Source organism: Budorcas taxicolor, chromosome 11 (assembly GCF_023091745.1).
Source record: "Budorcas taxicolor isolate Tak-1 chromosome 11, Takin1.1, whole genome shotgun sequence".
Taxonomy (NCBI): Eukaryota; Metazoa; Chordata; class Mammalia; order Artiodactyla; family Bovidae; genus Budorcas; species Budorcas taxicolor.
In genome coordinates this window covers 123,528,264-123,672,442 of record NC_068920.1, presented here as the reverse complement: position 1 = coordinate 123,672,442, position 144,179 = coordinate 123,528,264, and positions in this window count along the sequence as shown.

Sequence of the window (144,179 nt, the reverse complement as noted above, 5' to 3'; positions counted from 1 at the left end):
ACAATTATCGTAAGGCAAAGTTGACTTTTACTGTACAGCTCAATGAATTTTAAGACATAAAAATATGTAACCACTACCACAACTGAATATTCCCATCGCTCCAAAAAGAAGCTCCTCTGCTATGCCTCTATACTTACACCGTCTCCCTAAACCTAACCCCTGGCAACCACTGATCTCACATTTTTCTCTTTTCAAGAATGTCACATACATGGAATCACACAATAGTTAACCTTTGAGACTGGCTGCAGCATACTGTCTTTAAGATGCTGCATAGCATCCACCTGTTGGACACTTGGGTTAGTTTCCATTTGGGGCCATTAAAGCTAGAGCTTATATAAACATTTGTATATAGGTTTTTGTGTGAGCACAAGTTTCATTTCTCTAGGAAAAATATACAGGAGCATGATTGCCAGGTCTTTAGTAAGTATATGTCTAACTTCACAAGAAATTGTCAAACTTTTTTTGAATACCTGCCAGAATGGATGTGTGTTCCCAGTTGCCCCACATCTTAATCAGCAATTTGGTGTTGTCTGGTTTTGGTGTGTACTGGTATAGGATTGTGATTTTTTAAAACTGAGGCATAGGTGACTTACAATATTATATTAATTTTAAATATAGTGGATAGCTATATTAGGTGTTGTTTTCACTCTTTGGGATTTCCCTAATAGCTCAGTTGGAAAAGAATCCACCTGCAATGCAGGAGACCCCAGTTCAATTTCTGGGTCAGGAAGATCTGCTGGAGAAGGGATAGGCTACCCATTCCAGTATTCTTGGGATTCGCTTGTGGCTCAGCTGGTAAAGAATCTGCCTGCAAATGTGGGAGACCTGGGTTTAACCCCTGGGTTGGAAAGATACCCTGGAGAAGGAAAAGGCTACCCACTCCAGTGTTCTGGCCTGGAGAATTCCATGGACTGTATAGACCATGGGGTCGCAAAGAGTTAGACATGACAGCGACTTTCACTTTACTTTGCTCTTTAGTCGCTAAGTTTTGTCTCTTTTGTGACCCCGTGGACTGTAGCCAAGCAGGTTCTTCTATCCATGGAATTTCCCAGGCAAGAATACTCAAGTTAGTTTCCTTGCAGCTTATTTATTTTATACATATCACCTTGTACTTCTTAATCCCCTACCCCTATCTGAGACCCAATTCCCTTCCCTCTGCCCATGGGCAACCACTGGTTTGTTTCATGTTATGAGTTTGCTGCTTTCTCTTTTGTTGTATTCACTTGTTATTTTTTTACATTCCATATATAAGTGATGGAAAGAAAGTGTTAGTCACTCAGTCATGTCCAACTCTTTGTGACACCAGGGACTGTAGCCCACGAGGTTCCTCTGTCCATGGGATTTTCCAGGCAAGAATACTGGAATAGGTTGCCATTTCCTTCTTCAGGAGATCTTCCTGACCCAGGGACCGAACCTGGGTCTCCCACATTGCATGCAGATTCTTTACTCTGTGAGCCACCAGGGAAGCCCAATGTAAGTGATAACAAACAGTATTTGTCTTTCTCTGACTTAGTTAACTTAGCATAATACTCTCCAAGTCCATCTATGATGCTGCAAATGGTAAAATTCCATTCCTTTTATGACTAATTAATATTCCATTATGTTTTGTGTGTATATACAACAAAGAATGCTCAAACTACCGCACAACTGCACTCATCTCACATGCTAGTAAAGTAATGCTCAAAATTCTCCAAGCCAGGCTTCAGCAATACATGAACCGTTTAATTCTAGCTGGTTTTAGAAAAGGCAGAGGAACTAGAGATCAAATTGCCAACATCCGCTGGATCATTGAAAAAGCTAGAGTTCCAGAAAAACATCTATTTCTGCTTTATTGACTATGTCAAAGCCTTTGACTGTGTGGATCACAATAAACTGTGGAAAATTCTGACAGAGATGGGAATACCAGACCACCTGACCTGCCTCTTGAGAAATCTGTATGCAGGTCAGAAAGCAACAGTTAGAACTGGACATGGAACAGACTGGTTCCAAATAGGAAAAGGAGTACGTCAAGGCTGTATATTGTCACGCTGCTTATTTAACTTCTATGCAGAGTACATCATGAGGAACGCTGGGCTGGAAGAAGCACAAGCTGGAATCAAGACTGCCGGGAGAAATATCAATAACCTCAGATATGCAGATGATACCACCCTTATGGCACAAAGTGAAGAGGAACTAAAAAGCCTCTTGATGAAAGTGAAAGAGGAGAATGAAAAAGTTGGCTTAAAGCTCAACGTTCAGAAAACGAAGATCATGGCATCTGGTCCCATCACTTCATGGGAAATAGATGGGGAAACAGTGGAAACAGTGTCAGACTTTATTTTGGGGGCTCCAAAATCACTTCAGATGGTGACTGCAGCCATGAAATGAAAAGATGGTTACTCCTTGGAAGGAAAGTTATGATCAACTTAGATAGCATATTCAAAAGCAGAGACATTACTTTGCCAACAAAGGTCCGTCTAGTCAAGGCTATGGTTTTTCCAGTAGTCATGTATGGATGTGAGAGTTGGACTGTGAAGAAAGCTGAGTGCCGAAGAATGGATGCTTTTGAACTGTGGTGTTGGAGAAGTCTCTTGAGAGTCCCTTGGACTGCAAAGAGATCCAACCAGTCCATTCTGAAGGAGGTCAGCCCTGGGATTTCTTTGGAGGGAATGATGCTAAAGCTGAAACTCCAGTACTTCGGCCACCTCATGCGAAGAGTTGACTCATTGGAAAAGACATTGATGCTGGGAGGGATTGTGGGCAAGAGGAGAAGAGGACGACAGAGGATGAGATGGCTGGATGGCATCACTGACTCGATGGACGTTGAGTTTGAGTGAACTCTGGGAGTTGGTGATAGACAGGGAGGCCTGGCGTGCTGCGATTCAAGGGGTCGCAAAGAGTCGGACACAACTAAGCGACTGAACTGAACTGAACATATACACATCCACATACTATATAATATATATATGTATATATACACATCTTCTTTATCCATTCAGCAACTGAAGGAAACAGATTGCTTCCACATCCTGGCTATTCCATAATGCTGCTATGAACAGTAGGGTGCATGTATCTTTTCAAATTAGTATTTTTCATTTTCTTCAGATATATAACCAGAAGTGGAATTTCCAGACCATATGCTAGTTCTTCATTTTCTGAGCAAACTCCATACTGTTTCTCATAGTGGTTACACCAACAATGTACAAGGCTCCCTTTTCTCCACATCCTCATAAACATTTGTTATTTGTAGTCTTTTTTTATGATAGCCCTTCTGACAGATGTATGGTGGGTATCTCATGTTTTGACTTACATTTCCCTGATGATTAGTGATGAACATCTTTTCATGTGCCTATTAACTATCTGTATGACTTCTTTGGAAAAATGTCTATTCATTTCTTCTACTCACTTTTAATCAGGCTGTTTGGGGGTTCTTTCTGGTATTGAGATGTATGAGCTGTTTATATATTTTGAATATTAACTCCTTGTTGGTCATATCATTTACAAATATTTTCTCCCAGTCAGTAGGTTTTCTCTTCAGTTTGTTGATGGTTTCCTTTGTAATGCAAAAGCTTTTAAGCTTAACTAGGTCTCAATTTATCTTTGCTTTTATTGTCTTTGCCTTTTCTTGTTGTTGAGTCGCTAAGTCATCTTTGACTCTTTTGGGACCCCATGGGTGGTACCCTGCCAGGATCCTCTGTCCATGGTATTTCCCAGGCAGGAATATTGGAGTGGGTTGCCATTTTCTTCTCCAGAGGATCTTCCTGACCCAGGGATCGAACCTGCATCTTCTGCATTGCAAGTGGATTCTTTTTACCACTGAGCCACCAGGGAAGCCCTATCTTTCTTTCCCTTAGGAGACAGATCTAAGAAGATATTGCTAAGACTTGTATCAAAGAATGTTCTGCCTATGTTTCTTTCTAGGAGTTTTTATGATTTCTGGTCTTACATTTAGGTCTTTAAGCCATTTTTAGTTTATTTTTACATATGGTGTGAGAAAAGTGTCTAATTTCATTCATAGTCGTCCAGTTTTTCCAGCACTACTTATTGAAGAGACTCTCTTTCTCCACTGTATATTCTTGCCACCTTTGTCATAGATTAACTATCCATAAGTGCATAGATTTATTTCTGGGCTCTTTATTCTGTTTCATTGATCTGTGTATCTGTTTTTACGCCAGCACCATACTATTTTGACTGCTGTAGCTTTGCAGTATACTCTGAAGTCAGACAGTATGATACCTCCAGCTCTATTCTTCTTCCTCAAGGCTGTTTTGGCTAGTCAGGGTCTTTTGTTCTTCTATACAAACTTTAAAATTATTTGTTCTAGTTCTGTGAAAAATGCCACTGGCATTTTGACAGAGATTGTATTGCTAGGCTGCCCTGGGTGGTATAGTCATTTAACAATACTATTTCTTGCAATTCATTCATGCAGTGTATCTTTCCATCTGTTTGTGTTGCCTTCAATTGCTTTCATCAATGCCTTCTAGTGTTCTGCGTTTTTGTTTTCTGTTTTTGTTTTCTTTAACCTCTTTCCATCTATCCATCACATGCTCAGTTGGTCTGACTCTTTGTGACCCTAAGGACTGTAGCCTGCCAGGTTCCTCTGTTTGTGGGACTCTCCTGGCAAGAACACTGGATTGGTTGCCATTTCCCCTCTCCAGGGGATCTTGTCAACCCAGAGACTGAACCTGTGTCGCTTGCCTTGCAGGTGGATTCTTTACAGTTTGAGCCATCTGGGACGCCTTTTTACCTCTTTAAATAGGGTTACTCCTAGGGATTTTATTCCTTTTGATGCAATTTCAAATAAGATTATTGCTCTAACGTCTCCTTCTGATAGTTCGTTGATAGTGTATAGAAAAGCAACAGATTTCTTTATATTAATTTTGTATCCTACAACTTTATACTGAATGCACTGGTGAGCTCTAGCAGTTTTTGGTGGCATCTCTAGGTTATTCTTTGAACAGTATATTGCCATCTTCAGCGACAGTTTTAATCTTTCTTTCCAATTTGGATTCCTTTTATTTCTTTTCCTTGTCTGCAATGTGGCTTCCAATAAATATGCTGAATAGAAACAGTGAGAGTGGGCATACTTGTCTTGTTCCTGATCTTAGAGGACACGTTTTTAGCTTTCCACCATTGAATATGATGTTAGCTGTGGGTTTAATACATATGAACTTTATTATGTTGAGGTATATTCCTCTATACACACTTTCTGCACAGCTTTTTTCATAAATAAATGTTTAAATTTGTCGAAAGCTTTTTCTGCATCTATTGAGATCATCATATGGTTTTTATTCTTCAATATGTTAATGTGGTATATCATGTTGACTGACTTGCAAATACTGAACCATCTTCCATCCCTGGGATAAACACAACTTGATCGTGGTGTATGATCCCTTTAACATATTGTTGAGTATGGTTTGCTAATATTGGTGGAGGATTTTTGCATCTGTGTTCATCAGTGATATTGACCTGTATTTTTCTTTTTTGTGTGTAATAACTTTGTCTTGGTATCAGAGTGATGGTGGCCTTCTAGAATGAGTTCAGAAGCATTTCTTACTGTGTCATTTAAAGTCAGTATTTCCTTACTGATTTTCTGTCTGGACAGCCTGCCCACTGATGTAAGTGTTGTGTTACAGTTCCTGACTACTGTTTTGTTACTGTCAATTTCTCCCTTTACGTCTGTTAGTATTTGCTTTATGTATTTAGATGCTCCAATGTTGGGTGAATATATATTTATAATCATTATATCTTCTTCTTAGATTGGTTCCTTTATCATTATGTAATGTCCTTCTTTGTCTCTTATTACAGTCTTTGTTTTAAGTCTGTTTTGTTCAATATAACTACTGCTACCTGGCTTTGATTTTCATTTACATGGAATACCTTTTTCTATACCCTCACTTTCAGTCTCTGTGTATCTTTAGATCTGAAGTAAGTCTTGTATGCAGCATATATGTGGGTCTCATATCCATTCAGCCACTCTGTATCTTTGACTGGAATATTAACTCCATTTACATTTAAAGTAATTACTGTCATTTTGTTCATTGTTTTGGGGTTGCTTTGTGGTTATTTCCTTTCTTTTGTTCTTTTCCCTTGTTATTTCATGACCATCTTTAATGTTACATTTGAATTCCTTTCTCCTTTTTGTGTATTTATGACCAAGCCAGACAGCATATTCAAAAGCGGGGACTACTTTGCCAACAAAGGTTCATCTAGTCAAGGCTATGGTTTTTCCAGTAGTCATGTATGGATGTGAGAGTTGGACTATAAAGAAAGCTGAGCGCCGAAGAATTGATGCTTTTGAAGTGTAGTGTTGGAGAAGACTCTCGAGAGTCCCTTGGACTGCAAGGAGATCCAGCCAGTCCGTCCTAAAGGAGATCAATCCTGGGTGTTCATTGGAAGGACTGATTCTGAAGCTGAAACTCCAGTACTTTGGCCATCTGATGTGAAGAGCTGACTCGTTGGAAAAGACCCTGATGCTGGGAAAGATTGAGGGCAGGACGAGAAGAGGACGACAGAGGATGAGATGGCTGGATGGCATCGTCAACTTGATGGACATGGGTTTGGGTGGACTCCGGGAGTTGGTGATGGGAGAGGGAGGCCTGGCGCGCTGTAGTTCATGGGGTCGCAAAGAGTCGGACATGACTGAGTGACTGAACTGAACTGATTAGAGATTTTTGGTTTGTGGTTACCATGAGATTTATATATTACAGTCAACATATATACACGACTGTTTTAAGTTGCTGATCTCTTAATGTCAAGCACATTTTAACAACCCTGCGTTTGTACTCTCTTCCCCTCACCATTACTGTTTTTGACATTACATTATACATCTAATTGTTTTATGTATGTATCCCTTAACTGCTTATTGTGGTTATGAACGATTTTTACTACTTTTGTCTTTTAACCTTCCTACTAGCTTTACATATGAATCATTTATACCTCTGCAGCATATTTGCCTTTACCAATAAACTTTTTCCTTTCATAATTTTATTTCCAGCTGTTGCTTTTTCTTTTTCACTTAGAGAAGGCCCTTTATTTTTTATAGCACTGGTTTGGTGATACTGAACACTTTTAGTTTTTACATATGTGTAAATCTTTTTCTCTCTCCATCAGATCTGAATGAGAAAGAATCTTGTCAGGTAGAGGATTCTTTGTTGCTGTTTAGTCTCTAAGCCGTGTCCAATTCTTCAACACCCCATGGACTAGAGCATGCCAGGCTCCTCTGTTCTCCACTGTCTCCTGGAGTTTGATCAAATCAGTGATGCTATCCAACCATCTCATCCTCTGCCATGCCCTTTTCCTCTTGCCTTCAATCTTTCCCAGCATCAGGGTCTTTTCCAATGAGTCAGCTCTTCACATCAAATGGCCAAAGTATCGGAGCTTCAGCATCAGTCCTTCCAATGAATATTCAGGATTGCTTTCCTTTAGGATTGACTCGTTTGATCTTTTTGCAGTCCAAGGAACTCTCAAGAGTCTTCTTCAGTACCACAAATTGAAAGCATCAATTCTCAGCCTTCTTTATGGTTCAACTCTCATATTTGTACATGACTACTGGAAAAGCCATAGCTTTAAATAGATGAATCTTTGTCGGCAAAGTAATGTCTCTGCTTTTTAATATGTCTTACAGGTTTATCATAGTTTTTCTTCCAAGGAGCAAGCACCTTTTAATTTCACTTATGTAGTCACTGTTCACACTGATTTTGGAGCCCCCAAAATAAAATCTGTCACTACTTCTACTTTTTCCCCATCTGCCATGAAACAATGGGACCAGATGCCATGATCTCAGTTTTTTGAATGTTGAGTTTCAAGCCAGCTTTTTCACCATCCTTTTTCACCCTCATCAAGAGGTTCTTTAGTTCCTCTTCACTTTCTGCCACTAGAGTGGTATCATCTGCATTTCTGAGGTTGTTGACATTTTCCCCCAGCAATCTTGTTTCCAGTTTGTGATTCAGCCAGCCCCGCATTTTGCATAATGTACACCAGGGAACCCCAAAGTATTCTTGGTTGTAGGCTTTTCCTTTGCATCACTTTAAACATACTCCCTTCTGTCCTGCAGAGCTTCTGCTGAAAAGTTAGCTGATAGTCTTATGGGAATTCCCTTGCATATGACTTGTTGCTTTTTCCTTGCTACTTTTATTTTCTAGTTAATTTACCTGGCTGCACTGGGCTATAGTTGTGGCATGCAGGATCTTTAGTTGCGGCATGCAGGCTATTAGTCACGGCATTCAGGATCTAGTTCCCATACCAGTGATCAAACCCAGACCCCCTGCATTAGGAGCACAGTGTCTTAACCACTGGACCACCAGGGAAGTCCACTCAGGCTGCTTTCAATATTCTCTATCTTTAATTTCTGACATTTTAATGTGAATGTGTCTTGGTGTGGTCCTCTTTGGCGTTATCCTATTTGGGACCCTGTAATTCCTGAACTTGGATGTCTGTTTCCTCTCTCAGGTTAGGGAGATATTCAAATATTATGTCATCAAATATGTTATTTGCTTCTTTCTCACTTCTCCTTCTGGGACCCATATAATGCAAATGTCAGTGCACTTAACATTGCCCCGTATGTCTCTCAAACTGCCCCCACTTCTTTTTATTCTTTTTTCTGTTCAGTGTCCATGATTTCCACTATTCTATCTTCCAGCTTGCTGATCTGTTCCTTTATGTCAGCCTATTGTTTGCTTCTCGTGTGTTTTTCACTTCAGTTATTGTATTCTTCACCTCTGGTTGTTCTCTATATTTTCTAAGTTTTTGTTAAACTTCTTAACTTCTTACTCTGTTCATCCATTCTTTTCCTGAGCTCTTTGTTCATCTTACAAACATTAACTTGAACACTTTCTCAGGTAGCTTGCCTAAATCCACTTCACTTGTTCTTCTTCTGGTGTTTTATCTTCGTCCTTCACTTGGAACTTATTCCTCTGTCATCTCATTTTGTCTAACTTCCTGTTTTTTGTTTCTATGTATAGGGTAGTGTGTGTTAGTTGCTCAGCCATGTCTGACTCTTCGCGAGCCCATGGACTGTAGCCCACCAGGCTCCTCTGTCCATGGAATTCTCCAGCAAAAATAATGGAGTGGGCTGTCATTTCCTTTTCCACTGTATAGGATAGGTTGGTTACATCTCTCAACCTTGGAGAGAGATGTGGCCTTTCATAGGAGATGTCCTGGTATTCCAGCAGCACACTGCCCTTATCACCAGAGCTACATGCTCTAAGCATGATCCCTGTGTGGGCTACTTGGGTCCTTCTGTTGTGGTGGGCTGACTATTGTGGGTTGTCTGGGATGTGTTACTGATCCCTGGTCTGGTTGATTGCCAGGCTGCCTTCTGCAAAGGCTGCCAGCCACTGGGTGCACACGATGACTGGCTGCAGAATCCGGCAGTAGGAGGAGGATAATGCTAACATACTGGTTGGTATAGTCAAGGTCCAGATAATCCCAGGGCTTGTTTCCTCTTACCAGTGGGTTAAGTCAGTTCCTAGGGCTAGAATAGGTCCACTAGCAGGCAAAGCTGGGTCCTAGAGTCTGGCTGCAGAGCCCAGGGGTCCCAGAGCTGGTGTGGAATTGCTGGTTAAGTGGGGTCAGTTTCTGATGTATCTGGCTATGGGCCTGGGATGTCTCTAAACTTCTGTTGGCCTGCTAGTGGGCAGGGCCAGGGCCCTGTCAATCCCAGGGCTAATGCTAGCCTGGGTAAGTGGTTGGGTCTGCAGGTAAATGCGTTGGGCCTACAGGCTATGGTCTGGTTGTCTTGGGGCTGATGTCCACCTACTGTTGGGTCAGGCTAGTCCCAAGGCTAGAGCACGGTCACTGGTGGGCAGGGCTGTGGGTTCTCAGGCTGATGCCTGTGGGTTCTGAGTATAAAAACAAAAATTGAGAAGCTTGATCCACCCAAATTTCCAGTTATTAATGAACAACAGTGATCCTTCAACCAAACTTAGAATCAAATTATGTATTTGGAACAATCAGTTCATGTAGTCCACTAAGATACACCATCAAAAAGCCAAAATAATTTTCTACCTGCAGAGCATTAAGTTGGACTTGTCCTTTTGTCTGGCCTTCTAGATGTGTACCAGCTAGACAGAAAGATGGATAGAGAGAAAGAAAGAGATGCAGCCTTATAAAAATTAGTTGTAATTGCCCCTTTAATGCAAGGCATTTGAAAACTAAATTGTCACTGAATCACAACTGAATATCCTGTCTTTTGGGGCTTCAGTAACTACATGACAATTTGCCAGGACCTAAGGCAAGAAAGATGCAGCTCTTACTATGCTCCTCTCTTGTTTTGCTTTTTATTAAGATTCCCACTTTTATTACATGTAATGGAGGTTGGTTTCATTACTGACAATCTGTAAGCTGCTACAGTCACTCTGGGAGACATTAGCCTGTCACCGCTGAACTAGCTGAGTCACAGAATTCTGCAATACGTCTCACTTTTTAACTTTAAGAACACACAAAAAATTAACCACAGAGAGAAAACAGCATTACCTGACTTTCAACATCACCTCAGGACAACAGCAGTGAAAAATTGACATGATCCAGTGCCTGCAGAGGTCCAATACCATGACCAGAGGCCATATCCACTTGGAAGATCCAAAGAAACTTTCCAAAGAAACTACCACCACTGAACTTGAAGCTGGTCAGAAGTGCCCTCTAAGAAGACATATGCTGAACAAGACTATTATGACATGAAAAGTCATTATTCCACCGTGGAAAAATTATGCCACTGTTGCTTAATATGAGTATAATTAGAAAGAAAGAAAGAAAAACACCAAAATATTGATGATTATTTGCTCAGGGATACTATATTACAGTTACTTTTTAATTATTTATTTTTCACTTGTCTGTGTTTTCTAAATTTTCTGTAATGAAAAGATTAAAACATTACTTTTATAAGGTTAAAAATTTTAATAATGATAATAGCCACTGGAACTCATTTTGGCAACAAGCTAACCAAGTCACATATGAGCCTTGAATAAATTAAAGAGGCAAGACTGTGTCTGAGCTTGTGTAAGCATGGCTAAAAACTTCATTTTTTTTTGAGCTATATGTATCAGGCATGTACTAAATGGCAGAAGGGTTTCCCAGGTGGCTCACTGGTAAAGAATTCTCCTGCTGAGCAGGAGATGTGGGTTCAATCCCTGGGTTGGAAAGATCCCCTGGAAAAGAAAATGCAACCCACTCTAGTATTCTTGCCTGAGAAATTCCAAGGGCAGAGAAGCCTGACAGGCTACAGTCCATGGGGTCACAAACAGCTGCACATGACGCAGTGACTCAACAACAAGTGCTACTGCTCCTAGTGGTGAGAATACAGTATTAAACAAGGTAAGCAAGGTCCCTTGTGGGAGCAGAGGAAAGACAATAAAATACACCATCTAGATGTCAGGTAGTTCTAAGTGCAATGGTAAAGACAAGGCAGGTGCTGGGATAGAGAGTGACTAGAGGCCTCTTTATGGTGGATGGCTGGAGAAGGTAACTCTGAAGAGGAAATATCTGAGCTGAGACCTGAATGAGAAAAAAGGAGTTGACCCTAAGAAAAAGCAGGAAGAGCATTTCAGGCATAGGGAGCAGTTAGAGGAAAAGCCCCTCTGCGGAGACAAGCCAGATGAGTCCATGGACAGGAAGAAGGGTCAGTGTGACCAGAGCTTTCTGAACAAGGAAGTAGATGGAACAACATGAGATTAGAGAGGCAAGCAGCAGCGAGGTCACAGAGGGCCCTGTAACTATTTCAAATATGGTGGGGGGAGAAGGTTGCATCAAAAGCTGTTGAGAGGACCAGCAAGCTGAAAATAAAATGTTGACCATAGAATTTAAAAACATAAAGGTCATCAGTGACCCTGATAGAGCAGTATCAGTAAAAAGGCAGAATTGGGAGTAGATCAGAGGAGAATGTGAAGGAAGTAGAGAGAGAAACTATAAATGACAATTATCAAGATGTTCTGCTGTGGTTAGGGGCAGAAAAATGAATGTAGTACAAGTAGCTAACGTGTGTGTTTAAAGATAGAAAATACTGGAACATGTGTAGATGTTCACGGGAGGAACCGTCCTAGAGGAATGGCGAGACAGAAAACAGAGGAGAAGACTGCAGCACAGACTTCTTGAGAAAGGATGGGACCGGATCTAGAGCACAAGCAGACGGGCTGCATGTAAATAAGGACAGAACGCTGTAACAAGAGGGAAGGTGGCAAGTGCGGGGACAGGTACATATTCGGGTGGTGGGAAGCACGGAGAGTTCGTAGCTAATCGATTTTCTTGTCTTAATAATGCACAAACAAAGCTGCTCAACTGGGAGTGAATCGAGAGAGTGTGTGAGACATTTTAGAAAGAAGGGGTTAAGGAACATGGTGAGAAAGTACTTGCTTACTAGGCAAATGCAGTAGCAATGCCATGTAGATAAGACTTCATTTGAGATTTGCAGTCCAGATTTTAATACGAGATTCAGTTCAGTCGCTCAGTCATGTCCGACTCTTTGCGACCCCATGAATCGCAGCACGCCAGGCCTCCCTGTCCATCACCAATGCCCAGAGTTCACTCAAACTCATGTCCATCGAGTCAGTGATGTCATCCAGCCATCTCATCCTCTGTCGTCCCCTTCTCCTCCTGCCCTCAATCCCTCCCAGCTTCAGAGTCTTTTCCAATGAGTCAACTCTTCGCATGATGTGGCCAAAGTACTGGAGTTTCAGCTTCAGCATCAGTCCTTCCAATGAACACCCAGGACTGATCTCCTTTAGGATGGACTGGTTGGATCTTCTTGCAGGCCAAGGGACTCTCAAGAGTCTTCTCCAACATCACACTTCAAAAGCATCAATTCTTCAGCACTCAGCTTTCTTCATAGTCCAACTCTCACATCCATACATGACCACTGTAAAAACCATAGCCTTGACTAGAAGGACCTTTGTCGGCAAATATCTCTGCTTTTAAAGACACTATCTAGGTTGGTCATAACTTTCCTTTCAAGGAGTAAGCATCTTTTAATATCATGGCCGCAGTCACCATCTGCAGTGATTTTGGAGCCCAAAAAAGTAAAGTCTGACACTGTTTCCACTGTTTCCCTATCTACTTCCCATGAAGTGATGGGACCAGATGCCATGATCTTCGTTTTCTGAATGTTGAGCTTTAAGCCAACTTTTTCACTCTCCTCTTTCACTTTCATCAAGAGACTTTTTAGTTCCTCTTCACTTTCTGCCATAAGGGTGGTAGATTAGCTGGCCCAATTATATGTTTTCTCCAACAAGTTTCAGCTACTCAAGTACAGACATGGAAGAGACAGTTCTATGGTGTTTAACCAGAACTGGGTCTTTCAGGAGACCCAGAGTGGGACACAGGAGGCAGGAATGATCCTAACCAGCAAGGGAAGTCTAACTGGTAAGGGTGAAAAGTGTGGAGCTGAGGACAAGAAAGGATAGGAAATGGGGGAAGTACCCTAGCCAGAAATCTCAGTATAGTGATACGGTCATGAGTGTATCAGAGGGAGTGGGAAGAGGAGTTGGGAGGAGAAGATTCTGGAGGTGAAGGTAAAGGGATAGAACAACTGAGAAGCTATAATACTCATGAATCAAATACCTGAATACGAGAGTCCCCGTCACCAACAACGGAGAAAGGACTAGCAAGAGAAGAACAGCAGGGAGCTGAACACTAAATGCATCAAACAGTTTGGCACATAGACTAGATAGTTGCCAATTGCACCCTATTATCTCCACCCTGCACTGTATGGACATATGAACAGGCTCCCTGGCCCTCTGGCTTCCAAATGGAAAAGCGGAGAAAAAGAGAAGAGTGACCTGGAAATTTGACCTCCTTTGCTTCACTGTTTTCAGGATTGCTGTAGACCAGCCTTATCTGGTTAACAGAAAGCCTCCACTCCAGTTAACAGTATCCTCAAACAGCCTTCTTCACACTCACACCCCCACCCCCAACCCCTCCTTCTGTCTGTAACAAAGGAACTCTACTGTTACTAGCCCCAGGCACACCCTGCTTGGGATTTCCCTCACCCTAACCACACTTTTGTAAATAGTCCCTTTATTAAACTCCTCTAAAATTATCCTAATTTGAGTGAGCCATCTGTTTCCTTCTGGGAGCCTATGATACAGTGGATGACAGCAAAGTGAATACCTACCTTGTAGGGTTCTTCTAAAGATGAGAGAAAATATATGCAAGGCATCCAGCACACTGTCTGGCACATCAAACACTTAATGAATAGTGTGTGGGGGGGGGAGGTGGTTTTGAGGGTGGGGCAGATAGTTGTTTAGTTATTGTTAATATAAAAGTATATACTCAGGTCCAAGCAGGTCCTGTAATTTGTAACTAGTCGTTACTTCAATGCACAGTGAAGCACCTGGCTTCACCTACTACCAAGGTACTCTCAGGTCTAGCAGTAGCCAGCCAAGTCATTCAAAGCAATGGTGTGAACAAGTATATTCAAAGAAAAAGGAAGATTTGAAGAAAGATTTCAACAAAGCAGTTGACCTCCGGATCACTACAGACAGGCTGCCTGGCAAGATGGTAAATACAAATCTATTCTGGGCAAGTGAGGGAAGTTGCTGGAGAATCAGAGCAGGGGACACACCCACATCTTACACCTTGAACACACTTCCCTTCTACTACACACTCAACTGAAATCTCCTTTAAGGGCCCAAAAGAAGAATCAACATCTTAATACCATTTAGCTATAGATTTCATTTTTTAATCATAATACATTGTAAATGAAATTATTTATTTACAAACTAACAAAGTTTACCTAAATGTTGTTAGCATGGGGGACCCAGGCCCCAGACCAGAGCTGGACGTTTCACCAAGGTTCACAGCCAGGGTTAGCTGGAGCCACAGAGGTTGTCCAAAGGCTGACTTTACAGGGGAACAGCTTCCCACTTCAAAGCCAGACCCCTTCTCTGGAATGGAAAATACAGAAACCACAGATGAAAACCCCAAATTTAGAGCCTCCTTATATTGGTGACAAATTTGGACGAGTTTGAGGGGAAAAAAATATCAAGGAGGCAAGAATAAACTCAGAAAGGATTCAACTCATCTGTCCATTTTGCAATACAAAAAGGAAACACATGTGTGCACCCAACAATGCTCAGTGGAAACCAAATCAGATAAGACTGCTCTCTTTTGTGGCCCATTGCCATATCCCCCTGCTTAAAACTCTCAATGCTTTCCACTGGCCTCTCAGTAGAAACCAAAATCCCTCACACTGTCTCAATCTGAATGACTACTTACAACCCACCATTGACTCCATCTGGCTCTTGCGTTGCTCACTGTACTATGCTCTGCTAACATCAGAGCCCAGCAGTGAGCGTGCGTTCTCCCCTCTTACTGCCCTCCTCTCCTACCATACTACTCATTACTAAGTAACTCTTATTTATACTTTAGGCCTCAATATATATTATGTCCTCCAGAAAGCATTCCACGCTGTCCCAGCAGAGTTATATCAGCCTGTATTAGCCTTGTCTAGCTCTCGGTACTTAAAAAATTCAGCAGTTTTTAGATTTTGATGTCTGCCTTCCTCACCAGACAATGTACTCCATGAGGGCAAAAAATGCGTCTGTCCTGCCCGAAAAGACTGCTCAAGTATCTAGTACACAGCAGTTTTTCAATAAACATTTATTGAATAAATAGATGGCATGCATAATACATGTAGAAAAATAGTACGCAGAACTGCTAAAAACACACAAATCATATAGTTATGTTTATTACAAAAACGGTATACTGCAGTTCAGTTCAGTTCAATTCAGTCCCTCACTCATGTCTGATTCTTTGGACTGGAGCACGTCAGGCCTTCAGGTCCATCACCGACTCCCAGGGTTTACTCAAACTCATGTCCATTGAGCCGCTGATGCCATCCAACCATCTCATCCTCTGTCAACCCCTTCTCCTCCCACCTTCAATCTTGCCCAGCATCAGGGTCTTTTCAAATGAGTCAGTTCTTCACATCAGGTGGCCAAAGTATTGGAGTTTCAGCTTCAGCATCAGTCCTTCCAATGAATATTCAGGACTGATTTCCTTTAGGATGGACTGGTTGGATCTCCTTGCAGTCCAAGGGACCCTCAAGAGTCTTCTCTAACACCACAGTTCAAAAGCATCATGTCTTTGGGACTCAGCTTTTTCTATGGTCAAACTCTCATATCCATACATGACTACTGAAAAAACCACAGCCTTGACTAGATGGACCTTTGTTGGCAAAGTAATGTCTCTGCTTTTGAATATGCTGTCTAGGTTGGTCATAACTTTTCTTCCAAGGAGTAAGTGTCTTTTAATTTCATGGCTCTAGTCACCACCTGAAGTGATTTTGGAGCTCCAAAAAATAAAGTCTGCCACTGTTTCCACTGTTTCCCCATCTATTTGCCATGAAGTGATGGGACTGGATGCCATGATCTTAGTTTTCTGAATGTTGAGTTTTAAGCCAACTTTTTCACTCTCTTCTTTCACTTTCATCAAGAGACTCTTTAGTTCTTCCTCGCTTTCTGTCATAAGGGTGCGGTTATCTGCATATCTGAGGTTATTGATATTTCTCCTGGTAATCTTGATTCCAGCTTGTGCTTCATCCAGCCCAGCGTTTCTCATGATGTACTCTGCATATAAGTTCAATAAGCAGGGTGACAATATACAGCCTTGACTTACTCCTTTGGAACCAGTCTGTTGTTCCATGTCCAGGTCTAACTGTTGCTTCCTGACCTGCATACAGGTTTCTCAGGAGGCACGTCAGGTGCTCTGGTATTCCCATCTCTTTCAGAATTTTCCACAGTTTATGTGATCCACACAGTCAAAGGCTTTGGCACAGAAATAGATGTTTTTTCTGGAACTCTCTTGCTTTTTCAATGATTCAACGGATGTTGGTAATTTGATTTCTGGTTCCTCTGCCTTTTTAAAATCCAGCTTGAACATCTGGAAGTTCATGTTCACATACTGCTGAAGCCTGGCTTAGAGAATTTTGAGCATTACTTTACCAGCATGTGAGATGAGTGCAATTGTGCCATATTTTGAGCATTCTTTGGCATTGTCTCTCTTTGGGATTGGAATGAAAACTGCCCTTTTCCAGTCCTGTGGCCACTGCTGAGTTTTACAGATTTGCTGGCATATTAAGTGCAGCACTTTCACAGCATCATCTTTCAGGATTTGAAATAGCTCAACTGGAATTCCATCACCTCTACTAGCTTTGTTTGTAGTGACGCTTGCTAAGGCCCACTTGACTTCGCATTCCAGGATGTCTGGTTCTGGGTGAGTGATCACACCATCGTGATTATCTGGGTCCTGAAGATCTTTTTTATACAGTTCTTCTGTGTATTCTTGCCACTTCTTCTTAATATCTTCTGCTTCTGTTAGGTCTATACCATTTCTGTCCTTTATCGAGCCCATCTTTGCATGAAATGTTCCTTTGGTATCTCTAATTTTTTTGAACAGATCTCTAGTCTTTCCCATTCTGTTGTTTTCCTCTATTTCTTTGCATTGATCACTGAGCAAGACGTTCTTTTCTCTCCTTGCTATTCTTTGGAACTCTGCATTCAAATGGGTATAGCTTTCCTTTTCTCCTTTGCTTTTCACTTCTCTTCTTTTCTCAGTTATTTGTAAGGCCTTCTCAGACAGTCATTTTGCTTTTTTGCATTTCTTTTTCTTGGGGATGGTCTTGATCCCTGTCTTCTGTACAATGTCACAAACCTCCATCCATAGTTCTTCAGGCACTCTATCTATCAGATCTAGGCCCTTAAATCTATTTCTCACTTCCACTGTATAATCGTAAGGGATTTGATTTAGGTCATACCTGAATGGTCTAGTGGTTTTCCCTACTTTCTTCAATTTAAGTCTGAATTTAGCAATAAGTAGTTCATGATCTGAGCCACAGCCAGCTCCTGGTCTTGTTTTTGCTGACTGTATAGAGCTTCTCCATCTTTGGCTACAAAGAATATAATCAATCTGATTTCAGTATTGACCATCTGGTGATATACATGTGTAGAGTCTTCTCTTGCATTGTTGGAAGAGGGTGTTTACTGCAATCTATATATAAAATAGAATATAAAAAACTAGAAATTGCTGGTTTCCAACTTAAAGAAAGTGTGAAAGTGAAAGTCGCTCAATCATATCCGATTCTTGGCAACCCCATGGACTATACAGTCCATAGAATTCTGTAGGCCAGAATACTGGAGTGGGTAGCCTTTCCCTTCTCCAGGGATCTTCCCAACCCAGAGATCGATCCCAGGTCTCCAGCACTGCAGGCGGACTCTTTACCAGCTAAGCCACAGGGAAGCCCAAACTTAAAATTTGTCTGTAATAATTTCATTTATAATGTGTTGCAAATAAAAAAATAAAATCATTTACCAAACAACTGTAAAAGAGTCCTTAAGAAAGAAAGTGATAAATGCTGGGGGTCTAAAGGATTCGCAACAAAGAATCATTACACATCAATCCTTTATTTTTTAATGGGGTTAATGAATGGTATGTCAGAAAAATGTTTCGGAATTCAGAAGGCAGTTTATTCATTCCACACGCTTACTGAGCCTTCACTGTGCATTAGAAGCTAGAAGTATGATACAGCACTGGGCAAGATTCCTGCCTTTATATAGCCCACAAGTGCTCTCCTACACGGGGAAATGAAGGCGGAGAGACATTACATTGAGTTGAGTCAATAGTGGTTGATTTGGGAACCAGTAAGTCGTCTTGGCTCTGCCATCACAAATGAAGCTGAAGATCTGGATGATCTGTCACATTTCGGGTAGAAGTGGCCCTGCGTTTTAAAGGGAACTACATTTCAACATAAAAAGGCTGCTTATTGTTGACCTAGTAATTTGACCCCTACAACTTATCCTAGGGATTTACCTTGTGAAAATAATTCAAAAGAGAAAATAATAATAAATATGCAAAAATATCATTGTTGCAGTATTTTTATAATGAAAGCCTGATCGTCAAACAATAGAATAATGTATAGTAGATTATGGCATAACCACAAGACAAAATACTATGCAACTGCTCCACATTTTCATTTTGAGGACTGTAGCAATCTGAAAAATACTTAAAAGTGTTATTTTAAAACCAGTCTACAAAATTTTGTTTCATGGACGGCAACTATGCTCACACTACACCAACATTGTACTTGTCTATTGTATGACACAAAGTCATATAGTTTTTTCCTGCATATGAAATAAGAAAAAATAAGGAGAACATTATGATAGTATGTTAGGAAAATTATGTGGGTTTTTTTTTTAACTTTTGACATTTTTATTTCCAATTTTGTTAAAATAAAAGTATTTTAATTATGTTGTTAGTTGTTCAGTCATTCCGTCTTATCCAACCTCTGCAACCCCATGGACTGCAGCACACCAGGCTTCCTTATCTTTCACTGTCTCCCAGAATTTCCTCAAACTCATGTCCATTGAGCCAATGATGCCATCCAACCATCTCATCCTCTGTCACTCTCTTCTCATCCTGCCCTCCATCTTTCCCAGTATCAGGGTCTTTTCCAATGAGTCAGCTCTTCACATAGGTGGCCAAAGTTTTGGAGCTTTAGCTTCAGCATCAGTCTTTCCAATGAATATTCATGTTGATTTTCTTCAGGATTGATTGATTTGATCTCCTTGCTGTCCAAGGGACTCTCAAGAGTCTTCTCTAGGACCCCACTTTGAAAGCTAAAATTCTTCAGTACTCCTCTTTCTTTATGGTCCAATTTTCATATCCATACATAACAACTGGAAAAATCATAGATTGCTAACAAATGTCCATAGAGTCAAAGCTAAGTGATATCTCTGCTTTATAATGCAGTGTCTAGATTTCTCATAGCTTTTCGTCCAGGGAGCAAACGTCTTTTAATTCCATGCCTACCGTCAACATCTGGAGTGATTTTGGAGTCCAAGAAAATAAAGTCTGTCACTGCCTCCATTTTTCCCCATCTACTTGCCATGAAGTGGTGGGACCAGATGTCATGATTTTAGTTTTCTAAATGTTGAGTTTTAAGCCAGCTTTTTCACTCTCCTCTTTCACTCTCATCAAGTGATTCTTTAGTTCCTCTTTGCTTTCTGCCATAAGGGTGGTATCATCTGCATATCTGAGATTATTGATATTTCTCCTGGCAATCTTGAATCCAGTTTGGGATTAAACCAGCCTGGCATTTTGCATGATGTACTCTGTTTCCCTGGTGGCTCAGAGGAAAAGAATCTGCCTGCAATGTGGAGACCTGGGTTCCATCTCTGGGGTGGGAAGATCCCCTGGAGAGAGGAGCCTGGCAGGCTACAGTCCATAAGGTCGCAAAGAGTCAGACATGACTAAAGCGACTGAGCATGCACATACAAGCTCTGCATATAAAGTTAAATGAATAGGGTGACAATATATAGCCTTGAGGTACCAATTTTGAACCAGTCCTTTGTTCCGTATTTGGTTCTAACTGTTGCTTTTTTGAACTTCATACAAGTTTCTCGGGAGGCAGGTAAGGTGGTCTGGTATTCCCATTTCTTTAAGAATTTTCTAAAGTTTGTTGTGATCCACACAGTTCAGAAGCATATGTTTTTCTGGAATTCTCTTGCTTTTTCTGTGAACCAACGGATGTTGGCATATTGATCTCTGGTTTCTCTGCCTTTCTAAATCCAGCTTGTACATCTGGAAGTTCTCAGTTCACGTACTGCTGAAGCCTAGCTTGGAGGATTTTGAGCATTACATCGCTAGCATGTGAAATGAGAGCAATTGTGTGGTAGTCTGGCATTCTTTGGCATTGCCCTTCTTTGGGACTGGAACAAAAACTGACCTTTTCCAGTCCTGTAACCACTGCTGAGTTTTCCAAATTTGCTGGCATATTGAGTGTAGCACTTTAACAGCATCATCTTTAGGATTTGAAATACCTCAGCTGAAATTCTATCACCTCCACTAGTTTGTTCAGAGTAATGCTTCGTTCATAGGAATGCTTTGTTCATAGGAATGCTTTGTTCATAGTAATTTTAATTATAAAACCCTTAAAAATGCCATATGACTTATCATATTTTCATTGGATACATCAGGATTCAGAAAGAAAAATTCATTTGTTAAGGCTTTTTGAGGATTAAGCTCTTATTGAAGCTCAAAGCAACAGTTTTATTAAAAAATAAAAAATAAAAAACCAGACAGGTGACTTCCTGTCACTGACATGAAAAAGACCTGGAAGCTTTCATTCCTGAAGATTTTAGGTCAGCAAACAGTGTAATATGGTTGTTAACAGAAGAAATTCAGAGTGTGCTAATAAAGCAACTTGGGAAGAATCTGTTCCTTACATTCCCTGACAATCAATCAGACTACACTTTGGGAATGTTCCATCTCTCTCTGTCAGCCTTGACTAGATATCTGATAAACCAGATTAAACTCCATAGAGAACTGACCAAGACAATGAGAGGTCTGAAACACCTCCATTTCAATACAAGGGACTGTTGAAGGAACAAGGGACACTAACCCAGGGAAGATGTCAAATTTGTAGGATTCTCATCTTGTGGATGAAAGTTTTATTGAATGGTACTTTTTGTCATGTGAAATGCCGGGATGGCTAAAGCATAAGCTGGAATCAAGATTGCCAGGAGAAATATCAGTAACCTCAGATATGCAGATGATATTACCCTTATGGCAGAAAGCAAAGAAGAACTAAAGAGCCTCTTGATGAAAGTGAAACAGGAGAGTGAAAAAGCTGGCTTAAAACTCAACATTCAGAAAACTAATATCATGGAATCTTGTCCCATCACTTCACGGTAAATAGATGTGGAAACAACAGAAACAGTGAGAGACTTTATTTTCTTGGGCTCCAAAATCACTGCAGATGGTGACTGCAGCCATGAAATTAAAAGACACTCGCTCCTTAGAAGAAAAGCTATGACCAACCTAGACAGCATATTAAAAAGTAGAGACATTACCTTGCCAACAAAGGTCCACCTAGTCAAAGCTATGGTTTTTCGAATAGTTATGTATGGATGTGAGAGTTGGACTACAAAGAAAGCTGAGCACCAAAGAATTGATGCTTTTGACCTACGGTGTTAGAGAAGACTCTTGAGAGTCCCTTGGACTGTAAGGAGATCCAACCAGTCCATCCTAAAGGAAATCAGTCCTGAATATTCATTGGAAGGACTGACATCGAAGCTGAAACTCCAATACTTTGGCCATCTGATGTGAAGAACTAACTCACTGGAAAAGACCCTGATGCTGGACAAGACTGAAGGCAGGAGGAGAAGGGGTCGACAGAGGATGAGATGGTTGGATGGCATCACCAACTCGATGGAACATGAGTTTGAGCAGACTCTGGGAGTTGGTGATGGACAGGGATGCCTGGGTGCTGCATTCCACGGGGTCGCAAAGAGTCAGACACGACTGAACGACTTAACAGAACTTTTATTTTCATCTAGTAACCAATGTAACTGTGGCACATTTCCACCTCTATCACAATTCAAACTGCCTAATGCTGGACTCTGCCCTCCCTTGCCACAGGCCTCATGCACTCTCTACACTCCACACCTCATCAAGGTGCACCCACAACCTTGTCTATCCAAACCACTCACAGATCCTCAAATGCACATATTTCCAGGCCTGCTTGCTCTTCCCATTCTCCAGAACTGTCCCACTGCCGTGGTGATTTCGCATTCGTGACTCACTCCCGCTGACCACCCGAGAGAGCTTACCCCTTCCTTCGCTGGGCTCTTATGGCATCTGGCGTGGGCCTCCATTGGGAAATACATTTCACTTTACAATGGAGTGACTTATCCCCATTCACCACTCGATATGAGGTTCCTGCAGGCAGGACCTGTGGCTGCACTGTTTCACTCCAAGTGCTTGGTACACTGTCTGACACTGAATAGATGCCCTGTTACTACTAGTCAATAAATGAACCTCTTCTTTCTTTGCAAAATACACTTCAGTCATTTTCCCAGTGAGCAGATGTCTCTAATTGCAGAATATCTTGGGCAAATTGTTGGAAAAGCACTGCCTTTGTTAAACAGGTACAAGATGGTTTCTTTCCACTTCCTTCTACTCCCTGAACAAGAGACCCTCCAATGGCGCAGCCCTTGAAACCACTACAAATGTGTGTAAATTCCATCAGCTTAAAACACAAAATATAGGCAAGCACTTTAACTCACTCTATGAACTCTGCCATTGTTGGGTTGTTGGTTTAAAAAAAATTCCATCTGCCATAAATCTACATTTCCCCCCCAAATGAAATATAATACCCCCGCTTTCCTCTAGCAGTCAGATAATCATCTCCTTGTTTCACAGAAAATGATTTAGAAGAGAAAAGAATTGGTCTGACAGTCTCATAAGTTTCAGAAAGTGCTTACCCTGACAGTCCCTTTCTTGCTTGTCCTATTTTTTCTCATCCACACACACACATGCATGTACACACTCTCACACACACGCAGGCACACACTTGCACATGCTCATGTTGAAATCTGCGTTTCTGTTATATGACGTCAAGACTGGTATCACGTCATTAGTAGCCTTCGTTAGACTTAGGCATATTCTTCTATCTCTAAATCACCTCATGCATATCCTTGGTCTGCTATTTTTCCAGCTCTCCATCACTGACTCAAGTTCAAGAAAATAAAGAGGACCCTCAATATTATGTAGCCCATCAACTCTGACAGGAGAAAACACTCACTTGGTACTTTCAGAATGTCTGAGGAAGAGGGGAACCCACCATCTTACTGTTTGAACCCTGCCTTCAATGTTCCCGCTGAGGCCACAGATTCAGTCATCCAACTGCCTTCCAGCCAGCACAGCACATCTCCAACAAGAGGCAGTCACTTCCTTAAACACTTCCCCCTGCACCCTCTTTCAGCTGATGCTTAGCAATGTTCACCTTGAGCAAGCAGAAGATGATACCATGTAGGTGAAGGGAACATGACAGAGGCCACCGCTACTCATCACTTCCCAAGATGGAAATGCCCTTGGGGTACTCAAGAGAATGAGCAACTTTTTTTCTTTACCACTGATGTTTATTGATTTGTCCAGTTCATAGGGAACATCCCTTAATGTTCTGCTTTCATGTTTCTGCTTTGTTGCATGGGTGCAGAAAAGAATATTGCAAATTGATCTGTCTCCCTGGCCTTTGCTGGGATTGGCCTCCAATTACTTTAGTTTCTCAGGTCTGTCACCACATGTTCACATTCCAGGACCTATATAATCAGCCTAGCTAAACACAGAGAGTCGAGCTGATTAATTTCTAACATTCTGAGTCCACTGATGGCATGCCTGTTTGATGATCTCGGCAATATGTGGCCACTTCTGATTGTTTGACCTCTGCCCTTCACCTCAGAGCTGTCTCTTCTAGCACAGCTAGAAGTTGACAGCACATACTTTGTGTCTACATCGTGCGTGAAGAAAACCATAATGCCCTGGTGTTATGCAAGTCCAGAAGAAGGGCTTTTAAGAGAAACCCTTTTCCATTACCAGTTGAACGGCATTTGAGAACCAATCATAGATCCATTAAACAAAAGGAAAAGACATTATCCATAACCTCCATTATTACGCCTATACTTTAGAACCTACCCATTCATTCTGATTTAGCTTAGCTTATGTGCTAATTATGATCAATGGATTTCCATAAGAACATAAAACCGTATCACAGCTTTTAATTTCTCATTCCACCCTTTCCCAGAATTCTGTTATTTTAATTACATTATATTCTAACTCACTTCTAATAGCTCAGAACAAAAGGGTCATCATCACCATCACCAATATATCTCTCTCTTTATATACATATATATATATATATACATATATATATATATATATATATAATTTTAGGCATGTCATCCCATTTCTAATGTAACCCTAATATGAGGTTAGATGAGTTTTATTTTTAGTTTCATTATAGAAGGGGAGCCTCTTTAACAATTTCAGAGATGTATTTCACTTATCCTAAAATACCTTTGGTTGTAAGATAGGTTGAGGTCTATTTATAGAACTAAGTTCTCAAAAATGCACATAATTTACATCCTCACTCACCAAGAACCTAGTTAGAGAGCTAATGCAGGTGCACTTGGCAGCCATTTTTTTTAGGTCACACCAATGCTCATCCACCCCACAGGAAAATGGAGAATTATGAGAACACCAAGGTCACCAAAGGGCAAAACACATGTGCCTTTAGTTTAATGAATCATACACATCCTGTATCAAGCACACACTGAACAGCAGACTGAAGTGAGGAACAGCTTGAGCAGAAAGGTAAACACACTGAATACTCAACACAGTCCTAGAGATCAGCCTGTAGAGGTGGGCATATAATTGTACCAAACTATGTCTCCTTTTGGAGAAGGCAATGGCACCCCACTCCAGTATTCTTCCCTGGAAAATCCCATGGATGGAGGAGCCTGATAGGCTGCAGTCCATGGGGTCGTGAAGAGTCGGACACGACCGAGTGACTTCCCTTTCACTTTTCACTTTCATGCATTGGAGAAGGAAACGGCAACCCACTCCAGTGTTCTTGCCTGGAGAGTCCCAGGGACAGGGGAGCCTGGTGGGCTGCCGTCTATGGGGTCGCACAGAGTCGGACACAACTGAAGTGACTTAGCAGCAGCAGCATGTCTCCTTTTGAAAACGGCACAGAAAAAGAGCACGTGCTGTGTTAGTGAAGTCACAGAAATTAACAGCTTTGAGGGAATCCTCCATTGGTGGGACACAGGGGGAAGAGCGAGATGGGACTGGACTCAGCACTTCCTGACACCAGCACAGTGTTCCTGTCACTGCGCAGTGCCATTACCCTTTCACTCCTAGGCTCCCGAGCCCCTCTCTCTTACCCCCGCTCGCTTCATAATTCTTTTCCCATATATCAACTTGCAAATACTAAACACTGCACGTGAGTTTATAATACTTTGTTCAAGTTACCTCCTTGAGAGACAACAAAAGGACACATGGCTGGCTTAGTTTCATTGAAACATATATATTTTCTTTCAGTTTGTGATCAACATGGGTAGTAAGATTCACTAATTATACTTAAAAAATTAATGACTCAAAGTAAGGAAAAATGCTTGAACAGTCAGTTGTTAACTTCATTCTGGGTCATGTAAAGTCACATATGAGCTGAACATACTGTTAGTGTAGAGAACTAAACTCTAACATACCTGTTTGTGTCATTTAGACATTAGTTCAGTTCAGTTCAGTAGCTCAGTCGTGTCCGACTCTTTGCGACCCCATGAATCACAGCACGCCAGGCCTCCCTGTCCATCACCATCTCCCGGAGTTCACTCAGACTCACATCCATCGAGTCCGTGATGCCATCCAGCCATCTCATCCTTGGTCGTCCCCTTCTCCTCCTGCCCCCAATCCCTCCCAGCATCACAGTCTTTTCCAATGAGTCAATTCTTCGCATCAGGTGGCCAAAGTACTGGAGCTTTAGCTTGAGCATCATTCTTCCAAAGAAATCCCAGGGTTGAAAGTATGCTATAAATTTTAAAATAGAGGATCTTCGAAAATAAATGGGCATCTATATATACATATTTGTGTGAATCTCAATTTTTTTCTTTTTTTACTTTATGAAATATTTTAAACACATAGGAAAACTCAGAGAACAATAGCATAGCTCTCATCCCTCAACTTCGGAGAAGGCGATGGCACCCCACTCCAGTACTCTTGCCTGGAAAATCCCATGGATGGAGGAGCCTGGCAGGCTGCAGTCCATAGGGTCGCTAAGAGTCAGACACGACTGAGCGACTTCATTTTCTCTTTTCACTTTCCTGCATTGGAGAAGGAAATGGCAACCCACTCCAGTGTTCTTGCCTGGAGAATCCCAGGGACGGGAGGGCCTGGTGCGCTTCCATCTATGGGGTCACACAGAGTCGGACACGACTGAAGCAACGTAGCAGCAGCAGCAACAGCATCCCTCAACTTGAATAAATGCTTACACTTTGCCATATTTGTTTCAGATTTTTTCATATAAATTCAAAAAAATAAAAAATTACAGATACACTTCAAATTGCCTGTGTTCAGTTCACTCATATCCCAATCCAGTCCTTCTTGCTCATCTCAGAGAAAGCCAATTTCTTGAACTTGGTGTTTATCATTCTCATAAGATTGTTTTACTCTTACTACTTATAAATGTATCCATAAATAACGTATAATATTGTTTTGCATGTTTAAAAATTTTACACAAATAGTATCTAAAATGTATGTTATCTTTGTTTTTTTTAAAGAAAGAAGAAAAAAAGTTAGTCACTCAGTCATGTCTGACTCGTTGCAACCCCATGGATTGTAGCCCACCAGGCCCCTCTGTTCATGGAATTCTCAAGAGAAGAACACTGGAGTGGGTTGCAATTACCGTCTCCAGAGGATCTTCCCAACCCAAGGATCAAACCCAGGTCCCCTGCATTGAAAGCAAATTCTTTACCATCTGAGCCATTAAACCCATCTTTAAATACTGAGACTTATCATGAGATAAATGTAGCAATACTTAAGTGAAGAATTCTGTATTTCATTTTTTCTATGAATACACAACAATGTATTTATCTATTCCCATCTTAGTGGATACTTAAGTTGCTTCCAATTCTTCACTGTTACCAGCAAGACTTCAGTAAGTGTTCTTATCCACATGTCCTTGTACACATTTTCAAGGGCTTTCCTATAATGCATTCGATGCAATGGAAGCTCTGGGTATTTTCAGAATAACTAAATATCACCAAATTGTTCTCTCAAAGGGTGACAGCATTTTTGAACATTACACTCACACCAACAGTGTATGAGAGTTCACATGGTTTCACACACCTGCAATGTCAGACTTCTGGATTTTTGTCAATCTGATGGGTATAAACTTATACATCTTTTTATATACTTTTTATATAGCTATATAAAAAGCCCTATTTACATATAATATGTATTTGCCGTACAGAATTCTTCTACTGTTATTTCATATTCATTGCTGGCTTTTCTATTAGACTGTTAGTCTCACTGACTTAGAGTAATTTTATATATCCTGAATATTAGTAATAATAAGTAACATTTGGGGAGTGCTCACTAAATGTAAGACATTAGTCTTAGGGTTTTACACATATTAACTGATTAAATCTTCACAATAACCCCACAACTTGTCAGGTAGGTAAGATTATTATATTTAAGAATAAAAAAAATTGAAGTCAAAAGAGGTTAAGTAATTTGCATAAGGTCATATACAGTTAGTAAGTGTTGGAGCCAAGATTCAGGCCCAGGAATCTGTTGCAGGCTGTCATAGTCTTCTGCCTCTATTTCTTTCAAAGGATGCAAATTCTTCATCAGCTTTCTGCATTGCAAATACCTTCCTCCAGTCTGAAGCTTATCTTTTCAATTCATTCACTGTTGTTCAGAAGTATACACACATGCACACATAGGTATATACATGTATGTGTGTGTGTATGTCCACATATAATACATATGTTATATACGTGTTAAATCGTGCTTTTTGTGTCCACCTTAGGAGACACCTCTAAACCTCAAAGCCACAAAGATATTGTCAAAGACTTTCTTTCAAAATTTTTGAGATTTTCACTTTTTTGTGTACAGAATAAAAGATTTAATTTTACTTTTTACAATGCAGAAAACCACTCGCCCCAGGCATCATTATCTGAATATTTCCTCAGTGACTTGAAATATGACTTCTGTCAAATGCCAAGTAGCTATCTATGTGTCAATCTGTTCTGAGTTCTCTATTCTATTCTATTGATTGATTTGTCCCAATACCAATATCATACTGACTTATTGCTGTAGCTTATAATAATGCATGATATTTGGTAGGCCAAGTGTCTCTACTTGAGGGCTTCCCTGGTGGCTCAGAGATAAAGCATCCGCCTGCAGTGCAAGAGTACAATGCAGGAGATGCAGATTCGATCCCTGGGTTGGGAAGACTCCCCAGAGAAGGAAATGGCAACCCACTCCAGTATTCTTGCCTGGGAAATCCCACGGACAGAGGAGCATGGAGGGCTACAGTCCCTGGGATCACAAGAGTCAGACACAACTTAGTGAATGAACCGTTACCATCAACATTTCACATTCTTCTCTTTTTTAAAATCATCTTTAACAGACGTAGGAGCACATTATCAAGTTCTATCAAAAATCCTGACAGAATTTTTATTATAATAGCTTTCAATTTATACATTCAGAATAAGTTAAGATCTTTAAATACCTTCCCACCTTGGAACATAGTATAATTCTATATTTATTCAAGTCTTTTAATAATGTCTGGTAAAGTCCTTCTTAAAAGCCATTTTTGTTTATTCGTATATACTTACATTTATTCTTAATTCACTGATGTTGTTGCTTTTGTGGCTAGGAGCTTTTTGTTATTATACTCTGTAATTGGTACTATTTGACAACTTCTACAATAAAAGACTTCTGACAGTTTGACTTTTGCCCTTTACTCCAGGACTGACTCAAAGACTTCTTTAGGTTTACAGCACTTGCATTGCTTCTACAATATATTAAAAGAATCTTTTAAATATATTTGTTTAAAATATGTATCTTTGCTTGATGAAAGCTCAAGAAAGGATGGAATTTGGGAACACTTTTGATTTTGTGTATTGATCTGTGATTCAACAACACCTCTGACACTATCTGGGCCTTGTACCAGTTAAGAAGAGATATTTGTGATAATGGTCTATGTGGTTTATTTTTTTCATTTACATTTTTCTAAGAAATTACTCATTTTTCTAAGTCTATAATTTACTACCATAATACGTTATTCACAGTAGTCTCTTACTTTAAATCTTTACTACATCTACAGTAATAATCTGTTAACTATCTTACAATTTTTAATCTTTTTTTTTTCCCCAAAAGTTTGACAAAGGTTTGTGGGTACCACTGAGCTTAGTCTTCCCTCTGAATAATGATCTCTTATTTCCAATTAGGACTTCCCTGGTGGCTCAGAGGTTAAAGCATCTGCCTGGAATGCGGGAGACCTGGGTTCAATTCCTGGGTCGGGAAGATCCCCTGGAGAAGGAAATGACAACCCACTCCAGTACTCTTACCTGGAGAATCCCATGGAGGGAGGAGCCTGGCGGGCTACAGTCCAAGGGGTCACAAAGAGTCGGACATGACTGAGCGACTTCACTTTCACTTTTCACTTATTTCCAATTACATCAATTTGCTCATACCTTTATTATATCACTAACTCTACTTTCTTTAACTTCACTCGTTCTTTTTTTTTAAGTTTACTCTTGTTCTTTATTGAGCTTTTAGAGTTGATCACTTTATCTTACATATTTCAACACTCCTTGACGGCTCACATATTGAAAGCTCTAAATTTATCTATATACAAATATTACTATGGCCTACAAATGTCACATATAGTACTTTCCTGTCCTTCTTATACATTATTGCTGCGATTATAATCGCTGCTCTGAAACAGGAGATGTTAAGAAGGAGTTTGTTGCTATATTTACTATATTTATGTAACTTCTAATTTAATTTTGTCAGAAAACATGATTTACATCATATTAACTCCTTGAAATTTGTTGAAGGTTTCCTTAGAAATCAATTTTTGTACATACTTGATATGTACTTGAAAACAATGCATGTTCTCTGTTGGACATAAACAAAATTCCTTTCTATATTCATGTTAATATTACATACTCAAGAGATAAATGTATAATAAAATGTGTAAACATTTCCTACAAGATGTCAGATTTATCAAATTTATCTCATAGGTCTGCTAAATTTTGCTTCATATGTTCTCTGTTAGGTAACACAAGGTCATATTTATGATGACTTCTTGGTGGATTGTTCCTTTTATTATCATGCAGTGTTTATGATTACACCTACTGGTGTTTCTCAAATTTTACTTTTTATTAATATTTCTAGACAGTATTTCTTTTGTTAGTATTTGCGTATATACTTTTTCCCATCTATTTGTGACAATTTGTATAGCTTTACTTTAGGTTTCTAACAACTGAATATTAATTTTGTTTTATTAGATTTTTATTCCAAGCTCACATATAACTATGAAATTTTCTAATGAATTTATTCTTCCCAAATACATAGATGTTTGCTTATTGAATTACCTATTGAAACAACCCTGACATCTGTTGTCTTGTGTTCTACTCTGACATATTTTAAACATACACTTATACAAAATTAAAATTTTGATTTAACAGTTAAATAAATTTACCAATATATTTGGTCAAGTTCTGTATTAATCAATGTTTCTTCTATCCTATATCTTTCCTCTGGGACACTTTTTGTCTTACTAAAACATAGCCTTTAAAAATTCTGTGAGAATCAAATTTTCTTAGCCTTGGTATATCTGAAAATGTCCTTGTTTTATTATCACTTTGAATGATATTTTAGCTGATGGACAGATATTTTCCCTGAACACTTTCAATATAACAAATGTCCTCTGGTGCCTAATTTTTCTGATAAGAAATGTCCTTTTTAGTCTAATTATCCTTCCTTCAAATTTAATATTTCCTCTCTTCACTGTAGTTTCTAAAATTTTCTTTAAATTCTTGATGTTCTGTACACTTAACAAAACTGTGCCTCGATGTGAGTTAATGTTATTTATATAGCTCCATTCCTAGAATATATTTTGATCTGAGTACTCTGGTCTTTATTCAGTACTGAAAATTATCAGCTATTATCTCTTGACATATTTCTTGTCTACCTTTCCTTCCTCTTCTAATAATCAGATTAGATGTGTGTTAAGCCTCTCAATCCATTCTTCATGTCTCTTCTCTGCTTTGTTTTAATATTCTTAATTTTTTATTTCTCTTTCCTACACTCTGGGTGACCATCTCATTTCAGTTCAGTTCAGTTCAGTTCATTTCAGTCACTCCATCGTGTCCTACTCTTTGCAACCCCATGGACTGCAGCATTCCAGGCCCCCTGTCCATCATCAACTCCTAGAGTTTACTCAAACTCATGTCCATTGAGTCAGTGATGCCACCCAACTATCTCATCCCCTGTTGTCCCCTTCTCCTCCCACCTTCAATCTTGCCCAGCATAAGGGTCTTTTTAAAAGAGTCAGTTCTTCACATCAGGTGGCCAAAGTATTGGAGTTTCAGCTTCAACATCAGTCCTTCCAATAAACACCCAGGACTGATTTCCTTTAGGACAGACTGGTTGGATCTCCTTGCAGTCCAAGAGACTCTCAAGAGTCTTCTCTAACACCACAATTCAAAAGCATCAGTTCTTCCACGCTCAACTTTCTTTACAGTCCAACTCTCACATCCATACATGACTATAGCTTGGACTAGATGGACGTTTGTTGGCAAAGTAGTATCTCTGCATTTTAATATGCTGTCTAGGTTGATCATAGCTTTTTTCCAAGGAGCAAGCGTCTTTTAATTTCATGGCTGCAATCACCATCTGCAGTGACTTTGGATCCTCCCAAAATAAAGTCTGACACTGTTTCCATTGTTTCCCCATCTATTTACCATGAAGCAATGGGACCAGATGCCATGATCTTAGTTTTCTGAATGTTGAGCTTTAAGTCAAATTTTTCACTCTCTTCTTTCACTTTCATCAAGAGGCTCTTTAGTTCTTCTTTGCTTTCTGCCATAAGGGTGGTGTAATCTGCACATCTGAGGTTACTGATATTTCTCTGAGCAATCTTGATTCCAGCTTGTGCTTCATCTACCCCAGCGTTTCTCATGATGTACTCTGCATATAAGTTAAACAAGCAGAGTGACAATATACAGCCTTGACGTACTCCTTTTCCTGTTTGGAACCGGTCTGTTGTTCCATATCCAGTTCTAACTGTTGCTTCCTGACCTGCATATAGGTTTCTCAAGAGGCAGGTCAGGTGGTCTGGTATTCCCATCTCTCTCAGAATTTTCTACAGTTTATTGTGATCCACACAGTCAAAGGCTTTGGCATAGTCAATAAAGCAGAAATAGATGTTTTTCTGGAACTCTCTTGCTTTTTCCATGATCCAGCGGATGTTGGCAATTTGATCTCTAGTTCCTCTGCCTTTTCTAAAACCAGCTTGAACATCTGGAAGTTCACGGTTCATATGTTGTTGAAGCCTAGCTTGGAGAATTTTAAGCATTACTTTACTAGCGTGTGAGATGAGTACAATTGTTCTGTCGTTTGAACATTCTTCAGCATTGCCTTTCTTTGGGATTGGAATGAAAACTGACCTTTTCCAGTCCTGTGGCCACTGCTGAGTTTTTGCTGGCATACTGAGTGCAGCACTCTCACAGCATCATCTTTTAGGATTTGAAACAGTTCAACTGGAATTCCATCACCATCTCCTTTACTGAATTCCAATATAGTCAGCATTCTTGGTGGCTCAGCAGTAAAGAATTCACCTGCAATACAGGATACTCAGGCTTGATTGGTGGGTCAGGAAGATCTCATGAAGAAGGAAATGGCAACCCACTCCAGTTTTCTTGTCTGGGAAATCCCATGGATGGAGAAGCCTGTCAGGCTACAATACATGGGATCGCAGTGTCAGGCTATATAGCCCATGGGGTTGCAAAAGAGTAGGGCATCACTTAGTGAGTAAACAACTAAACAACCACAATAATAACAACAACAATAACAACTAAACAACAACAATAATAACAATCCTCCCATCACCTGTTTTACCTAGAGTTTATCTCATCTACTGAGTGCCTTACTCTGATGATAACAGTTACACTTCTCATTTTGGAATCAATTTTTTCTCACACTCAACCTTTCTTATTTTCTTTCTGCCTATTCTTGTGTAAAATCTTTTTCTTTTTATGGCTAATTATATCATCCCTAATTAGCATAAACTCTCTAAAATTATTTCTTTAAAGAGTTTTATTGGCTATAGCATAAAAATAATTTATTTGAATAAATTAATTTTCTGATTGTTGGTTTGCTTCTATCTTCCCTGCTGCTGCTGCTGCTGCTGCTAAGTCGCTTCAGTCATGTCCGACTCTGTGCGACCCCATAGATGGCAGCCCATCAGGCTCCCCAGTCCCTGGGATTCTCCAGGCAAGAAAACTGGAGCAGGTTGCCATTTAGCCTTCACTTTCTTAGTGTGGTTTGAAATTTAGCTCTTGAGCTTTTAAGTGAGAGGATTTTAGCGTAATTGCTTTGTCTTTACTCCCCTCCTCTGTGTTCACTGCTTTCTGTGTTATCTGCACTCTGGTTTTCTATAGCCACAGTTCAGAATCTGGTTTGACAAAATCAGTTTGAGGCTCCTACCCCTTAGTGATTTGGGGGCATTAAAGACAAAAATATCAGTCCAAAAGGAAAAGATTGCGGGCAGGAGGAGAAGGGGACAACAGAGGATGAGATGGTTGGATGGCATCACCGACTCAATGGACATAAGTCTGAGTACATTCCGAGAGTTGGTGATAGACAGGGAGGCCTGGCGTGCTGCAGTCCATGGGGTCTCAAATAGTCGGACAACACTGAGCGACTGAACTGAACTGTAAAAGGAGCCTAATTTAGTTCAAGATCTCAAGGCTCTAGGTCCTCTATCTTTCCTAAGCTGCAGTCCTAAAGACAGCTGGAAGCATTTTTTTTTTTTAGTCTTCTTTCACAGGTGGATGTTTGAGTAAAGGGAACCACACCCTTGCCTTTGGCTTCCAGCAGTAAGCCTGGATCCACCTCCCCATCCCCATGCTTCCACTGAGCACTTTAGTCCTGGTTGAAGTCAAACTCCCAGCCAACACTAGTTGCTTCTCAGCCTGGAGCCCAAGAGGCATGAGTTTCATTCATCTCTACAGACCAATTTAGGGAGCTGTTCTATAACTTGAGCCGCAGATTGTTTTCTTGTTTTAAGATTAGTTAACATCATTTTGGTTTTGTCTTTTATAGCTTATGTATAAGGGTTAAGTGTATAAGGATAGGCCACAGCATGACTCTACTTTGCCATCTTAGCCTGCGATCCCAGTTTCATATTTATAATTCACTAGGAACATGAGGGCCAGGCCCCATGCAGGCTGATTCACTGTTGTATCCCTCATAGTAGGTGTCAATAAAGATGTGTTGAATAAAAGAATAAATACAAATTTTTCAGTTTCAGTTTTCTCAGTAGAGTACAAGATCTTAAGGGTAGAACCCTATTGCCTAGTTTAGCACCCTGCATATGGTGATTGGTCCATATTTCAAAGAGTCAATACATTTTTCCTGTTGATTTTCTATGTGGCAAGAAGGAGTGATCTCCAGATACATGTAGTGCTGCTTTAAAGGATTAAAATCATCTTCTAAGTTGTTTTACAAGATGTTTACAAGACATTGGTTTTAAACTATACTTTAAAAAAATGAATGCTCATTAATGAAAAAGGTTTCATCCAAGAGTAGAGTCACATGGAAGTGGGATATTTTCACTAGAATAATATAAAAGTGGGACATGTCTGACTTTAATTAATCAAGAAATCAAATGAAAAACCTTTTACTGCTATCTTACAACAATATCAGGGACCAAATGCACAGAGAATGCCAAGTGAACACAATTCCTCTAGCCGAAAAAAACATTTTTCATACCATAGACCAAAGGACAAGGGAACAAAGAAAATGTCCTTGTTGATTAATTACCTTTGGAACCAGGCCCAGCACGAAGAAGGAATATATGTTAGTGATAAAGCTACGAGTCTACTCTTTGTCCCCTCTGCCCTCCCAAGAAACAATTCTCTGGTTTTCTGAGAGGCAAAGGCACTTAGGTGCTTTAAACCATGATATCCATAAAGAGACATTTCCAAATATTTTCAAAATTAATTCCAGCCTCCCAGTTGACAACCTTTTCATATCTATATATACTGAGTGCCTACTGTATGCCAAGCACTATGGCAGTTCCAGAAGAATTAGAAAACAGTCCACTGAGGGGAACAATACTCAGACAAACCTTCCCACTCAGGTGATACTCTTTAAGTGCTGCAGGTAAGGGAGGAGCAGGTTCAGGGGCAGAATAATGCCCAAGATTTCATGAGAAGGCTAGAAATTCAAAATCCTCCAGGGTTGGGTAGGATTCCAATGGAAGACACTTAACATTTCTAGGCCTTGGTTTTCTTTAGTGAGGGATTTGGGTTAAATCATTTTATTACAGTCCTCTCCGGTTGAAACAGTAACAGGATCTCCTCTGTACTCCCCGTAACAACTGACACCTTTGGGGCATTTGTAACCTAGCAAACTACCTACACTGCCTAGACACTCGTTAGAACAAGTGAGAAACTTCAGAGACATTGGCCTCCAAGAAAAGAGAAACATCTCTCCTTCTTGAGAAGGTCTCCCGCCTAGAAGCCACATATGAAAGAAAAGTAGGATTATCCAGAACTCCTTGAAGGACTAAGGATGGGACCCCAAGGGGCTGAAGAGAGAAAGTAAATCAACCCAGAGCAGCACAAAGACAAGACACACTTTCAACTGTTCAGGCTGAACACTTGCTTCAAACCTCTGGCTCTGATACGGCTGCAAGGAAGGGGCCATCTGAAGAAAAATGGCATTCCAGATTGACAACTGATTAATACACAAGCTTGATTATATGCAAATCATCACTTTCCGTTGACTTAATTGTGATCTGATGTAACGTATAATTAACACACATATTTAAAATAAATGTATATTTAATTGAGATGTGTATTTATAAAATGAATATTTACATGTATATGTTGTCTTTTTTGGGGGGGAGTGATTTTTTTTTCCTTACAGAGGGAGATGTTCAGGGGCCCCATTATGAACTAAGACAGCAAACAGAAACAAAGGAATGAGAAGTTGCCTTTGATACATGTCGTAAAGAAAGCAAGGAGCTGGCAGTCAGAAAGCCTAATTCCAGGCCTGGCCCTGCCCCATACTATGTGACATTCATCTCTGGACCTCAGTTTCTACATCTGTAACAGAAAGGTTGAACAGACAATTTCTATTAATAAGTCACTGTCTAATTCTACAATTCTATTATAAGCTCACAGAACAACTCCCACCTTCAGGTTAGTTTGTCAAAATAACTGGACCACAAACACTGATGGCCCAGAGTTTCTCTGATAGAAATTAATGTGCCTAAAAATTGTGCTCAGAAGATTCCAGAAGAATTCTGGAGCCTGAGCCTGAGGGGCCCCATCCAAGCCCAGAGCACTCAGAGACCAGCAATCCTGAGAACTGTTTATAAACACACCTGTGGAACAAGAAGGACATGAAGATTCATCATCAGAGGGTGGGACCCTCAAGGAGTGGGCTCCAGGCTGGTCCATTTTTGAAGGAAGAGAAAAGAAAGAATTAGATAATATGTAGACATTATCAGGGCTTCCCCTGATACATTAGTTGGTAAAGAATCCGCCTGCAAGGCAGGAGACCCCAGTTCGATTCCTGGGTCAGGAAGACTGCTGGAGAAGGGATAGGCTACCTATTCCAGTATTCTTGGGCTTCCCTTGTGGCTCAGCTGGTAAAGAATCTGCCCGCAATGTGGGAGACCTGGGTTTGTTCCCTGGGTTGGGAAGATCCCCTGGAGAAGGAAAAGGCTATCCACTCCAGTATTTTGGCCTAGAGAATGCCATGGACTGTATAGACCATGGGGTCACAAAGAATCGAACACAACTGAGTAACTTGCACTTCACTTCAAACATTGTCCTAGAGACACTCTCTAAGTAGAAATGGCTCTATGAAGAATAGTTTAAGAAAATACAGTGGGCATATATATCACCTCCAATGCCCTTTGGCAGACAAAACTACCAGAAAAAAAAAAATGAACTCCATGTTCATCATTAAATCTTTCTCGGTTTTTCACAGATAAAGCAACTTGTCCTAAAATATTCTATGAGCCAACCAATTAAGAAGACTGCTATTCCCCCAAAAGCTCTCAGTATGCTATGGTTCTGGATATTTCTTTGCAGCATGGTAGAGTGAAAAGAGCCAAAAGACCTGGGTGTGCCCTCCCTGTTCCATTCCCAGCTAGGCAGCAACCTTGAATAAACTGCCTTTTTCCTTCCTGACCCGTTTTCCTTCCTTCAACTACTTTCCTTTTTGGAAAAAGTAACTTAGCCCTCATCAAACAAATGAATGCAAAAACGGTCCCAAATTCAATGCAAGAATTTCAAGCCTGAATAAAACATGATATCCAAGGAGATTACAACCCAATGAAGGAGACCATGGTATATACAACTAAGTACAACACAAAGAGAAAACAGCCCCCTTAGTAGTATGGATGTGGCTTAAGGAGAGAGAGGGAGAAAGTTGAGTCTTTAAGAATGAATATCTTTTCAAAGATGCTAAGGGGAAAATATGTCAATATGGTACAAGAAGTCGCTATCTTTTGTTTGTTTTCTAGACGTCACTTATCTGCCCACAATGCTTCGGTCCACTGATTGGCAGAGGGCAACTTCCCTCTGCTCCTGGGTTTATCTAAAAAAAACTGAACTAGGCCTCTAAAGCCATCCTTCCCTGTACACCACCCCCTTGTCTAAAGGGATTCAACTTTTACCCCAGTTCTTTCCTTGCTTGCTAAAATGCATCAGACTCACTAAGTATAGAAACTGCTTTCATAATAAATGCCTACACACGATGAAATTTATAGTTTAGCCACAGAGCCAGGCAACCCACAGACCCACCGCCCATGTTATAGAAATGGGGCTTACAAATAAAAAGAACCTTAATAACAAATTTTATTGATCAGTTGAAACCTACATAACTGGCATGGCCTCCAGAAAAGTACCACACCCAAGTTCACACACACATGTGGGCACACACAGCATTTCACTCTATGTTGCCACAGATGCGTTTCATCTGGGTAACTGTCTTGTGCAAGCAGATGGGGGAGAAATACTTAAAAAGATGGACTCCTATTGTTCCACCAAACAACTTAAAACTGATCGAAGCCTCAGAGGAGAGAAAAACAAAGCCAGCTCTCTGAGGCTTTCTGTCTACCCCTTCAGAAAATCATTCGCGTCCCGGGCAACACTCAGAAAAGAATTAAAATTTGAGCAACACTGGTTTACTTGTTTATATGCATCCCCATAGAATCCCCCACCACATCTACAAAGCTTCAAAGGCTCCGCGACGAGACCCGTCAGGATGTGGGGAGAGCGAGAAAGAAAGACACTCTCGAGCGTTTGGAGACCCCAGTCTGGGCATGCAGGCTCTCAGGCATCTGGTTATCCCTGCCTGACACCGCGCCTGCGATTTCAGACTGTTTAATTAATTCTGATAATACTGCATCGCAGGTGCTGCAGGAAGTATGTTAATTTAAGATCACGTCTTACCAATTCCCACAGGTTTCATTTGAACCTAATAAATGAAATAATCTCCACCATGAGCGCCTTGCTTACCTAATTAGGCATGGGGCGACGAAGCAGTCACACTTGGGGTACATCAGTGCCACTGGTCATCTTCAAAAGCATAGCTGTGACCTGCCTACGGGCTCCTTCCCTGGGCTTCTATTAGATACAGATCAAAGCCAAGCAAATAAGGAACCACACTGCTCTTTCTCTACCAGCAACCCTGTTTTATTTTCCCCCTCTCAGTTTCTTTTCTTGTCTTCTTAAACATTTCTATCTGCTGGATCCTATGAAATCTCACCATGTTTATACCAAAATTTAATTCTAATTTCATATTAATTCAGTTAACAAATGCTATAAGAGTCAGACTATTTTTAACCAATGGGTAATTTCTAACTAGTAAGTTCCTTCCTTACTGATGAGGCATTAAAGGGAACGGTCTAATTCTACCTGAACAAGTAGCAACATAAAGGCCATTATGCCCTCCCTCATCTCTCACTCCCCAACACAGTCATCATCAGAAACTAGCCTTCTTTGTGGGGTACAAAGCAACCTAGAATATCCTCACCCCCACTTACTTCATGTCCATGCTCAAGAAGCACCTTATCATCAAGGCCTTTCCTGACCAGCCAAGTATTAATAAAAGAGTATTATTAATGAAAAAGAGTAGCATTAAGAAAAGGGCTTCCCAGGTGGTGCTAGAGGTAAAGAGCCCACCTACCAATGCAGGAGATGTAAGAGACGTGGGTTCGATTCCTAGGTAAGGAAGATCCCCTGGGGGAGGGCACAGCAACCAATCCAGTATTCTTGCCTGGAGAATCCCAGGGACAGAGGAGCCTGGTTGGCTACAGTCCATGGGTTCCCACAGAGTCAGACACGACTGAAGCAACTAAACACAGTACAGCAAACCCCATCTCTACAAACTGCACCCTGGCCTCTTGACACAAAATGAAGACTTGGCTACTACAGTATCTGGCTGACCTAAATAGCATAGACCAAGACTTATTAACCCTGCTTATGAGATTCAGCTGAGGAATTCTGCAGTCAATGTCCAGCCCCCAAGATCCGAAATTCAGTTGGTCCAGTGTGGGCTCTGGACATCATCGTGTGTTAAATCTCCCCCAGACAAGAGTGGAATTCTCTGACACCCAGGATTAAGTGGACTTAGGCCTGAGGAGTCACTTAATAGAGGACGGTGTATTATGAGTATCTACCTGGTCAAACAGATCAACTATTTCCCTAATCCTCAGTGGACCGAAGCAAAGGTTACATTCACTTTATTTTGTTCTACATAGACTCCAGTGTCAGAGCCTCCAGGTCGAAAGGATTTAACTGAATTCCCAGGTCCTAGCCTGGCTTCCCCGGGATCAGGCAACCTCTAGCCAATGGGTATTTTCCCTCCCCTCAAAGTCAAAACTCACTCAGACTGAATAAACGTAGACAAGATATAAACACATGGCCTCTGGCCCTCAGAGGCCTTGCTGCGGAGATAAAATACAGAAAAGGAAAAGCCGCACTAAAGACTTTTTGGGTAACCTCAGGTTTTTGAGGTGCTCCTCTCTCACTACTGGGATCTGGCTCTCTCCCACCACGGCTCAAATTCAGATTCTCCCTGCTCCTCTCCCCCCAGCACACTTACAGTGGGATCTGACAGAGAAAGGCAGCCTTCACTTGACGTAGGACCCCAAACACTGGTTTCCCACCGAGTAGAAGGCTGTGAGGGAGCCGCACCCGGCAGCATCCGTCTTGAGAGAGCTGCATCCTCCAGGAGGGTGATGAACTGGGCCCCATGTGGCCCCCTTTCCACTCAGCTCACAGAAACACTGCCCAGCACTGCCCAGCTCGCAAGTCTCTAGATTCAGTTGGCTTCTCCCATTTTCCATTTTCTGAGCTTAGCTTTGAACAAAAATTGAACAGATCTCCAAAACTCAGAGGGGAACCCAGAAAACACTGCCAGGTTTTTCTAACCCCTGCTTGAAATCATCAAACCCCCAAGTGTATGCCCAAACTCAGCCAATGCTGGCTCAACCACCAGTCCCAGCCTCGCTAAAAAATTCATAAACCACAGAACAGCTGGGCCACAGTCTGCTTTCAGAGCAAAGCATCCTCTATCAGGTTTTCATCTAGGCTCTGCTGAAGAACTAAGTGTTTATTCCTAACAGAGACTTGAAAGGGGAACTCTTACTGGGTGTCTGCTCAGAGTCACATGAGGACAGATTTGATGGGAATCCCATGCATATTCCAACTAGATAAAAGATATTATTCATTCCTAAAATGTCTTCAGAGACACCATTAATGGAGAAATTCCAAGTGACAGAAATAACCAAAAAAAAAAAAAAATCCCCTAATATCAACATGCAACTGCTCTAAGATGGATCAGGGAAAGGAATGCTTAATATTTAGGCCCTCCCCAAAATCATGTTTCTTTCCTTTTCATCACAAAATATAAGAACTGGCTGGGGGAAGTAACAGGGGGAAAAGATACCCCCTGGAAAACATATGGGACCAGTTAAACACTCTTTTTCCCTAAAAGGAGAGATTTCATTTGGAAGTTGCCGTATTTTGCCAATTTCTATGGCAACTTGTCTTCCAATGAATTTCCCTGATCATGACAGGCTGTGGTAAACAGAAAAGACCTCTTGCTATTAGGCCATCAATATTCTATGTGTAGGTAATAAAGTTTAACAAGGCAATTTTTTAAATCTTTTAACTTCATCGTTTCTCCAACGACCATATCTCAGGAAGACTATAGAGAAGTTAAACACCTGAAATCCTATGGGAACCCTAAATGAAAATTCTCAGATTCAGGGAAGCAATTTTTTCTGGTAAGACCTTTTTAAAAAAAAAAAAATGAAAGCGAGTTTTCTTGCCCTCAAACTTACCACTACTCTGTTAACTAGCACATCCACACATCTGTAGTATTGGGTTGGCCAAAAAGTTTGTTTGGCTTCTCTGTAATGGAAGGACCCACACGAACTTTTTGGCCAGTCCTATACAATAATGACTGCTTATAATGGTACTCTTTAAGTCCTTCAAGACTCTTCATTAACTGTAACAGTAAGATAATGTTCTGTGTTGTGTTCTCAGTCTTCAAAGGCAAATTATTTAACAATAATATACAATGCATTCCTAAGCCAATTTCCTTTAGCTGCATTGTCCTTATTAAATAATGTGTCCAATGCAACAAATATTAAATGAATGGATGAATGGATAAATGAACAGGAGGAAAGGAGAGAGGAAGGGAGTTTTCTACAACCCAGAAATACACTTCCTGCCTTAGATACACTGGCTGAGGGACAGACTGATTAATTCATGAATCAGAGGTTCCATTCCCCATTTGCATATTTCTAGTAACCCACATAAATTCACTATTTTCACAATCTACAGAACAGGTCTAATGGAAGTTAAAGATGAACTGAGCAGGGCACAAGATTTAAATGAGACCAGTCACAGAGTGAATGCCTTTCATTCACTCTGAGAGAGCTGCATCTCTCTCAGATAATAGAGATAATACTTTGATAATAACATCAGATAATAGATAATACTTTGGCATTGTATCAGACTTTGTGTTTGATTCAAAACAGCTTCACCAAACTCCTCTAGATCCTCACCACGGTACTGTGAGACAGATGTGGCCGGTAAATCTTTGCCATGTTCAGATGAGGCTGCCGAGGCCGGGAGAAGTTAAATGCCTCACCAAGTACACGGCTGGTGTGGTGGGATCAGGATTGGATGCAAGAATTGTTTCAGCCCAGTAGTTTTCATCCTGAGGAAGTTTTCACGTTAATTAGAGAGCGTGTCCTCTGGCCAGGAATAAAAATAGTGGTTTTTGAGCACCAGCTGAGAAGTCTGTACAATCCAAGGCACACAGAAAGTCAATCAATTTTCCAGAATTAGGATAACACCCATTTCCTTGCTTTTACTCCTCCCCAAGCCATTGTTTTCATTCTTTCCCAGCTGCTTCCCTCTTCCTTTATCTTTCACCGTCTTCCCAAATTCTTCTATGAAGTGTTCCCAGTTACTCTAATCTGGTCACTTCTTCCTCCTTCGAGCTCTTACAACTTGTACCTCTTCTGGCGCTTGTCTCATATAATTTGGTCAGGTCTCTCACCTAGCTGCCCTGAATTTTCCTTTACACCTTGAACTGTCACTTATATAATCATAGGTATGCCCACAAATAGACTGCACTTCCTCCAGGACAGGGAGGTCATGGAGTGGACAGATGCTTTTCCAGCCCACAACTGATGACTTCCATCTTGACTAGTCCCCAAGTCCCCTTAACCTCATAACTGCATTACTGACAATCCTCTCTTCTCCACTGTCACTGTGGCTTGGGGGTGGCCAAAACCTTTATCCTGCCCCAACGATATACACACGATCAAACCAACCTATGGGGCTCAATTCTGAGATCTGTGATGACAATGGAAAGAAGAGGATGGATTGCCACCGAGATTGCCAACAAGAAAAACAATGTAAGCCTGAAGGTGCTGGGAACGCCATGTGGAGCCAGAGTCTGAATCCAACCTGGAGAAGGAAAAAGCAAGGGATGAGCAGCTCCAGGTCCTGATGAGAACATCTGAGTCACTGGATCTAGCTAGACCTAACTCCTGACCTTCTAGGGGTACACAAGCCATCTGTTTCCCTTAAGTCCATTGGAACTGGATTTATTTAGGGTCCTCTCATTTCTCTACTGGAGAATCTTTTCTGGGCAATTTGATAAGGAAAGAGACTATGGAACTTTCTGGGAACTGAATATGCATAGCAATCTCGTTTATTACAGCTCAATAAAAATAGGAATATTTTTAAGATGGTTTTAGCCACACTTTAAAAGGACTGAGAAACATTCCACTGTTCACAACAAAGCCAAAAAATATAAAATATATTAATGTTAGTCGTGAAAATCATTAGTATGACTTCTCTTCATCAATTCTTAGATGCACAATATTCTCAGACTGTAACATTCCTGAAATCAGAACGAGTCATATAATCAAACAGGTCACACAATCCCTGGGCTTCAATTAAAGCTGAATCCTTCCACAGAAGATACATGTTTCTTTCTGTCAATGAGAATTATCTGAGCCTGCAGGCTCAGTCACTCAGTCGAATCTGACTCTTTGAGACACCAAGGACTGTAGCACGTCAGGCTCCTCTGTCCATGGGATTCTCCAGGCAAGAATACTGGAGTGGGTTGCCATTTCCTTCTCCAGGTGATCTTCCCAACCCAGGGATCAAACCCACATCTCTCGTATCTCCTGCACTGGCAGGCAGATTCTTTACCACTGCATCACCTGGGAAGCCCTATCTGAGCTTACTGAGAATTAATTTCTCTAATTTGAGCTGCACCACCAGTACATGTAACTCAAATTCTCAGAGAGATTTGGGTTTTATTCCCTCTGCAGAGGCTCAAAGCTGAACATGCAAGTTTCCTTGGTGACCTTTCTAGAGAATTTTCATTTACCCTCTCACTGAGTGAGTAGCTCTTTGGTATCCTGCCTTTTTGTAGGGGTCACCTGTTAAACTTCCTATCTTGGATACTTATTCTTTATGCAAATTGTACATAAAATGATGCTACTTTTTACAATAGATGGTGTCTTGACTTTTGTGAATTACAGCTGTATTATTAATATTAGATTTGGCTTGTGAGAGTGATGGTGGTTATGAAGTCCCTGAGTTACTTCGTGGATGATTCCACTGGATGTCTTCCTCCCACTGGAAACCAGAATCTGAACTAATGAAGACAGTGTTGTAAACATCTTCCTAAACCTTTCTGAGTCTAGAATAAAGGCTAGGAACATAGAGGCTGCTCAATACATAATTGGTTAATTTCTGAATTAACTAAATTAATGAGTGGTGAAGTCAAATAGTTGTCTGATGAGGCCTTACAAATAGCTGAGAAAAGAAGAGAAGCTAAAAGCAAAGGAGAAAACGAAAGATATACCCATCTGTATGCAGAGTTCCAAAGAATAGCAAGGAGAGATAAGAAAGCCTTCCTCAGCAATCAATGCAAAGAAATAGAGGAAAACAACAGAAAGGGAAAGAAAGAGATCTAAAGAAAGAGAAAGAATAACCCTTACCCTAAGAGAAAGGGAAAGAAAGAAGAGATCTAGAGATCTCTTCAAGAAAATTAGAGATACCCGGGGAACATTTCATGCAAAGATGGGCACAATAAAGGACAGAAATGTTATAGACCTAACTGAAACAGAAGATATTAAGAAGAGGTGGCAAAAATACACAGAAGAACTATACAGAAAAGACCTTCATGACCCAGATAACCACGATGATGTGATCACTCACCTACAGCCAGACGTTCTGAAATGTGAAGTCGTGTGTGCCTTAGGAAGCATCACTACGAACAAAGCCAGTGGAGGTGATGAAATTCCAGTTGAATTATTTCAAATCCTAAAAGATGATGCTGTGAAAATGCTGCACTCGATATGTCAGCAAATCTGGAAAACTCAGCAGTGGCCACAGGACTGGAAAGGTCAGTTTCCATTCCAATCCCAAACAAAGGCAATGCCAAAGAATGTTCAAACTACTGCACAATTGCACTCATCTCACATGCTAGCGAAGTAATGCTCAAAAGTTTCCAAGCTAGGCTTTAAGTGTACATGAACATGAACTTCCAGATGTTCAAGCTGGATTTAGAAAAGGCAGAGGAACCAGAAATCGAATTGCCAACATCTGTTGGATTATTGAAAAAGAGAGTTTCAGAAAAACATCTACTTTTGCTTTACTGACTATGCCAAAGCCTTTGACTATGTGGACCACAATAAACTGTGGAAAATTCTGAAAGAGATGGGAATACAAGACCACCTGACCTGCCTCCTGAGAAATCTGTATGCACATCAAAACCACAGTAAGAACTGGACATGAAACAACAGACTGCTTCCAAATCGGGAAAGCAGTATGTCAAGGCTGTACACTGTCACCTTGCCTATTTAACTTATATGCAGAGTACATCATGTGAAATGCCGGGCTGGATGAAGCACAAGGTGGAATCAAGATTGCCAGGAAAAATACCAATAACCTCAGATATGCAGATGACACTACCCTTATGGCAGAAAGAGAAGAACTAAAGAGCCTCTTGATGAAAGTGAAAGAGGAGAGTGAAAAATTGGCTTAAAGCTCAACATTCAGAAAACTAAGATCATGGCATCTGGTCCCATCACTTCACGGCAAATAGATGGGGAAACAATGCAAACAGTAAGAGACTTTATTTTGGGGGGCTCCAAAATCACTACAGATGGTGACTGCAGCCATGAAATTAAAAAACGCTTGCTCTTTGGAAGAAAAGCTATGACCAACTTGAACAGCATATTAAAAAGCATTACTTTGCCAACAAAGGTCCATCTAGTCAAAGCTATGGTTTTTCGAGTAGTTATGTAAGGATGTGAGAGTTGGACTACAAAGAAAGCTGAGCGCCAAAGAATTGATGCTTTTGAACTGTGGTGTTGGAGAAGACTCCTGAGAGTCCCTTGGACTGCAGGGAGATCCAACCCATCCATCCTAAAGGAAATCAGTCCTGAATATTCACTGGAAGGACTGATGCTGAAGGTGAAACTCCAATACTTTGGCCACCTGATGTGAAGAACCGACTCATTGGAAAAGACCCCGATGTTGGGCAAGATTGAAAGTAGGAGGAGAAGGGGATGACAGAGGATGAGATGGTTGGATGATATCACCAACTCAATTGACAGGCATTAAGTAGGCTCCACGAATTGGTGATGGACAGGGAAGCCTGGCTTTCGGCAGTCCATGAGGTCACAAAGAGTTGACACAACTGAGTGATTGAACTGAACTGAACTGAAATGCAACTGAAGAGGCAGAGGAAAATGCACCAGGGAAGCTCTTGGGCTGGAGAAGGCCTTCTAAATATGAGCTCAAGATGTGGACCTATTAAAGGGAGGTCTCCTTTCAGAAAAGCCCAATTAAACACCCCTCCATATGATGTCACACTGCTGGGAACATGAGTACCCACATGTCTGGAGGCACTAGATGTTGCAATTAAAATGGTTTTCTGCCATTTCATTTGAACTTTCCTGAATACTTGGGTGGTTTTCTAAGTACCCACTTTGGTAACAGTAATTTAAGTACCAAATGAGATTTCTTTTCATTCAATTGAGCTTCCAGAAATGCCACAAAATTACTCTCCAGCATTACAGAAAATGATTCCTGAGAAGGTTGAACAAGATGTAACCTTTCACCCTCTAACTCTATTACCACTGGGGTGAAACCTTTGTTAAATCCAGATTTATAACCCTTCTCGGTTCATACTGCCTGGTGGGTCTGCAAGCACGGAGCCTGCATTTGTTGCCAGAGAGAAAACATTTGCTCAGTGAATTCTCTTGGTCTTTATCTCCTTTCTCTTGAGGATTGTTAGAAAATATAGCATTGACTCCCGATCTCTTTCTTTCTCTCTCTTTCCCCTGAGAGCCTCATGCCTTGTAACAAGATTGTTAAAGACAAATTGCTAACCATCCCTCTTACACACACACCTCATTAAACTGGTTGCACAATTTTCTTTCATTCTTTCTCCAGGGTTGCTGTAGGAATATAGCCATTTATAATAACCGCCATTGTTGAATGTAACTGCCGGGTTCAGGTGAGAGTATGTATACATTCTTTGTTTTGCAAAAGGCTTTCTCTTTCAGGTACAAGTAATTTAGTTCTGTTTCCTTAGATGAATGGCCAGTGTATTGGAAGACCTTAGGTCACCTTGGGTTCAGGTTGGTTTTTAATGAATTCTGCTGAAATGCCAGAAACTACATGAGAGACTTCTGAATGGGCACATCTTACAAGTGATTTGTCATCGTCACCCTCATCTTCAGCGTTATTGAAAAACTAATGTAAAATGACATGAGTAGGCCTCCCTGACCACCTCAGCTCACCCAATGGAGAAGCCAAAAAAGAGAGCACATGTGTTAGACAGGACACGTGACCACAATTCAGGAGGTCTCCAGAGAGACTTACATCTGCTGCCTTCCTGTTTTATGGTCTTGGAGCCTCAATTTCCCCATTATGAAATGAAAACAAAAATTCCCTCCAGTCTATCTAAAAAGGGATTTTAAAACCATTCCAAATAATAATTGGTGTGATTTGAAATATACAAAGCAATAAACATGAGGAAGGTATTACTGTGGTCATATTAAGGGGCTCTCACACAATTAGGCCAACAGCATTTTCTCTGTGACTTGGGGCTCACTCAGGGATCAGATAAAAAATGAATAGAAAGAGAAAAAATCCAGTAGCAATATCCTTGCTTGGACTCTTTGGAGGCTCCAGAACCCAGTTTTGAATATCCCAGCCCATAACACTCAGGGCTCACTGCAGAGCTCAGAGCCTAGTAAAAATATCAGGTGATCAGCTAAGCCACTTGCCAGGACGGCCATAGAACCAAAAACAGTAACTGCAGTATACAAGAGGAAATAATCTCAAAACACAAACATGGTAAATGCAGGGACCCTGACTGATGAACACTGCAGTAAAAAAAAAAAAAAAAAAAAAGGAGGTTCAGCCCATAACTAGGACCCTTGGCATCCCCTGGCCCTGCCCACTGGCCAGCCCTGAAGCCCTGCAGTCACACTCTCAGCTCTGCCCTGGGCTTGAGCCAGTGTCCCCATGTCTGACAGCAATGTCAGAGCCCTGCCTGACTAGTTGGTGAGGCTGCAGTTAGCTTGGCCATCCTGGACCCCCAGACAACCACATACTCACCCAACAGCAGCCCTCCCCAAATCTCAACACAGTTATCTTCTACATGTTTGTTACTGAAGTCACCCACACCATGAGCCTAACCCAACAAACATCAAGTTTGCTACATTCTCTGGACATTCCTATCAAGGCCAGCCTTAAGGTTGTTAGCCCATATGGTGGAGCTCACCTTTTCCAAGCCCACTGCCCTTGCCTTCCTCAGTTCACCAGTAAGATGACCTTGGCTCATCACCAGCACAGTCTAGGCCTAGAAGAGCCCACAGCCACTTCTCCTGGACAATGTCATTTTATAAGCAACTGTATCCATGTGGAAAAACTCTGTTCTTGGAGTCAGAAAGCCTGGGTTCAAATTTCAAATCTCACCATTTACAAATTGGTGGGAATGCGGCTGAGTGCCTCTACAAACTTCATTATCTTCTCTTGAAAAAGTAGATTAACAGAACCTTTCAACTGAGTTATCCTCAGCTGAGTGAAAACACTATGTAAAATATAAGATACTTTAAAACTTAATGGTTGTTTTTTTTTCAGTTGTCCAGAAGTAAAAGACATAGAAATTACACTATTGGAATCTAGGCTCTCAATAAAAAAAACTTGTCAAATGATTATCAATGAATAAAACCTATATTTCACGTTTTTTAAATAAAAGCTATAGTGTCTGTGTTAGTCGCTCAGTCATGTCCGGCTCTTTGCAACCCCATGGACTGTAGCCCGCCAGGCTCCTCTGTCCATGAGATTCTCCAGGCAGGAACACTGGGGTGGGTTACCATTTCCTATGCCAGGGGATCTTCCTGACCCAGGGATCAAACTCGCGTCTCCCACATTGAAGGCAGATTCTTTACTGTTTGAGCCACCAGGGAAGCCCAGGTTGTCTTTATTCAGACTTAATAATACAGTTTAGTCATCTCCCTGCTTGCTGGCACTCTTGCTTCCCACTTCTTGCTATAAATAAAAGTTATAAATCAGATTAAAATACACATTAATCTTAAAAGACCTCTCTAGAAATCTAAGATCCTCATTCAGTTAAGTTCAGTCACTCAGTCGTGTCCGACCCTTTGCGACCTCATGGACTGCAGCAAGCCAGGCCTGTCCATCACCAATTCCCAGAGTTTACTCAAACTCATGTCCGTTGAGTCAGTAATGCCATCCAACCATCTTATCCTCTGTCATCTCCTTCTCCTCCTGCCTTCAATCTCACCCAGCATCAGGGTCTTTTCAAATGAGTCAGTTGTTCACATCAGGTGGCCAAAGGATTGGAGTTTCACCTTCAATATCAGTCCTTCCAATGAATATTCAGGACTTATTTCCTTTAGGATGGACTGGCTTGATCTCCTTTCAGTCCAAGGGACTCTCAAGAGTCTTCCCCAATACCACAGTTCAAAAGCATCAATTCTTCGGTGCTCAGCTTTCTTTGTAGTCCAACTCTCACATCCATACATGACTACTGAAAAAACCATAGCCTTGACTAGACAGACCTATGTTGGCAAAGTAATGTCTCTGCTTTTTAATATGCTATCTAGGTTGGTCATAACTTTTCTTCCAAGAAGCAAGCATCTTTAAATTTCATGGCTGCAGTCACCATCTGCAGTGATTTTGGAGCCCAAAAAAATAAAGATCCTAAGATCCTAAAATCTAAGATCCTAAGATCTAAGATCCTGAAAGTGACTTAATTTTAAGAAAACTTTCTTTAAAAAAAGTAAAAAACCTTACATACTATCATAACTGTCTCGTCCTCTAAAACCCAATTGTTAACCCCTATTGTCAGCCACTGACACTCTGTGATCTATTTTTATGGCAATTCCCTCCCAACTGGTGTCCGTGGCTCAGGCTGGGCTGGTGAGGACGGCAGGCAGGGGAGGCCACCAGGCCGGAGAGTCAAGAGTTGCAATAAACCAGAGAAGCAGATAAGTGGGAGGCAGCCACAGAAGTGACTAGAAGAGGAATGCCAAGCCACGAGGCTAAAATCAGGCTGGGGGAGTGGAGAACCAGGAACAACCGAGCTGAGGGAGCAATCGGAGCAGGACAGGAAATCAGGTTGCATTTGTTCAACATGGGGAACATGAGACTGAGTGGACATGGGGAGCTGAAGCAGAACATGGGGGACAGGTTGAGGGGGTGGGGTGGTAAGGAATAGTGGTTTCATAGGCTCTAGTCCTGAGACCACATCACAACAGCTTCAGTTGGATGTTTTTGAAGACCTTCTTACCACCCTTCTCCAGGGCCAAAACTGTCTGCCTCTTGTAGTGGATCAGCAAGCAGCTCTCTGACATCACCTATTCTCTAACTTACAGTTTTCCTACATTCAACCCACCCACCGAAGGTCTGCTTTGCTCACAACCCCCTTTTGTATCAGAGCTTTCAATGTAAGCTTCCAGCTTATCTGGCCCCTTAGACAAATTCCACTCTCCAGACCTTTGTGCACAAGGTTTCCAAATCTGGCCCCAAACAATCTAACAGCTTTTTCTCTGTCCTCCCACAATCCCATCTCTTCTTTTCCAGGTATGTGTTCCCCAAATCATCTGATTCCTTCCCACTTCTGTGCTTTTCTCACTTTATTCTCCCTATTAAGAAAACTATTTCTGCTCTCTCGATCTAGATTCTAGATTGTTCTTGAAGACTCAATGCAAAACCCTTCTCTCCCAAGAATTATTCCAGGGTTGCTGCACCTACAGTTATTCAGTTCAGTTCAGTTTAGTGACTCAGTCATGTCCAACTCTTTGCAACCCCATGAACTGCAGCAGGCCAGGCCTCCCTGTCCATCACCAACTCCCAGAGTTCACTCAAACTCATGTCCGAGTTGGTGATGCCATCCAGCCATCTCATCCTCTGTTGTCCCCTTCTCCTCCTGCCCCCAATCCCTCCCAGCATCAGAGGCTTTTCCAATGAGTTAACTCTTCACATGAGGTGTCCAAAATACTGGAGTTTCAGACTTAGCATCAGTCCTTCCAAAGAACACCCAGGACTGATCTCCTTTAGAATGGACTGGTTGGATTTCCTTGCAGTCCAAGGGACCCTCAAGAGTCTTCTCCAATACCACAGTTCAAAAGCATCAATTCTTCGGTGCTCAGCCTTCTTCACAGTCCAACTCTCACATCCATACATGACCACAGGAAAAACCATAGCCTTGACTAGAAAGACCTTAGTTGGCAAAGTAATGTCTCTGCTTTTGAATATGCTATCTACGTTGGTCATAACTTTCCTTCCAAGGAGTAAGCGTCTTTTAATTTCATGGCTGCAATCACCATCTGCAGTGATTTTGGAGCCCAGAAAAATAAAGTCAGCTACTGTTTCCACTGTTTCCCCATCTATTTGCCATGAAGTGATGGGACCAGATGCCATGATCTTAGTTTTCTGAACTAAGTTAGCTTTAAGCCAACTTTTTCACTCTCCTCTTCCACTTTCATCAAAAGGCTTTTTAGTTCCTCTTCACTTTCTGCCATAAGGGTGGTATCATCTGCATATCTGAGATTATTGATATTTCTCCTGGCAATCTTGATTCCGGCTTGTACTTCTTCCAGCCCAGCGTTTCTTATCTCCTCTGAATATCTATAGCCCCAACCCTGTGTTAGCAGTTTGGAATAAGTTCTTGCATGATGATGCTGCACTGTTACATTTTATCATTTCTATTATTTATTTTTCTGCTTATATATTATTAGTGAAAATCTTGTCTTTTTTTTGTATTCCAAATTACCTAAGAATGCTGCTTCAATTATGGGAAGGCTTTAATAAATATGTACTTACTGTTTTATTGAAACTGTTGGCTTTAAGCTTACTCTAAAGGCTTCCTTCTATCTGTCCTCAGAAAGCTAATTCTAAGACTAGCAGTCTCATTTAGTACTAACGTAAGTGTTTTATAAAAGCAAAGTGGCATAAGGCAAACTTTCAAAAAAAAGGGGAGAGGGGACACCTGTAGTGATAATTACCCTACTCTTGAGTCAGATCATCAGGATTTGAATCCTGGGGGGCCCCTTACCAACTATGTAACTTCAGGATATTAAATAACCTCTCTATATTTAAACCAGTCCATTCTGAAGGAGATCAGCCCTGGGATTTCTTTGGAAGGAATGATGCTAAAGCTGAAACTCCAGTACTTTGGCCACCTCATGTGAAGAGTTGACTCATTGGAAAAGACTTTGATGTTGGGAGGGATTGGGGGCAGGAGGAGAAGGGGACAACAGAGGATGAGATGGCTGGATGGCATCACTGACTCAATGGATGTGAGTCTGAGTGAACTCTGGGAGTTGGTGATGGACAGGGAGGCCTGGCGTGCTGCGATTCATGGGGTCGCAAAGAGTCGGACACAACTGAGTGACTAAACTGAACTGAACTGATATTTAAACCTCAGTATTCTTGCCTGGAAAATCCCCCAGACAGAGGAGCCTGGGCTACAATCCATGGAGTCACAAAGAGGCAGACACGACTGAGCGACTAACACACACACACACACACACACACACACACACACACACACACAGTGGTTCACCAGTAAAGAATCTGCCTGCAGTGCAGGAGATGCAGAGACATGGGTTTGATCCTGAGGTCGAGAAGACCTGCAGGAGGAAATGGCAACCCACTCCAGTATTCTAGCCTGGGAAATCCCATGGACAGAGGAGCCTGGCAGGCTACAGTCCATGGGGTCACAAAAGAGTCAGACACTACTGAGCAACTAAACAACAACTATTATTAAAGTAAAGGTCAAAAATACATTTGATGATTGTAAGTTTTATACCTTCTATTGGACTCATGAGCTAAGAGAACTATAAAATGTGAATAATTAAATTTAATATGTTTCCTTGAATGCCTAAGTTAACTCAAAATGTTTCCCCTGCATATGGACTGATGTTCTGTAACTTCGTGAAGGTCATTAAACATATTCTGGTTGACTCACCAGGATTTGAGTTTGCATTTTGCAGTCTTGGGAGAATCTTTAAAGGTACGAATAAAGCCCTCTGGTTCAACAAAAGAAGCTGGAGCAAGAGAGAGAGACAAGGAGGAAAAACAGTCTGCCATCATACTATCCTTCAACTGTTCTCATTCCTCGAAACGGTGCTTGATTATTTTTAATAGAGAAAATGTTACCATAGACCGATTCAAAATCGATTTATTAAAACTGACAGATTATCCAATCCTTTACCATAAGAGTATGCACCCACACCCTCTGCAAGCTTTTCTCCAAGAAACCTGGGGTTACACGCGCTTTCCTAGAATGCTATCAATTTAAATGATTGAAAAAAACAACACATAATAAGTGACAGATTTTTCAAATCAGATAAAGATGGGAACCAGATTATCTGTCTGGGGGTGATAGATTGCAGCAATAATAAATTCACTTGAAGACACCGGATCAATTTTTAATCAAGCCAAGAATTATTATTGCAGAAAGATAAAATGACCCATGAGAAGATGCCTTAATTTTCCACCAATCAAATTATAGCCTTTCTAAATAAGATGTAATGAGATCCATGGAATATCCAGGTTACACATCCCACCTAATTACCCGTGTTCCCTGTCATGTAGTGATATACTAGTGGTAAACTGACCTCTGAATTTGCCCAGATGAAAAGGTAATTAGTTTTTCCACCAAGCTGCAGTGAAAATAACAGCAGTGACACTTGTCATCTCCTTCCACCAAGGCACAGTCTCTGAGGTGTTTGTTCTTAAAATATACAGGATATGACCTACTGGGTAATAAACTACACAGTCATTAAGTGAAGCTTGTGTCTGACAGAAAAACAGCCGCCATCTCTAAATTGAGAAAAAAGGGCCTGAAGGTAAAGCAAATCAGTCTACACTTGACATTAAACTTCATCAGCAGGGAACAATGCCCCCTCCCCCAGGAACCACCAATCAGGAGATGGAACGTGTAATTACTGACAATTGTGAAGATGCTATAGAGAGATTCGTATGCTCCATATGCTCCACGTGGTCCCATCTCTCCTTTCAGGATTGGGGATCTCTCCCAACTCAGGTTCCTTCCCGTTCCTTTTGCCATCTTCCAAAAGTGGCAGATAAGAAAGAGTATCAGCATAAATCTAGGTGTCCCCCTGAGCTAATCCCAGTCCACATCCCTTCATCATCATTCATTCAACAAACATCTACACACATACACAACCCTCCCTTTCTCCAATTCTTGAAACAGATAATCCCACTTACTTGAATTAGTCTTCTTCATCAAATCTATTTGTTCTTCATCCCTATTGTTGGACACATACCTGACACATACCAGTTGTTGATTTGAAATTAAGTTTCTTTAAATTTGTCCCTGTCATTAAATCATTTGAAGAACTGTTTACATTTTACCAAGAGTATGAGAATTGCAAAGATCTTGTATTTTCAAACAGTACTGAGCCAACCCAGAGTTCTCCATCTGATAGCTCTCAGAAAGGCAGAATCCTCTAAGCTAATGAATAGCAATCCATGATGAAGCTTACATCTGGAGCTCAATGAATGCATTTACTACAAAAGTTTTTGTACCTACTAATGATGTTTGCACAGTTTTTCTTTTTAATCATTTCATATACATTTAACCCACTTCTGGTAATGTGTGATCCTTCAAATGATCATATTCAAGGCATTTTCACAGTAAGGGCAAAATAACGACCAAAAAATTGCCAACTATTCTAGTGTAACACCCAGATGGCATTTCATTCAGTTGCAGATTCCAACACTGATACTCCCAAAATTTATTTAATAATAACTAACAAATATTAGCTGTTTTGTTATTTTGGAGATCAGTCCTGGGTGTTCATTGGAAGGACTGATGTTAAAGCTGAAACTCCCATACTTTGGCCACCCCATGTGAAGAGTTGACTCATTGGAAAAGACCCTGATGCTGGGAGGGACTGGGGGGAGGAGAAGGGGACAGCAGAGGATGAGATGGCTGGATGGCATCACCGACTTGATGGACATGAGTTTGAGTGAACTCCGGGAGTTGGTGATGGACAGGGAGGCCTGGCATGCTGCGATTCATGGGGTCACAAAAAGTCGGACATGACTGAGCGACTGAACTGAACTGAACTGAACTGATACTTCATACATAAAGTATTAAAAAGTTTTAGTATATTATATATGTAATGGACTGAATATTTATAGCCCCCTGAAAATGTCCTAACATGTGTGATGATATTTGAAAATGGGACCTTTGGGAGGTTCAGAGGGGGTCATGAGGGTAGAGCACCCATGATGAAATTCCCTTATAAGAGGAAGAGACCCCAGAGCCTTCTCTTCCTATCACATAAGGAAACAGCAAGATGGCAGCTGTCTGCAAGTCAGGAAGAGAACCTGGGACACCCGAATTGAATTGGGGGATCTTGACCTAGAACTGAATCTGAGAAATCTTGACCTTGGACTTTTCAGCCTCCAGAACTGTGAGAAATAAAGGCACTCAAAGTATGGTGGCTGAGCTAAGGTAGTATACAAACATATTATGTAGTAATTGTTACAGTATGTATATTAATATATAATAATATGCAACACATGAAATAATATCAAGTAACACTCTTTCAAGCAGTCTATTAACAGTTTTATAATCACAGTCTCAACCCACCAACTCAAGAGATAACGCCTTCACTTCAGTTTTACCAATGGAAAAAAATCAAGGCTTAAAGAGGGTAGCTAACTTGGTAAGTCCCCATAACGGATGAAACCTAGGCAATTCGTCTACATATGTACCCATTAAAATACAAAGTGAGCTTTCTGGGAAATGAGTCAAATTCATTTTCATTTGCTCTTTAACTAGAATTATAATACCTAAACAATGTCCAATGCTATGATGTCCCACTAGACATTTTTCCCCATTTTTATGATATCTTGGCACTGCTTCCTCTGTGTACTCTTAGAAATAACTGGCTCATGCACAAAAAGTTACCCTCAATTTAATGAATTCCAGAAATTCATTTTTTGTTACTCCCTCCTTACTAATTTATTAATAACAATTACAACAAAATTGGCATGCTGTATATATTCTTACATATTCTCTTCACCTTAATATATTGTCCTGGATAGTCTTAAAAAGGTGATGTGTTAAAATTTATGACTTATTACCAGCAACAAAGCTATAGCCAATTGACCATAAGAGCCAGCCATTCTTAAGTAATTTAAAATCCCCACTATAGTAAATGGAATATTTGTTTGAATATGTCTTTGGAATATTAGTATTTCAAATATCCCTTTGCCTTCTCACATTTGGTCAAACCAATGCCTACACATTGGCTGAATAAATGTTACTCTCTATATATGGGTTTTAATGGATGACACCAGATCATCATATAAACACAACTGTTCACAGATTTATAATACTTGTCTATATTAAATATCTGAATACTAGCTCATGGATTCAACAATAAATATTTCACAAACCTGTATCAATTGCATTAAAAATCCACTGCTTCTCAGAGCCTAAGCAAGTTAATATGAATATAATATTGTCACTTTTATGTGTTGATATGGCCAAAAAGATCTGATGTTAACCAACAGATTTTCTACTTATCACTTTCATTGACTTACTTCCTGTTACTACACAGTACTGAGAATATATATCCCTTTACAAGGTAACCAGCTACCCCAGTTTACCTGGAATTGTCCTGGTTCAGTACTGAAAGTTCTATATCCTGGGAAACTTCACAGACCTAGGTTCTTCCTGAACCTTCCTGCAGCCACCCTCCCCAGAGCTAATCCATTCTGACACCAGAAAGCCTACTCTCGAAATGTGTTGAAAGCATTGAGGATACACACTGTAAATGGCTTTTTCTAAAAACGTATGATTTTCAATATGCATAGCTCTTAAGAAATTGCTTCCAGCCCACAGACCAACACAATGGGACCTGCTAGCCAAGACTTTGGGTGCTGCATTCCTTTCACCTGAAAACAAGACAGGACATAGCAATGGAAAGAATTCAAATCTGTTCAAATATATTCTTCCCTCTCTTTTGCTTAAGAAAGTCCAATGAATGAAGAAGGTAAAAATAGAAACTAAAAATATAAAGATACTAAAATTGGGGGTAAGAAACAATAATTCATTTAACTTTAAGGTGAATTTGAGCTGCATTGAGGACAGTCAAACAGATAAGTCCAGTAGATATTCAGATATAAGTACCAGAATCTGAGATAAGAGATTGAGCTGCAAAGACAGGTTTAGAAGCCATTGAGTTACAGGCCGAAGTTGAAATGTATGAGATGAAGTGGGATGGATGAGAGGACCTGCAGAGAATGAGTAAGAAAAGAGGAGGTAGGTGATGAGTATCTTGCCTGATCCCCTGAATCATACTGATTCTTAAAGTGCCCTGCTCTAGACTTCACTCATCTGATTTCCTGTGTCTTCAGCCTGTGGAATTCGAACTGGCCAGTTATTCTTTTGCTGGATGGAAATTTTCCTGAACTCCTCAAGGCATCTTCTCTATAAGCAACTCTAAGATTTGTCCTAGGAACCCTGAGGTAGTTAAAGCTCTTATATGAGCAATTCATTTCCCTTTCTGCTTTCTCCTCACCCCCACTTCTCTCTCTCCTTTCTTTCTTTTGCACAAATATTTATGGAACACCAATCATGTGCTAGGCATTTCTCCAGACACTGGAAGAAATGAATGAAAATGTATAGTATTCCTATACCATATACTCAAAGGCTATATTTAAAAGAAGCTAAAAAGTTATTTTTACTGATTTTTAAAATGTTTCTCTGTTAAGAAAACAGCAGCAGAACCTTGAAGTCTCTTGAATTTGGTCTTCTAAATGGAAGCAAAAGAGTGCCATACAGTTACTGAAGTAGAGATGTTCTTTCTCAGTCACTAAGCACTAGAGCATTGGATAAAGATGGAATATGTTATTAACTGGAGATACACGGACAGAGGAGCCTGCCGGGCTACAGTCAATGGGGTCACAAAGAGTTGGACACAACTGAGCACACACACAGAACAGGGTTTACAGCAAGGCTCAGAACTAGATATATGGACACAGCTCTCAGTCCTTACCTCTCTAATACAACCATCCACCCATTCAGCATTCCACAGAACAAATCCATATCATCCCTTATAATATCTATTCCCTAATTAGTGGTTTGAAATGTTATGTCTAGTGGCAATAGTGTTCCTGCGGACTATTGTGTCAAGGTCATTGGGATGCTTTCTGAAATGCCTCTACTTATTAATGGAAAGTTTCAATGAAATAATAGAAGGCATAAGTGTTAGCTCTTTTTGAGAAAACTGGGCCATTCAAATCATATACTAAAATGTCATCCTAACTTCCAAAAGGCAAGAAAAATGATTCTTAATTAAATGTTTAATGTTTATTATAGTTAGAATATTAGTTTTAGGTCAAATTTATGATGCACTAGATTTGTACTTTTTATGTTATTATATGGACTTTATAGTTCATTGAGATTTCTTATATAATCAATGTGTACAGTATATTTGAGCCCATTTATATGACAGGACATAATTTTATTCTTTAGAATTATTACAGAGGTTTATAGCTGTTGCATCTTTGCTTTTATGACATATTTTTGTCACATCTATGGTTTATTTAATGGCAGGTCCTTGGTCAGGAATGCAATGCCCAATTATGATATCGTTCTTATGGGAAAATGTGACTGCTTTATGATAGAGTTTCCCGGAATGGATTGTGCTCAAAGGCAGAGAATAATTGTGCTTTGAAAGGAACAGTTCTTAAGAGTGAGTGTGTGTGTGTGTGTGTGTGTGTGTGTATGTGTGTGTGTGCACGCGCTGGTCACATATAAGACACCTTGTCTACCCAAGACACATCACTAGGCACTCTTCCACCACTCAGGCTTGGAAAAGACATGCAAATCCCTTCGAAAACACTTTCTAGCATGCATACAGGTTTAGTGATTGAGAGGAGAAGGCTGTATGTGATTGTTCACACGTATATCACACATCAAAAGAATAAAAACCATCTGGCCTCTCAGATACATTTCCCGATTGAAGATAGCAGGACTTCTCAGTAACTTCAAACACTGCCTGACTTCTGACCATTTTATTGAATGAAGACTAAGTTCAGCTGCTTCCTCTGAGATGCGTTAAGGGAAGACCAATGATACAATATCAAGGAACCCACATGAAAAATCCACAACTCTGAAGTTTAAGTCAGGGACTTCAGTTGACTCTGTATGTCCCTTGATATGCCTCATTTCTAAAATGTCTGTATTTTTTTCACAAAGGTTTCTTATCTTCAGCACATATGTTCAATTCTCCTAAAATGATTCTCTGAAGAAAGCTATTTGGTAATACCTCGAAAATTGCACAAATGGAAAATTCTGAAATGAAAAGTGCCCTTTCTGATTCACTTTTTTTTAAAAGTACATCTCTTAAATATGGCAGATGAATAAGTGAAAAATTCTAGATGTCTGGAAAAGTTGGGACACCCAATAGGACAGAAGGTGTAGAGAATTTCTGATCAGCTTCCAGTAAGATAATACATTTGAAAAATCAACATATTAGGCCATGAAGCTATGTAAATTCCAAGTCCAGAGTGCTAACCATGACAACAAGGGCCCACAAACTCATAACTCATCCTTCTACATGCAATGTTTAAGCAGTTTTTTTGTTTTTTTTTTTTTTTGGTTGCTCAAGCCGCAGAACAGACCTTGACTGGCTGTGGTCAGAGCAGAGTTCATGCCAAGGAACATGCCTAGGAGTGAGGGGAGGAAAAGACCCCTGTCAGATTGGGATAACAGGTGCAGGCACTCTGGTGGGCAGATGGTTAGGGTGGCCACGAAAATGTGTGAAAGCTGCAGAGATACATCAGAGAGAAAGGCAGGTGCCCAGTCACTATCAGTTAGGATTCAGCTGCAGCCAACAGAAACCACTCTAGCTGGTTTCAGCCTAGAATGATTCATTGCCAGGCATTACGAGGCTTAAAACACCTATGCAGAACCTGATGGAGTAAGCTCCAGGGCTCTGCCACAGTGAAAAGGGCTACCATCACAAGCTGGTGAGCATGGAACACAGCAGTCTCCAGCCTTAGTGCAGCAGTAAAGTGGATGCCCCATGCCCTGCCTCCCATTCTGTTTCACTCAACTCTGAAAGCTAGCCTTGCACATGGGCAGAACCAATATAGGACCCAGAAATCAAGCTCTGGGGAACTTTTCTCAAGCAGCTTTTTTTGTTTTCTAGCATCTGCAGCACAGAGGGTAGGAATAGATATTAAGGTCACGATGCAAAAATTGAATACTGAGAAATTAAATCAGTGACTTAACAGGATGCAAGAAAGGAAAAAAATCTGAATTTCTATCCAAAAAAGGCATACTAGGCCAAGAGAAAACAGTTCAAAGATGGGAACTTACCAGGAGTCAAGCCTAGGACCACACTCTTTATAGTCTACAACTTGAATTTCTCCCTAAGAAGAAAAGCTTACTAGCAGGATTTGCAGTTGAATGGTTTTTCTGTTGTTTGTTTGTTTACCTATATAGCTAAACAAGCATCTAAGAGCTTCCTGATAAGATCCTTAGGAGTAGGAGAGATAAGATCCAAGGCTGTAGGAGAGACTAGACAGAAAGGAATGGTCTTCCCTGAGACCCAAGTCATAGACTTGCTAAATGCAAGTCAGGCAGCCTTGTTTAGACCTTCACAATCTCCTCTCCCTCTGCGGAAACCTGGGTACTCAGGAGGCAGCCAGTGCTTGGCATATAAGAGAAGTTCCCCCATAGTGGAGACGAGGACGAAGTCACTTGTTCATCCAGCCAAGTAAACAGCTTCCACTCACTACAAAGTTGATGGCAGCTGTCATTGCCTTGGGCTTCTCCCAGCAGTATTTCACCTGCTGGACACTGAAAGGAGGTTGCCAGCCCCTCAGATGCATAGATTAGAAACAAAGCGCAGGACTTCCTCATGTGTGTATATGCTTGGCCTTTACTGGCCAATGGCTTTATGACCAATTCTAATAAAACCTCACCAGTCTGAGTGTGGGGGGCAGATTTCTGACACCAGGGCCCTCCAGTGTTCTCTGAAGCCAGCTCTACTCTTGCATTCCAGGGATCTGCCCATGTGACACTGATCAACAGTGCTGCTGTTATTCAAGGCATCTTAAACGGCCCCTCGTGACAACACAGGGATACAGACAGGAAAAATGTCAGGATTTCTAGTTATAAAGATGAGGAAACTAAGATTCAGTATAGATGAGGAATCTGTCCAAGGCACATAATGCTGGTCCCAGGTCAGATACCAGGCCCACAGATTACAGATCCAGGGGTGACACTTACAACTCCAAACTGCCCAGGGTTTCTTCTACTTATTAGCCAGATCCTAGGAGCAAATGTGGAGAAGGCAATGGCACCCCACTCCAGTACTCTTGCCTGGAAAATCCCATGGATGGAGGAGCCTGGTGAGCTGTAGTCCATGGGGTCGTGAAGAGTCAGACACAACTGAGCGCCTTCACTTTCACTTTTCACTTTCATGCATTGGAGAAGGAAATGGCAACCCTCTCCAGAGTTCTTGCCTGGAGAATCCCAGGGATGGCGGAGCCTGGTGGCCTGCCGTCTATAGGGTCGCACAGAGTCAGACACGACTGAAGCAACTTAGCAGCAGCAGCAGAAGCAAATGGGTGGGGGAGTGGGATCGAGAGGCCCACCTGAGAGCTGGAATAGGTCCTCAGGAATCACAAAATACCAAAATTGCTTCATTGCGAAGAAGCCTTCTAAAGGCACACCAACCTGTCCTCAGTCATACTGAGGCAAAATAATTTCACATAATTCTAAAAATGATTATAAAATTGAACTGGAAAGAATGGAATAAAGAAAGATAAGAGAAGGAAAGGGGCAAAGTCTTAGGCCAATTTCTGACTTTCTTCAGTGTCCACAGCCTACTGAAGTCTGACTGACTTTAAGTGCTTCTACTACAGCTCTTTACAAAGTGCTCAATATACAAATATTTTATTACTAATTTTACTGTCAGGATTTTCCCCACACTCCATTAAAATAACTGAAGCTACTTTAGTCAAGGCATATATAATGGGAATGAATTAAAACAGGAAACCCATTTGTCCTCAAACCTACTACTGTCATTTGTACTTCCAAGGAAAGGAGAAATACACAGAATCCAAAAATTGTAAGTAGAAACATATGACTTTGATCTTTAAGGAAAGAAATTACTTGTTTTATTCCAAGTGGGCTTAATACTTATACCTGGTAACATTTGCTGAGGGCACACTGTGTGCCAGGCACTACAGCTAAGCCCATGATATACATTTCACTTCACAACAGCCTGGGAAATAAGAATTATTCCCATTTTCAGATGAGGAAAATAAGGGGCAGTAAAACTCCATAAGTGCTTCTTGAATTTAATGTGCAAACAAATGACCCGAGGATCTCTTAACATGCATATTATGATTTGGGACTTGGTCCTAGGACCAAGACCTAGCACCTGGGCAGGGTGGACACCAGGTTCAAGGTCACTGTGCGCACCCCATGCTCTGGTTCTCAAAGTGTGGCCTGGGACACCAACAGCAACAGCCCCTGGCAATGCGTTAGAAGTGCAAATTTTAGGGCCTTGCCCCAGAAAGACTCAATCAGAAACTCGCAGAGTGGGGTCCCTGGATCCGGGTTTCAGCAAGTCCTGTCGGGGTCTCCAGTGGCACTCAGCATCTGGAGCCACCACATAATGCCATGCCTTGCTTCCTCCATCTTGGGAAGTCCGTCCTCCCAATCTGCATTTGGGTCTTGGAATGTCTTTATGGTTTTGACATATCACAATCCCTTTGTGCTAATTACTGTCTTACAAAAGGTAGTTTCTTCAGAGAAGCCTGAAAACATTTTACCTCTCACAACTAAAACTGCATTGCTTCCATCTTCTTCACATCAGAGAAGAAGGGCAAAACAACTTCCACAGATGATAAGATGGAAGGCAAAGGAGGAACTAAGCAGGCTTTCCAAATCACATTGTTGATACGCTCCGGGTCATAAAATATAACTGAGCTGCTGCAGGCATGTGCTTTATACCGAGGAAATGATCATTCTCCTAGGCCTAAGCGCAGAGCAGATTTCAGTGAAGGATGAAATGTTTCCCTGGAAAATTCCCCATCCCAGCAACAACAATGATGCAAACATTTATGTTTCACATTCAAAACCACAGAACTTCAGTGCTCCCCCAAAGCAGGCCTCTGTGGCCCCAGAAATAAATAAATTTAAAAGATATACATATATATATATATATATATTTATATATATATAAAACCCTAAAACAGAGACTAAACGCAACTCAAAAAATGGAGTAAGATGAGCAGAGTAACATTTTTCTATTCACCAAGCTAAAAATAACAGTATCCCATTCTGTTCAATTTACAGTCTAGTTAAGCTCTGCTTCTGTCCTTCCTTTATCTGACCCAATACATTCATCCTCACTAAAGCGCCCACCTCAGACTCGCTCTGGCCAGACTCCAGTCAAGATATTTTATAAGTCAGAAGTGTGATAGGCTCTTGATGACAGCATGTATTTTCCCCCATCTGTACTAAATTCAAACCATTCTTCACAGCCCTATTAGACATGAGCAAAGTCGCTTGTAGCCAGTAGGTGTCCTTTGATTGTATTTTTAGAATAGCCCTTGAATAAAACAGAGTTGGATTACCCAAAGAAAGCTGGTAACTATATATGACAGTCAGAATAATCAGAATTCTAACATTTTATCTGGAGTGCAGTCTCCCCCAGTGTCATTGGAAGTTATGTGTTAGATTCAGATTCCTGATTTCAGATAACCTGAAAGAGTTGCTATAGGTGTTGAAAGCTACTAGAAAGCAACACAAAAGCACAGTAATGCTCATGGTAAAGGAGAAAGCACATATGCACGAATGTGTTTATACACACACATACACACACCATGCAAGGCCAGGAGAGAAAGCTTGTGTAAGAAAACCAGCTTCACAATCTCTTGCCATTTAATCCTCTCTCCCTAAATTTCAGCCTTTTCTCTAAAGCCCAAATTTTCTCCCCTGTTATCTTTAGATATTTAATTAATTTGCACCCAGGCCCCCAGAACTCTGATTCGATAACTTGTCTGAGCCTGGCCCCAGAGAATCAAATACATATTCACACACTCAGAGGCTGGAGATCTTACCATATTTAACAAGAAGCATCTCTGACAGTAATTGGAGTTTCGTTTCAAGGTAAATAAATGGTAAGATCATAAGAACATACTCCAGTGGCCCTGTGCATCCTGGAAATGCTAACATCAGAGAGCAGATTTAACATAAGGCCTCAGTGGAGATGAATTTTCTATAAACAAACAATGTGAAGAAGGCTTCACTTTTGTCATGTGTTATTCCCATTGAAGAAAAGATGAATATTCTGTTTCATATGTTTGTTACCAGAAGCTGCCGCTTCATTTATTTAATAGGAAGATTTTCACTTCCTTGCCGTGTGGACCAAGTTATCATCATATCTTGGCCAGTGGTGGACTAGCAATCTTACCCAGCAGTGCCTTTTAAAGCAAATTGTACAAATTGCCAAATGTACTGTGATGTGAACACTTCAGATGAGTCGGTTTAAAGGTAGCTTACCTTTTTCTTTTACCCACAGTGAATGAAGCACCATCTTCCAGGAGTAGGAAGCTTTCTCTAGGATAGACTTTCTCACCCTCAGCACTATTCATGTGTGCGGTCAGATAATTTTTTGTTGTAGGAGCTGTAACAAGCAGAATAATGGTCTTTTAAAGATGTTCAAGCTGGTTTTAGAAAAGGCAGAGGAACCAAAGATCAAATTGCCAACATCCGCTGGATCATGGAAAAAGCAAGAGAGTTCCAGAAAAACATCTATTTCTGCTTTATTGACTATGCCAAAGCCTTTGACTGTGTGGATCACAATAAACTGTGGAAAATTCTGAAAGAGATGGGAATACCAGACCACCTGACTTGCCTCTTGAGAAACCTATATGCAGGTCAGGAAGCAATAGTTAGAACTGGACATGGAACAACAGACTGGTTCCAAATAGGAAAAGGAGTACGTCAAGGCTGTAAATTGTTACCCTGCTTATTTAACTTCTATGCAGAGTACATCATGAGACACACTGGGCTGGAAGAAGCACAAGCTGGAATCAAGATTGCCGGGAGAAATATCAATAACCTCAGATATGCAGATGACACCACCGTTATGGCAGAAAGTGAAGAGGAACTAAAAAGCCTCCTGATGAAAGTGAAAGAGGAGAGTGAAAAAGTTGGCCTAAAGCTCAACATTCAGAAAACTAGGATCATGGCATCTGGTCCCATCACTTCATGGCAAATAGATGGGGAAACAGCGGAAACAGTGTCAAACTTTATTTTTGGGGGCTCCAAAATCATTGTAGATGGTGATTGCAGCCATGAAATTAAGACGCTTACTCATTGGAAGGAAAGTTATGACCAACCTAGATAGCATATTCAAAAGCAGAGACATTACTTTGCCAACAAAGGTCCGTCTAGTCAAGGCTATGGTTTTTCCTCTGGTCATGTATGGATGTGAGAACTAGACTGTCAAGAAAGCTGAGCGCCGAAGAATGGATGCTTTTGAACTGTGGTGTTGGAGAAGACTCTTGAGAGTCCCTTGGACTGCAAGGAGATCCAACCACTCCATTCTAAAGGAGATCAGTCCTGAGTGTTCATTGGAAGGACTGATGCTGAAGCTGAAACTCCAGTACTTTGGCCACCTCATGCAAAGAGTTGACTCATTGGAAAAGACTCTGATGCTGGGAGGGATTGCAGGCAGGAGGAGAAGAGGACGACAGAGGATGAGGTGGCTGGATGGCATCACCGACTTGATGGACATGAGTTTGAGTGAACTCCAGGAGTTGGTGAACTCCATGCTGCAATTCATGGGGTCACAAAGAGTTGGACACTACTGAGCGATTGAACTGAACTGAAAGATATTCATGTCCTAATCCCTGGAATCTGTGAATTTTTACATTATATGGCAAAGAGAAATTAAATTTACAGATAAAATTGGGTTGCTAATCAGTGTAACTTAAAATGGGGAGATTACCTGCATAGGTCCCCCAGGAAAGCCCCAATGTAATCATAGGAGCCCTTAAAAGTGAAAGATGGAGGCAAAACAGTTGGTCCAAAGAGATGTGATGATGGAAGAGGCAGGAGAGAATTGAAACTTGAAAGGGACTTGACCTGCCACTGTTGGCTTTGAATACAGGGGAGGGGGGCCACAAGTCAAGAAATGCAGATAACATCTAGAAGTTAAAAAAGGCAAAAGAGTGAATTCTCACCAAGAGCATCCAGAAAGGAACTGAATTCTGATGAAAGCTTAATTTTAACCCTGGGAGCCATATGAAAGACCTCTGACCTATAGAACTGTAAGTTAAATCTATGTTGTGATAATAAAGCTAGCCATTAAATTAATGGTAATCTGTTTCGTCTGTTTTGTTACACAGCCCTTTTAGTAAATCACTAATACAGTGGTACTAGTGGTAAAGAACCTGCCTGCCAGTGCAGGAGACATAAGAAATGTGGGTTCAATCTCTGGATGGGAAGGATCCCCTGGAGGAGGAAATGGCAACCCACTCCAGTATTCTTCCCTGGAGAATCCCATGGACAGAGAAGCCTGGAAGGCCACAGTCCAAAGGGGTTGCAAAGAGTCGGACACGACTGAAGTGACTTAGCGCACACACACACAGAGACTGTCTTGTGCGTAGAATGTTCAGCAGCATCCATGATCCCTATCTGCTACATGCCGAAAGGGCTCTCCCCCAAGTTATGACATTCAAAAATGCCTCCAAACATTGCCAAATGTCTCCTGGGGGCAAAATCACCACTGCCCTAGCATTACCAGACTGATTTATTTCTAGAATAGCAACTGTCTTCTCACTAATATGGCATAAATACATATTCAGCCTCAAACCTTTGAGCTAAACTATTTCAATATCCCAGTATAGTGGGAAAAAGTTATTTTTATTTTTTAAAAAATTAATCAAACAGAAAAAATATCCCATAACTCATTATTGTAGCCTCACAATATAGGAAGCAAATGAGAAGGTGTGAAAGATACAGGTTAATGTCAGACCCATGAAGGGAGTTGGTCAATCAACAAAAATGATTTGAAAAAATAGTTAACAGCAATCAAAATAACAAAGGGTTTCCAAGTGGCTCAGGTGGTAAAGAATCCATCTGCAATGTGGGAGATCCAGGTTCAATCCCTGAGTTAGAAAGATCCACTGGAGAAGAGAGTGGCTACCCACTCCGGTATTCTTGCGTGGAGAATTCCATGGACAGAGGAGCCTGGCAGGCTTACAGTTTATGGTGTCACAGAGAGTCAGACACAACTGAGCAACTAACACACAAGGGCTTTATAGCTATTACTGCATTTACTCTCCCAAACTATCAGCATCTCCACTGTGAGCCATAACTTGGGAGTGTTGGGACATCCTTGTTGTCATCAATGAGTTATTATAGCTTATACTTCAAAGGTGGAGATGGCGTGAACTTTTATTCAGGGACAGATGAAGAGAGTAGAGGGCCTCCTGGGAAAAGAGTTCTACCCCAGCCCTGGTATGTACCACCTGTTCTACAGATGTTTGGAGGTTTGATTGGAGCGTGGTGATGTCCACAGATAAAAGCATTAGAAAGCAGTACTTTGTCTATTCAAATCCTGAGACCCCCATCCCCCTTAACTGGGTGTTCACAGCCACTGCTGACAGAAATAAACACAAACACAGACTTTAGGAAAATGTTTAAATAATCAACTATTAAAACTCATAGTAATTCCTTACACAATGTTGGAGCTATCTCACCCCTAAAACTACCTAGTTCTCGGTTACTGTTTTCTCTGAATACAACCCCCGTTGTTGTTGTTGCTGTCGTTTAGTCACTAAGTTGTGTCCAGCTCTTTTGTGACTCCATGGACTGTAGCCCACTAGGCTCCTATGTCCATGGGACTTCCCAGGCAAGAATACTGGAGTGTGTTGCCATTTCCTTCTCCAGAGGATCTTACCAGATCAGGGATTGAATCTGTGTCTCCTGCACTGGCAGACAGGTTCTTTACCACTGTGCCATGAGGAAAGTCCACAACCCCAGTAGCTTTAAAAAAATTATGTGTCTCAGGGAAATACAAGCAGCATGTCTAGAGGAAACCTCCACCCCATGTGTTCCCTGGCACTGGACGGTCCTCAGTTTCTCAGGCTATGTGTTGCTTTGGTTTTCCATCGTCATTCTTTTAATACTGAACAAATTATTTACCTCAGATCCACTTTGAAACCTGGCTGCATTCTCAGCTGCTCTGGAAGCTTCCTAAATGACAAAGCAGCCATCACTACCACCAGGCACCACCCCCTTGCGTGGCCAAATGGCCATGCTCATATTGGGACCAGTTCTGTCCTGGGTTCTCTAGGAACATGATCCATGTTCATGGAGCCACCTCATTAAAGCACTGGTTACTAAACAAATTGCAAATTCTAAGTCTGGCTGATACTGCCTCGTCGAAATGATAGTTAAGATGTTATGTTTCTTATATTTATGCAAGATTCAGAAAGGAACTGCATAGGTGCACTGGGGGAGGCAGGGAGACAAAGCAACTCCAAGGACAGTCAGCAACCCTTCCCACAAGAGATGATGACTCTTACTACATACACGTTATTTATGTTATCAGTATTCCCTGGTGGCTTGGTGGGTGTAGAGTCTTCCTGCAATGTGATAGCTGTGTTCAGATCCCTGGGTCAGGAAGATCCCCTGGAGAAGGAAATGGCAACCCACTCCAGTATTCTTGCCTGGAGAATTCCATGGAGAGGAACCTGATAGGCTACAGTTCACGGGTCACAAAGAGTCAGACACTACTAAGTGACTGACACTTTCACTTTCATTCTGCTTAGATGGAATTTCTTCTTTTCCAGCTCTGCAATCTGGCTCACTTGACTATCGTCATTGTTCGGTCACTCAGTCATGTCCGACTCTGGGACCTCATGAACTGCAACCCACCAGGCTTCCCTGTCCTTCACTATTTCTTGGAGTTTGCTCAAACTCATGTCCATTGGTTTAGTGATGCCATCCAACCATCTTATCTTCTGTTGCTCCCTTCTCCTCCTGCCCTCAATCTTTCCCAGCATCATGGTCTTTTCCAATGAGTAGGCTCTTCATAACAGGTAGCCAAGGTATTGGACCTTCAGCATCAGTCCTTCCAATGAATATTCAGGGTTGATTTCCTTTAGGATTGATGGGTTTCATCTCCTTGCAGTGAAGGGACTCTTGAGAGTCTTTACTCCAGAACCACAATCTGAAAGAATCAATTCTTTGGCACTCAGCCTTCTTTGTGGTCCAACTCTCATATCTATACATGACTACTGGAAAAACCATAGCTTTGACTAGATGGACCTTTATTGGCAAAGTAATGCCTCTGTTTTTTAATATGCTGTCAATGTTTGTCATAGCTTTTCTTCCAAGGAGCAAGTGTCTTTTAATTTTGTGGCTGCAGTCACTGTTCACAGAGATTTTAGAGCCCAAGAAAATAAAATTTGTCACTACTTCCACTGTTTCCCCATCTATTTGCTGTGAAGTGATGAGACCATATGCCATGATGTTAGTTTTTTGACTGTTGAGCTTTAGGACAGCCTTTTCATTCTCCTCTTTCATATTAAACATAAGAAATCAATGCTAGACCTTTTGCCTTTACAGAGTCCAATGTCAGGAATATTTTTTGCTGCTTTACCTAAATTTCCCTTCCCTCTGTTTTTAAATCTTTTTCTTTCATCTTACTCCAGGTGGTAATCAGCCTCAGGGTAAGGAGATAGAAATGCAAGTTTGCATCTGAAAACACCATTTGGATCATATTTTATTAATGTTGTGCTAACAGTACCCCCAAAAATAGACAGTAGTTATTTAAATTGGTTGTATGAGAGAGCTCTTGTCACTACACACTGAGAAAGAAAGAAAAGAAATGGGGGGGAGGGGCAAAAATTCTAACATTGAGCCAGTAACTAGGGAGAATAAAATATGATGCTTCACCTCTGAACAACAGCACCTAAACTGCTCCTGGGATGCCAGGCCCCACCAGAAACCCCTTTCAATGGCTGGGAGGGAGACTGCAACATAGTCTGGATGCTTTCTGCATGACACCAACCTAGAGGGACTGGCCAGCAGGAACATGTGCTTTAGGCATCAAAATGGCAGGAAGAAAATGCAGCACAAGTGGGGCACAATACCTCGCTAGGAAGCAGAACACTGTTAAAAATGGTTTGTTCAGTAGCTTTTACCTTTGGGAATCTTCTCAAGCTGGGCTAACTAGGCCCTGAGTGGATCCTACAGGGGTACTTGCTGTAGCTCATTTGGGGTAAAGAAAAAAGGAAAGGATTTAAAGCAAGTGTCCTGTCCCCATTCTAAGCGAAGAAACCCAAACCAATACCAAGAATGGATTGTTGCTTCTTTTCATTCTTTAAACAATGAAGAACTTACGGGACTTCCCTGATGATCCAGTGGTTAAGAATCTGCCTGCCAAGGCAGGAGACATGGGTTCAATCCCTGATCCAAGAAGACAGGCCACAGAGCTACTAAGCCTGTGTGCCACAACTATTGAGCCAATGCTGTAGAGCCCCCAAGCCACAACTACTGAGCCCACGTTCTATAACTACTGAAGCCTGCATGCCTAGAGCTGGTGCTCTGCAGCAAGAGAAGCCACTGCCCATGGGAAGCCCACCCACTGCACCTGCAGAGTAGCCCCAGCTCACCACAACCAGAGGAGAGCCCACACACAGCAACAAAGACACAGCACAGTCAAAAATAAATATCGGAGAACTTTAACAGTTGGGTCAGTTCTTTAGGGGAAATATATTCAACAAACATTTATTTAGTACTTCCCATGTGAAAATAAAGCATGTGCGCTCTCTCTCAGCCGTGTCCAACTCTTTGCGACCCCATGGACTACAGCCCACCAGGTTCCTCTGTCCATGGGATTTTCCAGGCAAAAATACTGGAGTGAGTTGCCATTTCCTTCTCCAGTGGATCTTCCCAACCCAGGGATCAAACCCATGTCTCTTGCATCTCCTGCTTTGGCAGGAGGGTTCTTACCAGCTGAGCCACTGGGGAAGCCCAGAAAATAATGGGCTCTGGCAAAAAAAAATTTTAAAATGTATAATACGTAAGAAGTGATTCCATTTTTGAAGTAGACAGATATTTATACAAGTAACAATGATGCAATCCAGAATTAAGTCCTTGCTATAGGAAAGGTATCACCACAGGTTCCCATGCCACCCACAGAGTGGGAGGATCAGGGAAGGTTTCAGGAAAGCCACAGTATTTGAGCTGAGCCTTTTAGTCTGCCAATGGCAGTAACAGATGGAGAGGATATGGGAGGGCACTGCAGGCTGGGAGCACAGCTGAGAGCAAAGGCTCAGCGGCCTGGCGTGCAAAGCACATCTGGGAAGCAGCAGTGCTCCCTGTAGACTGGAAGCAAAAAGCTAAAGTAGAAAATGATGCCCCCCACCCTGATATATATATATTTCAAACAACTAGCTTAAACTGTACCAGCACACAGTGTTGGCTGGGGCCAACACACATACAAAGACCCTAATGTATAGTCCTCTCTCCTGGCATTTTGATGGAACCTATGACTTGCTTCTAACCCACAGACTGTGTCCCAAGTGATGGGCTGTCACTCTCTTAATACATTATATGTCACAGGCTGGTTTTCCCATGGCCATGCTGTTACATATGAGACTTTATCTTAGCAGACAGCAGAGAGAGAGGCTCCCTTGCTGGCTTTAAAGAAGTAAACTGTCTTTAAACTAGGAGGGTCATATAGTAGGCAGCCTGCAGTAGCTGAACAGTACCTCCAGCCAACAGCCAACAAGAAAAGGGGAAGACAACTCATGCCAACTATCAGAGGGAATATGTAAGTACATCTTTCCCCAGTCAAGCCTCAGAACAGACATCTACATTACAGCCTAGGGTGTCTTTATCATCTAAATAAGCTTTCCTTGGACTTTTAGCCCATGGAAACTGAAATAAGTGGACATCTTTTTAAAGCCACTAGGTTTACGGTAATTTGTTATCCAGCAAAGAAAACTAATATATTGACTTCAATAAATATTGAAAAGGATTGGCATTCAAGACCAGAGCAGGAAAGCCCTTGAATATCTATATTCAGTTCAGTTGTGTCCGACTCTTTGCAACCCCATGAACCGTAGCATGCCAGGCCTCCCTGTCCATCACCAACTCCCAGAGTCCACCCAAACACATGTCCATTGAGTTGGTGATGCCATCTAACCATCTCATCCTCTGTCATCTCCTTCTCCTCCTGCCCTCAATCTTTCCCAGCAGCAGGGTCTTTTCAAATGAGTCAGCTCTTCGCATCAGGTGGCCAAAGTACTGGAGTTTCAGCTTCAACATCAGTCCTTCCAATGAACACCCAGGACTGATCTCCTGTAGGATGGACTGGTTGGATCTCCTTGCAGTTCCAAGGGACTCTCAAGAGTAGTTCTCCAACACCACAGTTCAAAAGCATCAATTCTTTGACCTATATTCAACATGCCTATAATTACTCATTATTGCCCAATACCCTGTTTTGTTTCTGACAATTATAAACATCTTATTAAGTGAACTAACATATGTATAGGGTGCTCAGCACAGTGTCTGGAATGTAATGAATGCTATAAGTGTTAACCATTATTGATATCATCGTTGCTTTAATCATTACTATTTCTTGCTATGAATAAATTTCTTCAAGAGAAATAAGATGCTGTTAAGACAAAGTTCACCTAAGAGACGTTGTTCTCCGAGACTTCCCTGGTGGTCCAGTGGTCAGGACTCCGCACCTCCACTGTGGGGAACTGAGATCCCGAAAGCCATGCAGCTCTGCCAAAAGTTTTAAAAAAGTAAAAGAAACACTATTCTCCTTTAGTCTTCTCCTTTGGGAGCTTCAAGGATCCGAAGAAAACAACATATGAAAGACCACTAAGGAAAATGCACATATTCACACATACACAACCTCTGCCTACAGTTTCAAGGGGCTCTTCGGTAAGAACCAACATTCTAAAAGAACACTGGGGCACTCCAAGCCAAGTGGGAGAGTCTCCTGAAGGCCCCAAGAGACAATGTTCTCAGATCCTCTGATTTTACCCTCAGCTCTGATGCCAAAACTTTGCAACTATCATCTTTGGCTAGTGCCAGTTTAAAGCACTGCTCAAAACCAAAAAGGGTGTTGTTTCCAGGATAGAGAGCGTTCTCACTTCCAGCTCTCCTGAGTGGTGGGCCAAGCCTTATACCTTCAGACTGCTAAGTGAGAAGACCCTCCACACACCCTCCACACACAGCCACCTTTCTATGACTGGCTATTACAAAGCCAGCCATAGAAAGTTCTCCTTGGCCCCCTAGACATCTTTTGCACTGTACACAGAATCCAGGCAGGTGACATCAACACTCCCCTGAGCTTCACACTTCTCATGAAGTACTGCTGCCTGTTAATTCCTGCTGTAGGGAGCACATGGGAAATGAAGGGACTATTCCAATCTCATGAGAGTCCACCATCCACAATACAAACAACTGTGGTCAATGTTGCCCATCCTACACTGAATAGTCCATGTAACTAATCCAGATGTAAACGCAGGCTTCAGAGGCTGCCTGATTCAATTTCTCTATTTCAAACTGACAACTGGGTGTTCTAAAGATTGCAAAACATTCAAAACCAGAATTTTAGCCTCCTGCCTGGGGAAAAATTTTTTAAATGGACATGGAAATGTAATGAACAATGTGTGGACCAATGAACAAAATACAGTGTACATGGAATTGGTGAAAAGTGAATCTCATACTTACATCAACACATTCCATTGATTTATTGTGAAATGCATATCTTACAAATATATGTGTGTGTGTGAGCATGTGTGTGCATGCATGTGTATATATTACATTTACACAGTGGGTTAAAATTAATAATCAAATTTGCACATCACTTTTAATTAAATCCACATCTTTCCTGTCCCCCAGCTGTTGGCCCGGTGTTTAAGTGGAGTACATCTGGCAGCCCTCAGCATTCTCCACAGTCACCCGTCCTCTCAGTCCCCAGATACACCTGCTTTCTGCAGCTGGTCCCCCGACAGGTGCAACGGAAAGCCTGGTTGATGGGCATTATAAACACCCCTGCTGTTGAGCATCTGGGAGGTAACAAAGGGCCTAATTCCAACTTCAATGTTCCTTCCTCCAGCAGAAGTGAAAACACCCTGTGTGATCTCAACATGCCAGAGTCCCCATCAGTCACTTTCCCACTCCAGGAAGAAATGCTTCAGGTCAACAGGGCGTTAACAGCTGTGCCACCTTCTGGGTTATTAACGAAGGTCCCCACGGGGAGCTGGGCCTTGGTCATTCTTGTTTGTTTGAGCTTCTAAGCCCACGGCCAGCAGCCTGGATGCTCTATCTCCATGTGTCCTAATGAGCAAGGCACCAATTTCCTCATGGTCCTCCAGTCTGTAACCATTAGCCACCTGGTTTTGATTGGGGAGCCCAGAGACCAGTGCTTCCCACAGTACTGCCAAATGAAAAACATGTGGCAGCATCACATACTGTGGGAATTACGATTCTGCAATTCCTTGTTGATAGAATGGTAGGTATTTCAAAGCAAGAGAGATTCAGGATCATGTGCAGGGTCTTTTTGTTTTGTTGTGTTGTGTGTTGGTTCTTATTATCCCAAACCCTGAAGTTTGGGAAAGGGTTCAAATTATTTTTCCTGTGGTGATCTGAAAAATACCTCATTCTATACTGAAAGCATCCATGCAATTAGTCCAGATATAAATACAAGCTCTAAAACTATGCTCCATGGCACCCAGGTTAATGGACTAATGCTATAAAGTAATAGGTTACAACAAGGAATTTCAACACAATTAAAACCATAAAGCTAATGATGATCTGTTTCAAATGAAGCTCTAGATGAAAATAAAGCACTAAAAGTCACTTGTTCATTAAACAGTTTTGGTTCCACTTGCAGAAGTTCACAGGGGGCGTTAGTCATCTAATGTGTAAGATGCACTGGAAATAAAATTCATAAAAATGGCCTTCATTCCGCTATTTATTTTGACACTCTTGCCTCCTGGCCAACAGACTACTCCCCACATGCCTGTAAGGCAGAGTTCAAGTACCACTTCATTTGAATCTTCCTGTAGATTTTTATGCAATTCCAAGCCACTGTGTACAGCCCAGGAATTAAGCTGCTCACCTGAGACGCATGTGAGCCTGAGTCAGGATCCCAGACGACTGTAAGCTGCAGTGATGCCCCTACCTGTTTCAAAGGGTTATCATATCACACTGTGTTCCTTAAAAGACCCTGGCTATCCCCAGGTCGTTTCTGGGTAAATCTAGATCCTGCAGGAAACGACTATTTTGATTTCTTTATTCCTCATTATGTAGTTAAAGAATCCCTTGGGGCTTTCCTTGGTGGCTGAGTGGTGAAGAAGGTACCTGCCAATGCCGGAGAGAAGGTTCAATCCCTGGGTCATGAAGATCCCCTAGTATTCTTGCCTGGGAAATCCCATGGACAGAGGAGCCTGGCAGGCTACAGACCATGGGGCTGCAAAAAAGTCACACAGGACTTAGCAACTGAACCACAATGACCACAAAGACCCTCTTGGTCTTCTCCTGGCTTTCCCCTACTCAAAACCTCTAGTATTGCTGAAAATAGGAGACAACCTCTGGGCATGACTATACTATCCACCAACAAAACACATGAGCATTATGTCCAAAAAAGCAGAAACGAGATGCTCTCAGATCTGTGTGCTGTATTCCTAAAGGCAGTGTTCCCACTGGGGGAGGAAATGGTGCTCTACATTCTTAGTGCCTGCTGCTTATGTGCTGTGTGCCCAGAGGATGTCTCTAGGCATAAAAGGCCAAAAAGACAACCACATCCAATTGGAGCTTTCAGCAGAACACATCCATTGGCAAGTGAAAGCTCTGTATGTGGTTTTCCTTACACAAAATGACTTGTAACTTCTGTCTCTTACAGATATTATCCACCTAAAATCTTAATGCTTTGACAAGCAAGTCAAGGGTGAAAAAATGCTGCTTCCTCCCTTCTCTGTGGTCTGTGTTATGATTCTAAGACTAAGGACCTGCCAGAACCTGATTCATCCACCCACCCAATAGGGTTGAGGGTAAAAAGACCAAAAAGCAAGAACTGCTTCCATGTTATCCATCACAGTTCTATCCTTTGGCTGGGTGTCTTCCCCTGTGACTCTTGATGCCTTTTCCACTCTTCCCTCCTCACTTCTGTGTGCCAAGAGGCTGACATATATGGGCGACACCAAGGGCTAACCAGTCCTCTAACTTTCAGCTGGGTTAGAGCCACAGAAACCATGAGCAGGAGGCGGAGAGTAAAAGCCAAGCACCTGTTCCTGCCGCCCCTTCCTGCAGGTGGCCCTGGTTTGGCTGAGTTCTCCTAGCCTTCAGCTCCCATCAGCCAGTCCTCTCCATGGACCTGCGTCATGTCCCATAGTGCTCTTCTCTTGCCCCTTAACCCCGGAGGTAACCAAGCTCCCCACTGCTACTTCCCAGTGTGCCACACTCCCTCTGGTTGGCTTTTGGTAACTCAGCTTGCACCTTTGTGATCCACTTTGTAAATTCCTAGCTTGAAGTTTCCACTATTTCTTGCCAGGATTCTGACTGACATAATCAAAATAATACCTAAAAACAAATGACTAACCCAATAAAACCTGTATTTGGGGGAATCAAACATTTTCTCATCTAACAATAAGCAGTATAGAAACCAACCATTAGAGTACAGATATGCAGGCCACAGGAACCACTGCCCACTTACTCATTCCTTCAATAATATCCACCAAGCTTTATGAGTCAGGTGCCATTCTCACAGGAAATGATGATATCCCAGCTCTTGTGCTATGCTTAGTCGCTCAGTTGTGTCCAACTCTTTGCAATCCCATAGAGCCTGCCAGGCTCCTCTGTCCATGGGGATTCTCCAGGCAAGAATACTGGAGTGGGTTGCCATGCCCTTCTCCAGGGGATTTTCCCAACACAAGGAGCGAACCCAGATCTCCCTCATTGAAGGCGAATTCTTTACCCTCTGAACCACCAGGGAAGCCCATCCCAGCTCTTAGGGATAATCTAGAGAATGATCTCCCTACTGCAAATGTTACATGTCTGTTTTTGGTATAATTATTCAATGTAAGGCAAAAAAGTAATTCAGTAAATTAACATTTGCTGTGGAAAATGGTTGAGAAGCTGGCAGGTCTAACAGTAGCATCATATTATATATCCATTGTTCTCAATTTTAGTTTTAAACAAGAATCACATGTGAGCTTTCTAAACCTACAGATGATTCATCTCAGAAGGTGCTGGGGCACCTAAATGATTCTTATTCATCAATGTCTGGGTTGCTGCAATCCTGTTAGTCTTGGCACCACAAAATCTTGGTTAGGAAGGTATATTCACCATGGTGTACTTAATCAATTTCCTACTGTTGAATATTTAAATTCTTGTTAATATTCGACTATTATGAATAATAGCTTCCCTGGTGGCTCACTGGTAAAGAATCTGCCTGCCAGTGCAGGAGATGCGGGTTCAATCCTGGATCTGGGAAGATCCCCTGGAGAAGGAAATGGCAACCCACTCCAGAATTCTTGCCTGGGAAATCCCATGGACAGAGGAACCTTGCAGGGTTACAGTCCACAGGACGGCAAAAGAGTCACACACCACTTAGTGACTAAACAACACCACCATAAATAACAATGCGACAAACATCTTTGGACATATTTATTAGTACAGATTTTTTAATAACTTACTTTATAATATATTTATAAAAGAGAAATTACTGAGTCAAAAAGGATGTGAATTCTTTTTAATTCTTAATACATTTTGCTAAATTGATTTCTATAATGCTTATGTCAAGTTACATTTCAAACAGTGATGCCTGCAAATGTATTTCAAGGCACCCTTACCAACACTGAAGAATATCTAATTTTGTCAACTTGATATGCAGAAATGATATCGCATTTCAATTTGCATTTCTTTTTTAGTGAAGTTGAACTTTTTATGTTATTAATCGTTTACATTTATTCTCCTATAAAGAGTGTCTGGTCTCTGTTGGACCAGTCTTAAATTACTTCCTTGTCAAATATTTAAACTTAGTCTATCATTGATTTTTCCCCCTTTTATGAGTCTACATCTCCAGTTTTATAATTGAAGTAGTAGGGGAAAAATAAAAGCTCCTTTAAAGAAATTCAGTTTATTGCTAAGTTGTGAAAACATATTCCTGTACTAACTTCAAGGAAGTGCTTCCCTGATGCTGTGGACAGAGGGATTCGACCATAAAACTGAAACTGCATACTTTTACTTTGCCGTAACATTTTTGTGTTCCAACTTGTAGCAAGGAAAGGCAAATGTGTATTTCTTTCTTTGAGGAATCGGTGTTTGCTTGGCAGTTTTGATTAAAAAACTAATAAAAGAAGAAAGAAAGGAAAAGAAATAAAGATAAAACTCTAATCCACATTTCTCTCGACCAGAGTAAAATAACTACACAAATCACAATGATGTCACAAACACTAATGCTATGGTACCTACTTATGAAATGCTGCAGTCATGGAAACAGTTCAAAGTACAGTAACAGTTTCATACTATGAATGCAAAAGAGTGTATATGCAACATGATACAACTGAGAAATTTAAATCTTCCAATAAATGCACTGTGAACACTGAACTCAATACTGCAAGTTAAATGAACACAGATTTTATTAAGCACTTACGTGGCTCAGATGGCAAAGCATCTGTCTACAATGCAGGAGACCCGGGTTCGAGCCCTGGGTTGGGAAGATCCCCTGGAGAAGGAAATGGCAATCCACTCCAGTACTATTGCCTGGAAAATCCCATGGACAGAGGAGCCTGGTCGGCTACAGTCTATGGGGCTGCAAAGAGTCGGACACGACGGAGCGACTTCCTTTTCACTTTCAATTTCATTCATACATACATATATGTATGCATATGTGTGTATGTATATTCCTCCATTTACTCCAAGAAATACATGACTTGATTCCTGATATTGGCTGGCTTAGAATCACACTACCCAAACCCATACTTTTTAAGAGTAACTTTTGAGGGCAATGCCATACACTGTCAATAAGAAGGTAACTGGAATAACTTCTCATGAAAAGCAATTTTCAATATATATCAAATCCTTAAAATTGCTTATACTTTTAGGTTAAATTGCTTATACTTTTAAATTATATTATTTTTAACTTCACTTCTGAGGATTTATCCACAGAAGCCCTAAACATAAGAAGAGTTTTACGCACAAATGTATTCACAGAGGTAACATGTCTACAATGAAAGAATGTCAACTTAAACGCAGTCCATAAGCTCGTTCATTCAGAATGATCACCACTGTATAAAGTAAAAAGATAAGTGCAGAAGACAAAAAAAAGCAAAATGTTAACAGGGGTTATTTATGACTTTTATGTATTTTTCAAAATTTCCTATGTGAAAGCAAGAATACTGAAGTGAGTAGTCATTCCTTTCTCCAGAGGATCTTCCTGATCCAAGGGTTGGACCCAGGTTTCCTGCAATGCAGGCAGATTCTTTATCATCTGAGCCACCAGGGAATGGAGTAAAGGCTTTGCTTTCAAAATGAATAAACGTATATAATTCCAAGGCTGTCCCCACTTGTTTTGGTTTTGCTTACCTGGGGCGTTGCAGGAAATGGAAATGGGAGACTTCACTCAAGAACCCTGAGAAACCAGACTTTTCCTCCCAGTTTGAGCCCTCAGGAAGGGACGCATAATGCGTCTTCATTTGGCTCTGTGGCTCCCCTCATTTTATTCAATAATTCCTCTGCCTATGTGAGTCTCAGTAAGTGCTGTCTGAAGGAAAGCAGTTAGGGCCCCCAAATCCACAAAGCGTTCACGGTGGACACTGCTGTTTTGAAGGGCCTTATCACAGTGAATCAAGAGTATTCCCACCCAGCCAGCCAAACTTGCCTTGGGGCAGGAATCCCTTTCGCGGAGGAAAATATGCATGTCATAGGTGTGTGTATTCATCCTCTACATCTCGATTTCTCAACCTCTCAGTACTATGGGCCAAATAATTCTCTGTGAGGAGGGACTGTACTGTGCACTATAAGGGTGTTTAGCAGCATCCTTGGCCTCAATCCTCTAGAGCCAGTTGTGACAACCAAAAACATCACCAAATACTGACAAACGCCCCTGGAGAGCAAAATCCCCATCTGCTTGAGAACCACTTCTGTACATCTAAGTGTACAGAATACACTCCAAGAAGACAATAGATGCTCAATAAATACTTTCTGACTTGACTAGAAAGAAGAGAGGAGAAGAAGACGGAGGAGAGATTGGCCAGGAAATCAATGGGCAAAAGCCTGAATCCCTGTGTCTTCAGGACAGAGGAGATCTAAACCCAGTCCAGGTCAACCACTTTACCATTTGGGGCGTCAGTCTCTTTGGCTATAAATGCAGGTGGTTACACTAGAATCGTAATGTTCACTTACAGTTCAACAACTCTAACTTTGCACAAAGCCTGGAGCATAGTAGATACTCAATAAATATTTATTAACATTTACTGGACGCCTACTCTGTGCCAGGCTTTGAGCTAAGTATTTTACACACATTCAAAGTAAACTCACTCAGTCGTGTCCGACTCTTTGCGACCCCATGGATTGTAGCCTACCAGGCTCCTCTGTCCATGGGATTTTCCAGGCAACAGTACTGGAGTGGATTGCCATCTCCTTCTCCAGGGGATCTTCCCGACCCAGGGATCGAACCTGGGTCTCCTGCATTGTAGACAGACGCTTTATCGTCTGAGCCACCAGGGAAGTCTGTTGTTTAATAGTCACCGCATCTCTCTGAGGTAGGAACTAAAATGTTTAAGTCAACTTTACAGATGGGGATCACAAACCCCAGAGAAATTATATAGTAACATTGTCTGCTGATGAGATTGGAGCTGAGATATACTTAACTTTGGAGCCTGCATTCATGACCGTCATACAAGACACGTACACATTACCCCAGAACAGGCTGGTGGAAGAAAGATCTTAAAATAAATGAGAACTTAAGCCCTGGAAACACACATCAAGGACGTCAAGAATCTCAGTGTTGGCAATCAACAACCTGAGCCATCTTCTTGTCTGACCTCTACCTGTGGTTTAGCAGACACTGGACAAAGTGGAGGCTTCACGCTTCTCTGAAAACGCCAAATTCTACCAGAGCAGCTTCAGATCACACTGTCAGGGCTGGTGGATTTTCTTTGTTTCTGGTGTGACATCACACTCAGATGAGTGCTAAATGTGCACCTAATTCCTTGATTCCCTACACCCCACAACAATTCATCAATAAGGCTCAATAGGCCTACCTCTCAAGTCGGGAGCTTCCTTCCCACTTCCTATCATCATCCTACTCCAGGTCGCCACCACCTCTTGCCCACATTACCGGAATCCATGCACTCCCTCTCACTCATCTCCCAAGCAAAAGGATCCCATCAAAACTTACATTCGATCATGTCACTCACATGCTTTATACCCTTCAGTGACCTCACCTTGCCCTTAAAATAAAAGTCAAAGCCTGGCAATAGTCTACAAGTCCCTATTTGGCTCCTGCTTCATCTTGTCAACTCTGCCCCTGCCATACAGGACTTTCCACTGCTTCTCAAACGTGCTGTGCCTATCCTCACCTTAGGGCCTCTGCACTCGGTGTCTCCTAAGGCTCTGACAATTTTCCTATGTCAAGCTCCTTCTTGGTAAATCAGGTCTCAGCTTAAATGGCACCACTAGGGTAAAACCATTCCCAGATCTCACAACAGAAATCCCTATCTCTCCCCACAACCATTATTACATCACTCTGTTGTATCTTCATCATAGCATTTCACTCTACATTAAAATATTTATTTAGTTACTTTTTGATGATCTTTCTCATGTTGGAATATACACCCTAAAGAGTGATGCCTGACATAAAACATGTGCTCAATTATTTGATGAATAAATAAAAGTGGACAAAGACCTTGTTTTATTTATTGATGTATGCCCAGTGACTAGGGCAGTTCTAGCCAATAGAAATATTATATGAGCCACATTCAGTTCAGTTCAGTTGCTCAGTCGTGTCCAACTCTTTGCGACCCCATGAATCACAGCACGCCAGGCCTCCCTGTTCATCACCATCTCCCGCAGTTCACTCAGACTCACGCCCATCGAGTCCGTGATGTCATCCAGCCATCTCATCCTCGGTCGTCCCCTTCTCCTCCTGCCCCCAAACCCTCCCAGCATCAATGTCTTTTCCAATGAGTCAACTCTTCGCATGAGGTGGCCAAAGTACTGGAGTTTCAGCTTTAGCATCAGTCCTTCCAAAGAAATCCCAGGGCTGATCTCCTTCAGAATGGACTGGTTGGATCTCCTTGCAGTCCAAGGGACCCTCAAGAGTCTTCTCCAACACCACGGTTCAAAAGCATCAATTCTTCAGCACTCAGCCTTCTTCACAGTCCAACTCTCACATCCATACATGACCACAGGAAAAACCATAGCCTTGACTAGACGGACCTTAGTCGGCAAAGTAATGTCTCTGCTTTTGAATATGCTATCTAGGTTGGTCATAACTTTTCTTCCAAGGAGTAAGCGTCTTTTAATTTCATGGCTGCAATCACCATCTGCAGTGATTCTGGAGCCCCAAAAAATAAAGTCTGACACCGTTTCCACTGTTTCCCCATCTATTTCCCATGAAGTGATGGAACTGGATGCCATGATCTTCGTTTTCTGAATGTTGAGCTTTAGGCCAACTTTTTCACTCTCCTCTTTCACTTTCATCAAGATCCACATATACAATTCTAAATTTTCTAGTAGTCACATTTTAAATATAAACAGGCTAAATTTATTTCAATAATTATTTTATTTTACCAAATATATTCAAAATGTCAATGTGTAATTACTATAAAAAATTATTAATGTGATATTTTCCATTCCTTTCTTCACGTCAAGCCTTTTAAATATTGTGTATATTTTATATTTACAGAGCATCTCAATTCAGACTAGCCACATTCCAAGTGTTCAACACCACAGGCAGCTTGTGGCTGCCCTACCAGAAAGCACACCTTTTGAAAAGTGTCTGGCACACAGAAAGTGGTCAATAAGTATTGGCCAAATGAATGAGTGAACTAAAACCTGAGTTAAGAACTTCTGTGAAACCGCATTCGTACTCATATCACTTATTGGTTAGTTGACTGGTTGGTTGGTATTTTGGTTTTGATCATCTAAATACAGGACTTCACCTTTATTACTATCAAGTGTGGTTTTTTTTTTAATTTTTTACATTCAACTGTGGATTTAGTCTTCCAAGATCACTGATGTACCAAATCCTAACATCTTACATACGTCTTAGTCCTCCCAGTTTCATGTCATGTTCAAACATGGTTACCATGCCATTTATACTGAGAAAAGCTTGGCCAGGCCTGGTCTAAGACAGATTTCTGCAGGATGTCTTACACTGATCCATCAGCCATCCATCGTTCAAGTTCTTCTACCCTCTATACAACTAACTAAACAATGCCATACCTCTGATTACCCAGTTTTCTCACAAGAACATCATTGCAGATTAGGAATCAAGCAGTGCCTCAAGAAGACCTCAGCTCAGCACAGTACCTTCTCATTTACTTGTTCTATTCTGCAAATATACTGGCATCTCTATGTAACTGATTTTTTTTAAAGCACTGTTTATGACTAAATAATGACACAGTTCTCTATCTCTGTGGATTTAATAGTCCTTAGCAATCCATGTGATGATTCTTTTGTGCAGGCACTAAAAGACCAGTAGATGAAAGGGAATTATTTAGCTGATGAGGAAACTTAGCTGATGCCTTAGCTTCCCCACTTCAAAATTATGTTTTATTTCTCTAATCTTCAACTACAAACGAACTCTATAATGTTAAACAATAAATATGTGTATATTGAGAAATTATCTCAAAAAGGAAACTACAACACTGTTGATAAAGAAGAGAAAAAGCAAAAAAAAAAAAAAGAGAGAGAAATAATGTTCACTAAAAACAAACAAGCAAAGATACAATAAATAAAAAGTGAAATACTAGGTTCAGAAATAACTGAAAGTTATACTACAGAGCATTTACTCTGTGCCAGGCATGGTTCTTTCATTCCTTCACTTCTTCTCTTAAAACCTTTTGATATAAATCTGACTGTCGTCATCCCAATTTTAATCCTAATTGAATATCCTAAATAAAATGTGAACCTCCATATACATCTTCCAAGAATACACAAACCTGGCTCCTGTTTCGTCATTTCTCACCACCAACCTGGCTCCTGTTTCGTCATTTCTCACCACCAATGTGTTTCCCAAACTGTGGTCTTGCAAACCACCCCTATCAAGGTCACTGGACTTCACCTTTAAAGTGGACCGTCCCAGGCCTGACAATATTCCTAGTGAATCAAACACTCTGGGGAGAAAACCTGTGAATCTTTTTACTGAACATGTTCCCCAAGTGACTCCAATGCACATTAAAGTCTGTGAACTACTGGCCCAGGGTTCACATTAAAAGAGACGGTAAATAAAGAAGAGCTCTTCTAAAGTGTTTGGTATTCCCACTTAACACAGATCAGAACCACATGAAAACCATTTCAAAACAAAAACTCCTAGGGCAGTCCAGGTAGTGCAAATTAGTATCTCTTGGGGTTATACCTGGAAATATGTGTTTTTAATACAAAAATACATATTTTTGTATTTTTAATATAAAAATTCCCCTGGCTCTTTTATGTTTTAAAAGTATGTTTATTTTATTTTTATATAAACTTATTTTAATTGGAGGTTAATTACTTTACAATACTGTATTGGTTTTGCCATGCAGCAGGCCAGACTCTGATCAGCTGATGAACATTTGTAATCACCCTAACTAGTTCATGTGGTCAAACTTGAGCACATTTTATGCTATCGGTAAATCAGAATTAGTGATTATATAATTTTACATAAAAGAGGGAAAGAAAATATAATAGGTGGTAACTTGCTCTTAAAATGTTTACTTTCCTCTATGGGAAAAAATATTTCTTCAACTCAAAACTCTGAAAAATAAATAATAATCAGCAGTTCTGGGAAGACAAGTAGGTATAAATGATATAACCCTAAGTAATCGGTTATTTGGTTAATTCCCTGGATTCCAAAAGGAGAAGGATTTTCATAATCCAATCCCTAACTATTGGACAGGTAATGCCATTTTTGGAATTTTTATTCATGATTCCCATTCATCAAATGTGAGACATCTGCTCTCATATGAGATCTACTCCTCCCACAGTTCCTAGTGTCAATACAATCTGCGTGTGAGGTCCCATGTAATTCAACAGAACAGAACATCCAAGCGATAACGAAAATGTGTAAACTTTGGCAATGAGAAACCAGTACTAATCAGCTGCCAACAGACTCATGAGCCAGTCCACAAAATATAAGCACCAGTGCTATTTTTCAAGAAGTCAGCAACCCAGCTGGCAGAAAGAAATTAAGTGCCCTCCTAAGGAGTGTGGATGAAGAAGAAAGTAATGCCTAAACAAGTAATTAAAGCACTTAGAAAGGGATTCTGCTCCACAGTCTATCAGTGGGACTGCAGGTCCCTCTGGAAATATCCTAGACATACCATATTCTCTCAGTATTTACTGAAAGCCTTTTATGTAATATCCTAAGGAGAAAACCCAAAAGGAATAACAAGGTAAAATAAGGCTGCATGTGGTCATGAAATAGCAGCAGGAACTGGGCAGGCCCCAAACATGCAGACCTTATACCAGCTGCCGGGAGAAAGTAGAGTCCAGAGTTGTGGACTCTAAGAACTGGAAGTATGGGCCCATCAGAACAAGCCCATGCTTAGTGTTTCAACAAGAAACAACAAAGGATGCCCAGCTTCTGGAAGAAAGAGTGGCTGACATGAAATCCTCTATACTTGTGAGAGGAAGCCCTTGTGCTTTCAAAGTAAGTGTGAGGGTATCAGTTCTCCACATAGCAGTCAGGTCAGCTGGAGAAAGTGGGAGATGTGAGCAGAAATGGAGATGTGATGAAAGCAAAATATATACAAAGCAGAAGTCCTTTCAATGGAACCTCACTGAAACAGCTCATCAGACTAACCGAAACCCCCTCTTTCTCTAAAACCCAGCCATATGAAGCACATACTAAATACCTAAAGTCAAAGGCTACTCTCTAATATTCTGGATACCTCCACTTCTACCACCTATAAAAGAGGCCCTAACTGTCTATGGCAAGTGAACCTAGTATTATTAGTATGCAGCTGGTTAAATGTATAGAAATATGATGGGAGAACTAAAACAGAGTGGTCTCCATGGAAACTAAATTGCACTGAGAGGACATAATGAGCTATTTTTTAAAATTCACTATGGAATTAGAGGTAGATTGAACAACTGTTAAAGATTGCGAATATTGTAAAAATTTAAAAGGACCCAAATGAAGGAAATGGAGAAAGTCTGGTTTACACAGAAAGATGTCTCAGAATTCTAGTTGTTGCTGGTGGTGGTGTTCTGTCACTAAGTCATGTCCAAGCCTTTGTGACCCCATGGACGGCAGCACACCAGGCTTCTCTGTCCTCCACTGTCTCCCAGAGTTTGCTCAAATTCATGTCCATTCAGTCAGTGACGCTATCTAACCATCTCATCCTCTGCCATTCCCTTCTCCTTTTGCCTTCAATCTTTCCCAATATCAAGGTCTTTCCAAAGAGTCAGCTATTTGTATCAGGTGGCCAAAGTATTGGATCTTCACCTTCAGCATCCATCCTTCTAGTGAATATTCAGGGTTGATTTCCTTTAGGATTGACTGGTTTGATCTCTGTGCAGTCCTAGGGACTCTCAAGAGTCTTCTCCAGCACCACAGCTTGAAAGCATCAATTCTTCAACAGTCAGCCTTCTCTATGGTCCAATCCTCTGGTCTGTACATGACTACTTGAAAAACCATAGCTTTGACAGTACAGACCTTTGTCAGCAAAGTGATGCCTCTGCTTTTTAATACACTGCCTAAGTTTATCATAGCTTTCCTTCCAAGGAGCAAGCATCTTTTCATTTCATGGCTGCAATTACCATCCGCAGTAATTTTGGAGCCCAAGAAAATGAAATCCGCCACTGCTTCCACTTTTCCCCGTCTGTTTGCCATGAAGTGATGGGACTATATGCTATGATCTTAATTTTTTTTAATGTTGACTTTCAAGCCTGCTTTTTTCACTCTCCTCTTTCACCCTCATCAAGAAGCTCTTTTATTCCTCTTCACCTTCTGCCATTATAGTCATTATCATCTGGGTATCTGAGGTTATTGATATTTCTCCTGGCAATCTTGATTCCAGTCTGTGATTCCTCCAGCCTAGCATTTCACATAATGTACTCTGCATATAAGTTCAATTAACAGGGTGACCATATACAGACTTGTTGTACTGCTTTTCCAATTTTGAGCCAGTCAGTTGTTTCATTTCCAGTTACCCCTGTTGCCTCTTGACCTGCATACAGGTTTCTCAGGAGGGAGGTAAGGTGATCTGATATTTGAATCTCTTTCATAATTTTCCACACAAAGGCTTTAGCACAGTTAACAAAGCAGAAATATATGCTTTTCTGGAATTCCCTTGATTTCTCTGTGATCCAAAGAATGCTGGCAATTTGATCTCCGGTTCTTTTGCCTCTTTGAAACCCAGCTTGTACATCTGGAAGGTCTCAGTTCATGTACTGCTGAAACTGAGCTTGAAGGATTTTCAGCATAACCTTGCTAGCATGTGAAATGAGCACAATTTTCCAGTAGTCTGAACACTCTTTGGCATTGACCTTCTTTGGGATTGGAATGAAAACTGACCTTTTCCAGTCCAGTGGCCACTGCTGAGCTTTCCAAATTTCCTGACATATTGAATGCAGCACTTTAACAGCATCATCTTTCAGGACTGAAATAGCTCAGCTGGAATTCTATCACCTCCACTAGCTTTGTTCATAGTAATGCTTACTAAGGCCCACTTGACTTTACACTCCAGAATGTCTGGCTCTAGGTGAGTGACCACACTATCGTGGTTATCTGGGTCATTAAGACCTTTATTGTAAGTTCTTCTGGGTATTTTTGCCACCTCTTCTTAATCTGTTCTGCTTCTGTTAGGTCCTTACCATTTCTGTCCTTTATCATGCCCATCCCTGCATGAAATGTTCCCTTGATATCCCATTTCCTTGAAAAGATCTCTAGTCTTCCCCATTCTATTGTTTTCCTCTATTTCCTTGCATTGTTCATTCAAGAAGGCCTACTTATCTCTCCTTGCTCTTCTCTGGAACTCTGCATGAAGTTGGATATATCTTTCCCTTTCACCCTTGCCTTTCACTTCTTCTCTTTCCTCAGCTATCTGTAAAGTCTCCTTAGACAACCACTTCGCCTTCTTGCATTTCTTTTTCTTTGGGATGGTTTTGGTCATTGCCTTTTTTGTACAATGTTACAAAGCTCCATCCATAGTTCTTTAGGCACTCTAACTACCAGATCTAACCCCTCAAATCTATTCATCATTTCCACTGTATAATCATAAAGGATTTTATTTAAGTCGTACCTGAATGGCCTATTTGTAAGGCCTCCCCAGACAGCCATTTTGCTTTTTTGCATTTCTTTTCCATGGGGATGGTCTTGATCCCTGTCTCCTGTACAATGTCACGAACCTCAGTCCATAGTTCATCAGGCACTCTATCAGATCTAGGCCCTTAAATCTATTTCTCACTTCCACTGTATAATCATAAGGGATTTGATTTAGGTTATACCTGAATGGTCTAGCGGTTTTCCCTACTTTCTTCAATTTAAGTCTGAATTTGGTAATAAGGAGTTCATGATCTGAGCCACAGTCAGCTCCTGGTCTTGTTTTTGTTGACTGTATAGAGCTTCTCCATCTTTGACTGCAAAGAATATAATCAATCTGATTTCGGTGTTGACCATCTGGTGATGTCCATGTGTAGAGTCTTCTCTTGTGTTGTTGGAAGAGGGTGTTTGCTATGACCAGTGCATTTTCTTGGCAAAACTCTATTAGTCTTTGCCCTGCTTCATTCCGCATTCCAAGGCCAAATTTGCCTGTTACTCCAGGTGTTTCATGACTTCCTACTTTTGCATTCCAGTCCCCTATAATGAAAAGGACATCTTGTTTGGGTGTTAGTTCTAAAAGGTCTTGTAGGTCTTCATAGAACCATTCAACTTCAGCTTCTTCAGCGTTACTGGTTGGGGGCATAGACTTGGATAACTGTGATATTGAATGGTTTGCCTTGGAGACGAACAGAAATCATTCTGTCGTTTTTGAGATTGCATCCAAGTATTGCATTTCGGACTCTTTTGTTAACCATGATGGCTACTCCATTTCTTCTGAGGGATTCCTGCCCGCAGTAGTAGATAAAATGGTCATCTGAGTTAAATTCACCCATTCCAGTCCATTTTAGTTCGCTGATTCCTAGAATGTCAACGTTCACTCTTGCCATCTCTTGTTTGACCACTTCCAATTTGCCTTGATTCATGGACCTGACATTCCAGGTTTCTATGCAATATTGCTCTTTACAGCATCGGACCTTGCTTCTTTCACCAGTCACATCCACAGCTGGGTATTGTTTTTGCTTTGGCTCCATCCCTTCATTCTTTCTGGAGTTATTTCTCCACTGATCTCCAGTAGCATGTTGGGCACCTACTGACCTGGGGAGTTCCTCTTTCAGTATCCTATCATTTTGCCTTTTCATACTGTTCATGGGGTTCTCAAGGGAAGAATACTAAAGTGGTTTGCCATTCCCTTCTCCAGTGGACCCCATTCTGTCCTTAAAAATAGCTGTGAAAAGAAGAGAGGTGAAAAGCAAAGGAGAAAAGGAAAGATATAAGCATCTGAATATAGAGTTCCAAAGAATAGCAAGAAGAGATAAAGCTTTCTTTGGTGATCAATGCAAAGAAATAGAGGAAAAGAACAGAATGGGAAAGACTAGAGATCTCTTCAAGAAAATTAGAGATACCAAGGGAACATTTCATGCAAAGATGGGCTCGATAAAGGACAGAAATGGTCTGGACCTAACAGAAGCAGAAGATATTAAGAAGAGGTGGCAACAATACACAGAAGAACTGTACAAAAAAGATCTTCACGACCCGGATAATCATGATGGTGTGATCACTCATCTAGTGCCAGACATCCTGCAACGTGAAGTCAAGTGGGCCTTAGAAAGCATCACTACGAACAAAGCTAGTGGAGGTGATGGAATTCCAGTGGAGCTAGTTCAAATCCGGAAAGATGATGCTGTGAAAGTGCTGCACTCAATATGCCAGCAAATTTGGACAACTCAGCAGTGGCCACAGGACTGGAAAAGGTCAGTTTTCATTCCAATCCCAAAGAAAGGCAACGCCAAAGAATACTCAAACTACCACACAATTGCATTCATCTCACATGCTAGTAAAGTAATGCTCAAAATTCTCCAAGCCAGGCTTCAGCAATATGTGAACTGTGAACTTCCTGATGCTCAAGCTGGTTTTAGAAAAGGCAGAGGAACCAGAGATCAAATTGCCAACATCCGCTGGATCATGGAAAAAGCAAGAGAGTTCCAGAAAAATTTTCTGCTTTATTGACTATGCCAAAGCTTTTGACTGTGTGGATCACAATAAACTGTGGAAAATTCTGAAAGAGATGGGAATACCAGACCATCTGACCTGCCTCTTGAGAAATCTGTATGCAGGTCAGGAAGCAACAGTTAGAACTGGACATGGAACAACAGACTGGTTCCAAATAGAAAAAGGAGTACGTCAAGGCTGTATATTGTCACCCTGCTTATTTAACTTCTATGCAGAAGAAGTTAAATCATGAGAAACACTGGACTGGAAGAAACACAAGCTGGAATCAAGATTGCCGGGAGAAATATCAATAACCTCAGATATGCAGATGACACCACCCTTATGGCAGAAAGTGAAGAGGAACTAAAAAGCCTCTTGATGAAAGTGAAAGTGGAGAGTGAAAAAGTTGGCTTAAAGCTCAACATTCAGAAAATGAAGATTATGGCATCTGGTCCCATCACTTCATGGCAAATAGACGGGGAAACAGTGGAAACGGTGTCAGACTTCATTTGTTTGGGCTCCAAAATCACTGTAAATGGTGACTGCAGCCATGAAATTAAAAGACGCTTACTCCTTGGAAGGAAAGTTATGACCAACCTAGATAGCATATTCAAAAGCAGAGACATTACTTTGCCAACTAAGGTCCGTCTAGTCAAGGCTATGGTTTTTTCAGTGGTCATGTATGGATGTGAGAGTTGGACTGTGAAAAAGGCTGAGTGCCGAAGAATTGATGCTTTTGAACTGTGGTGCTGGAGAAGACTCTTGAGAGTCCCTTGGACTGCAAGGCGATCCAAACAATCCATTCTGAAGGAGATCAACCCTGGGATTTCTTTGGAAGGAATGATGCTAAAGCTGAAACTCCTGTACTTTGGCCACCTCATGAGAAGAGTTGACTCACTGGAAAAGACTCTGATGCTGGGAGGGATTAGGGGCAGGAGGAGAAGGGGACAACAGAGGATGAGATGTCTGGATGGCATCACTGACTCGATGGACGTGAGTCTGAGTGAACTCTGGGAGTTGGTGATGGACAGGGGGCCTGGCGTGCTGCAATTCATGGGGTCGCAAAGAGTCGGACACGACTGAGTGACTCAACTGAACTGAACTGAATGGCCTAATTGTTTTCCCCACTTTCCTCAATTTAAGCCTGAATTTTTCAATAAGGACTTTATGATCTGAGCCACAGTCAGCTCCAGGTCTTGTTTTTGCTAACCGTATAGAGTTTCTCCATCTTCAGCCACAAAGAACATAATCAATCTGATTTCAGTATTGACCATCTGGGGACATCCGTGTGTAGAGTCATCTCTTGTGTTGCTGGAAAAGGGTGTTTGCCATGATAAGTATGTTCTCTTGACAAAACTCTGTTAGCCTTTGCCCTGCTTCATTTGTGCTCCAAGGCCTAACTTGCTTCTTAGTCCAGGTATCTCTTGACTTTGTACTTTTGTATTCCAATCCCCTGTGATGAAAGACATCTATTTTTGGTATTCTAGAAGGTTTTTTAGGTCTTCATAGAACAGGTCAACTTCAGTTTCTTCAACATCAGTTGTTGGGACATAGACTTGGATTACTGTGATATTGGATGGTTTGCACTGGAAAAGAACCAAGATCATTCTGTTTTTGAGACTGCACCCAAGTACTGCATTTCAGACCCTCTTGTTGACTATGAGGGCTACTCTATTTCTTCCAAGGGATTCTTGCCCACAGTAGTAGATATAACGGTCATCTGAATTAAATTAGCCCATTCCCATCCATTTTAGTTCACTGATTCCCAAGATATCAATGTTCACTCTTGCCGTCTCCTGCTTGACCATCTCCAATTTATTTGATTCATGGACCTAACATTCCAGGTTTCTATGCAATATTGTTCTTTATAACATCGGGCTTTACTTTCACCACCAGACACATCCACAATTGAGCATCATTTTCAGTTTGACCCAGCTCCTTCATTCTTTTTGGAGCTATTAATAATTGCCCTCTACTCTTCCCCAGTAGCATATTGGACATCTTCTAACCTGGGGGGCTTATCTTCCAGTGTTATATCTTTTTGCCCTTTCATAATGTTCATGGGGTTCTCATGGGAAGAGTACTGGAGTGGTTTGCCATTTCCTCCTCCAGTGGACCATGTTTTGTCAGACTCTTCACTATGACCCATCCACCTTGAGTAGCCCTAAACAGCATGCTCATAGGTTCACTGAGTTACACAAAGAAGTAATGACAAGCCTTCACCATGACACAGCTGTAATCCATAAAGGGGAGAACTCTAGTTAGCAGAACCATACTCAGAGAAAAGGTTCTAATGAAAATGTGCTAATGAAAAAGAAAAGAAATCAGTGTGCAAGGAGAAAAAAAAAATTGCTCACAATCCCATTACCCAGAGTTAAACACTATTAATAGATTTGTGTGTATCTTTGTGTTATATATATATAGATATAGATATAGATATCTTTATTTAAAGTAAATTTATAGGGCTTCCCTGGTAGCTCAGTTGTAAAGAATCCACCTGCCAATGCAGGAGACGTGCGTTCGATCTCTGATACGGGAAGATCCCACATGTGGTGGCACAACTAAGCCCATTCACTGCAACTACTAAGCCTGTGCTCTAGAGTCCAGGAACAACAACTGCTGAGCCTATGTGCCACAACTACTGAAGCTCATTTGCGTTAGAGCCCAAGCTCCACAACAAGAGAAGCCACCACAAAGAGAAGCCATGCATGGCAACTAGAGAGTAGCCCCTGCTCACCACAACTAGAAAAAAGCCTACACAGCAATGAAGACCGAGCACAGCCAAAAATAAATGAATTAATTATTTTTAAAAATAGATGAAATTAAATAAATTTATATATATTAAAAAGTACATGAACCTATGTGTATACACATGCTGGTTTTTTAATTGTTATAAACGCTGCTAAATGGGACTTCCCTGGTAGTCCAGTGGTTAAGAATCCACCTTGCAATGGAGGGCATGCAGATTCGACCCCTAGTTGGGGAACTAAGACCAAACATGCTACAGAGCAACTAAGGCTACACGCCACCATTAGAGAAGCTCGTTCATTGCAATGAAGAGCTGGAGTGCTGTAACTAAGATCCGATGCAGCCAAATACATAGATAAATAATTTTTAAATGCTGCTCTATAATTTATCTTTCTTCATTAATAAATCATGACTATCTTCTGACATCAATAAATATTTATCTATACTACCTTTTCAGTGACCTTGTAGCATTCCATTTTACGGATACATACAATTGATCCAATAAATCCCCTTCTGTTGGATTTTTAAGGTGATTCCCATTTGTATCTGTTATCAGCAATGCTGCCACCATTGTGCACAGCCTTCACTATTTCCTTAGGACATATTCTGATGGATGTAATTTAATATACCAGAAAGGAGCTACCAGCTCTACTCTTTTGGGTTCTTAAAAGGGCCACTGAGGTACAAGATGGATATTGGGATGGAGTGCAGCAAACTCTGTGCCAGTCCTGTGCTAAGGGAAGAGGCAGATCTGTAACTTTTTCTCTAGCCATCCACAAAATGGAACATGAAGACTATTACCCAAGTACTTTGAGTTCTTTGCACACCCATGTTTCTAGCAGCATTATTCACAATAGTCAAAAGGGAGAAGCAACCCAAGTTTCCATCAACAGATAAATGGATAAACAAAATGTGGTAAATATATATAATGGATTATTTTTCAACCGTAAAAAGAAAGGAAATTCTACCATGTGCTAGAAGATGAAGCTTAAGGACATTATGCTAAGTGAAAGAAGAAAGACAAATTCTGTATGATTCAACTTACAAAAGATACCTAAAGTAGTCAAATTCATAGACAAAGTAGAATGGGGGCTGTCAAGGCCTGGGAGGAGAGGGACTGGGGAGTTTTACTGAAAAGAGTTCAGGAGATAAGTGATGGTGATGGCTGCCCAGCAATGTGGATGTACTTATGCCTCTGAACTGTACACTTAAAAATGGTTAAGACAGTAAATTTTGTTAAGTTTTACCACAATAAAAAATTATACAGATACATACAGTAATACACACAAACATACATATACATATATAATTTTGGGTTCATAGACTAAATGAAAACAGTCCTCAGACCTGAGGACTACAGTCTACAGTCAGCTGACTCATGATCTAGTCCAGTGATCTCCAGTGTCCCAAGGTGCTGTGGAAAGAAGCTGTACCCCTGGAGGTCTGTAGAGAGGGCTCCAGGCTCTCCAGCTATGCCTGCGCCACAGCAGCTCCTCTCTTACCTGCAGTTTTACAGGCATGATTTGAAGAAAGGTCTCTACTGCCTGAAGGTTTAGTAAACCACTGTCTAAGCCACCTTCTTTGTACTACAGAAGATAAAGCAAAGGACAGAGTTGGCAAGTGAGGTGTCAAGCAGTCAGAATCAGAACCTAAGTCCTCAGACCGTGAGCTCGGTGCCCATCTGTTATACCACACACCTCCCCTGAGGAAGGCCACTCCCCACTAGTACAGTGGACTCTGGCTTCCATTCAGCTGATCCCCTTAGACCAACACTTAGCTTTCAATAAATTTAAGTGACTTAGCACCTCCATGTGACCAGGAAACAGGAGACAAATCCAAGGCAAGATTCTGCTCTGTAGTAGGCAGAATTGGAGAAGGCAATGGCACCCCACTCCAGTACTCTTGCCTGGAAAATCCCATGGATGGAGGCGTCTGGTAGGCTGCAGTCCATGGGTCGTTAAGAGTCGGACACGACTAAGCGACATCACTTTCACTTTTCACTTTCATACATTGGAGAAGGAAATGGCAACCCACTCCAGTGTTCTTGCCTGGAGAATCCCAGGGATGGGGGAGCCTAGTGGGCTGCCGTCTATGGGGTCGCACAGAGTCGGACACGACTGAAGCGACTTAGCAGCAGCAGCAGGCAGAATAATAGCCCCCCAAAGATGTCCCTCTCCCAGTCCCTAGAGCCTATGATATGTTACATTACACAACAAAAGAGACTTTCCAGATGCTATGAATGTTAAAGACCTTGACAAAAAGAAATTATTCTAGAGTTTACAGGTGGGCCCAACCTAATCGGGTAGCTTCACAAGCTTTAAAAACGAAGAAATGTTATTGGCTATAGTCAATCAGAGGGTGATCTTACTGAAGAAAGGTGTCAGAGATGGGATGTTGCTGCCTTGGGAGATGCAGGAAGGGGGCCATGAACCAAGAAACAAGGACAATCTCGAGAAGTCAGAAAAGACAAGGTAACAGCTTCTTCCTTGGAGCCTCCAGAAAGCAGCACAGCCTTGCCAGCACCTTAACGTTAGCCCCGGGAGATCCATGTCAGACTGCTAACTTACAGCACTGTAAAATAGATCTAAGCTGTTTTAAGCCACGGAGTGTGTGGTAATTTATTAGGAGATCCCTAGGAAACTAATAAGTGCTCTTGAATACACATGGAATATCTTACCTGTCCTGCAGTTTGTGGTTGTAAGGCATATTTGCCTGGCCCTTCTATTTTCTCCACTAATAAACAGAGTGGCCTCTGGAACACCCAGCCCTGCCCTAAAGACCTGGAAATCAAACATGAGACAATCTGGAGATTTCCCAAGGCAAAAAGTAGTAACAGATTTTAAAAATTCAAACTACCTCCACAAATAACAGTCACAGAGCTTGATGAGTATTTCCGAAGCTGAAAGAAAAAAAAATTATCAATTCAGGATTTCCGTCCCCACATTCTAGACATTTGATGGGCAAAGTCAAAGTCAAGGTCATTATAATGCTAAAACCATGGTATAAAGGAGAAAGGGGCAGGGAGGGATAAATTAGGAGTTTGAGATTAACAGATACACACTACTATATATAAAATAAACAAGGACAGGGAGCTATAGTCAATACTTTGTCATAACCTATAATAGAAAAATATCTGAAAAAGAATATATATATATATACACACACACACACACACACATATAATTGAATCACTTTGCTTTGCTGTGCACCTGAATCTAACATAACTTTGTAAATCAACTATAGTTCAATTAAAAAAAGAAAAACATGGTCTGGTCTATGTATGCAGAGTGTGTATGAATGTGTGTGTGTGTGTGTGTGTGTGTGTGTGTGTGTTAGGCAGACACAGGATAGGATGATCAGTTTAGCCAGTTATTTTACTATGTTGACTTAGTACTTCTTTCCAGATCAGAGGTCAACAAACTACCATGTTTAGGCCAAATTTGGCCAGCTGCCTGGTTTTATAAATAAAGTTTTATTGGAACATGAGTCCATTCATTCACTTAAGTATTATATGGCTACTTTCCCATTATAATGGCAGAGTTGAGTACTTGTCATAGACACTATAAGGCCCCCAAAGCTGAAAATATTTATTATTTGGCTGTTTACAGAAAAAGCTTTCTAACCCCTGAAGAGTAGCTGGGACATCTTTAAGTAAACAAGAGAAGAAGGAGGCTCTCATAGGAGCCTCCATGGGCCCTGTGCAACCCTGGATATGAGGGGCCATGTTTGTCTTTCTTCCTGCAGTTGGTTCTATGACTCACGTCTGCTGACCCTACCCAACAAGGCTGAGAAAGGCAACCACATGCCCCAAGAAAATCCAGCGGTGGCAATCCAGCTGTATTTTCCTTTCATTTAGCCGCCCCAGCATGCAAGCAGTCTCATTTGATCCATTTCTTCTAATCCAGAGTCCTCAACCCTTTCTACCATATTTTTCAAATATTATACTAACACATTTTTCATTACCTATAAATCATGTTTTCCCACAGCTCTCTACCCACCGAATCAAAGTCTTTTGTTGTTTAAGAGGAGGCAAAACCTTGAACCAAGAAATCCTCTTTATTTTTTTTTTTTGCTGTATTTTATATTAGATTTCTTAAGAAGAGAAAGATACTATTAAAGAGAAACTACTAGAGTGAGACTACTATCTTAGAAGTCAGTTTTGTTGAAAGAGAAAAAAATATTATTTCTATTCAAAACTCATCTTTGTGTACATTAAGAACAAAGTTCAGGGGCCAAGCATGAAGCTTGTTGCATGAGCCACAGTGTAGACAGCACACTGCTAGGATGTAAAGCAATGCCTGCCAGAAAGAAGGAGTAAACAGACTTCCCCCACAACTCCTCACCTACTGAGGGATGGCCCTGGAAGACGTGGGAAAGTGAGACAGCAAAAATTCCAGATAGACAGGCAAATCCAAAAATATTTAGGAGAATATCAATAGTCAATCATACTGCAGGAAATCTTCCATGAGACTCCTAAATGGTGAGCTTCAGAGTTTCCAGACTGGTGCACACCTGGAGGGTGGTGCACCAGGAGAGTCACGGAAGCGCCACACCCTTCCCCACAAACTCCGCCCTGCGCACCTCTCATCTAGCTGTTCATCTGTATCCTTTACAAGAGCCTTCCTAATAAATCGGGAAATGCAAAAAAAAGAAAAAAAAATGTACGCTGGTGCTTTAATTTCTCCCTCTCTCCACTGGTATACACACACACACACACACACATACACACACCGAGTCCATGCAGTTCAGAAGCAGAAGAATATCATCAGCTGAGGGAAATGCCCATATAGATGGGCCAGAGTTAACATTCTAATTTCCACACAGGCTACACCTGACATGGGATGTCTAGAAGTACCCCAGAAGCCTAGTGGTGGACATGGGAGAAGGTAGCTGAGAATTAAGAAAGTATTTGCTAAAGGGTGCCTGACATGTGGCAAGAAAATCCTAGAGCAGAAGCTGAAAACTAATCTACCTAAAGCCAGTTCTGATGGGAGCTCCTGGCTAAGCCTCGGAGGGTCTGTAGCAGTGAGAGGCCAAGTGGAGGATACTAACCCTAGGCATACTGCCATGTCCTGCTTAGACCCAGTCACACCATCCTAAGACACACCATCCAAAGCCACCTACCACTGACAATCTGCTACTAAGCAGAAACTAACTCCCACAGAGAGGTAAGATGAGCAGCACCTTGAAGGGAGGTCAACAGAAGCCAGCAGAGAAGGTCGACACATGTACAACACATCCTTCCCTCAATGTTGACAAAATGTCATATAAGCCTTTTCCTGTGCCCAGATGTCACTCAGGGAGAGGAAGAAGAGGGACTAAGAGAGGGAGGAAGCCTGAAAGAAAAAGAAAAAGCCCAAAGACTCTGAGCCTACCCGGAAAATAGTTTCAAAGTAGAAGAACCCAATTTCACATAAATGGGAAAATTTTACTTTTTTTGGTGACTCTCTATAAACATGTGCTTCAGGACAAGATAGTATCAATTACAAAAAAAGGGTCTCCATGATCGTAAGTCAACTAGACTTATTATTGTGATCATTTTACAATATGAACAAATATCAAATCACTATGTTATATACCTGAAACTCATGTTATATGTCAATTAAGTATATTGAAGTAAAAATAGTGTCCATATTTTGAGCACTATTGGGGCATGGTGGGTAGCTTTCCAGAAACCCCACCATCACTTCTTACCCTGTCCTCTGCCCCCCACACACACTTCACTCCACTAACACAGGAAGGAAAGCCACCTCCCCACCCCCGCCAGGCAAAAAAGAGGAAGGGAAGACTGCTGTATTAACCCATCCCCACCCAGTGACTGGATCTAATACCCTGGAAGCAGGGGAGTGGGTCAAAGGCTTTCGGCAACACTCCTGCCTGCAGAAGCAGCAGCAGAGGAAGGCAGGGAGGGAGGGACGGAGGTGCTGTTTCCTCTCAGTGAGGCTTGCTGCTCACAGGAGTTTTCCAAACCCAGTGGCAAATTCTATGGGTTCCGTGATTCCAGCTGGAACCAGGACTCCCCCTCTCCGCAGGGCCGACTCTCTGGCCTCGTCATTAACCACATCATGTCAGTGCTCCCTCAGAAGCCACCAGTGGAGCATTATGCCCCTCTCCCTAAGAGGACACTCAGAGCAGGATAGAGGACGGAGATGTGTGGCTGCACAGTTACAGTATTTCCCTCCAAACTGGAATTCATTATCGCTACTTGCTCCTCTGTCCCTCTCAGATCTGCAAAGCGTAGGTCACAGTGACTTTGTTTTTATTGGCCTACCACATATTGAAACCATTCCCGCATATTGATACTGAATATCTCAGCCAAAACCTTGTGAAAATCACTCACTGTGCAGCACAACAGAACAACTTTCTAAAGTTAAACGTCCTGGGATATTTTATCTTTTCAAGTACATACCAAAAGCAATTAAGTTCAAACTAGGGAATACAGTCTTTGCCAGTTTCCATTCTTGACACATATGCGTCTGTGTTTATAAGTTCAAAGACCTCGCAAAGGATCAAATCTCTAGCTTTAATGTTCTCTCTGCAAGTGAAAACCAGTCCTGCATCCTTCCTTAAATCATCTGCAGGAAAGTCCGTGGCATGAGGCCTCTACCCCAGACACCCCTGATGTGGCCCGATACAGGGAAACAGGAACCCACTGCTGTCCTCCCCTCTCCTGCAGCCCAGGGGGCACAGCACAACTGGTTGAGAAGTAAAACATCCACAGGGCGCTAAGCAGAAAAGAGGAATAGCAGCCCTCTGCTGCAGAGCCCTCTGTCTGAGCTTTTACTGCACTGATGCAAATCACAAGGTGGTTCTACCATTCACAGTGGCCTCATTCTTCCTGCTCCTTTTCCTCATCTCCGTCCCAGGTCTTCATACTCAATTGCCTTGATTCCAGGGAATTCTCCCATCACTGTCACTTCCTGGATTCCTGGGGCCTGACACCACACCGTCATTTTCTCCTTACTTCTCTGGAGGCCATGCTTTCTCGCTTCCCCTTCTTTCCCTTCCAACACGAAGGCAGGCCTTCACCAATGGGATCTGCACATGAAGCTGCTGGGTGATCAGTCTTGAATGTGCCGGAAAATTCCTGAAAACCTGTGGCAATTCTGTACACCACCCATCACCCCAAAGTTATCTTTCAACACTGGTTTTCAAATTATAGTCAATCCTCATGAAAAGATTCTATAGTTGCAAACTCACCTACTCACCAAAATTTGTTTGTAACCCTCACATCGATACTCACTCGTGGTCATTCATGAACACATGCAGAACAACAAAAAATCCAAGCCGTGCAACACACACGTCCCAGCAGAGTTACGTAGGGTGACACTCTGCCTCCCATTTCAGCTCTCATACTGCAAACAAATGTCCTTCTGTAGTTTCTTTTAAGTGCCACTTTTTAATTTACTTTTTAGCTTTTATTAGTGATTTTCCTGCTGGAAATGGCTGCCAAGCACAGTACCAAAGTGGTATCTAGTGTTCCTGAGCATAGAAGACTGTGACGAACCTTATGGAGAAAATAAACAAGTTAGAGAAGCTTCACTCAGGCATGAATTGTGGTGCCTTGAGCCCAGTGTTAACAATGCAAGAATGTATATTAAATGAGTGGTCTTTAAACAGAAATACATATAAGACAAGGTTACATATTAATGGGTTGCAATAGAGGCTCACAGGAACCTAACCCTGTGTTTTCCCTTAAAAACAGTGATTCAGGATTTGCTAATTCAGTGCTCATGATGACTTTATGAAACATAACTACCACAAATAACAAGAGTGGACTTCAGTGGTGATCATTTTATAATGTATCAGTTCAGTTCAGTTCAGTTCAGTAGTCGCTCAGTTGTTTCTGACTCTTTGCGACCCCATGGATAGCCTCATGCCAGGCCTCCCTGTTCATCACCAACTCCTGGAGTTTACCCAAACTCATGTCCATTGAGTCGGTTACGCCATCCAACCATCTCATCGTCTGTCGTCCCCTTCTCCTCCTGCCCTCAATCTTTCCCAGCAGCAGGATCTTTTCAAATAAGTCAGCTCTTCGCATCAGATGGCCAAAGTACCGGAGTTTCAGCCTCAAAATCAGTCCTTCCAATGAACACCCAGGACTGATCTCCTTTAGGATGGACTGGTTGGATCTCCTTGCAGTCCAAGGGACTCTCAAGAGACTTCTCCAACACCACAGTCAAAAGCATCAATTTTTTGGTGCTCAGCTTTCTTTACAGTCCAACTCTCACATCCATACTTGACCACAGGAAAAACCATAGCCTTGACTAGGTGGATCTTTGTTGGCAAAGTAATGTCTCTGCTTTTGAATATGCTGTCAAGGTTGGTTATAACTTTCCTTCCAAGGAGTGAGCATCTTTTAATTTCATGATTGTAGTCACCATCGTTGTGATTTTGGAGCCCCCCCCAAAAATAAAGTCAGCCACTGTTTCCACTGTTTCCCCATCTATTTGCCATAAACTGATGGGACCAGATGCCATGATCTTAGTTTTCTGAATGCTGTATAGAAATATTGGATAACTATGCTGTGTACCAGCAACTAACACAGTATTGCGGGTCAATGATACTTCAAAAACAAACCGACTCATAGAAAAAGAGATCAGATTTTTGGTACCAAGCGGCAGGGGTTAGGGGGAGAAAGAATTGTGTCAAAAGACACAAATGTCCAGTTATATGTACATACTAGAAATGAAAGGGACATGATTAGTGTAATCAAAACTGCTGTGTATCATATGTGAATACTGTTAAGAGAGCAAATCCTATGAGTTTTCATCACAAGAATAATTTTTTTTAATTTTTATACACATGAGATGATGGATATTCACTAAACTTATGATGGTAATCATGATATATGTAAGTCAAACCACTATGCTGTATGCTGCTGCTGCTGCTGCTGCTGCTAAGTTGCTTCAGTCATGTCTGACTGTGTGTGACCCCATAGATGGCAGCCCACCAGGCTCCACCGTTCCTGGGATTCCCCAGGCAAGAATACTAGAATGGGTTGCCATTTATACCTTAAACTTAATACAGTGCTATATGTAATTCAGTTCAATTCAGTTCAGTTCAGTCACTCAGTCGTGTCCACCTCTTTGCGACCCCATGGACTGCAGCATGCCAGGCCTCCTGCAATTATATCTCAATAAAACTGAAGAGGGGGAAAAAAGACCTTATCTTTCAGAAAAAAAAAAAAAAAGAGTGGACGATAAATATAACAAAGAAGTCAAACAGATTTTCAACATTATGGGCAAAAACACTCTTTTTCACAAGTGCATTTTCAAAAATATAATTCCAAAATTTGTTTTCATCTATCGGTAGAGCAGATGCTTCTTCACTCTGACATCAAGCTCTGGAGCACTGCCACTCCAGACTCTATGCCCAGTATTCCCTCTCCTCCCTCAACTGCTCCTTTCTGGGGAAACTTCCACATGTGCCTCAATTCCTGCAGAAAGCCTGCTCACCTCCTTCAATTCCTGTGCTATTACCTTTACGAAACCCTGACTCCAGTACAATAGAACTGGAATTCATTTATAACCATATATGTTTCTGCCACTTTGTCTTAATGTACATTTCACCAGCCCCATCTCTTCCTTGGTGTGAGTTTTCTATTTCCTTCCAAGGTTCACAATGCATGCTAGAGGGCTTTGTATTTTTGTGTCTGTGAAATAAACTGTGTTGATTCCATGGAAATGTTCTCAGGCTCCAAACTTTCCTGTTCCTTGTGTGATGCCTTCTATTATTTCATCACACTCCAGGTGGGCTAGACCATCATCATTTGTGTGCCCTCTGTCCCCCAATCTGACTGGAAGACTCGAAGGGAAAGATACTCTTCAAGCACAGCACACGAAAATGTCATAAATCATCGTATGTTTCAGGGTTCCACCATGATAGTCAGTGGACTTGATGCACAGCACTCAACAATCCAAGTAGGTCATGCATTTGCAACTAGCTAATTTGTGGATATAAACAGACCAGACAACCTTCTTCTCCAGGGCTTTTGTACTGTCTCAAATGCTTTGAAGTTATCCTTCCCTGCCCCCGGCCCATGCTCCTCCCCTGGCGTGTTACTTCATCTCTCTACTAACAGTGGCACCTGTTTGAATCAAACAGACTTTTAAATCTCAGTTCTTCCAGCAAATACTTGAAGAAGGATGTACTTTAGTCCATTCAAGTCACTATAACAGAATACCAAAGACTGGGTGGTTTATAAACAAACTTATTTCTCACATTTCTAGAGGCTGAAAGTCTGAGATCGCAGTGCCAACATGGTCAGGTTCTGGTGAAAGCCTTCCTTCTTGGTCCACAGACAGCTGTGTCCTTACACGGCGGAAGGAAAGAAAGGCGAGCGAGCTCTCTAGGGCATCTTTTGTAAGAGCACTAATCTCATTCATGAGGGCTCCACTCTCATGGCCTGATCACCTCCCAAAAGCCCCGCCTCCTGATACCATCAGACTGATGGGCTGGGATTTCAACATCTGAACTTTGAGAGGACACATTCAGTCCACAACAGTCCTATAAAATCACCACTGTGTGACCTCTAGGAATGAAAGTATTCATGCATTGAGCATCATTGGCTGCTACATCACAAAGAGAAACAGAATCTTATAGTGGCAGAGTACAAGACCCAGTTATGAAGTATTCTTGCCAAAAATAAAATCATATCTGAATTGGACCAATCCTGTGAATCCAACCCCAATTACAGAAAATACAGAGCAACATGTCAAACCAACAACATGGAGATGCATCTAGCAAGATCCGGGTTAGAAAAGACTCCACAGTTAAATAACTTGACTTGTTCGAGAGATCAACTGCAAAGAGAAAAAATAAGAGGGAGGGAGAACTTAGATTTAAACAAGAATTAAAACATGCTGCTGCTGCTAAGTCACTTCAGTCGTGTCCGACTTTGTGCGACCCCACAGACAACAGCCCACCAGGCTTCCCCGTCCCTGGGATTCTTCAGGCAAGAACACTGGAGTGGGTTGCCATTTCCTTCTCCAATGCATGAAAATGGAAAGTGAAAGTGAAGTCGCTCAGTCGTGTCCAACTCTTAGCGACCCCATGGACTGCAGCCTACCAGGCTCCTCCGTCCATGGGATTTTCCAGGCAAGAGTACTGGAGTGGGGTGCCATTGCCTTCTCCAAATTAAAATATAACCAATTGCAATTTGTGGACCTTATTTGAATCTTCATTCAAATAAATTGAAAAAAAAAATCATACTATTGAGATAATTGGAAAATTAAACACTACCTGAATATTTAATGATATTAAAGAAGGATTGTTAAATATTTTAGATACAATGGTATTATAATTAATTTCAAAAGAAAACGGAACTTACATTGTGGAGATTCATACTGAAATATTTATGGATGAAGTGATACAAATGGTGTAGAATTTATTTCAAAATAATTGATGGAGGTGAGTGGAAGATTAGCAAGAGGCTGTTTAGTTGGTTGGAGCTAAGTGCAGGCACTAGGGGCATTTTTTATGCCATTCTGTCTACTTCTGGTCATGTTCAAAATTCTCCATAATGCAAATGATAAAATGGACACAAACAATGCCAGCTCTTGCCACTTAGCAGCTGTGTAATATTGCCAGGTTCCTTAATCTCTCTGAGCCTCAGTTTTCTCAGCAAAATGACCTGCTTATTATTCTGAGAGTTAAGATGGGTAAAGCACAAAACATGTCATATGATTAAAATCTCTATTTTTAAAGAGATTAAAATCTCTATTAAAATCTCTATACCTCAAGTATCTTTCAAATCTTTACCTCCAGTTCTAATTACTTATCTGCAACATGAGGCTCTTATTTCCAGAAACTAAGAGATTCTTTCCCAAAGCCAGCACTTTTAAGCAGGACTGCCTGCCTACTCAAGAACCATCTGCACTTCTCTGCTTTCGGCCATAATTTTGTTTCCAACGTCTCCTGCTCCCCTATTATCTTTGCTGGTGACTATGGTTGATTCAAGAGTTGGCCTCCAACCCACTTTTGGCCACTGAGACATGAGAAGTCTGCTACGGGTTTCTGGGGTTGGATTCTTCTCCCTTAAAAAAAAAAAAAAAGATGCACAAGGAAGAAAGAATTCTTTTTTGTTTGCCATAGTTACCTCTATCTGTGATGCCTGGAACTGTAACAGTCATCCTGTGACCATGAGTTGAGATAGCTTAGGAAGAACTTGCTAAGGATGGCAGAGTAGTAGGGCATAAAGATTCTGGGTTCTCAGTGATGTCACTAAGTCACTGAGTTGGCCAGTCCTGGATTTCTTGTCATCCTTCATAAAAAAGCATCATTAATTTTCAAGCCACTCTAGAGTACAGTATTCTGTTACTTGAAACTGCAAATCTCCTAAATGAAACAGGCTCAGCAGAATCACCTGCAGAAGGAGAGACAGCTACGGGTCTGTCTCCCCCTCACCTTCCACATCTGCCATTTCTCCACTGAGGGCACACTCCCTCTTCCACACCCCAGTTCCTTTCTCATATGCTGCCATCCCCATTCCCACAGGTGTATGTCACGTCCCTTATGAGTACTGGGATGAAGGGGAAAAAAAAGGTGAGAAGCAGAGCAATGAGCTGAAGGTGGCCACAGATGTGTTTTGTTTCTCTTCTTATCCTCTCTTTCTAGGACAAAGTTAAGACAGATTTAAGTGTAAGGCGGAAGAATGAATCCATAAATAAATGCCTTGCCATCTCAGGACTTTCAGAGTTAGACTCAACTTCCCCCAAATACTTCACAAACGACACATTGGTGCATCACCTCTTGCCTGGACTACAGTGGCTTCCAGTAGGACTGTCTCCAGCCTCCCCAGCTCCCAAAACACAGATCGTTCTCTACCTCCCTTAAAAATCTCTAGGAGCTCAGAATGAGCCACAGGATCAAGTCCGAATTCCTTTCACGGAATAAGATCCTTCTTCACCTAACCACAACCTGCTAAATCGCCTAATTCCCTCCTCTCTCCTCCCCCTCCAATCCATTCTAAGTTCCAGCCACACCAGTCTGGGGTAGAGTCATGAATCAGCCTCTTACTCACATTGTGTTTTTTTCTTTCCACTCTACCTATCTAGCTTAACGAACTCCTGATCATCTCTTACTACTTCGCTTGGATATCAACTTGTCTCCACTTGCAGACACAGCTGCCCGCACCTCCTCAGTTTTCTCCTAGTCCAAGGACCACACCTCCACAACAGCGCCTGTCAGGTCACATTAGAATTACCTGTTTAAAAGTTCTACTAAACCAAAAAGTATTCCAGAGATGGAGTCGCATCCTTACTCCCTACAGTAACTGTCACTGAATAAAAGGTGTTGAATTATGGAAAAGAAGGAAGGAAAGTACTGGCATTTTTCCACTTGCTAAGTCTAAAAACCTGGAAGTCATGAATTCTCAGAGCAGAAAGGAATGTTACAGATCATCGCAGAAAAACCTTTAAAGATTTAAGTAAATTGACTCTTCTTTGATCCCCTTTACACAATTTGTCACCAAATCCGTTTGTCATATCCTCCTTGAAAACACCCACCAGATTCCCCCCCACCTCTCCATCCTGCTGACCCCAGCCAGTCCATTTCACTCGTTCATGCTGGGATTTCTGAAAGGGCCCTCAAAGAGGGTCTCCTCTCCCTTCTCCCTTCTGAGCCATCTTGCACACAACTGACACAAGAAACTTTCTAAATTAGTACTTTTAACATGTCACCCAACCACCCCAAAGTCGTCCTTTCCATTTCCTCGTGGCCTTATTTTTCTAAGCCAAGCTCTCACTCCACCCCCACCAGCCTGGCCTTCTCGGGTTATCTGGGTCATCCTGTTAGTCCAACTCTTCTGCACACTCCCATACCCACATGCCACACCACAATGTCCTGCAGTGTCAGAAAATACGGAAGTGTTCACTTCTGCCTCTGGCTTAAGTCTACTCAAGCCCCAAGATACTACCTGGATATCCTCCTGATCACCTCTGCTCATTTTAAACCTAGTCCTCCTTCCAGGTCCCCCAGTATACCTTCCCTCCCTACCTACATAGATTAGACTAAGTCTTCCCTTTCCATGAACTCCCATGGCCATAAAATTCACTGTTCTGTCTCCCACTTAGAACACAAGTGACTAAAAGGTGGGGAGTGTGTCTTGAACAGTCTGCCTCCCCCAACTTTGACTATCACCACCCTACTCTTCCTTTAAGACTCAATACAAATACCACCTGCCTATGAAACTAAAAAGCCAATGCCTCTGAAATCCTATGGAACTTTGTCAATATCTTTCTTAAGGCATTTATCACATTCTTTCTATTGATGGAACTGTTTGCCGCTGTGTTTCAGTTTTCTGAACATAGGACAAACTCCTGGAAGGCAGGATTTGTTCTCCTCATCTCTGTATCACAGACTTCCCTGGTGGCTCAGACAGTAAAGAATCTGCCTGCAATGCGGGAGACCTGGGTTCGATCCCTGGCTTGGGAAGATTCCCCTGGAGAAGGCAAAGGCTACTGACGGGAGAATTCCATGGACTGTATAGTCCACAAGGTCGCAAAGAGTCAGACACGACTGAGTGACTTCCACTTTCATCTCTGTATCACATCATCCCAGGTGTCCTCAACCCTCACTGGAGTGCTTTGTACACAATAAGTCCTTATTGTAAGATTCTTCCTTTGAGCACCTCTGTTTCTCTGTGGTTCTTAACACGGGTGCTGAAGGCAGAAACTGAGAAACACAATTACTCTGTGTGTGTCTGTATGTATGTGTGTGTTTTGGGGCACAGGGGTGACAAGGAAATATAGGCACATTTTTGTGCCCAGGTACATGTGTGTACCTGTCCCCCACATTGATATCCATGCAAAATCTTGCTGAAATTGCTCTCAGGAATAAACTTGAAGGGGGAAAAGGTTATATAAAAGATAAGGCAGAGAGATGGGTCCATTCCCACAAGGTCGGTCTTGGTGATCTTCAGGGAGGTTACTGGTTTTAGCACGGAAAGCCCTATACCCTATGAGACCCCTAGATCCTGGGAAACCTGGACAGTGGATTACCCTAGCCCCACTTTTAGCTCCAAGTTTTAGCCACCTCCTTGTCCCCTTTTCCCAACTCTTTATGCTACTGTTCATTCACCAGCATAAGCATGGGGTAAACACATCAATTTATCATAGCCGGCTGCTGCTGCTGCTGCTGCTGCTGCTAAGCTGCTTCAGTCGTGTCAGACTCTGTGTGATCCCATAGACAGCAGCCACCAGGCTGCCCCGTCCCTGGAATTCTCCAGGCAAGAACACTGGAGTGGGTTGCCATTTCCTTCTCCAATGCATGAAAGTGGAAAGTGAAAGTGAAGTCGCTCAGTCGTGTCCAACTCTTTGCAACCCCATGGACTGCAGCCTACCAGGCTCCTCCGTCCATGGGATTTTCCAGGCAAGAGTACTGGAGTGGGGTGCCATTGCCTTCTCTGTATCATAGCCTAGGCCACACAAAACACTGATAATTCTTTAAATTTCCCAACATTCAATTAAGCCCTGCTCTGCAAAGTGGGTGTTTCAGATCTTCAAATAAATTATTTCAGCAGATTAAAAATACTTTTGCTATGTGAGGTGCTTTAGTAAAACAGAAGCAGGTGGAAAACACATTGAGATTACGTCAATACCCTGGAAATGTTATTGAATGGCAACTTATTTTCTCAATTCACCCTCAAATCACATACAAACAGTTGAGGTAAAGAATCTTCCAGAAAAATGTCAATATTCCATATTTGGTTCTGAGAGTTCCTTTTATAAAATATTTTAAAATCCTTCCATCTTCTTGATATTGTCTTATTTTGATGGTTTTAGAAGCCATATTCTGAACTGTGGTATTTTCAAGTCAAATTTTTATGCAGACAAGTTCAGTTCAGTTCAGTTCAGTTCAGTCGCTCAGTCGTGTCCGACTGTTTGCGACCCCATGAATCGCAGCACGCCAGGCCTCCCTGTCCATCACCATCAGAAACAATAAGCTGTACATAGAGCTTCAAGCCTCCATGACAGTCTCCTTGCTGTTGGCTTGGTGTTTACAGCAATCTTCAGTGTGGGAATATGTTCTCCTACATTTCTATTAGTTCCCACAAGGGAATGACAAAGCCCTTTCAACACTTCTTAAAGCCCTCCTTTTAACCCTCCACCATGTCTAATGCCACAAAGCCAACATCTGAAATGATCGTGTATGCACTAGTGTGATACCTGAGGACCTATAAAATGTACTTAATTTGGTAAAACATTCAGTTAATATTCTGGGAGTTTCTACAAGCTTCAGCATGCAAATTGTTCTAAATGGACTCAAGCGACTGAATTTTTGCTGGATTAACTGGAGGTTCAGACACCTTCTAAATCCACCATTGCAAGACTCAAAATATGTGACTAACACTATCCATAACACTGATAGAATCAATTATTTTTAACAGGAAGAAAACCTTAAACTGTCCCTTCACACTGGCTGTGCCATCAGCTGAATACAGTACATAACTTCTTGGAGAAATATGATTTGCTATGAGAACATCTGTAACCGTCTGGAACATATTTTTCCCAGGACTTTACTTCGAGCTCTCTACAGACATCAGATGTTCTCCACAGAATCTGTGACATGTCTTAGGATTCTTGAATAAACATCAGTTATGCCTCTGTCTTGAATAGTGTCAATCTGAATTGAAAATCTGCCAGCCTTCTTAACATCACCACCAGCAGACTTCTTAATGAATCTGCTGATACTGTGGATAGATTTCTATTAAAATCAGAGTTGTATAAGCTCATCTTCCACTTACTTTAGAAATTCACTTTAGTTTCCAAAGATCCAAGATGTGTTTGAGCAACAATCTGAGAAATACACACAAAGGTCCTGTCTTACCACTTAGATTTGCTAGAGCATTTTTTGTCCTGAGATAATTGATAGGGTCCTTTACCAATGTCCTTAAGTCCATTAATTAAGCAAAATGAAATACTTCAGCACAATTGGTTCTATCTTCATGTTCTTTTGATTATCAAATGAAAGGCTGGAGGTGTTATTAATAGCACTTATTAAATGGGAAGCTTCATCTCTTATACCAGTCCCTCTGACATAAATGTTCTGTGAATTGCATCTGAAGAACACAATGCAAGAAAAGAAACTACTTAATTAAGCTCAGTAAAGTTGTTCAGATATGCACAGAGGTGTATATACAAAGACATTCTTCTAAAAGATATCTAGTAATTCCAAAAATTTGGAAAAGCTTGTACTATAGGGAATAGTTGGTGATTTACTGTATATCCCTGCAAAGAAATGTTATACTGTTATTAAAATTAATGTGGTGAAAAGATTTTCACTTACATGGAAAAATAGTCCACCATTACAATTAAGTATGGAAAAAGAGAATTTAAAGCTAATATCAGAGATGTCAATCAGTCATGTCTGACTCTTTGTGACCCCATGGACTGTAGCCTACCAGGCTCCTCCATCCATGGGATTTTCCAGGCAAGAGTACTGGAGTGGGTTGCCATTTCCTTCTCCAGACGATCTTCCTGAATCAGGGATCGAACCCGGGTCCCCCGCATTGGAGGCAGACGCTTTACCGTCTGAGCCACCAGGAAAGCCTAGTATTACAGTATGATAAATTTCTGTTTATATACTTTTTTCATTATATATATATCCACATTGCTTGGAAATAAGTCTGAAAAGATATACACTAACTAACACAAGCAGCCATCGCTGGATGGTGAAATTATGGGTAAATGTCGTGTTCCAGCTCTTCTTTCTACTACCGCTACCACTAAGCCAAGCCCTATCAGTGCCCAGGGCAGAAAGAGAGAGAACCTGAGCTACATGCAAAGGACAAAAGGTGCTCACAGATTAACTGACTCCCAAAGGCAATACCTCAGATGGTAAAGAATCCACCTGCAATACAGGAGACCCTAGTTTGATCCCTGAGTAGGGGAAATCTGCCGGAGAAGGGATAGGCTACCCACTCCAGCATTCTTGGGCTTCCCTTGTGGCTCAGCTGGTAAAGAATTTGCCTGCAATGCAGGAGACCTGGGTTCCATCTCTGGATTGGGAAGATCCCCTGGAGAAGGGAATGGCTACTCACTCCAGTATTCTGGCCTGGAGAATTCCATGGACTATATAGTCCATGGGGCCTCAAAGAGTTAGACATGACTGAGCCACTTTCACTTTCAGAGGCAGAAGGCTCTGAAGTGGGAGCTGAGAATGTACATTTCTAACCTCAGCTTCCAGGTAATGCTGAGGCTGCTGGTCCACTCTGAGTAGCACTTCCCTAGAGTTTTCCTTCACCCCAGCTCTCATTAACCAGCTCCCTCATGCCTATACTGCCTTCTATTGTTAATTATGTGCGTGTCTCGAGTCTTCCACTAGAATCAAGTATAGGCTCGGGGAGGCCACAGCTCCTGGCCCAAGTCTAGCATCTTCCAAACAGCAAGTACCCAATCATGTCTGTTGCAGAAATTAACGAGGAGACTTTCAGGCATGGTGGGAGGGTACTGAGAAAGATCTGTGACATTTACTACTGCTCATGTGGAACCATGGCATCATAAAAGGCCTCACCTACATATGGGCCAGAATCTCTAGGGGCAGACCAAGGAATCTTCACATCACAAGCTCTCCAGGTGATTCATCTGCTCACTAAAGCTAGAGATTCTGCCCAGGAAACCAGAAGAAAGGGAGGATTCTTCATTGAGATAATGAAAGCCCCTGAAAAAATGTGAGAATGTTTTCAGGGAACTTTATCACACTCTATCACACTTTAATCTGTTAACACTTGAGTATGAATTGGTGCCTCCAATTACCACAGAAAAGAGAAAATAGACACAAAGTTGGTATTTTGTGATAAAAGAAACTTTTCAAAGGTCCTGAGCAGAGCTGAGAATCAGCTTGAGGACTGGATGCCTGTTTCCAAGGGAGGTGGGAATGATGTACATCCCACTAGCCAGAGCGCCTCTTGCTTTCAGGCAGTACAATCCCTAAAACAAAGAGATTTTTAAAAAGAAAGAAAGACAAGAAAAATGTGTCTGTTCCTACTTCCCAAGAATCTATATGCAAGTGCCACACTCAGAGGCCAAGTGCGCACTGGACTTGGAACATTTGGCGGCTCGTTCCTTCCCACGTGCTACTGTTTCCAGCTGTATCTGCTGAGAACCAAAGTGTTGGGATGTTATAAAAGGCATTTTGAGAGGCCACAACACTTCCTTTTCTTACTTCAACATGAGGCCCTCAATTAAGCCGGAACTAATTCTTATGACAAGTTACAAACCACAAGCCAAAATAATGAAAACACTGACACCACTCACACTAGCGGAAGACTTCAGGGAGCTCCCATGACAAAGCCCCTGTTATTCACCCAACTCTCCCAACGGTTCCCAGTGTTGGGCATGGCAGCCTCCCTAAGCCCTGGAGAATGAGGCAGAAAGCAGAATTTCCACTGTGGCACTGATTCAAGCTTCTAGCAGATGGTTCTGCCGATTTGACCAACTTTTTCACAGAAATTTTCCTCTAAATCAGGATGAGGCAGAGGGAAGAACACTAGACTCGGAGTCAAAAGTCCTGGATTGCATATCCCAATTTATCAAAAATGGACAGCTGGAACAGGTTCATTTATCTGAGTTCTGCAACGTGTCCACTTGTGTGCACGTGTGCGTGTATATGGGGCTTCTGTGGCAGCTCAGTGGTAAAGAATCCATCTGGAATGCAGGAGATTCAGGAGACACAAGTTCAATCCCTGGGTTGGGTGGATCGGAAATGTCAACCTGTTTCAGCATTTTTGCCTGGGAAATTAAATGGACAGAGAAGCCTGGTAGATTACAGTCCACAGGGTCAAAGAGAGTCAGACACAACTTAGTGACAGCATACACACAGGAGTGTGTATATATAACAGCAAACTGGTAGCTTCATAACTGAGATCTGAACACATCCAGTGTTGGGGGGAACACGTGTCCCTCCAATTCTCTACATGCACGCCTTGGGTGCATGTAGGTGCTTCTTTGCTGGAAATGGAGTTTGGGAGCATGGGTTAGACAGAAGGAATGAGGGCAGCAGAGGAGGGTGATTTCACATCAGTCCTTCCACTCTCCCTGGGAGAAACCCTGTCAATCTGGATGTGGCAGGGAGTGATCTACCAGCACAGTGAGGTCCTAGTGGCAGAATATGTGAGGCCTGAGCTCAAATGAGACACCCTCAGGGGACCCCAGCAGCAAGAAAACAATCTTTAGGAGAGCTGCAAGGTCCCACGGTTATGCCAAGGAGAGGCTGAATCCCTCCAGAATTGAGTTTTTCCAATTAAGAAGACATCCCTCCTACTCGCTGGGGGGCAAGGCCTGGGGACATGGAATGGGCACAAGAACGCTTCTGCCAATGCCTCAGGGCCAATACAGGAGTAGCTCACGTACAGAGCAGTAACTTGCAAACTACATCAGAGATCTAGAGACACGGGAGGCTCCTTTTTCCTTTGTTTTCTCAATATGAGGCCAAGACCCAAGAGATGAGAGCTCAGACACCAGTGGCAGACTGAGCTCTCAGAGGGCCCAGGAGAGCTACATCAAAAAGCATCTTCAGGAAAATGGGTGAAAGCTCTCTTACTTTCCAGAGGGACCTCTGCAAATGGCAAATTCAGTCAATTTACCTTTGATACCAGATCTCTTCCCAGCTTTAGTTTCTCTGTCTACATACGGGGTAATGCCATTCAAATACTCTACAGACATTCAAATCAGCATGTTCAAAATTAAATTCGTTTCCTTCTATTCATAAATATTAAGTACCATGAAATATATACATCTGTACTTCCCCCAGACTCTAAGCTCCTTGAGAACCATGACCAGACCTTATATATCTTTGTATCCCCAATGGAAAGACAGTAGAGTCTCAATAGTAGCTCACTGCATTGAAATAAAGTGTTCAGCATTAGCTATGATAATGCTGGGTTTCCCAGATGGCTCAGTGGTAAAAGGATCCGCCTGCAATGCAGAAGACATAGGAAATGTAGGTTCGATCCCTGGGTCAGGAAGATCCCCTGGAGAAGGAAATGGCAACCCACTCCAGTATTCTTGCCTGGGAAATCCCATGGACAGAAGAATTTGGCAGGCTAAAGTTCACAGGGTCACAAGAATCAGACATGAATGAGCAACAGAGCATATGATAAGAGTAGCTGCTGTAAGAAATGCCAAAATTTCAGGGACTAAGATAACACCATTTTATTTTGTGTGCACTGCTGCTGCTGCTAAGTCGCTTCAGTCATGTCCAACTCTGTGCAACCCCATAGACGGCAGCCCACCAGGCTCCCCCATCCCTGGGATTCTCCAGGCAAGAACATTGGAGTGGGTTGCCATTTCCTTCTCCAATGCATGAAAGTGAAAAGTGAAAGTGAAGTCACTCCGACTGAACAGTCATGTCCGACTGTTCCCGACCCCATGGACTGCAGCCTACCAGGCTCCTCTGTCCATGGGATTTTCCAGGCAGGAGTGCTTGTGTGCACTAAAGACCCCAAAATGGATGTTCCTAACTAGCAGATAGTTAGGAAGCCAGGGGATCCGTGACAATTCTATAGAGACCCAGGATAATTCTATTATGTATCTCTGCCCTCCTCTAGTGTCTTATAGTCTCTGCATTCAGCACACACATGGGTGTGTGTGTGTGAGAGAGAGAGAGAGGGAGACAGATGTTAATTGATTGAAAAAGCCTCCATTTACCTGTATCATTAACATAATTTTTAACTATTAATAACATGTCTTTTCACTCTCTGAAGTGTCCAAGTTTGAAGGACAAATGATGCTGTTACTCTACTTATAAACCATCTCTTAGATAATCTATGAGCCCACCATAAAGCTTCTCAAGGTTTATATTTTTCACCATGGGCAACTAAGAACCAGCCTGAAGTAAACACTGTTAACAAGAAAAGGTCAAGAGTGGCATACTCCATTGTACCTGATCATCATTTACTGTCCTGCACAGTCAGATACATTCTTCAAACATTAAAGTTCACTTCAGAGAAATCATGGCCTTCTAGAATATGCCTGCTCTGTGCTGTATCACAGCAGTGCCCTCAACCTGAAGAGTCTGACACTGAAAAGCCAAGTTTTCAGTTGTCATCGCTGAACTGACTTTCTAGCAAAGGACTGACATCTTCAGAAAAGCCACTTTTCCCTTTCAAAAATAAACAAAAAATAGCTACAATCTGATCATAAATCCTTTAGTTACAGTATTCATAACATGCCCAAGAAAGAAATTAAGAAATTTCTTCCCAATGGTGAATTGCCACCCAACTTTAAAAGTAAAAGCCTTTAATTCTGAAATTATAATTATACAGACATGGACCAGCCTAACATTTATTTTTACTAACAGTCCTACTGCTGCTGCTGCTGCTGCTACATAACACAATAAGCAAAGGTGTAAAGGGAATGTTTAAGACTTAAGGGCAAAAAGTTTTCAGGAACCCAAGAGAATTTCACAAGATAGGTATAGAAATACATACCAAATACCAGAAAGGTAGAAGGAAATAACCCAAAAGTCTTCATTAGCCTCACTGGTGAAAATTTAGTTGGAACAACTTGAAATTACACAGGAACTCTTTGAGAAACACTCCACAGTTCAATTTCACCAATTCAGGCTTATTTGCCTTGTCAATCAGTCAGGATGAAAGAGGCTTTGCCAAATGTACACGCTTTCCCCATCTAACACCTTCTCTAGTTGAGCTTCGTGACAATACTGCTAAGAAGAATATCTGATCAAATGCTTAAGCATTAACCATGTGCAAGGAAAGCCATTAAATGAATGAACCTTCTGTGAATTAAATTGATTTTCTAGAAAATGAAAACAAAATTGAATCCAAGAATAAACTATCTTAAAATCACATTAGACAAGTAAAAACATAAAGTATTTTTTCACTGGGGCTATAAAAATTAAATTAGCTAAAAGAGGAAATAAATGCTTTTGTGTTCCAAGCAGTTTCACTTATTAGGACAATAGGTACCTAAGAAAGAACCAAAACTCTATCACTGTAATTGTCTCCAAGGATGATGCTTTGTGTAGTCAAAGGAAAGTCAGCTTTTTCTCTAAGTAACTTTCCAGGAAGAGGAGAATCACATTCAGCAGCTGCTCACAATTGAAGAAGGGAAGGTTACAAAGAACCAGAAGTTTAGAGAAATCCACATTTGACTCCAAACTGGCCCTTTGCTGAGGACAGGGTGGGCAGGCTGGCTCCCCCCACTTCATCCTCCCCTCTCCCATTCCATTCCTCCCAATCTTTCCAAGAGTTCAGCTGCTGCAGCACATTTCTGCTTTTCATATACGGGCTGGTTCAAAATGCTATTCTGGGCTCAGGAGGTATACCATGAGGTCTACAAGATTTTTGTCATACCCAGATCCTGTTTCATCAGCAGGTACGTACACCAGTCTGTTGTTCTATGTCCAGTTCTAACTGTTGCTTCCTGACCTGCATACAGGTTTCTCAAGAGGCAGGTCAGATGGTCTGGTATTCCCATCTCTTTCAGAATTTTCCACAGTTTATTGCGATCCACACAGTCAAAGGCTTTGGCATAGTCAATAAAGCAGAAATAGATGTTTCCCTGAAATTCTCTTCCTTTTTCCATGATCCAGTGGATGTTGGCAATTTGATCTCTGGTTCCTCTGCCTTTTCTAAAACCAGCTTGAACATCTGGAAGTTCACAGTTCACATATTGTTGAAGCCTGGCTTGGAGAATTTTGAACATTACTTTACTAGCATGTGAGATGAGTGCAATTATGCAGTCATTTGAGCATTCTTTGGCATTCCCTTTCTTTGGGATTGGAATGAAAACTGACTTTTTCCAGTCCTGTGGCCACTGCTGAGTTTTCCAAATTTGCTGGCATATTGAGTGCAGCACTTTCACAGCATCATCTTTCCGGATTTGAAATAGCTCCACTGGAATGCCATTACCTCCACTAGCTTTGTTCGTAGTGATGCTTTCTAAGGCCCACTTGACTTCACATTACAGGATGTCTGGCTCTAGGTGAGTGATCACACCATCGTGATTATCTTGGGACATGGAGCAACAGACTGGTCCCTAATAGGAAAAGGAGTACGTCAAGGCTGTATATTGTTATTCGGCTTATTTAACTTATATGCAGAGTACATCATGAGAAACACTGGGCTAGAAGAAGCACAAGCTGGAATCAAGATTATCATGAGAAATATCAATAACCTCAGATATGCAGATGACACCACCCTCATGGCAGAAAGTGAAGAGGAACTAAAAAGCCTCTTAATGAAAGTGAAAGAAGAGAGTGAAAAAGTTGGGTTAAAGCTCAACATTCAGAAAACGAAGATCATGGCATCTGGCTCCATCACTTCACAGCAAATAGATGGGGAAACAGTGAAAACAGTGTCAGACTTTATTTTGGGGGGCTCCAAAATCACTGCAGATGGTGACTGCAGCCATGAAATTAAATTACTCCTTGGAAGGAAAGTTATGACCAACCTAGATAGTATATTCAAAAGCAGAGACATTACTTTCCCAACAAAGATCCATCTAGTCAAGGCTATGGTTTTTCCAGCGGTCACATTATGGATATGAAAGTTGGACTGTGAAGAAAGCTGAGCACCGAAGAACTGATGCTTTTGAACTGTGGTGTTGGAGAAGACTCTTGAGAGTCCCTTGGACCGCAAGGAGATCCAACCAGTCCATTCTAAAGGAGATCGGCCCTGGGATTTCTTTGGAAGGACTGATGCTAAAGCTGAAACTCCAATACTTTGGCCACCTCATGTGAAGAGTTAACTCACTGGAAAAGATTCTGATGCTGTGAGAGATTAGGGGCAGGAGGAGAAGGGGACAACAGAGGATGAGATGGCTGGATGTCATCACCGACTCGATAGACATGAGTTTGAGTGAACTCCAGGAGTTGGTGATGGACAGGGAGGCCTGGCATGATGCAATTCATGGGGTCGCAAAGAGTCAGACACGACTGAGTGACTGAATTGAACTGAACTGAACTGAAGTACACCAGCTGCTATAACAAACAGGATCAGATTTCAGAAGCCAGACACAATTTCAAATGTCCAGGTCCCTCTTTTCCAAGTGATGGCTCAGAGATCTAGGCTCTTTCTATCCTCCGATTCTACTGTCTTTCAATCAGCTAGATGGGAGCAGCAAGCTGGCTCATGGAAGATTGTGCAGAACTCATTTTCAAGATTCCTCAAGAGGCACAGGCAGCTGGGAAATGTTTTCTCCTCTGGAAAAAAGAGGAAAATCACACACTGGTAAATTCTACCAATTTCTACCATTCTGGATCTACCCACTTGTTCAGAAATCACTTGTTAATCTCCTTTGCACACCAGATACTCTGTCAAGGACTAGGGTAAAGGCTGAGCAGTGTGTTGCTCTTCAGTAATCACAGGCTTGCAGGGAGAAAAATGGGCACATACATAATTACAAATTATAACATGATAAATGCTATAACAGAGGCATGAGCAGAGGGCTGAGGAAACCCAGAAAAGAAGCAAGATCAGGAAAGCTTCAGGAACATTTGAGTTGAGTCCTGAAAGAGGATGACAATGGCTAATGTTCTTTAATCATTTTCTACTCATTCAGTACCATTCCGGTGGTTTTCATGTATTAACTTACCTAATCACCATTACTCTAAAGCTAGGTATTATTATTATACCAATAAACAAGAAGCTGAAGCACAGAGAGGTTTAGTCACTTGCTCAGGGTCTCACTATTTACTAGTGATAGAGGCAAGGTTTGGACCCAGGCATTGTATCTCCTGAAATGACTCTCAACCAGCACACTATGTGAAAAAGCCATGAGTTCAACAGAGAAAAATGACTAGGCCTCCTCTACTGACAGGAGCCCTGTATCAGCTTTCTGCACAGTACAGCAGGTCTGGAGAACACACGCTGATAAGGACACCCTCACCACTCATGCCAGGCAGCTATGGGTGTCACAGAGAGATGGCCTGGAACCAGAAACACCAATCCAAGGCTAGGGGGATGTCAGGACATTAGGAAGACAGGTAAGACTGGAGAAGGAACCCAGACCTGAATAGCAGACTGTCCTGCCAAGGCAGGGCCGGGAGCCAAGCAAGGTATCAGAAGAGGGCAAGTCATTTAATAAAAAGCTATTAAGAAGTTATTAGATTCAACACCTATCAATCCAAGTTGAAGCTGACCCATAGCCAAAAGCTGTTGGCAGGGTTCAGTGCCCTCTCCGTGTGTGCAGGTGATCCCAGGGCTGTGCAGGCTGTCATTGTTGCAAAGAAGAAAGTGGGATCCCTTCCTGATTCCCTAGGAATTCTGCATCCCCTGCTGAGTATTCGTAACATCAGCCTCTGAACACTCCCTGGATTCCACTCCAGCCATATGCCTGGCCTCCTGAGTGTAGTAAAAGCAGGCAGGGCTCACCCACAACCACTTGCTATCCTTCCTAGACACACAGGCCTGCACTCCCTAATTCCCCTGTAGTTACATGGGGCCACGTGATTAAGCAGAGCCACTGAAATGTGTGCAGAAGTGATCTGTTTCTTTTAGGACACCAAATAAAGAACTGGTCTCTAGTCCTCTGCCTTGATAATGCTGGAAGCCACCTGTTGAGATGGCAGCCTAACAAGATAGAAGGAATCCTGCCCGGAGCTTTCCCGAGCCCACACTAGACTTTATGAAAGCAAGAAATAAAGCCTTACTTTTTTGCCTTAACTCCCTGAGATTTCTGGGTTTCTTTATGAATGTCATATAACCTAGCTAGTATATATAATACATTAAATTTCAAGCCTGTGCCCATCACTGGTATTGTTTCTTCTTTTGTTCTGACCCTAAAACTCATGCCAACCTCACTTCAATAAAGTCAAGATTAAATATGCTAAAGGGCTTCCCAGGTGGCGCTAGTGGTAAAGAACCTGCCTGCCAATGCAGGAGACCTAAGAGATGCGGGTTCAACCCCTGGGTTGGGAAGACCCTCTGGAGAAGGAAATGGCAACCCACTCCAGTATTCTTGCCTGGCGAATTCCACGGACAGAGGAGCCTTGCAGGCTACAGTCCATAGGATCACAAAGAGTCAGACATGATAGAAGCAACTTAGCAAATACACTAAATCTAATCCAGTAGTATGCACATGTGGTTACTTAATCAGTTATTAATTTTCACATTTTCTAACAAAACTATAAATAAAACTCCTTGATCAACACTTCGTATGTCACTGCCTATGTCAGAATGGTCACAGAGTCTGAGCTATTTCCTAACACATCCTCCTGTTTTAAGTGGGAATCTAACAGGATGAACTTTCCAGTAATGAGGCTTGACAACCTTGCCACCACCAGGAGAAGCAGCAGTCAGGGTGGGAGGAAGGCTGCTAACTTCCTTGCTGAAGTGTTGATTAGCCCTCCTGCAACAAGCCTACTAGTGGAGGAATTCCTATCTGTCCTCATCTGAACATCTGATTCATGAACGCTTCCTGGGCCTCCCTGCACGCACTACACACACACACACACACACACACGCACACACACGCACGATATCAGCAAACTGCAACATCAACATTTCTCAATGAAGCTGTATCAGTGCCAGTGACCCCCAAGTTGTAAGCAAACAATATTCAAGAAGTATTAAGTATAAATTCAATCAGAATTAGAGAACATATTTTGATAAATTCCAATCTGTTTACTTTACTTCCTTGAAGTGACACGTACACACATGAAGACTTCTAGCTTCAATGTGATGTCTATAACTACTTTCAGATTAAAAAATGGGGAAAAAATTGTCTTTTAATCTCTAGTACCAGTTGGGCAGTCAGACCCCAGACATAAGCAGACAGAACAATATGCTTCTCTATCTAGAGGTTACTTAGAGAAACACACAGTGAACTGGGCTTGCAGCAGAACAAGCTCAGAGAGAACTGGGTTCCAAAACAAACAAACAAAAAAATGCACAAACTGTATAACTACCTAAAAAGCCATGAAGTTACTTAGGCAAATTTTTGAAAGACAAGTATTATGTAAAATGATAAATGTTACTAATTTACATTTTCTCAAAATATTTGTATAACATTCATTTTTTGGGATATTAAAAAAAAAAACAAATACACATGATTAACATGATCCCAGTCAAATACCTTGAATTTCTCCCACTTTTCCTCACTCTGTTACCTCTCATTCCTTCTCCCCTACCTATTCCCAGAATTCCCTTCTCAGATTTTGATGATACAATCTGGAGGTATAGAACAGATTACCACATAATAACTACTGTATTATATATCTTCTAAGAATGGTTTTTTAGATTTGCTTTCAGCTTGTAAACAGAAATCCAATTACAGATTCTATATGTAATCCTTAATCATTATTTATAACTACCTATGTATACAACCAGATGTAGAGGTACACTCACTGGTTCAAGTGTTTGCCCCAGCCTTCTTCACACTCTGGTTTTCCTTTTTTGATCGTTCACTGCACCATCAACCATCTCTTGGTCACCTGGAATTTATCTTCATGCACTCTTTTCAAAAGAGACAAAACCTTACCTAAGAGAACCACTATCACAGATGATTTTGAGGCTTTGCCTGTCAGAGAACGTAATTGTTTTCACACATGAAAAACAAGCTGGCTGGGTATAAAATTCTTGAATATAGTCTTTCACAAGCAAAACTCTATAGATATCTCTTTGGTACACCTATCACAGAATGATATGATTCTGGATGATGTTATCTTTCTTCTTCTGGTATTTTGGTATTATCTATTTGCTTCTCACTGGACACGTCATTGTAAAAAGAAAAAATAATAATAAAAACAAAGTCATAGATTTGTGATGCGTGCTGATTTCTACATTCTGCTGGACGGTGAAAGGCATGCCAATAATCGCTATCATTAAGACGAGAACCAAACAATAAGTCACATAAAGATACTGATGATACAAATGAATGCTAAAAATTACTGCACAGTAATTTTATAATTTACAAAATGATAACATTGGGATTTAATGTCATTTCTACAGAAGGGGAAAAGCAGTGCATCTGGAACATATAATGAGAAGAAAACATCAGAAGCTCTCAAAACTCTCCAGATCTTCCTAAAGCAGGACTCTGAAATCTGAAAGCCACAGCCTTACAACTGAGCCCTAGTTCAAGCCTCCGTTAGGCTCCCAGCATACCACCTTTTCACTCAGAACATCTCCCTACCCCCTGAAAAAGAGATATGTGAGACATATCAAAACTGATTATACTTTGGAGGTGGTCAGATGGAGAAGGACCACAGCATAGTTGTTAAAAACACAAAATATAGGTTCAGACCACCTGGGTTCAAGCCTGACTCTACCATACACCCCACACTTGAGAGTGACCTTGAGCAAGTCAATTTCCACGTGTACTTGTTTCCTCATCTGCAAAATTAAGGTAAGAATAGTATCTCCCTTACAGTATTGTTATAAGAACTGAGTTATCAATAACTTCAGATATGCAGATGATACTACTCTAAAGGCAAAAAGTGAAGAGGAACTAAAGAGCCTCTTGATGAGGGTGAGAGAGGAGAGCGAAAAAGCTGGCTTAAAACTCAACATTCAAAAAACTAAAATCATGGCAGTCTGGTCCCATCACTTCATGGCAAGTACATGGGGAAAAAGTTGAAAGAGTGGCTTGATTTTATTTTCTTGGGCTCTAAAATCACTGTGGATGGTGATTGCAGTCATTAATTAAAAGAAGCTTGCTCCTTGAAAGAAAAGCTATGACAAACCTAGATAGCATATTAAAAAGCAGACACATCACTTTGCCAACAAAGGCCCATATAGGCGAAGCTATGGTTTTCCCAGTAGTCATGTATGACTTGGACCATAAAGAAGGCTGAGCACTGAAGAACTGATGCTTTCGAATTGTGGTGCTGGAGAAGACTCTTCAGAGTCCCCTCAACAGGAAGGCGATCCAGCCAGTCAATCCCAAAGGAAATCAACCCTGAATATTCACTGGAAGGACTGATGCTGAAACTGAAGCTCCAATTCTTTGGCCACCTGATGCCAAGAGCTGACTCACTGGGAAAGACCCTAATGCTGGGAAAGACTGAGGGCAGGAGGGGAAGAGGGCAACAGAAGATGAGATGGTTGGATGGCATCACTGACTACATGAACATGAGTTTGAACAAACCCCAGGATGTAGTGAAGGACAGGGAAGCCTGGTGTGCTGCAGTTCATGGGGTCGCAAAGAGTCAGACATAACTTAGCAAATGAACAGCAACAAAACACAGTACCTGGCATGCAGCAAGTGTGAACCAAGTGTCTGTTATGAACAAATGAGTCACACAAAATAAGAGTTATAGGTTGACCTCCATTATCTGACATGTCCCCCAACAACATTTACGACCATCGAGGTGAGCCCAGGAGGCAGTCTTACTGCCATCTCAAACTAGACCAGTTAGCCAAGCTGAAGAAAAACGATGGAAGTGGTTCAAGTCATGGGACTTACTGGTGCCAGAACTAGAGCAAGTTCTTCTGGTCCACCGTGCTCTTCCCTATACTCACCTTCAAGCCTCCCTGTCATTGAGTCTGGTCATTCAGAGATAGCACCACTCCAGATCGTGCTACCCAAATACTAGGTAACACTGTCTTTAGTTTGCAAAGTAATTAGAGAGTCGGTAGTCAGTTCACTCACTCAGTCGTGTCCGACTCTTTGTGACCCCATGAACTGCGGCATGCCAGGCTTCCCTGTCCATCGCGAAATCAAGGAGATTGCTCAAACTCATGTCCATAGAGTTGGTGATGCCATCCAACCATCTCATCCTCTGTCATCCCCTTCTCCTGCTTCCCTAGTAGCTCAGCTGGTAATTAGAGAAATGGCCCTTAAGACATCCTCCTACAAAATGAGGGAATCCTACTTCAGTTCTGTTAGCTTTTGCTTTGTTTTGTTTTGTTTTTAATGACTATCAGAGGGCAGGGAATGTTTTGTTTGTTGTTCTACCTAGGGATTGTAGATTTCTCAACTTCCTTTCAAGAGGAAGTTGGTCCAAACCTACAACTAAGAACTCTACATGAAAACTCAACACTGCTATTTAGAACAATTAGAATGAAGGCAGTCTTTCATTTCACTCAGCACCTTGCTGGAGAGCTAGTCTCTCAGACTTATGGTCTCACAATTAATTTGTTGGTACAATTAATCTAAATGAAGAGGAGGAATTTTCTTTCATGCCTACCAATCCATATTAGAAAAATCTATGAGGATCAATACCCTGGAGTATACCCCTAAAAGCCTCTAAACGGGGAGGGGTCTATAGAACACAGGCTACAAAGGCTCCTCCATCTGCCATCCAGGTGAGCTTACACACAACTTAACCTCTTCAACAAAGTAGTCTCATCTGTACAATAGAGAGGTAATAGCACCTACCTCGTAATGTTGTTGTGAGGATTAAGTGAGAAATAAATCTAATTCACCTAGCACAGTGCCCAACATGTTTCTTATGGTCTTCATTATCACAGCTAAACGAGAATAAAAACCCCTGTAGTCAAGAATTGGGGTCTCCATCAGTGCTGCCATTTCCAGCTGTCTACAAAGTAAGTAAGCCAGTCCTGATGGGTACTCCTTGGAAGGAAAGTTAGGACCAACCTAGATAGCATATTCAAAAGCAGAGACATTACTTTGCCAACAAAGGTCCGTCTAGTCAAGGCTATGGTTTTTCCAGTGGTCATGTATGGATGTGAGAGTTGGACTGTGAAGAAAGCTGAGTGCTGAAGAATTAATGCTTTTGCACTGTGGTGTTGGAAAAGACTCTTGAGAGTCCCTTGGACTGCAAGGAGATCCAACCAGTCCATTCTAAAGGAGATCAGTCCTGGGTATTCATAGGAAGGACTGATGCTAAAGCTGAAACTCCAATACTTTGGCCACCTCATGTGAAGAGTTGACTCATTGGAAAAGACCCTGATGCTGGGAGGCATTGGGGGCAGGAGGAGAAGGGGACGACAGAGGATGAGATGGCTGGATGGCATCACCAGCTCAATGCACATGAGTTTGAGTGAACTCCAGGAGTTGATGATGGACAGGGAGGCCTGGCGTGCTGCAATTCATGGGGTCACAGAGAGTTGGACACGACTGAGCGACTAAACTGAACTGAACTGATGGGTTTCATCTGTTCACCTGGAGAACTGTCCATGTCATAATATACAATAGGCTATTTGCATGTTCCCAGGACGAGCCCCTGTTTCATTGTTTTGCATAGCCCCTAAAACTTTGACATGGCAGACCTGAATCTTGCCTCTATGATGAAACTTTTTTATAGTTGTGATGTCTGGTTGACTTTTGACCTGTTTAGTCATAGAGTCTAAGTTTGTTTACGTCCATGGGTCATTGAGGATGTAACTGGAAAAATAGCTGTGGTGATGGCGTGCTGACTTTCAGGCTAAATTCAGATAGAGGATACCTAAAAATCTCCATTTGGCTCCAGGGAATCTAGGATCCCCCAGAACTCCAGAAAGAAGAGAGACACCAGATCACCCCCAAAATCAATGGCAGCCCCTTCTATCCTGGGTGTGGGAAACTCCCAAGGCAGTCAAGAAGGAAATATCTCACTTGGCCCAGCAGGAACTGGCTAGTCTTGACCTCCAGAGGGAAAAACTGCAGGAAAGACAGGCAAGTTGGTGTGCTTGGTCCTGGCTGGCCATGAGCATCAGATCTCTAGGAATCCCCCTTCTGAGTGCATCTCATAGCTTCGGAAATCCACCCCAGGTGCACACCACTAGAGATGGCAGCCAGGTGGTCTTTACCTCTCTGGACTTTTAGGGAGAAGCCAAAAAGCTGCCAGTGGCATCTGTTTGTTCTCCCGTCTAACAACTCCTCCCCCTGCTCTCCTCCCAGAGTTAGGTTTATTCTCAGCAAGGAACTGATGACTGCAATGAGAGCTCACAGCCAACCAACAAATCAAGTTCAGAGGTTCACACTTCAATTCCTCTTGCCCTGTGACCTTGGCAATCTGGGGAACCCTCTAGTCAGCCCACTTTTCTCTCGTGCCTGCACCTCTGTTCATATGCTTCCTGTCCTCCACTGCTCAACCTCAACTCCTTCCTTCTCTCCCTTTCTAAACAAATCCTGGAAGCAAGACAAAAAACTGCAATCCAAAAAACAGGAATACAATGTTACTCAGACACTCACAGATACTTCATAATAATTTTGTAAGACAATACTTTAAATGTGAGCTCCTTGGTGGCAAGACACATACACTGTAAAGAATCTAATCCAAAGACCCAGAACAGACGTATAAGATTGAAAAGTTCATACTGTTTCTTATGAAAGCAAGATCAGAAAGAGCCTGAGTCACATGTACCTCTGTTTGACTTGCGTCATAAAAGCTGACAACCTGAAGCTGTTGCACGGTGGCTATCACATCAGGCCAGTGATAGTTTCTCTGTTTTGTCTCTTTTGTCAGTGAGATAAAGATCAGCATCAGTGCCTCCCATTCAGAAGCCCGTCCAGGACCCACCATAAGCGGAGAATCCTCTTTTCCACAAATTTTGTACTATCCAATCACAGAACAAAGGCCAGGGTTCCCATCCTCACTTTCGTTCACTGGGGCAAGGATTCTGCCCACTCCTTACCCACTGTCTGATTTCTCACCAAAGGAGCATTTGCAAGTTGAAAGATTTATACTCTGTGAAATATTTAACTTGTCATCAGCCATAGGCTCCAGGCTCCAGGCTGTGCTGGTCAGTTCCGGGAAGGTTCCCGGAGCCTCCCTCATAGGCATGGCCACACTGCTCCCAAGTGGCTCCTGTGGAGAAGCAGGAAGCCAGAGCCGGCTGGGGCTCGATGGCTTTTGAGGCCCACAGGGGCCTGCCTGCTACTAGGAGTCCCCCTCTGTCAACCCAGCCCTAGACCCTCCTAGCACCCCTCACAGAGGTGAACTCCAGGAAGGCCCTCTGTCGTGGCACAGGGAGCATTCCATGCCTTTAATAAGCCTAAAAAGCTGCATGGCTGCTCTACCAAAGGAAAGTCCAGAATTCAGCCTCAACGCCAACACAGAGGAGTCTGTCAAGATACAAGGAAGGAGGACTTCCCTTACTTAAAAAAAAGAAAAAAAGTGGGGGGACAGGGAGGAGGAAAAGGAAACAGAGGCAAAAGTAACTAGAGACTAAAAAGAGTATTCTTGCCTAGAGAATCCCAGGGACAGAGGAGCCTGGTGGGCTGCCGTCTATGGGATCGCACAGAGTCGGACATGACTGAAGCGACTTGGCAGCAGCAGCAGCACCTACTGCATAGGGTTGTTTACACCCCAGAAGCAGCTCCTTGCTTCTTATGAATCTACTTAGGGTAGTTTATGAAGGTAAATCAGTCTTAATAAGTAAAATCTCCTTCAAGCTCATCCTTTTCTCAACAATTAAAAATACAATCTATCTTTATAATTAGTGTCCCCATAACGTTGACTGTTACTGCTCCCTCCAAAAGGGATGGACCCTTGTTTCCAGTCCTGTGATCGGCTATGCTCAAAGTTTAGAACAATATCACTAACTCTCAGTTGACAGGGGAAGCTTGTTAAGAAAGCAAAAACAAGACACCTCCCCTCACCAAAAAAACTTCTCAGGGATACCAGGCAGCCCTTCTGATTCCTGAATCACCTGGGGAACTCTTTTTTTTCAGGGGTGGGGGGAATTTATAATGTTGGGTTACTGAATCAGCTATACATATTTTTTTGGATTTCCTTCCCATTGAGGTCTCCATAGAGCATTGAGTAAGAATTCTCTGGGCTATATAGTAGGGTCTCATTAGCTATCTATTTTATACATAGTATCAACAGGGTATATATGTCAACCCCAGTCTCTCAATTCATCCCATCCCCCCCTTCAGCCCTCTGCATCCCTATCTTTGTTCTCTTTGTGTCTTTAGTTCTGCTTTATTTAAGATCATCCATACCAATTTTTTCAAATTCCACATATATGCATTAATATATTGGATTTGTTTTTCTCTTTCTGATTTAACTTCCCTCTGTATAACACTATCACCTGGGGGCACACTTAATACTTCTAAAGCCTAGGCCCAACTCCAGACTGACTCAATCAGAACCTCTGCAGGGGATTTTCCCTGACGGTTCGGCTTCCAATGCAGGGAACAGGGGGTTCCATCCCTGGTGGGGAACTAAGACCCCACGTACCATGTGGTGGATCCAAAAGTTAAAATTTTTAAAAAGTGAAAAACACCCCTCTGCAGGTGCACCGAGGCAGGCATCGGTGTCTTTCTGCAGCTTTGCAGACAAAGCTGAGAACCACTCTCCTAGACCTAGAGGCTTCATCCTAACCACAGAGAAGAATCTCTGAGGGAAACTCAGCCATCCTTTCCCCCCACCCCACCCCAAACCAACCCAATCGCAATCTCTGTGGATGGCGCCCCAGGATTTTGTTCAGAAGCTCGCAGGCGATTCTGAAGTTATATTTGATTAAAAGGTTTCATTTTTATTACAAAAACGTGTTCACAGAAAAGGTAGAGAATAAAGACGTAAAAAGGAAACACAACTTACACATGAATAATCCCAAATCCAACATTCCAAAAATAATCACAGTTAATTATTTAGCTGAGGGAAAGATTGGGGTGGGAGGGGCAAGCGATTGAGGGAATGTGCGGATAAAGGGAGATGTACTCACAGGTCCTGAAATCAAAGCCCGTGTCCGCTTCCTAAACTCTCTCCATGCAGTTCTGGAGCTAAGACGCTGCAGTGCCTCAGCATCACGCAACGCACACTGGAGCGCAGTCACGTGCATGACCACGCACACAGTCACGTTCAGTCACATGACCAGAGGCACGCACAGGCACATGTGCAGGCACGTGCTCACACACCCTGCCTTGAAGGAGGCCTGAGGAGACTGCGTCACCCTTCTCATCACCACGAAGCCGCTGCCGCTGTGTAATTTCATCTTGTGGGTGCCTAAGTTAGAAACATTTTGCTTACCAAACCAGATTTATGGAGTGACAATTACCTCATTTGGCCATTTTTTTAATTAATCATGGATTTATGTAACTCCTAATCAAAGCTGCTTTTCAGAACAAAGCAACCCAGGCCCAGCACCAAGTTGTTGTTATGCTCTCCTACAGAGGAAAAAAGAAAGATGTTTTTTGAGCCTAAGCAATTTATCTTAGGTTTTAATGTAAGAAATTTGAAATACTAAAATACAGGAAACCTGTCACCACCATTGAGAGCCTGGGGATATTTGAGAAGGAAAAGGAAACAAGATGAATAACAAATTTCCCTAGGGCAGTAGGTTAAAAAGGAGGGAGGAGGCATAAGGGCAGGGTTCCACTGTAAAGCTGCAATTGTTAGGAATTTGATTCTGCCAGTAATTATGCATGAATCCTTGTGTAGATCTAAATATCATCTCTTTTCTTCCCATTTGTAAAATGAGAGGGATCAAGTTTAAGGCAGAGTTTCCCTGATAGCTCAGTTGGTAAAGAATCCACCTGCAATGCAGGAGACCCCAGTTAGATTCCTGTGTCGAGAAGATCTGCTGGAGAAGGGATAGGCTACCCACTCCAGTATTGTTGGGCTTTCCTTGTGGCTCAGATGGTAAAGAATCCACCTGCAATGCAGGAGACCTGAGTTCCATCCCTGGGTTGGGAAGATCCCTTGGAGAAGAGAAAGGCCACCCACTCCAGTATCCTGGCTTGGAGAATTCAATGGACTGTACAGTCCATCAGAGAAGGCAATGGCAACCCACTCCAGTACTCTTGCCTGGAAAATCCCATGGATGGAGGGGCCTGGTGGGCTGCAGTCCATGGGATCACTAAGAGTCGGACACGACTAAGCAACTTCACTTTCACTTTTCACTTTCATCCATTGGAGAAGGAAATGGCAACCCACTCCAGTGTTCTTGCCTGGAGAATCCCAGGGACAAGGGAGCCTGATGGGCTGCCGTCTCTGGGGTCGCACAGAGTCAGACACGACTGAAGCGACTTAGCAGCAGCAGCAGCAGCAGTACAGTCCGTGGGGTCGCAAAGAGTCCGACAGGACTGAGCAACTTTCAGTTTCTCAGTGTTGACACTATTAACGTCTTCGGCAGGAAACTCCTCTGTTGGGGGCTGGGGAGAGGAGCGTCCTGTGCTTCATAAGATGTTAAGCCCTGTCCCTGGCCCCTATCCCCTAGATGTCAATAGTACACACTCCCTCCTGCCCAAATTTTGACAGTCAAAAATGTTCCAGAGATTGCAAGATATCCCATGAGGGACAAAATCAACCATGCTTGACAATCACTTGTCTAGGGTAATTCCGAAAGTCTCTTTACTTTCAAAAATTCATAAAGTATGTTGGAAAACAAATTTGATATATGAGGGAATGCGCTTGTAGAAAGCCAAAGATGAGAACGTGTAGACTTATCTGTAAAGCTTGGCTGAACATTAGAATCCCCTGAGGAGCTTTTCAGATTTCCAGTCTCCCAAAGTCAAACCCATGGCCGATTAAATCAGAACTCTGGGGGTTGAACAGCGTTCAGATGTTGTCAGTGGGTGGTAGTTTGAGGATCAGTGGAGAAGTGACAGAAATAACAATGTCTGTTTATCATTTCTTATGATTCTGATAAAACTTTATTTCAGTCAGCAAGAAAATCAAAATCCCAGTCTAGGCTGGCATTTTGCAAAGCACTGGGAAACATCATCATAAATCAGGCCAATCCCAAGTTTTCACTTTCAAGGAAATCTATACTCACTTCCTGGATAAATACTTGGGCAACCAGAGACTCAAAGCCGAAAAGCTCAGTGTCTGTGAGAAAGGTGCAGCCATTCATCCTAGGAATCTTCCTGTCTCCCTGCATCAGGGACCTGAGACCACACCCACCATTCTGTCTAAACCATGAAGCTCAATTGCATTAACCCTGTTCATCAGAGATTACCTGTTCCAGCTTATCAAGTAAATGACAGTTGCATCAAAAGAAAATGTGTGCGCTCCCTAGAAGAGGAAGATACACCCTATACTCCTCTCCGTGTGAAATCAGTTTGTATGGCAGGGATTGAAAGAAGCCTAGAGATGCAACCAATGAGGCAAAGCCACTACTAATTGGATTGAAGATGAAATGTGACATAGGCAGTTCGAAGGGACCACTGTAAGGCGACTAAAGACTCCTCAACCATTTCCTGGGGATTCTGTGCTGATTAAGTTGGTACACTACAAAGTGCTCACAGTTACCTAAGAAGAAAGGGAAAGGATGCAATCCTATTTACTGTGATTCCAAAAAATAGCCAAAATTTATTAAACACTTGCTCTGTGCTGGACACTGTGCTAAGAATTTCATATATGTTATTTCACTTAATCCTCACAACAACCTAATTAGATTGATATTATAATTAATAATTATTATTATCCCTGGCATAACTGAGGAAGCTGAGTCTTAGAAAGCCTCCAGCAGTCACAAAAGTGGAAATTAAAACCTAGGCAGTCTGACTACAGAGACTAAATTCTTGAGCATCATGTAATATGGCCTCATGAGTCTTTATTCATTGGTGAGATCATGAAACTAATGTTTTGCATGCTGCTGCTACTGCTGCTGCTGCTAAGTTGCTTCAGTCGTGTCCGACTCTGTGCGACCCCATAGAGGGCAGCCTACCAGGCTCCCCCATCCCTGGGATTCTCCAGGCAAGAACACTGGAGTGGGTTGCCATTTCCTTCTCCAATGGATGAAAGTGAAAAGTGAAAGTGAAGTCGCTCAGTTGTGTCCGACTCTTAGCGACCCCATGGACTGCAGCCCACCAGGCTCCTCCATCCATGGGGTTTTCCAGGCAAGAGTACTGGAGTGGGGTGCTTTGCATAGCAGTCTTTCAATCATGGATTTCAAAATACTTTCAGCATACAGTAGATGGGCTTATGCCTAGATATGATCCCAATGGATAAATGGTATACCCATGTTCTCCAGAATGACTTCAGACCACCTAAACAGAATCACCTGCAAAGCTGATTTAAATGCAGAGTACTGGGCCCTATCTTTCACCTACCAAATCAAAATTTGGGGTGTGAAGAAGCCACAGTGGGAATCTGCATTGTGAACTAGCTGCGATGTTTTTGTCCATCAAAGCTTGAGAACCATTCCCCTAGGACAGGCACACTTCTGCATTTAAAAAGCACAGTCTTTGTGCCTGTGGAACTTAAAGAAAGAATATTTATCTCTTCAGAATTATAAAATAAGACACTGCAAATGTCAATTTTAAGAGCCAGAAGACTCCCAGTAAGGCAGTGCCCTTAAAGATCCCTGGATGTATTTTAGCATACTCAATTTAAGAAATAAACCTACTTCCCGGAATATATCATACTTTGCACTGAGAATCTGCCTTCCTCTGGAGACCAGAAATCTGCTTTATTAATATCACTTTAGCCGTTACTCAGAGCCTTCACACAGATACACCCCCACACACATACACACACACCTCTACACAAATTTGAGTAAACACTATGTAACCAGAAAATGAAACTGCTTTCAAATAACCATTATGACTTTTCTTATATGCTCACATTACAATAAAATTCAGAGTGAGAGCTATCAGTGGAGATGGAAATTACAGACCATGTGTTTCTCTGCAAGATATGAGCCCTTAAGGGCTGTGATGGCGAATTATTTCTCTCTGTATTTCCAGTTTCAAGCACATAGTAGGCAATTAGTCCAGTCTTGTGTTAAGGGGGGAAAAAAAGGAAGAAAGGAAACTTCAAATAAATCAGTGAGAATCAATTCCCCAATGAGAAAAAGCTTTATAGGCCATCTCTCCACCAACACAGCTTTTGGCCAGGATTGCCTTCTGAATACAAGAGAACCTGGGAGACTTTTCTCTAACCAACTAACTTCTACTAATACATCTTCAAATCTTCAAAGAGTAACTCTTTGCAGCAGTAAATAATCACCCCAGCTTCTTCAGCATTCACATACAACCCGAAGTAAACCTCAAAGTGAAAAATGAAAACCAGAATAAAACATGTTGAAGAAGGAAGAGAGAGAGAGAAGATAGATTATCATAAAAAAAACACACACACAATAACAGTACACAACACACCAGGGGTTGGGAAATATCATTTTGCTGTAAATTTTCATTTTACAGCAAAAATTATGTTGAGCGTTACTTCATTCTGCTATTCATGAATTTCATATTCTTTCTTGCATTAAAACATATTTATGCTGCTGCTTCATTCCCTCCAGTGCCTGTGCAACATGAATATTCACAGAGCCCCTATAGACTGCAAATGTGTACACACACACACACACACACACAGATGCACACACACCTACATCACACCCAAATGTCTGCCTCTTGATCCCTAGGAACTCATATGGTTAGAGAATTTCCAAACATTTGCCAAACAAATGCTAGGGATGATATTACTCCAACAGCATCAGGAGAATTCATGTGTGGGGTTGGTTTCCGGCTCCTGGAATAATTCTGAGTTAATATATTCAGAACATCTTACTCAGACTTCCTCACTGTCACATCAAATCTTGAACATTCAGACCTTTAAGAGACCCTAGAATCATCTGCTTCCAAATTCCTCATTTTATGCACAAGGAAATCAAGCTCCAAGTGAAACTGCTTGCCCATAATCAGATGATAAGTTGGTGCCTGAACATCCAATCCAGTTGTCTCTCTACTATACCATATTGGGACCAATATTTTGTACTTAATAGATAGCTAGCTGGCAGTTCAACAAGAAAATTCATCCAGCGTCCTCTTGGTAATGACTGCAAAATCTAAATTCAATTTCTATAAATAATTGCCAATTTTTGTTACAGTTCCTGAAGAATGCTGGACTCCAATAATCAATATTATAATAAATGAGTTCTAGCTCTTCTTTTTTGTTAACGTCTTTTTTAAGTGCTAGTGGCTAATGGAATAAAAGAGAAAAGAGACTGTAAGATTCACAAAATCGACAAACTGGATATTCCTGTTGACCATATGCTTGCTTCATAACCCCAGCCCTGCCTATATTTGAAAAGGCAGTACCCTCTAACACAATGCTGCTCAAGCTTTTCTGTTGCATGAATCAAACAAAATGAAGACAATGATTCAGTTGGTCAGGAGGACTTGAGATTCTGCATTTCCAGCAAGCTCCCAGGTGACGGAGGCTCCTGGTCACAGAACTGCACTCTTGTAGCACCCACAGTGATCCAGGTATCAACACCATGACAGCAAACCAGATGGCAAAGCGTAAAAGACCAGTGAGCGAGTCCCAAAAGCAGTGCTGACAGTGCAGAGCGGAACTGATCAACAAGTTAGTTACCCACTAATAAAACAACGTCCTCTGGACCTTAGGTCTACCTTATCTAGATGTCAATGTTGGAAAAGGCTCCCATGTCATCATCATTTGATGGAGATTAAGTTGCACTTACTCAGACTCATCTCTGACAGATTAATCTGGAAGCATAAAAGGCAGGATAGGTTCTAATTCTCTGTATTAATACTCAGGAACAAGGAATAAATGAAACCAGAGCACTTTCAGTTGCTTATAAATAACTTTCCTGCCAAGTACAGGGAAATGAACTCAACTGGGAGAATGTATCCCTGAGTCCAGCTGTCTCCTTAGGCTACTGAACAAACCAAGCCATCACATCTAAAAACCTTGCTTGGAAAATAGGTTTTGTACCAGGAGGACATTTATTCCAAAAAATCAAATGGGCAACTTAATTTCAACCTTTCTGATTAAGCAGATCCTAGCCATTCTATGAACAGGCTTCCAACCTTTCCCCAAGGGAATTGAGTGGTAACATGGAGAGCATGACCGTTTATTTGGCTTAAGGAACACATTAATTTATCTGGTTTATAGAATTTAAACATCTGACGAATGACAGTGGGGTTGATTTTATTCATCAGCTAATTGCTTTGCCACCTGGAGCTGAAGCTTTATATATGCAGCTTATAAAAGATCTGAAAAGGATCTCAATTATTCTTTAATTTGTTCCTTGAATATAAAGTAGGAAAATCTGGCTTAATCAAACATTGTCTCAATTCTACTGGGATATGTCTAGTTACCTTTTAACAAGGTAAGCTTTCATTTAATCATATGATATGATAATTCCCCACTTTCAAGCCAAGTAGCCTCTTAGTTACAATCAATTTTCCACTGAAAAAATAAACATTGTCTCTTTACTGAAATCCCAGTAGAGAAAAATAGCCCTTTTTAATGAAACTTACTGCTAATACAACCACACTAGGAATTTCTGAGTATGAATCCATTAAACCTCCTAATTTGACATTGCTAGTAAATTGCAGAATCGAACGAGTTCCATGAACAGTTTTCTATGTGCACATGGCCATTCTTGGCACACATGGAAGAAATGGATAATAAGTGCACACACACACTTGTGCATACACACAAACACACAGCATTACTGGAACCTATTAAATCTCACTTAATAAATGTTTTAATCAAGTTGAATTCTACAATTTATCTGAGGGAGGAAAAAAGAGGAGAAACTAGCAGTCATGCAGTTTCTTTAACTGTACCAAGTAAATCTGAAATCCAGTGTGTGATAGAAGAAGCTAGAAATCCCAAGGCAAAAAAGCAATAACAGACAGGCAACTGGGATATCCCTTGAAATGTAGCCTTGAAATAAGCTGAAGGTTAAAACTACAATGCCATTATTTTAATGAGCCAAGATATTGTGGGTTTAAAGCCAAGGATTTGGCCCCTACTGTACCAAGTTTACCTTCCTCATCTCTTAGATGCCACACGGCTAACTTCCTGGGAGTGGCAGTCAGGGAGAACAGGGGGCCAGGCACTGCACAGGCTTCCTGGAGGATATCAGGTCATCAACGAGCACCTTGTCTAAGAAGAAAGGGGGTGTCCAGGGCCTAAGGCAGGTGAGTGGCAGAGATACAGACAGGTGGCAAAGGACACATTGTCATTGAGGTCAGGGACTTGAGTTCAAGGCAGAGCAGGTCCCTGATTTCCTGAAAGCAAGAGAGGACTCTAAACCCTTAGGGACTATTCTGTGTAATGAGACAAGGAACCAAAACAAAACTCAGGCAAGGGGAAATGTCACAAGCTCCCTAATACAGACCTGAATGTAGACAACGGCTCTGACCATAACAGTAACGCAATGAACTAAGAACTGGCACCGACAAGTTCAGAGTAAAACCAGCCCCCTTCCCTCATCTTCCAGAGCACCTAGAACTGGGCCGTCCTTAAAAGTAGTTTATTTGATAAATAACGTGCAGTCCAATAAAATCTTAAATGTTAGGACTGGAAGAGATCCTAAATAACATCTAATCCATTGCACACATGGACAACATGAGTCTCCCAGACTTCTAGAGCTAGGATAGCCTAAAAGATAAGAGCTTAGACTCTAAAATCCAAACTCTAACCTATATATAACCTATATATAACTCACTAGGTGTGTTGGCTTTGGGCAGTTTTTGTGCCTCTATAAAAGGAGATAATAATAATAGTACCTGCTCCATAGGATGTTGTGAAAATTACATGAGATAATCTAGGGCCAGCAATTATAATAGTGTCTGGGGTGTATAACAACTCAATAAATGAGGCCCTCTATTTTATCATCATCATCATTATCATCACATCATCATCACTGTTATGAACTGAATGTTTTTCCCCCAAAATCTGCATGCTGAAGTCTGAACCCCTCGATGTGACTAGAACTGGAGATAAAGCTTTTAAAGAGATAATTAAGGTTACGTGACAAAAATAGTATGGGGGTTCCTCAAAAAATTAAAATATATAGAGCTAAAGGATCCAGCAGTCCTCCTCTGGGTATATATCCAAAGGAGATGAAGTCCCTGTCTTGAGATATATCCTCCCCCATGTTCACGGCAGCAGTATTCACAATAGTCAAGACATGGAAACAACCTTTGTGTCCATCAATGGATGAATGAAGAAAATGTGATATTATATACAATGGAATATTATTCAGCCTCAGTGAAGAAGCAAAAACTGCCTTTTGTGGCAACATGGAAAGATCTTGAGGGCATTATACTAATCAGCTAGGCAGAGAAAGACAAATATTGTATATTTCCACTCATATGTGGAATCTGAAAAAGCCAAACTCAAAGAAATGAATAGAATGGTGGTTGCTAGGTGCTAGGCATGGAGGGAGGGAGCTGGGAGAAATAGGATGATGCTGATTCAAGGGTACAAACTTACAGTATAAGATAAATAAGTTCTGGGGATCTAATGTACAGCTTGGTGACTCTAATTAACAGAACTTCATTAAATACTTGAAAGTTGTTACGAAAGTAGCTCATAAAAGTTATCACCACGCACACGAAAAATTGTAATTATGTGAGGGGACAGAAGTGTTAACTAACCTGTTGTGGTAATCACTTCAAAATTTATACATATATCAAATCATCCCATTGTATATCTTAAACTTAGATATGTTGTATATCAGTAATGTCTCACAATAACTGGAAAATAAGTAGAACCACGGCGGCGGCAGCGGTCCATGCAGAAGCCCAGTGGAGACGAGCTACCCCATGCCCAAGGTCAAGGGCGGCGACCGAGAGCACCAGGCTGCAATGGTGCAGGAGTGGCTCCATTTAGGGGGCTCCAAAATCACTGCAGTTGGTGATTGCAGCCAGGAAATTAAAAGACGCTTACTCCTTGGAAGGAAAGTTATGACCAACCTAGATAGCATATTCAAAAGCAGAGACATTACTTTGCCAACAAAGGTCCGTCTAGTCAAGGCTATGGTTTTTCCAGTGGTCATGTATGGATGTGAGAGTTGGACTGTGAAGAAAGCTGAGCGCCGAAGAATTGATGCTTTTGAACCGTGGTGTTGGAGAAGACTCTTGAGAGTCCCTTGGACTGCAAGGAGATCCAACCAGTCCATTCTGAAGGAGATCAACCCTGGGATTTCTTTGGAAGGACTGATGCTAAAGCTGAAACTCCAGTACTTTGGCCACCTCATGCGAAGAGTTGACTCATTGGAAAAGACCCTGATGCTGGGAAGGATTGGGGACAGGAGGAGAAGGGGACAACAGAGGATGAGATGGCCGGATGGCATCACCAACTCGATGGACATGAGTTTGAGTGGACTCTGGCAGTTGGTGATGGACAGGGAGGCCTGGCATGCTGCAATTCATGGGGTCTCAAAGAGTCAGACACGACTGAGTGACTGAACTGAACTGGAAAATAGTTATAAACCTTTACAGATAAAAATTTTGTGCTCTCTGGAATCTGCTGCAGGTTAATTCTTGAAAGAGATTAAGGTGAGTTGATACTTTTTGAGGCAAGGTGATAGAAACATAGGAGTTGTTTTTCTATTCTTTCTGCTTTTTTAGATTTTTTAATTCAAAGCAAAATTTTTATTAAAATAGTATACTCAGTTCATTGTTAACATTACAATACTTAAAAAATAAAACAGTACAAAATTTTTAAATGTTAAATGATGTCATATGGATGCACCCTAATCCATTATGACTGATGTCCTTATTGCTAAGTCACTTCAGTCGTGTCCGACTCTGTGTGACCCCATAGACAGCAGCCCACCAGGCTCCCCCGTCCCTGGGATTCTCCAGGCAAGAACACTGGAGTGGGTTGTCATTTCCTTCTCCAATGCATGAAAGCAAAAGGTGAAAGTGAAGTCACTCAGTCATGTCCGACTTAGCGACCCCATAGACTGCAGCTTACCAGGCTCCTCCATCCATGGGATTTTCCAGGCAAGAGTACTGGAGTGGGGTGCCATTTACGCCAGGGAGCACATACAGAAAAAGACCACATGAGGATACAGCATAAGGTGACCAGCTGTAACCCTAAGAGAGTGGTCTTAGGAGAAACCATCACTACCAAAACCTTGATCTTTCATCCTCTGGAATAGTGAGAAATAAGTTCCTGTTGTTTAAGCCACCCAGTCTGCAATATTTGATATGACATCTCTATTAGTCTCTATCATTATTATCTGGGCCAGTCACACTGCCAGCTAAAGGCAGTGGCAGGAGGAGGACCCAACCTCTCTGTGCTCTTCCCATCAATTTCCCCTCCTACGTTATTGCCCCAAATTCCCTATTGGGTTTCTTATCCTAAAACACTAGTCCCTTATCCAGTTATAAGAGACTAAGATATTAGTCAAGAAAATATTGAAAGTGTAAGAAACAGGAAACTCTGAAAGAAAATCAAGGGTTTCTGTCTCAAGGAAGGAAGAAAGTTCTGAAGTGTATACCCTCTGTCTAGCCTGCCACAACCCAGTACGCTCAGCAGGTCCAAAGTTGCTATATTGAGGAACCCGGAAGCCGAGGGCCCCCAGGTAACAGGCTGGATCCAATGCACAGGTGATATGTCCTCACCAGAGCAGGATCATTCCAAGGAACCTGACTGGGCCTTGATCCATGACCAGACTTCAGCTCACCTCAGTGGCTGCCACAATCGTCTTGCATTTCTGCCCCACCTGAAGCACCATACATACAGGTGAAAAAACTCCAAATGGTGACAGGGCATATTTGTTCCACAAGGAGTTTTGCCTCCATTATAAAATGAATAGATTCAGTCTTCAAGGTTTCCAATCCCATTGATTGAAAAATAGGATGTACAACCCATTTAAAATCCACCAGAGCACACAGAATGAGATGGTTGAATAGCATCACCAACTCAATGGACATGAGTTTGTGCAAGCTCTGGGAGATAGTGAAGAACAGGGAAGCCTGACCTGCTGCAGTCCATGGGGTCTCCAAGAGTTGCCCACAGCTGAGCGACTGAACAACAATAACAAAGAACATACAGAATGGATAAAAAACCAGATCCTACTGCATAGCCCAGGGAGTTATATTTAATATCCTGTAATAAATCATAATGGAAAAGAATATATATATATATATAACTGAATCACTTCGCTATGCAGCAGAAATTAACACAACATTTTAATGCAACTGTGAAAGTGGGCTTTCCTGGAGGTTCAGATGGTAAAGAATCCGCCTGTGAGGCAAGAGACCCAGGTTCAATCCCTGGCACGAAGATCCCCTGGAGAAGAGAATGGCTACCCACTCCAGTATTCTTGCCTGGAGAATCCCAAGGACAGAGAAGCCTGGTGGGCTACAGTCCATGGGGCTGCAAACAGTCAGATACAACTAACATTGTCACTTGTTTTCACTTTAAAAATTCCACCAAAAATCAACAAATGGTGCTGGTACAACTACATAATCATGTGCAAAAGAATAAAGCTAGACCCTTACCTCACACTGTACACAAAATTTGAATTGACTCTAAATGAATCAAAGACCAAGATGTAAGTTCTAAAACTATGAAAGTTTTAGGAGAAAACATGGAGATAGAGCTTCAGAACCTCAGATTTGCCAATAGATTCTTAGATGTGACATCAAAAGCACAAGCAACAAAAAGGAAAATAGATCCATTAGGCTTCATAAAAATGAAAAGCTTTGTGCATCAAAGGAGGATACTATCAAGAAAATGGAAAAGACAATTCACAGACTGGAAGAAAACATTTTCAAATCATATATCAAATAGACAATTATGTCTAGAATATATAAAGAACACTTACAATTCAATAAGAAAAAGACAACTCAATTTAAAAATTGGGAAAAGATTTGAGTAGACATTTTGCTCAAGAAGATATACAAATAGCCAGTGAACACATGAAAAGATTATCAGTCTCATTAAATCAACAAGAAAATGTAAATCAATGTCACAATAAGATGCCACTTCACACCTACTGGTGATAATAAAAAAAATATGGACAGCAATTAGTATTGGCAAGGATGTGGAAAATTCTGAAGACTGATACACTATCGGGGGGAGGGGTGGACAATACAATAATATACTTTCTAAGGCAGTCTGTCAGTTCTTCAAATGCTCAAACATACAGTTACCATATGACTCAGCAATTCCATTCCTAGATGTATAACCCAAGAAAAATGAAAATATATGTGCACACAAATGTTGAGGCCACTATAATTCATAATAGCCAAAAGGTGGAAACAACTCAAATATTCATTAACTGATGAATGGATAAACACAACACAGCATACCCATGCAGTAGAATATAAATAAAATTAAAGATTAAATGAAATGTAAAAAGGAATGAAGTACTGATACATGCTACAAGATGAATGAACCTTGAAAACCTTGTGTAAATAGAAAAAGCTGATGACAAAACCAGATATTATATGACCCCATCTGTTTGAAATGTCCAGAATAAGTAAATCTATAGCAACAAAAAATTGATTAGTGGCTGCCTGGGGCCAGGGGGATAAGAAGTAGGGTGTGGAATTTCCTTTTGGGGTAGTGAAAATGTACTGAAATTGACTGCGATCATGGTTGTGTAACTGTGAATAAAGAGGATTGCACACTATAAATGAGAGAATTGCATGGTATGTGAATTTTATCTCAAGCTGTTCCAAAAAAAAAATCCATCAGTCCTCTCAGTGTTCAGATCCCTTTTTCCCAGTATTAAACATTCCATACTTTGTACTTATTGCCCCAGGAGGTCCATTTGTGATGCACAAGTGTGCCTCTGTATAGCCTTCCACCTCAAGTTCACACTTGCAGTCTTGTGCCTTTGGTCCTCCAGATTCCCTGTATAACCACAATTCTCCTTAACATTCCTCACTAAGGAACATTTTCTTGTCCAGAATTTGATCATCTTTTCCAAGATAACTACTCGATATTTTAATCCTAGATAACGAGTCTGTTTCTAATAAAGCCAGGATGAAAAGGTTAAAGAGATCAAACTTTTATCTGCCGATCTTTTGCTCCAAGCAGATAGATGTCCCAGCTGCAGGTGGCAAATATGTTGCATGAAGAACATACAACATTTTTCTGTTTCCCTACTTTCAGATACTAACAGTTCTGATATCCAATAATAGACTCTATTTGTGAGAATTAAAAACTAAACTGCTGGAGTGGAAGATATGTAAGTAGTCAGTAAGAAAACAGAAAATTAACCTCCCAGCCTATGCTTATAATGAACAATTTCCACACTTGCCAGTGGTTAACCATTTCTAAATACTGTGCCTGTTCAAAATTATCTGTCTTTACTGAGCTTCCAGACTCGGTTATAGACTGAATTTTGTGCCAGGGGCATCTGCTCTTTAGCAGTAAACCCGATCATTGTGGTGCCATAAAATATCCCCTTGAATACTTAGTGCAGTTGAAGTAATTCAGCCTCCCTTTGTCAGGTAGAAAAGAGGAATCAAATTAAAGCAAAAAACTAAGAAAATAGAATAGGGATTTTGGCTTTTGTTATCTTCTTTCTTTCCTCTCATTTCTCTTAAACATCTCCTTCTTTCACCACCACCCCCAAATATAACTTCCCTGGAAAAACAATAGAGTGATTTTTCTTTAAAATGAAAAAAAGGAGACTAGAAACAAATATGCCATCTGTTAACAATGGATAATTCTGGATACTGAGAATATGCATACATTTTAATTTTCTTCATTTTAGTTTTCTGTATTTTTAATTGTTCAAAAACAACTTTTTCAATAAATAAAAATTTTAAACATATCCCATGTCTTGCAAAGCTTTGTCACACAACCCCAGTCAAGAAACTACTAATATTTCACTATAATATCCAGGCAGGCTCAGTTCAGTTCACTCACTCAATCATGTCCGACTCTTTGCAACCCCATGCTCAAACTCATGTCCTTCGAGTTGGTGATGCCATCCAACCATCTCATCCGCCGTCATCCCCTTCTCCTGCTTTCAATCTTTCCCAGCAACAGAGTCCTCTCCAGCGAGTCAGGTGGCCAAAGGATTGGAGTTTCAGCTTCAGCATCAGTCCTTCCAATGAATATTCAGGACTGATTTCCTTTAAGATGGACTGATTGGATCTCCTTGCAGCCCAAGGGACTCTCAAGAATCTTCTCCAATACCACAGTTCAAAAGCATCAATTCTTTGGCACTCAGCTTTCTTTATGGTCCAACTCACATCCATACATGACTAATGGAAAAACCATAGCTTTGACTATATGGGCCTTTGTTGGCAAAGTAATATCTCTGCTTTTTAATATGTTGTCTAGGTTGGTCATAGCTTTTCTTCCAGGGAGCAAGGGTCTTTTAATTTCATGGCTGCAGTCACCATCTGCAGTGATTTTGGAGCCCAAGAAAATAAAATATGTCACTGTTTTGTTTTCCCATCTATTTGCCATGAAGTGATGGGACTTTGGCCACCTCATGTGAAGAGTTGACTCATTGGAAAAGACCCTGATGCTGGCAGGGATTGGGGGCAGGGGGAGAAGGGGACGACAGAGGATGAGATGGCTAGATGGCATCACCAACTCAATGGACATGAGTTTGAGTGAACTTCAGGAGTTGGTGACGGACAGGGAGGCCTGGCATGCTGTGATTCATGGGGTCACAAAGAGTTGGACATGACTGAGCGACTGAACTGAACTGAACTGATGGGACTGGATGTCATGATCTTAGTTTTTTGAATGTTCAGTT